Raw genomic sequence first — 105,466 nt, 5'->3', positions numbered from 1 at the left:
AATGTACAGTGTGTGGCTCTGTTAAAATATTTCATCAATGCTTTTCACGAGCCGGTACGTGACACACATTTTATCGCTTAAATATGTTGTGAAGATATTTATGCCAGTATAATGTTAGAAGGTTTTGTCTGCCACATATGAAACGTTTTGAGGATGAAAGAGAAACGACTCAAGAGCTCAAGTAATAACGTTAAGGATATCAGAAATAGTTATTTACTTCGAAATTCCTACGGGTGATTATTTTTTACGTGTAACGGTTAGAAGTGTGCGGGACGAAAATGATACTTGTACCCCAGTCGAGTAAAACATATTTACCACATGACAGCGCTTAGGATAAAAATAATTCGTTTAATGGAGGAAGAAGGTCTTCGCAATTTACGTTCAACCGACGTAAAATATTTTTAATTTTTTTAGTGAAATTAATTAGAAAACTAATTTTTTATGCCTGCGAAAGTTGGCGATTTCAAATTAGTCTACAGCCTGCGAAAATGATTCAATATATTCTTTACCTGAATTTCTTTGTGATAATCAATTCACATGGTTCGGGCAATAAAACGGAATACATTTGATGCTGCGTATCTTGCGATCTCCTATTTTTTAAGAAGTTTCTGTAACTCGGCCTCGGCTCTGATAAAACCGTACACTTGTCGAAAAGACCGGTACTGAGGCTTGTTGCTTAAAGAACACACACACGTAATGAATTACTTTCGCAGCATATAATGTAATATACCGTTTCCAACAAGGTATTAAATATATTAAATATATTATCCACATCTACGTTATTTAAAGTGGTTTTTCAGGTCGAACGAAGTCATTACTTTATTGACAAAATTATTAATTTAATTAACACGGCTCAGTGGTTACAGACTATCCTTCCACCAAAATGGTCTGGGTTCGAATCCCGTCTGACAAATCCACATGGATCGCATTGGTAACGTCCAAACGTTCACTCAAGCTTCATAATTTGGGTAGTTGCAGTGTGTTTGGTGCCTGCAAAGATGTGCACACTGAATTACTCGTATAACGTAACCCAAATACGATGAACTTGTGTGCATATTGTCTAGCCTACATTTAGGAGATATTAATTAAGAGTCAATTCGCCAATTCGTCAGCCAAATTTTCAATTTCTGAAACAAGCTCGAGCCGATATTATTGAGTTATAGCTCATTCGATTCGTCGTTCAATTCTAGCGAGGGGGTGTCTGCCATTTTTTCTCAAAAAAATCCAGTTTGGGTGTAATGTGTCTACATGTGATGTGATGTCAGAGGGTGGTCATAACACGTTTTTAGCAATAACTTGAGGAAGGAGTAACACAAAAATTTGAAACTTTGATACTGTCAAGGGAAGGTAGCAAAAACACAAAAATAATCGGTATTTTTGACCCATATTTGTACCTTTAAAACCATTTTACTTCCTATGTGCTGCGAAAATTCATTTTTCGCAGTAGGCCCGCAAAAGAAAACTTCACTTTCGCCGCACTTAAGAGGTAAAAGAAACTACATAATTGTGCGGAAATCGTTGTTTTGACTCGTGTGGTTCTTTACCACACAACTCCACACAACTTTCATGCAAGACAAATATTACGTTGCATGTTCCTGTCTTCTTTTACTATTCAGCTACAGCTATAGCGGGATGAATCGGTGTCTCTAGGTAATCTAGGGGTACACGAGACTTGGACGACTATTGCTTTTATTTAACTCGTTCTTTCGTTTTTGCGTGGATTTGACTGTATTCGGACCTAGAATTTGGTCCTTTTATCGTGGTATTTGTTGTTTGTTTAGCTCGGCTGAAGTCTTGAAAGTCTTAAATGTGATAAAAATGTGGTGAACTTTGAGCTGAAGATTTAAGCAAACTGACGCTGAGACTCTGAGTGTACGGTGGATCGATGGACAAAATTTCATTTCATACTCAGACTCTCTAAACCCCTGTGCGTCTTTCTTAAGACGACAGGTAAAAAAGTAATTATTATTGCGAGATAATTCGTCTCGAAATTCGGCTAACGATGGGTACAGTCGCCGAATTTAAGATTAGTGAAGCATTTTGTTTCATCTGCTTTTCAGCTGACTCACTCATACAAACTAAAGTGATGAAGCTTGTTTATACGGGTGAAATGGTTACCCGGGTTATTTCAAAGTAAAAACTATTCAACAATATAAGAACGCCTGGAAATCGAACGAAATTGTAGATCTGTGGAAGCCATGTCCTGTTTGCAAAACATAATCATTGGCCGACGAAAAGGTTTTAAATCAATAACTGCAATATATAAGCTGAAATACAGAGCACCATGTCCAATACGTGTATATGACAAAAGGAAAAACTTTAATATCATGGAATTTATGTTGTTTTGACTGCGATCTTGGAGACCTTCAAAAGAGAAAAGCACAAGGAAACATTTCGCATGCCTAAGGGTTGGAAAGAGACGAAAAAGGACGGAAAAAGCGTAAAATAAACAAAACCGAAAATCTGTTTCACAGTCGCCGAGTGAAAAGATATAGAAATAAGTTATCTGTCCCAGATAAACACGTTCACTCATATAATGCTCTGTAGAGCTGAAGGCAATATGTTGCAAGGCCCGTCACATAATTCTATTAAAATTAATGGCATAAAAGCATGCTACCGTATTATTTTTATTGGTGAAACAGAGAGCTTATTCTTTATGGGTAGAAAAGAAGTTTATATTATATAGAGGGGAGCTTGATGTATATAAATGATCATTGTGTGTTAAAAAATGTAGTCTATTATAGATTTGTTTCGCTTCCAACAATAACAGAAAGAAAACGACAAGAAAACAAAACAAATTCTTTCCTTTTTTTTGGACGGCATGTATCTTCTTTTATATAATATTTCGATACGGATACAAAGTATAGTACGCCGAAAGCCAAATTGGTGAAGTGAAAGGTACCATAATTGGATTGACAAAATTTATCTGAAAATTTTCGGATTCAACATAGGGATTTCAAGAAAATTGAAACATAATAGCACTACCATTCATACATTGAGCTGATGGTCCTATATACCAAGGACATTATAATGACTGAATTTCTGAATTTATTTTCTTCTCTACACTTTTTGGTCGATGCAACTCATTATTGTGAATAAAACGTCGTTCAAATTAATTTTGATCGGCTATAATGAACACCACTTCATTCATTGCGCTCTATTTTATGGTTAAAAAACTTCACTCCGGTAAAATATATCCATTAAATGTCATTAAAGTGAAGTTGGTTCTCAACAGACACTGAAAAAATAAACTTTCAACGAAATGGAAAATGAGTCCACCAAGCAGTATATTACCGCGACTAAATTGTAATATGTTCGATCAAATCAAAGCACTGCAAGCATGAGTGGTACTCTAAATAGGGTACTGAAACTGGACAGTGTATCGAACAAACTAAGACAATGTAGAAAAATCTGGAAACATTTTTCATACAAAAGAGTACTTTATTTGGCAGCTGTCATTAATAGCACTTTTGCTTGAAGCGCGTTGATCAAATCTATAATATAAAATATGTAAGCCATTACGGTTCGTATAGTTCGTAAGTAAGACAATTTAGTAAACTTTTGACATTTAATGTATGCGCGAAATGTCAAACGTTTACGAAATTAACATACTTACGTACATACGTAATTAACATACGAAATATCAAATTATTTCACGAGTGTAGTATGACATTTTCCTTTACGAAGGAGAGAAAGACTTTTCTTTGGGTACCGAAAGTCAATTTTCCCTTCCTAGTAAAGGAAATGTATATGCAAGCCTTGTTTTACAAGGAATATTATTCAGGGTAGTACATTCTGCCGGCATATAATGCAATTCGGTAGAAACTTGTCCAATCAATGTACAAGTTGCTTTAATAACTTTCCTGGTGGTATTGTGAAGTCCCATCAAGAAGTATTGTAATGTTATCCATTAGAATATAATATCAATTAGTCGTATTTAAAAAAATGATCAAATTCCATTTTCAATCGACCTGCAATTTGATGGAATATATTATGGTTTGGTTGCATCGTAATCCGAAAAAAATTTAAAACTAATTAAACTAATTACGAATTGACAAAGTGTTGTATTGCTTTGACTTGACCAAAATTGTTGAAAAAATTTCTTTTATTCAACGAAGGGCAAACGAATCGTCTCGAATCGTAAACGGTAACACGTTTCGTTCGCCCTTCGTTGAATAAAAGAAATTTTTTCAACAATTTTGGTCAAGTCAAAGCAATACAACACTTTGTCAATGTTGAATTACTGACCAAGCAATACAACAATTTTATTAATAATTGTATCGATGCTTTTTGAAGTTTGGCATTGCAGCTGTGGGTGGCGCCACGGCTGCCATACTCTGCGCGGTTTTAGTAAAAATTTATTTATTGTCACTAAAATTACCGAAAAACAAATTGTCGGATGTGAGAGATCCACAAAAGCTGTATGTGAGAGAAATAGCACAAAAAACAAAACAAAGAGTTTTAACAAATGACGAAAAGATGTATATAATGCTCGTACAATTGAAGTGATTGCTCACTTCAGTTTGTGTCGTGCTGATATGCACATAGTCATCGCAAGACAAATTACTTTCTGGTATCATCTTTTAATGGTATCGATTAAATATATCGATTTCTTTTAATGTTTTGCACGAAGACAGTGGGGCAAAACATTAAAACCGATCGTTTCACCTTAATGTTTTGCACCATTGTCTTCGTGTAAAACATTAAGACATAGGTGCACTGATGATGGCGTGATACGCCGAAATCAGCATTGTTTTGTCCTGTTGTTCGTCCGCATTATGATTGTAAACGGTAAAACGTTTCGTCACGAATCGTAAACGGTAACACGTTTCGTTTGCCCTTCGTTGAATAAAAGAAATTTTTTCAACAATTTTGGTCAAGTCAAAGCAATACAACACTTTGTCAATGTTGAATTACTGACCAAGCAATACAACAATTTTATTACTAATTACGAAAATTAGATTTGCACGATCCCCAGGGCGTTTAAGTATCTACTCGTGAGAGTAAAAGGTTTAAAAGGTTTTTTTAGAAATGGTAATAAATCTATTTAATCCATTTACTCCACTTTACAACTCTTTTCAATGTTGTACTATGAGTTGTAGGATGTGGTTCGATCGAAATCAAGCTTTTTTTAAGACTTTTAAAGTATTCGGTAAAATGAACTTTCTTCCTATTTAATACATTTAATCCAATTTCAATTTCTTTTACATTCGCCTTCCATCGAAAATACGACTTTAAATCGAATTCGCATATTTAGAAAATGTCAAAATGTTCACCGCTAACACATAGACAAATTTGTAATCTCTAGGGATGAAATATTGGAATTTGTAATCTCTAGGGATGAAATATTGGAAATTGTTAACCTAGAGTTAACAAACTGGAAAGCGCCGTGTATATGATACAAATCGATCATAATTGTAGTAGACATAGCAAACTGAGAGACTTCTCTCTCTTCAAAAACGAATGCTGTCAAGAATCGTTGTCGTGTTGTTGCAATATTTTTGTGTATATTGAAGTGATCGACATATTTTGTGTTTGTTTGGTGCTTAGTTTTCGATTAAATTGATAATTTTTGGTGTTTTTCGTGATTTTCGATGAAAGGCGAATGTAAAAGCCATTAAATGACTCGGGTCGAAAAAGATTTTTAAAAATTCTCGGTGTATGTGTGAGCCTCGAGGGTATTGTAACATTCGAATGCGATTGTGAACCTCGGTAAACCTCGGTTCACAAACACGCATTCTCATGTTACAATACCCTCTCAGCTCACACATACACCTCGAATTTTTAAAAATCGTTTTTCGACCCATGTGATTTGAATAACTAATTTCTTTGTAAATTTAGTTTGGTACAGTCTGACGATTCTTTTTTCAAACACCTAAGCATTTCAAAATGATCTGTTCATTTCGAAACGCTTGTTTGTGTAACCTTGACCTTAGTCAAGAAAACATGTTGCAATGAGAGTGCATAATAACTGAAAATATCTTGAAATTATTTCGAAAATTCGTGGAATTATTTCGAAAGTTCGTGGAATTGTAGAAATTAATTGGAATTACAGGAATTGAAGGGCGAATTCGGCAAATATAGGTTTTAATCCGGCAATTAAAGGTGGTCATCTGGTAATTGAAGTAATTAAAGGAATTGAAAGCCATTAAAAGGAATTAGTAAATGATTTGCCACCATTTTAGCCAGTCGGTTACCCCTCAACAATTCCATTTTGTTACCAAAAAGGTTGCTGTAAATGTTGTTGTATCAGTACAATTAGTGAGAAGAAAAGGGGTAATGCCATTTAGTGACATATGTACTACACAGCCGAATGGTATTTAAAAACCGAATTGATTGTATTTCGTAACTACCATCTGCTAGCATAAAAGTGCAATCAGATAGTATTAGTGCAAAATAAATGAATTGTCACCTTTTTGGTAACGAAATACTAATTATTCTTTTTTGCGTGAATGAGGCAGCAGCAAATACCACGAAGACTAGTCAAATCTTGCAGACCACCTGGTGACACAGCTGAAGACAGTTCAAAGTCATCTGTGTACATTTCGTTATGGAAAAAGAGTACGTACAAGGTTGGGTGAGGTGTCATTAGAAAGGTAGTTGCATGTACTTTCGGGGCCAATAATCTTGCATGTGGGGTAAAATACACTTAAAGAGTTATGAGCAGTTGAAAGTATGGGTAAAAGTTTGATTATTTAGGCGAACTTCTGACGGTGCCTGTGCATCCGAAAAGCTTCAAAAACAACAAAAAACTGTTTCCCCTAATTTCCACTCATTGGTTGAAACTTTCAGCCAAATCCACCGACTAATTGAAAAGTTTCGGGTGACAGACAAAGTGAGGGTTGGTAAAATTCATCAATTTCAAAACGTTTGAAATCCGTTTCTTTACACAAATTTCCAAATTTTGAAATTTAATATCTCGACCCAACGCACTTCAAGCAAACGTGTTTCTATTGACAGCTGTCAAATAAAGTACTATTTTCTTCTACTACTGCTTCGCAGCGACGATTGAGGTTAAACAAAATTTAACGACACACAAGACAGTTTTTACAATTAGTCGGGAAACAGAAAATTCGCGGAAAATCACACAGTCTTACAAAACATATATAGAAAGTCTGTGTGATTATCCGTACAATAATTTTGTAAACAACGTCTATGACCTTGCTAAAGTGCTGAACTGGTTAGGAACACGAATATTCGTTATCTGTTTTTGAAAATGGAAAACAAAAGAAAATAGAAAATAAAACTGAAATGTTTGCATTTGGTGTGAAGCAGCTGTTTCAGACTCAAACAAAAAATAACAATCAACCGCTCAAAATATTTGACGCAAATTGTCACGTCAGATCGACTTAATTTTAACGAGCGATTCATTCTTCAAAATTTTGTTTTCGATTTGAGGCTTTTTTCTCTGCAAAATTGAATCAACACCAGACCATATCACTCTATTTAACTTTACTTTCTGTGCTTCGAATGCAAATAAAATGGAAGTTATTTATTTGCATACTTCGTGTTTGTTCAAATAAAAAGCGGTAGAACTGAGATGATTGGCAAAAATATTTGTATAACAATGGCAGGAGGGCGCTACACATATCTCCAGCTCTTTTTTCAGTTAAATAGCTAGTCAATTTTCAGTAGCCTTCGAATCTTAATTTTTAGATTTTAGGCCAAATGTTCATAAAAGAGCATGGCGTGACTTTTTCACCATTTGTCAGCAAATTTTCCATAGCTGAATATGTTGCTGTTGTTGTTTTCAGTATAGGACGAGAAATTTTCAGCTGTTGATGTGGACTCTTATGCTGCATTTTCCATTGTACTACGTTTTTCACCAAAAGATAAACAATAGAAAATGCAGCGTTCCTAACTCATGTCAAAAGGATTTTTTACAACGCAGGCGAGAAAAAAGTAATTTTCTCCCCTCCGCTGAAACTCCGGATGCCTTTGTTGTGAAAAGCAAACAACAACCTAAAAATTCAATTTCCAACTTTTCTTCCCTCGTTGAACAAATAACTAAGCGAATTCGATTCTGATTCTCATTGATGTGACGGTTAATAATGATTTTTCGTTGTTATTTTCCCCTCGTCAAAAACATTTCAAGCCGTTGTTATTGACACAACTGAAATTTATACCGAAGCTTTCAATCCTCCTGAATGTTTTCAATATAAATATAGCTCAGATTAACGCAGAAAATTAGTTGCTAATTGTGAACGTGCCGAGTAAAATGTACATGTCTTCACTTTTAAAAACTTTGCTTCCGCTACTTATCTTGGTTGCTGTAAGTCAATTAGCTTCAATTATTAAAAACAAATCTCTAACCAATCTACCTTCGGTGCTGTAGATTTGTACAAGCGAACCAGTGGATCAGCCTTCATCATGCGTGCAATGCTACTATGAGCCAACTGAAGAGGAGTGTCAACAACAGGGTAAGATACTTCGCCCTTACAGCTGCAACCAATGTGGGGAATGCGTTGATCCTCCGTGCATACAATGCTTCTATGAACCAACTGCAGAAGAGTGTAAAGAACAGGGTAAGATACTTCGCCCTTACAGCTGCTACCAATGTGGGGCATGCGTTGATGCTTCATCATGTATACAATGCTTCTATGAACCAACTGAAGAGGAGTGTCAACAACAGGGTAAGATACTTCGCCCTTACAGCTGCAACCAATGTGGGGCATGCGTTGATCCTCCGTGCATACAATGCTTCTATGAACCAACTGCAGAAGAGTGTAAAAAACAGGGTAAGATACTTCGCCCTTACAGCTGCTACGAATGTGGGGCATGTGTGGATCCGTTGAATGACAGGAAAACAATTTTCTCGTTTATTATCGATAAGATCGCAAATTTGTTATCCATTTGTTATGTAAAATAAATGTCAAATTGTTCATGCTAAATAACGCTTTTAGAAATCAGTATACCTGATGATCAAAGAAAGATCCTTGGGACCCTAGCAACAGCGAATAGCATTCATATTGACAGTTGACTGTAGTTCTTTCTTTTTCTTCTGTCGATAATATTGTGATCATAACCCTCCTAAATGCATGGAAAAGTAAAGTGACCCAAGCAGGAGCGCTTGATTCAATTAATTCAACTTATGTGTTCATTTGAGTTCATTTTCACACAGTGTATCAGGTTCCTTATTTGATTTTTAAAAAATGAACCGCTACTGCCTGGCACTATTTTTCTCTAGTGGTTACTTCTAAATTAGAAGTTCTAATTGATGCTCACGCATACTTATATTCATGTATACATCCGTGAAGTTGCTGTTTCTGAAGCTGGAAGCATTCAGCTGTCATCATTCGTGTTTGTGAATAGTTATTGACATTTTAAAATGAATTCTCTAGTTTGACGTTCAGTTAGGCAATTCCCGACCCGAGTTTAAGTTTATATACTCGAGTCAACGCACTTCAAGCATGAGTGATACTCTAAATAGAGTACTGAAATGGAAAAATCTATCGAACAAATTTTGGCACTGTTATCAGGAAAATTTTTTATAGTACTCTATTTGACAGCTGTCACTCTAAGCACTTTTGTTTGAAGTGCGTTGCTCGAGTTCAAAACATAAAGTTTAAAATTTTGACAAAACTGTAATATCGAGGAATGGTTCAGTAATTTGAGAATAATTACCACAAAAGGCGACATTTTGATATATTTTTTTATGAAATCCGTAAAGCTGATGTCTCTGAATGGCATTGCGCTGGAAAACATTATTCGTAAATAGTTATTGGCAGCAATCGAAGATATGTTTTCATGTATGTGCATCTGCACCAGAGCACGTGTTTACATTGAATTTTTAGTTGTCATTTCATAGCCCTACATTATAGGAAAGGATTTTTTTCTAGCTCGCTGCCTCTTCCTTCAGAGACATTGGTGGTAATTATTATCAAATTCCTGAACCATTGAACTAGTTCTGTACAAAATTTTCTACTTTCTTTGTTTTTACTCGAGTATAACAACTCAAACTCAGGTCGGGAATTGCCTTAATGTATGTTTCGGTCCTAATTTAGAGAATGAAGTTCTGAAGTTAAAATGGAAAAATGCCTTTCGATTTCTTCATAAGTCAAGGAACCTGACCGACCCATAAGGTCTGCCACAGCTGGTATTATTGGTATAGGTCTGTTCCATCGTACTGTTAAAACGACAGAAGCCTTTGCTTTTGCGAACATTTCACAGGGACTATTTTCTCATACTTGCTTAATTTTCCATTAAAAATGTTGGAAAATGTGAGAAAATTCATGAAATTATGGGAAAAGGTTTTCCCAAAAATTAGTCCCTGTGCTGTAGACAATGCATTTGTATCTTGCTCACTACAACCTTTTGGTCCATAAATAATTCCCTTGACTGTAAGTCACAAGTTTTACAAAAGAAAATACACCGTACATAACACGTTCACTATGATTAAAAATGTATGGAAATGTGATGAAAAAACGTTAAATGTAACAATTTTGTGCTCCTTGTTAACACGATAACTTGAGTAAGTCTCAACCGATTTTCAAAAACCCTTTTTTATTCGATGAAGTATTGAAATCCTCAGGTCAATTTCGAAAATGGGTGCTATCGGTTCAACCATCTGGGAGTAGTTCTCAGAAGTAGCCTTTTCTGCTCTTTGTTGACAAATTTGAACCGATTTTCAAAAACTTTTTTTTTTATTCGATGAATTATTGAAATCCTCAGGTCAAGTTCGAAAATGGGTGGTATCGGATCGGTTCAACCATCTGGGAGTAGTTCTCAGAAGAAGACTTTTCTGCTCTTTGTTAACACGATAACTGTGTTGGCAGAGTATAGATTCGATTTAACACGTCTTTATTGAATCAGATGTATATCCGGAATGACAAGAAAAATATTACAAAGAATTTTGGACTACATGATCGAAACTTATTTAAGTAGAAATTCAATGCAACATTGATTCTATCACAACCCCTCAATGTTATCATTGAATTCGTATCCAACCCCTCAATGATGACAATGTTTAGAATAAATATTCAAATCCGTCGTCTTCTTCGGATACAATTGCATTTGCGGCTTCTGTCGTCTTCGGAGAATTATTCTTTGCATCTTCGACAACTTTCTTGTACGTAAAACAATTTACTCTCAAGTGACCAGGTTTATGACAATAACTGCAACTTCTTTGAAATTGCCGTCTACCATTCGAAACTTGCAGAATTGAACTTTCAGGTTCGGAATACTTGTGATCAAGCGATTTCATAGATTTCAGTTCCATTTTTCGTTTAAATTCGTCCGTCAACTTTCCAACAACATAAACGACAGTAAGGTCTTCTTCAGGTTTGGTTTCGAGTGCATTGATCAACGAGTCGTACGCTTCTGGAAGACTACGTAGGATCATGGCAACTACCAAATTCTCAGCCAACTCTTGACCCAAACTTGTCAACTGTTCGACTAAAGAAGTCATTTTGGTTAAATGTTCTTCCATGTCATCTCCTTCGTACATTTGCAGACCACAAATTCGTTTCAGTATGGAAATCTTGTTCGTCAACGATGGTTTTTCATGACGATCTTTCAAAATTGTCCATGATTCCTTCGATGTTTTCGACTTTTTAACATGAACGAACTCCGTGTCCTCGACTTGCAAACCAATTAGTGCTCTAGCTTTGTCGTCTTTTCGCTTCCAGGCTGCCGTAAGGTTTGCAGGTGGGTTTTCATTTACCACATCCCATACTTGCTCCTTTATTAGCACCAATTCGATTTTATATTTCCAGATCTGATAATTTGAGCCATTCAGTTTTTCGATTGATATCTTACTTGTATCCATTCTGCTGCCCAAATTATTCTTTTAGGAAATTTTCAGTGATTCTGACTGTCTACTTTCTTGGATTGTCTCGTGATTCTAACTGACCACGAAGTTCTCCGATTCGATCGTTGTAAATTTCTCTGAATTACACGCAGAATTTCTCTGTATTTACTTCGATTTCCAGTGAATTTCTCTGAATTACACGCAGAATTTCTCTGAATTCACTAGTGATTGCTGATATGCCCATAACCTGTTGGCAGAGTATAGATTCGATTTAACACGTCTTTATTGAATCAGATGTATATCCGGAATGACAAGAAAAATATTACAAAGAATTTTGGACTACATGATCGAAACTTATTTAAGTAGAAATTCAATGCAACATTGATTCTATCAAACTGGAGCAAAGTTGAACCGATTAAAAAAATTGTTTGGTGGAGGATGGAATTTCTGAGGTTAGTTTCCAAGATAGATTATGGTCTACCCAACTAGCTAAACGAATTTTTGAATCGATTTCAATAGTATTTTTCTTATGTGATTTTGCTGTGTTAACAAAAGCGAATAAATAGAGAAAAAAACGAGTGGGAGTGGGGATTTAGACCGTTCTAGTAGTTCTTCTTCTAAATATGTTTTTATGGCCATCAAACCATTTTATTGAAATAAATCAATAAATCAATGCCAATAAAAATGCGGCATACCTATTTTCACCACTCTAATTTATTCTTTTTTTCTGAAATTTTGTTAATTTTATCTGCAATTTTTCCATCTGCAAATTTATGCTTTTCTGTAAGCAATTTTTAGATGCAAAATTATTGTTTAGTGATAGGCAAAACTATTCTTCAGCAACAAGCAAAATTAGTGGTTGTGTCGAAAAAACTTCTTGTTTAATCATAGGGAATTCTTCCTTCTTCGAAATGTGTCGAAAAAACGATTTCTTCGACCACAGGGAAGTCTTTCTTCTCGAAGATTTCGTTTTATGTTCTCCACAGAAAACAATAAATTTGCAGACATGACATAAAAAATACTATTGTGAAGTTCCGACAGTCAAGGGATCTGACCCACCCAAAAGGTGTTACCTAGTAAATGAAAGCTATAAATGAATTAGACCGCTGCTAACACACCTGTATCACTGTGCCGTAAATTCTATTCTATTCCATATTCCGCTTCACATCAACTATAATCCGAAAATGATTTATAATGAGTTTATCCAGTCGTCATTAAATAATTTCCAACTTTTCATTAACTTAATAACTGGATTTGTTAAGCACTTCAGCATATCCTAATTATTATGCCGATATATGTAAAATATTCCATTTACTACCTACATCTGTATCCTTCTCCCGTGAACAACCATGCAAGCTACTACTTTCGAATATAGATAACTTTTACATTTTCTATACATACGATACACACGGTTCTGGGTGTAAGCCGAACCGTTCAGCTGAGATGTTGATGGCATTAAATTCAATTACAATTTTGCTATTACGTAGATACGTCGTGGAATAAGTGAAATTTAAATTTTGTTTGTGCAAAAGCTAAAACTTAAATACAAAGCAAGTCTAATAAAAGACGAACTTTTCGGTAAACCAATTTTATGTTTAAATTTTATTTGCTCGGGAGGATATATGTGGAATATAAGTGGAAGGCACATAAAATAAACTTATTTCTGCTATATCGGCTGTGTGCACGAGGCTCAAAACTGTACGTTACATGCACACATTAGTGTTAGAGTTGGTGGAATATTTTGTTAATATTATGAGTTACATTTATTTGTGGATTACAGCAGCGACCATGTAAATGGTCGATTACATCAAGCGCACAATTTGCGGGATCGAGCAAGGCGAGAGCCGAAATTCACACAAGTTCAGACATTTCATTAGATTACTAGACAACTCCGACGAGCGTGAAGTTTGCGGCCAGAGCTAAGGGACGTAATTCACATAAGTCGTGGTAGTTAAATGAAATGTGAGACAACTTCAACGTGTCTGCCGAGTGATAAATCTTGCTCCTACGGTAGAAGTCCTACCTTTAAAGGTCTTGCTTAATTTAGCCCTTATTAACCTGTTACAGACGGCAAGCATATGACTAATATTATTATCGGGTCTATTACTTCCAATCGATCAAACTATTTTCGATCGGTTAATTTCAAATCTTGTACTTCAATTTTTTTAACATGCATTTTACTGTGACCGTATTACCCAGAGCATTAGCCGTATGTGACAGGTTAAAGAAGGAAACCGATGAAAAATCAGTTATATAAACGATTAGCCCGGGTTCATTAATACTTTTATGTTGTCGTTGTCGACAAAACGAAGAAAAAGTAGAAGATCAACTTGAAAGCATTACTGAAAATAATCAAAATTATATTCGGAAAAAACTGTCAGTCAATGGACCTGACCCAGCCAAAAGGTGAGACCTCGTAATTATATATTAACCGATTACATAACCGGGTATACATAGACTGTATTGAAGGTGACCTATTTTAAGACATACCAATGCAAACGCGATGTAAATTCAACCTACCGGTTGCCTCACGTTAAAAAGCTATGTTCATTAGTTACATACATTTGCATGCTGTAACCAGTAGTGTTCTGAATAATTGTCTCACATGATGTCGTTTTAAACTCCTCCACGTAACAATACCAATCTCAGTTCCTTCCTAAATCAGATACCAGTCTTTTATCATATCAATCAACATGTTACAAATGCCAATGTCAATACCACTTAAGGCTAACGATATATAAATTTCTATTGAACTGTACTCCACCGATGAGAAGCACACCATGGATCGGATTGCCTTGAACGGTAATTAAGCAGAAATTACATAAATGGAAAACGTCAATTAATCAATTAACCGCACATAATAACAGTCCATAAACTATGCATTTTCAATCAAATGGCATTATTAGTACGAACCGTATCCAGATAGCATTCGACAGTGAGCAGAGTGAATTCCCTTAAACGGATTGCGATACTAAGCTGGCTGAACCCATCAAATTTGTAAAATCATTACTTGCTGGAAGAGCAATACGACGCAATTCCAATTTCCAATTTATAATTATTATGGCTATGGGGTACGGTTACTGATTGTAGAATTCAAGATAATCTCATCGAAATGTATATAACCATTAACCATGAATGTAATACACAGCTGAATGATCATATTAAACAATTCGGTTGATGAATTTGGCAGATTGAAATAGTTTTTATGACACTTAGCATCATAATGTTCGGAAACTACGAACTTCGAATGCCTCTGTTGCATAAAAAAAAAAAAAAACTTTGTATGAATCTCGGTGCAGAGTACTTTATTAGGCTCATGATATGTATTTTGACACAAGGCCTTCGGCCATGACACGATTACACATTTCGAGCCTAATATTTAAAGTACTTGGCACTTGATGTTATAAGTTACTATTTCGCAATTCCGGGCCATAATCATCAACTTTCCATGCATTCATTTGATGTCGTTTTGAAGATATTTATTTCACTGCTTCCTTGGACACATTGACATTTTTTTTTTCGCACGCAGTAAAATTAGAACTTTTTTTTCGCACGCCACAAAGCCTATTACCTTGTACGACTACCGAATTTTTATAAATAAAAATCTTGCATTGACCGGAATTCGAACCCCCGACACCAAAACTTTTTTTGAACACAAAGCAGCGACTAGCCATTCGGCTATAAAGTGACACAATTATACCGAACGTATTGTTTAAGCGTATACTAAGCATTTCTTGATTTCATTCAACGCGTCTCTTTACAATTTTGTCGAAATGTTAGCAAAAAACGGAAAATACTGAAATGTATGTAACGCTTGATAGCACGATAACTTGAGTAATTCTGAACCGATTTTCACAAATTTCGTTTCAATCGACGAGGAATAAAATTGCTGAGGTCAATTTCGCAGATGGGCGGTTTATATTGACATACAAAAGAGTTTTTATCTGGTTTTTTGATAGCACGATAACTTAAGTAAATCTGAACCGATTTCGGAAATTTTAGTTTTAATCAATGAGGAATAAAATTCCTCAAGTCAAGTTCATAGATGGGCAATATCAACCTACTGATCTGGGAGTTATTCCCAGAAGCTTTTTTTCTGATTTTTTGATAGCACGATAACTTGAGTAAATCCGTAACCAATTTTAGTAATTTTGATTTTAATCGACGAAGAATGACATTTCTGAGGTTAAGTTCGTAGATGGTCAATGTTGGACTCATGATCTGGAAGTAATTCCCAAAAGCAATTTTGTCTGGTTTGCACGAAAACTCGAAAAATCCTGAACCTAATATGGGAATTTTTGGTTTATTCGACGAGGAATAACATTTTTGGGTTCAATTTCCTCTCTGAGTTATTCCCAAAAGCATTTTTGCCTATTTTCTCGATGGGATGATAACTTGGGTATGTCTAACCTGATGTTCGATTTTTTTTCCTACTTTGAAGAATCAAATTTCTTAGGTCTGCTTAAAAGATGAACAAAATCGATCAGATGGATCTAGGAGTTACTACCGAACTATTGGACTACAAATTTCACTTGTCTTTAAATACGTCTTACGCGTATACGTTCACTATGATCGATTTTGTGAAATGTATAAAATGTTAGCAAAAAATGGAAAAAACTGAAATGGCATGATAACTTAAGTAATTTTGAAGCGATCCTGGGAGGAATTCCGGAAAGAATTTTCTGACTGTTTTTTGATGGCACGAAAACTTGAGCAATCTTGAACCGATTTTCGAAATGTTAGTTTCATTCCAGTTTATGAAGGCAAATAATAATAGATGAAGGCAAATGAAGGCAAACAGATAAGCAAATTCGATCTAATGTTCTGGGAGTTATTCCGAGAAGTGTTTTGTCCTGAATATTTGATGGTCGATGAGTATATACTTCTTGGTGACTGGGTGAACAAGATACCTTGACTGAATAACGATAATAAATGAGTTGTCAATTCGAGATTATGAATTTTAAGCCACATTCATACTCGAAGACCATTACAAATTTCTATTTAACAAGAGTTCAAAATGAGAAATATTCTCCATTTTTAATAATTTAAATCTTTCAAATAGGATCTGTGGTCCCAGAAAATGAATTATTTTGATATCCTCGATAATATTTCACTGAAATGTTAAGTTTATGTCCAAAAAAATTATTTTGATGTCCTCCAAGAGGTGTTCTGTTCGACCTATGGGAATTTATCCTTCTACGAAGAGGAACGGAGAGATGTTATGCTTCACTCTAACCGAACATAATTTCTCCTTTTACGAATAGGAACGTCAAGGAGTTCTGTTCAAATGCAGGGAATTTCTCCTTTTACGAAGAGTAGGGCTCGACACTTACATAAATTATCCTTTTACGAAGATTAACAAAAAGGTTCTGTCAACTCTATTACGTTTGGAATCAGAACTACACACGTTTTTTGGTTTATCACATCGTATTTTAAGGCCATCAAATATATTTTCTAGGGAGATCAGGCTGACAAGATAACAGGACTATTTTTCTAGGATGTGGGTAAACATTCCAATTATTTTTTCGGATGTTTGCCTACTTCCTACAGTACTGTCTCTAATGTATGCCTTTGATTGGATTGTTTCTTTTACAATCGTTCTTTTCTTATTGCAGTCCGTTTAGTCTCATGCATTTAAAGCTATAAAATTTACATCCGTAGACACAATGCATAAATTTACAGAAGAGTTAAAAATGTCTATTATTTTAAGATGTTCACTTCTGTTCTATTACCTCCTAGCAAATGCATTCAATTTCATTGTTTAGTTTTAGAGTTGTTTTTAGTATTATATATTTTATAAATAGAAAAGCAGTCAAGGGACCTGACCCACCCAAGTGATGGGGCCTAGTATATCAGATAATCATATGATCAGTCTAAGATTATACCATATCCAGTCAGAGTCAGTATTATTTACATGGACGATTTTCAGATCGTAAACTAATATCAAGTATTCGTCAGACCCTTTTTCATGTACTTTGGACCTTACATCTAATGTGCACGTGTTACCCAAATTGCCCAATCTGTTGCAAGGTCGAATTAATGTGAAATTATCATTAAGTGTGTGAAACCGGATTGATTGTTTTAAATAAAATGTACCCAAAGATCCGAAGATATTGATCGAATGCGTCTTATCAGTGCGTCCTCCTTGAATAATAATTGTCAACGTGAAACAACTTAAAGATTATGGAAACCAATTTCTTATCAAATTACGATTTAAACTTGAAAATAATTTATTGTGTCGGTCAATCAGTATAGAGCTTTCGCCAATTCAACATTAACGTCTGCAAAAAGAAAATGATTTTTCTAAAATTAATTTTCATACTGTTTACCATCTCTCAATTGTCGTACGCTTTTCACAATGGCGCTGACGACTCAGTTTGTCAAGACATGACACCGAGTCATGGCCCATTCGTTCCAGCAACATCGCCAGCCCCATTCACAGTTACAACATCCGTTTCCAGTATCAGTCCTGGGCAACAATTAACAGTCTCAATAACACGAACAAATACAGCTACCGCACTTCTTGGATTCATGATACAAGCACGATCGACAGCTGGAACTGTCCATGGTCAATTTTTACCCGCACAAGGAATGAGACTAATGGGCTGTGCACCTATTGGTGGAAGTGCAACACATTCAGTTTCTGAGCAAAGAGCATCAATTACACTGACTTGGGTGCCGCCACCCATTGGCTTCGTTGGGAATGTCGTGTTCCAGTAAGATTTAATTAAATTGGAAGATCCATTGACACGACTTTATTAACCAATTAAATTTTCAGTGTTACGGCTGTGCAAGACTTCGCTCTATTTTGGACACACGTTCAATCTGGCCCTGTCGCTGTCAATCCATAAAAAGGATCAAACCGTTAATTGTAAATGCAGTTGTTACTTGGTTGTAACAGCTAACGAGAGAGATATCAAAAACATAAAAAATACAAAACTATGACTCGCTCTTTGGGTAAGATTCCATAATGCTAGCAGCGACATCGACCTTACTAGTTCATTCCGCTTTCGCCTTCAGCTCGTGTCGGCAATCTTACATCTATTGCGCGAAGCAACCTCATTTACGAACTAGTTATCAAAGTAGCTACTTTGCAGTTGTTGTGGACTAGCAACTATCCAACTATTCCTTTCACAGACGGCAAGCCGCCAGTAAAAATCTATCACTTCATTCGTTTTAACCACGGCTGAGTAAAAGTAAACCTGGCAGGAGCGGTTCATTATTGAAACGTCAAATGAGGGACCTAATACATTGTATGAAAATGAACTCAAATGAACACTGACATAAGTTGAAAAATTTAATTCGCGAAAAACATAGAGCTACTAGATTATTCAGGTCCCTAGTCAAACAAGCGCTCCTGCCTGGGTTACTTTTACTCTGCCGTGGTTTTAACAGTTTGGAATATATAACCATATTAGGTAGAGCTCATCGTCAATTGTCACTGATTCTCTTTGTGTCTCTCCATTGTGAGTAACAGTCGTACGTAAAAAAGTTACAATTTTAAACAACAATAATTTCGATTTCACCGCTTCCACTCTGGGCTACCGACAGCTAAAACTCAGAAAAAGTTTCGTGTGATTCTCCTTATCAATTTTTGGATTTTCAGACTGTTGTTCAAGTATCCGGTCCGTAAGAGGTACGTAACCAGTTCCGTTGACGGATGAGTTTCATACATTAACACCGCCAAAGACTGTCCCAAGCCAGTTTGAAAAAACGTGTAGGGAAACCACCTTGTTTCTGAGTTAACAGGCAAGAGAGGTTGATTTTTCGAGAGTCAAATTAGGTACCTAGATAGAAGCAGTTGACATTACAGAGCTCAATGAATTTCAAGTTTCGACTGAGATTCCATTTTACGTGCCGTTTCCTTATGGTCATTTGCAAAAATTGACATTCACTTCCCAGAATCTAACTGTAACTACACGTAGCAATAACAACACTAAGAAGACCTAATTCAAATTTTCCTTTGGTCAAACTTAACATTGAATTAGATCAAAGTCACGTCGCTATGTGTAGCTACAGTAAACCTACTTATGAACGACAAGTCCATCGTCAAATCAGCCACTCTTATCCTGCCTGTCGTGGTTATGGTGATAAATTTACTGTGATGAACCTAACTGTGAAAGGATTTGGTTCTGGGCACTGAAGCGGTTGTGGACGTGTCTGTTGGTTAACATAAACGCATATGTACCTCACATCGAACACATATGGGTAACTCCAGGGTTAGTTGCGTTACAAATTTCGTTATCTGTGAGTCATAAAGTTAATTGTGTTGGCTATGTTTTGCGGTAACAAATCAGTCTATAAATTTTCTAATACGCAGGAGACACAGTGCTTTCATACCAACAAGAATTGGAATTTTTAGCCTGCGAAGTGTGACTTGTGTGATCGCAAAAGTCGGCGGTTAGTTGCGTTACACGTTTGTAACTTAAAAACTGATTTCGGTAACTTTTTTTTCCTGAAAGCTATGGTCAGGTCAAGACGCGCAGTTTAAGCCCAATATCAGGTTGGTAACCCAAAATTTGGGGAAGATATGTCTAAAAAAAGTCATATTTTTCGGAGGTCATTAAAAGTCAGATTTTTTTTTTCACAATTGGTGGTTGTTACTTCACAGAAAATGTTGCTTTGGCTTAAAAACGGTTAAAAAAATGGTTACAAAATTTTTCGAGATAACCTCGACGAGTTAAAATTCGAGGATGACTTTTATCACCACTGGGAAGCTGTTTTCACCGACTTTATTCACCCAACTAACCTGATCGAGCCAAAGTTATTTTTCTTGTGAAGTCATATGCTGTAGCTTTCGAATGACACCGATCTTCAGTTTTTATATGAAAAAATGTAATTTTGACAACGCTTCTGGGTCGAAGTGATTTTACCTTACTTCAAAGCAAAATGAGCCAAAAATCTTCAAAAAAAAATTAATTTCGTGTCATTTGGAGCAATTGTGGAATTATAGCGTTCATATCTACAGGCAAACAAATTTACAAAAATCATTTGAGAATTATTGAGAATATCTCGGAATGTCGAATACAAACAAACACTTTTTGGTCATATCTCCCCGAGACCACATTTTACAATGACCTCATATTGGTGTCAAACTACGCGTCTTGTCAATAGCTTTCATCAAAAAAAAAAAACGTTTAGTGAAATCGGTTCAAGTTTCGTGAAATAAACTAGAATTTTCAAAAATTTTGTGAAAACAAGCATACATTTTTATGGTGGTATCTCCCCGACATTTTTGGCCAACGACCTAATATGGGGCTTAAACAACGCGCCTGGTCAACAGTTTTCAAGGAAAAAAAAGTTTGTCGAAAACGCATTTCAATTGGTGAAAATATCACGAACAGTCACAAATTAGTTGGAATTACCCATATCATTCTAACAATGGGGTGCATGTAATGCTTTGAATGCTAGGCAGCCTGTTTTACGTTATATTATTCAAACTACAAATATTTTACGTTAACTGGTGGCTCTAGCATAGGTAGGAAAAACCCGTTTTTGAAATTTAAAAAAAAAGTTGTTTTCAGTTCCGCATTCCTTTTAAGATGTCATCAGTAACAGAGGTGTGCTTATTACAATTCTTTAAGTACCGCATCTGCCACATTCATATATAAAATTGTGTGTAAATAGCAGAACGTATTTTTCAGCTAATAATAGCAGCTTCTTCCTCCAACCTCGTTCACTCGACAATTGTTCAAGGGAAAGAAACATAAAATAGTTTTTTCTTCCTCTTAAAAAAATATATTCAAACTCTGTCACATAAGACATTCATAAACTGCATAAGGAGGTTTTAAACACGACCCAAATATATAAATTTCCTCATCTTTATTTAAATGTACGAAAGCATCTAACAAGAACTTTAAATTATTATTCTACTTCTATCGTATGCTTAACCGCACCGCACTCTCTCTCTTTCGACTTGACAATAGGATGAAAATTTATTTCCAGCGATATTCTTTTCACCTTTAGTTCTGCAAATAGACGAAAAGTCTCATCTAAATACCATGAACGAAAATAACACTCGGAAAAAGAAAGAAAACGTGAAGAGACGAAAGAAAACAACCATGAGAATAGAAATTTTTCGCCAGTGAATATTTTGCAAATTTATTAACTTTATGCAAACGGTTTCGGTGTGTAAATATATGTATACCTACCTACTGTGTATGTATAAATTGTGTGTTGTCAACACCTTTTTAAAATCTATCTTTTGGCTCGACTGGTATTAACACTCGGTTTTAGTCTGGTCGACTGTCGACTCTTTTAATAACCGAACCGAAGCAAGTAAACATCATCGTTGAACGTTCTATTTAAAATTAATTTGTGTTCTTCTTACTAGGGGTAATACATTATGGTTCGTAAAGTTTGTGAGAACGGCGATTTCGTAGACTTTTTACATAAAATAACCAAATGTTGGACCCCTACTGTGTTCCATATTGTGTAAGATGAGGCGCGTCTTATACCTTATATAATAACAAGTGAACGCAAAGTCGAATCAACTTCCATAAATAAATAATTAGTTTAAATACAAGCAGCATGTAGTAGTTATTCACATAATTAGATATAAAAGGTAGAAAAACACCTACTTTACATGTGAATTTTGTTGATCAGAGGCGTCACCGAGGTCAACAATTCCACCTAAACGTTTTCTTTTACTTCCATCCCTTCAACTTTACACACGAATGAATAACAAATAATTTACAACCCAAGGGTAAAAAACATGACATGGGATTAAAAGATGAAAAGTGCTTTTGGTCCGAGGCGAAGCTGAGTTCAACAATCTCACGTGACTTTTCATTATCATCCCAGGTATTATAATGGATTTTATCTACCTAGGTGACATAATCGCAGTGAAAAAGTGCTATTATTTCGCCGTCGGTAGATAAAATAGCGTATTCACCTCTGCCCAAATGTTTATTTAGACACTTGGGGTATAACATTCGCCTTCGGCTCATGCAATAACTCCCCAAGTGTCTAAATAAACATATGGACAGAGGTGAATAATCTACTATTACATGCTTTTGAGACCTACAGCAATTTTCTTGTTATCCCTAGGTATTTAATAAGTCACTTTCGAACCTAGCGAAACAATACCATGTAAAATCTATTAATACCTTGAAATAAATATGAAAAGGTCATGTTCGTCGTCTGAAGCAAATTTACTCAAATATTATAATTTTCAACTTTTTATAACTATTACATGCTGTGAGCTTCTAAACCAATTCTCTTTTTTCCCTAGTGATGTAATAAGACACTTCCGACCCTACGGAATCTCTAAAGCATGTCAAATATATTTTACATACTACATGCGTCAAAAACCGTAGTTTTTACGTTCCAAGTACTACTTTCCAAGCCCTCAGCATGTAAAACCATTACATAACTCGGGCTAAAAATCAAGTCTAGTTTTTGAGTGTTTATTTACTTCGGCTACGCCTCGGTTCAACAAAATTCACACTAAAACTCTATTTTCCGCCTATCCCTAGTCATGTAATAATTACATAACAATGGATAAAAAGACGAAAAGTATAGTTTTCGTGTGAATTTTGTTGATCCGAGGCGAAGCCGAGCAATAAACACACTAAAACGAGACTTTTCATTTTTATCCCTAGTTATATGTAATGGATTTTACATGCTGAGGGCGTCGGAAGAAGTGCTTGAAACAGAAACTTGAAAAGTACGGTTTTCGACGCTTGTGGCATGTAAAATACTATGAAAATGCATTACACTGCTGTGATCTCACACATATTTCATGTAAAAGTTTGAAATGTTTTTTTGTGCCATCGGATCATAATTCGACGTTTTTCGTCACTGCACCTACGATCAAAAAGTTCGATCAAAGTACGGTCGGCCGGTAAACACAGCAATGGAAATTAATTATATTCTTTCGGCCACAGTCGAGTATGCAAACGGCACAAAAAACGTCGTCAAAAAAAGCGGAAACGTCACTTTTCGTCACCTGTAACCTGTAATACTATTTATATACTGTCCTTGTCAGCGACTACTTAAACTGTAGCTTCCAAACTTTCTCAAAATATTGATTACGAAATAAAATAAAAAAAATCTGACGAAATTTAAGGAATATTTTTTGTCGAAAGAGGAACTCCTTTCGACAAGAATTGTTTGTAGTGACTTCAAAATGTTATTTTTAGAATTATATCACACATCACGTCTCCAGTATAGGGATGGATCATTCATTATATACGGGACATTTTTTCAGTGCTGTCATTAAAATTAAATGTTAAAAACGTAAAACTATGTTTTACCTCAATCTCTACCCCCAAATATACCCCAATTGGGATTGTAAAACATAGTTTTTTTAACTTTACAGAACGCATATTTCTCGAGTTATTTAGGATTCACTTTTGTTAACACCACTGAATGTTACGTAATTTATGAATGATTCCATGGGGAAAAAATCTAATTCTTGAATTGAACGTTTCATTAATATCATGTGGATTGTCTTTTCGGAATTAGCGAGTTCCTCATAACTTTGAAGCGCATTGCACCTCATCCTTGATGGAAATAATTGCCAGTGACAAACCAGACTAGACAAACGGCTAGTTAGATATTTTTTGCTGAATAAAATACATTTTCTTAAATCATCGTACCATGCATTGAATTAAGTGGAATTACAAAATGTTGGGTAGATGTCATCCTTTCGGATAATAATGTATAATTTATTAAAGTTATTTCTTGCTACATGGTAAAATAATAGAAAATAGGGCACCATTACAATGTACACCGAAAGTTGCGTTGATGTTGATATTATCCAGAAATAAATATCTGAAGAAGAAGAAAGAACGAAAAAAAATCGTATAAATATGAAAGTGGATGTTCGGAATGTGTATATTTATACGATTATACCTACGACTCCCTTATCCCCGAAATACACTACACAATATTTCCCATATATACACACGCTCTCAGTGCCAGAGCGAAATGTATTTCGTTTAGATATTCCATGCAGGACTAGTATTATGTAGTTCTTATATTAACATTATATCAAGTTTTATTCCTCGTTTAAATAAACTGCTTTTTGATCCCAAAGGACATGGCAACATATTTGAAAAAATATTTTTTTTTATCGTATCGTAGACTCTCTAGAATAATTTTAAATTGGATTTGAGGGATATATTTTTTCTACCGAAGTTGTTGTTATATTGTAATTTAATGTGGTTTGGAATGTTATTTTGGAGCACATTAAGTTCATGTTATAGGGAAAGGACTGACACATGTATAGGTATGGGTGGGTGGATAAGGTATGCAGGTGTAAAGGGGTAGATGGTTAGTCGGTTTTTTTATTATTATTTTTCTAACCGATATAAAGGGATTGTACTTGTCTCAAAGGAATGTGGTGACCTAATTTATTATAACTCGATGCTGTAATCATTTTCTACTTTTACTTAAGTGATCTGGATGGAACTTAATTTCGTTTTTCGTTTCTTAACATTAATTTTTTGCTCCTCTGATACAGCACCGATATATTAGCAAAACAAGTCAGACAGACATGTTTGTATGAAAGATCACATTTGGTATATACAAACATGACCGTTCAATCATATGTTAACTGTTCTTCCTGGCATGGTTTGAGGTGCATCCTCCTTGTTTTATAATGAAAAAGTTTCTCATTTCAGCAGAGTTTCAAGATTTTTTTTTTGTAAAAATGCCACAGTCGACGTCAGTGAAATTTACAGTGGGTTTGTTCTAGTTCTGAACATATTTGATATGATTATGATATTTTGTAGCGAATTCAAATTTTGCGCCAAAATATCAAAAACTGGGAATCACATAATTGACTGGGAATATCGATGACTTTACAGCTATAAATGAAAAATTGTGTTTTCTAAAGGTGAACAAACTGTAAACAAGAAAATTTTTCAGCTGGACCACCCATACAAACAAAAGTGATTATAGGTCTTTATAAGGAAGAAATATTTACAAGCACGCGTGTGGTGGTGGTAAAACCGTATAAACCGTACATATTAATAGTTTTGCATGAAACTCAGCTGAAGCAAATTTGTGTCTTAATTTCACTGACGTCGAGTGTGTTCGCACTTATTACAAAATAGAGTGTTCCATTTCGGAGATGATTCAAGTTTGTCCCACGGCATCTTCATATAAAAAATACCGAAAGTGAACTCATTTTTTGTATGATGTCCCACGGCATAAAAGTGATCTATATCCGAAATGGAACGCCCTATATCACATAATGCTTGATTTGGTCCTACTGAATTCATTCTGATTCAAAATAGGGAAGGTGGTAGGTTCGATTGTCATGAATTTATTTTTCGACGAAATTTTACATATGAGCCCTTTGTTTGACCTTGAGAAAAGGCTATTGCTTCAGATTGTGCGAGTCTCTTAGCTGTTCGCACTATGTGCAAATATCAAAAGTATTACAAAGTGATATGCGCAAAATGTGCGAACAGCACCTACATTTTCTTTGTTTTTTCGTTTGGAAGCTGAAAGCGACACATCCAGTGATATCATTGATTTTAGAAGTTACCCAAGGCTAGCGCCACACTTTTTGCTTTGGTGGTTTTGGTTGGGATCAACAAATAACTGCGTATTTAAAAAAAAAAAACGGTATTACACCCAGAATAAGAAAATTCATACAATACACCGGGTATGTGTAAAATTCGTCGGGAAGTCGGAATATACTTCATTAACGTATATGATACACGGGCAATATTTTTTATACGTGGAACACGTTGAAAGCGTTGTTACGTATTTCGATTGTCAGATTTGAATATTCATACGTTACGTATTGTGGTGATATACGTGGAATATGAATAACTTACGAGTGGGACGGAAGTTAAACGCACATCACGTATGTTAAACGTATATAGTGGATGTTTGTCTTAGACATTGGAGTTTGTATCATATTTATATTTCTTAACACGTTGTAGTTATAGTAAATCAGAAAAATTCTCGTCAAAATACTTTCATTTTTTATTAAGTAATTTCATTTCGTAATCCAAGTCCACAACTATATTGCCATCAAGTCGAAGCTAATTACGCGTGCTTTATGAACTTAAATTCAGTTATGTTAAAAACTGTCATATCACCATTATTGTGCGTTACGTTATAACGTGCTCTGTGTAACTTATACGCCACACACGTTTATGGCTTACAAAGTACGCTTCGACAATAAAAAATGTCAACCAACACTACTGGACTGCAACATTAGAAAGATCGTTGGCTCATGATCGAGAGGTCCCCGGTTCAATTCCCAAAGAAGTCGATTTTTTATTTAAAGTATTTGTTACCAATGACTACTAAAATGTATAATAACTACTACAAACTGGTTAATATGATGTAAATCGTAGGTAAATTCAATAAAATTCATATTTTTAAATCTCTGTCAAAGCGAAATACGTCTCGCACGTATTATATTCGAGCCCGCTGTATAACTACCTTACCACACTTTTTAACAGGGGGCACGAATGATATACGCATGGCATGTAAGAAATTTCGCTCAGTGTAGCGTTATCAACTTGAACCAGCTCGAACTCAAAGTAATTGATTATTAATCAAAACTAAAAGAATTGTAATGAACTCAATGAATTAATTAATACGCCACAATTCTTTTTATCAAAAACATTTAGCATTTTTAAAGTTCCAAACGTTTCAAGTTTTATTATTAATCGGTGCATGAAAAAAGCGTTTAGATAAATGTTGCATTTGCATTTGAGGACGCCTATCTCCAACAGAAAACAAAATATTTTCATAGCAGTACACTAAAAAAAAAGGTTTTTGAGGTTCAAGCCCGTCACTCCATGTACAATCGGTTTGATGAATTCGAGAAACAAAAAATAAATAAATGAAGATAAGACTCCGTACGAAGTCAAATTTAATAAATTCATATTTAAACAGCTACATACCGCTATATTTACCTATAAATAAACTATTTACAATAAATATGCCAGTATATGGCTGAAAATAGCTCAATATAGCTGTATATAGTTATATATAGATGGGATGCTTGAAACACCCCACAAACGTAACCAATCACTTCACACTGATCAGTACCTTTCTAAGTAGAATTTTTACCGATCTATATCGTTTTTAGTAAAATTCAAAATGGCGGCCGACTGTTATTTTGATATTGGACGTAAACTAGTACTGCCGCATTACGGTCATCCATACCTTTCAAACAAAAAAATTCGTGAAATTCGATCAAAGTTTACTCGAGATATTGACAAAATACTTCACGTTCACTGTACGGTCGAGTAGCCGGATATAAGCTCACTCCAAGGGAACTAGCCCAAATTTCATAACCTTTTTTCCCTGATAGGTATGATCAATGCCGATCTAAAAACGCAAAAGTAGTCAAAATCCGTTTGCAGACGGACGGACATTTTTTTTTCTTCGCTGAATTGGCATCTCCGGACAACGACAATATGTATCCCCTTACTCAGGAACTCCGATTCGACGTGTTACAAACGTATCCCCAGTACTTCGTACTGGTCTAAAAATGTTCATCAGAATGTACCCAAAGTACGATCCTTAAATAGTCTAGAAGTCATTTTAGATGTCTGGCACAAGGTTCTGAAAGAACCAGGTTAAGACAACTCTCAGTTGATCACAAAGGCGGTGACACACAAATTGAGTTCAGCTGCTACTAAGTTTATACGAAAAAGGCAACGTAACAAAAACAAAATTCCGAATTTTCCTAAAAAAAAAAACATTTTCTTTAAGTTTAACACAATCCGTACTGAGTGCGTTTATCGATTTCGGTGTCACCCGCCTTCGTGGGTGTCTTAACAGGTTAAGACACCCTGTTCTTTCAGAACCTTGGTTTGGCATGCGTTACACAACACATCCAGCACGTCAACTTTTCTATCAGTGTATACCATGTCGGCCTAATTTCGTTACAATGAAAGCGAAGGTTTACTTATACTTTTGCTGCAAATATAAGCTGACGATAGCTGCCAGAAACTTCATTCAAACGAGCGTGTCGTTAACTACAACGTTGCCGTTGAGTTTCTTTTGTGAACAAAATCTTCGAATTTACTCGGTGAGTAAGACTACAATATATTTTACATAAAAGAAAATGTTCAAGATCTAAATCAATATCCCAGATCAAATATTAAAATGTCCACTTTCCAACGAGTTTTCGGTATGCTGATGGTCATGTCAATGCTGATGGTGTTGACTAATGCAAATGCGCTGGATAAGAAAGGTTGTGATCGAGGAAAGTGTTGGATGGGGTGTACAACTGTCTTTGATCAGACAAGTAATCAGGGCCTATTTTTTAGAAAACGATTTCTAAAATTTTCTAAAAATTCTAGAATTTTCTAAAATTTTCTAAAAATTCTAGAATTTTCTAAAATTTTCTAAAATTTTCTAAAAATTCTAGAATTTTCTAAAATTTTCTAAAATTTTCTAAAAATTCTAGAAATTTCTAAAATTTTCTAAAATTTTCATTGACTGCAAATTAGTACTAACTTAGAGACCTGCTCTTTTTGAAAATCTATTTTACATGCTACATGCGTCGAAAACCGTACTTTTCATGTTGCAAACACTTCTTTCGAAGCCCTCAGCATGTAAAATCCATAACATAACTCGGTATAAAAATGAAAAGTCTCGTTTTCGTGTGTTTATTGACCTCGGCTTCGCCTCGGATGAAAAAAATTCACACGAAAACTCTACTTTTCATCTTTTTATCCCTAGTTATGTAATATATATTACTGCCATTTGAGGGGAACATCGAGGCTTACTGAGATTTCTCCTTAAATGTCAGTAAGATGTTTTATCGTGTAAGCGAAAACGAGACAAAAAATAGGAGAATGACTTGTTTGACAGAAGAATAATTTTCGTTTACACATCCTAGTTGAATAATTTTGAGGGAAAACAAAGCGCGTACACGATAAATAGCTATTTTGCTAACATGTGCCTAAATGGAAATTTTGCGCAATAGATGTGAAAATTGTCCATCCGAGGCGAAGCAGAGGTTGACAACACATCGTATGCGCAAAATTCCAGTTTAGGCAGAAGTTAGCAACAAGATTTTATGTACAGGAGTAGGATCTTCATTTTTCCAAACATCACTTTTACGCACTAGTGCGCAAAAGTATATATGAAAATCCATTTACGCACTACTTTGATCGCACTACTGTACATAAATACTATGCTTTTGTTTTCTCTAGGGTCGAAAGTGGCTTATTAAAACAAGAAATTTGGTAAGGGCCTTCAAAAGCATGTAAAATCCATTACATAACTCGGGATAAAAGTCATCTCTTGTTTTGTAAATAACTATTTTTTGTTTTCTCGTTAAAAATTTAATTATACAGTCAGAAACAGTCTGCATACGGCTTTACCACTATCACGCGTGTGTCTTTGACTGTATTATTAATAATTTTCTTTTTTGCTGTTTGGCAAAATTCTCAACATCGATTAATGACCGTTATTCACTCACTACGATTTTCTTCCACTGATTTTATTAAGGTAAATATTGGAGATTTGACCTAATTTAACAAATCTCCACTTTGAACTTAAATTTCTCTGCGATTTTGGATCTTGTTATTCGCCTAGTCGGTTGGCCTGTAGAGGCGCCACATTTTTTTATAGTACTTCATTCTTACTGGACTATTTTTTTGTGAAACAACTTCACATTGATTCATTCCCATGAAATGTCACAGCAATGAAGTTGGTTCACATGAAAATAAGCGCAGTGACAGCAGTAATTTTATGACGGAATGTACTAAAATATGGAAAAACTCTACTACATTTCTTCTTAGTTTCTAAACATCATTCTCCTATAAGAAACCACTTTTATTTTAAAGATTTATCTTTTGTTTACTTAATTAACGAACTTTTTTAATTATTGGCGATTTCGTCTGACAAAGTTAATTAATTATTAAAAATACAGAGGTGTCCCATGTGAATCGTAAGTGGTCCAAATTTCATGTAAATTCAATGAATGGAGAGTTATCCCATGATTAAAAATATCACAGGACTATCACGGTTTATTGTATCGTGAGTTGACTGTTGATTTTTTCTTCATACACAATGTCAACTCAATATTCATTTTTGGTTAGGTAAATTCTCCATTGTTGTTTTTTGTCCATCTCATGTTGTTTTTGCACAGAAGTATGTAAAAGAAACATTTTCAGTAAAATTTATTTCGTTTAGTAAAATGTTTTTCAACGATTTCCGTCACTCAATTTCAATTTAAGTTTAGTGCTGTCGGGTGAAGCAACTGAAAATAGGCAGACCTATACTGTCCTGTGACCACCATCACACTCGTAATTCGAAATAGCAGCTCCGCTTCAAGTCAAATCACTTAACGTGAGCCTTGTTGGGTAAGGGAAAAGCATACAAGCTCTGTTAGGTTCGAAGTTTTTGCCTGCTCCAATTTTAGTTATTTTAGTTTGTAGGCATTTCACTAGCTAGAAGCGACATGAAAGTAAAATTAAAGACCGTGTGGCCGTCGTACCATTGTGTAGCATCCTTTTTATCTATTTTGTTCAAGAATATAAAAGTGATTTTTAAGAATATTTCCTATCAATATTTAAGAACAAGTCGGCCAAATTACAATAAAAATAAAATGCAAAATATAACCCACGTTATCAACCATTTGTTTTCAGACGTTTTCTCGAAATTTTCTTTAATTTTCTACAATTTTTCTAAAATTTCTAGAATTTTCTACATTTTTCTAAAAATTCTAAAATTTTCTAAAAATTCTAAAATTTTCTAAAATTTTCTAGAAATTTCTAGAATTTTCTAAAATTTTCTAGAATTTTCTAAAAATTCTAAAATTTTCTACAATTTTCTACAATTTTCTAAAAATTCTAGAAATTCTTCAAAATATTCTAAAAAATAGGCCCTGCAAGTAATCGTCATTGTTATGCTACTGACATTATACTGACGAACCCAAAACCATGCAACACTGCAAAAGATTGCACAAATTTAAAGTATTGCACTGGAGGCTGCTTTACACTTGCATAAAAAGGGAAACTGTTTGAACCAACATCAAAATGACTACATGAAATCAACAGCGTCCCAATAAAATATCTGCACTTTTTACCCATCCTGACTTTGCAAAATGAGGTTTTTGTTTGTTTGTTTTTTCTGTTTTTTGCATTACATTCCAGATGATGTGGGAACCAAAGATTTAATCAAATCATCGCATATCGTACAATTTTGTACAGCGATGTGATGTTGAATTAAGTTCCAAACATCGAATTTACTTGAATTGTATATTATTATAGTAACTAAAAGTTGTTCTACTGCATCCCAAACTTTTGTGTCGTTTTTTTATAAAGTTGATTTAAGAAGCCAAAATACATTTCTGTGCCTGAGTGACGTAATTCTGTTAGGCTTTACTTATGGATATCACGGATATCCGGACTACAAATAAGACGACGTGTTTACTCTTCGGCCGTTCATTTGCAAGTGACTCAGACAATTTTCGGCTTAGGTCACTTAAGAGTCAATTCGCCAAAACTTCGAACTGCTTACATGGAATCGGGATTCAAGCCGACGGTGAACCAATCGAGATATGGCTCAAATGAATCGTCGTTCAATTCTGAGAAAAAATTTTGTTGGGCTGTCATGGCCCTTAGAAAATTGTTCTCCGAAGTGGTCGCGAAAATCGTTCTTATCAATTACTCCAACATGCGAGATGTGAATAATGTCAAATTGTGCACGTTTATGAAGGTCAATGATCTGAATATTATTGACCAACAAACGCCGATGTTCGGCACACACACAGCCACCGCAACAAGTGAAAAACTCGAAATTTTTGAAGGGCCTCTGGGCGACTGGGAAAGTTAGTAGCAGGAAGCTCCAACCCTGAGTTTTGTAGCTTACTTCAAGCTCTATCCATTGACACCCTACTCGACCATACCCACCGTCCCAGATAGGAATGGAGTTGATTTTTCACAATGTATCTCAACCCATCAAATTTTGGAGAATCATTGAACTTTAAAGTTCCCTAAATAACGTTTTTTCTAGCGAATTTCATTATTTATAGGTTTACCAGATAATAGTTAGTAAAACTAACTTGATACAGCCAGAAGATGTCTCATAGAATTTTTTTTTTAAAGGACAGTTTGACGAAACGAACCAAAATTCTAAAATTTTACACATACGGAATTTTGAAAACCGACACATTGTCTGTTTGTGTGTTTTACTTGAGTTTCTGATTTCTTCATACAAAAATCGAATATGCTATTGGCACCGGGTGCCAATAGTCTCTTTATAATACTGTGGCTAATGGCACCTGGTGCCAATAGTCTCGTTATTATACTAATGCTAATCGCACCCGGTGCCATTAGCCACACTATTATAAAGAGACTATTAGCACCTGGTGCCATTAGCCACAGTATTATAAAGAGACTATTGGCACCCGGAAAAATTTAAATCTGAATAAAAAATCCGAATATTTTGAAAACTAAACTTTACACAATACTAGGGAAATACGTTAAATTTCGTAAAAGGACGAATTCCCTAAGATCGAACAAACTACCTTTACGTTACATTTTGTAAAACAATGAGTTCCTCAGGATCGAACAATCAGTCTTTACCTTACATTTTGTAAAAATATGAATTCCCTAGAATTGTGTACAAAACAAGTTTAATTTTCAAAATGTCCGGATTTCTTATTCAAATTTTAATTTTTCCGGGTGCCAATAGTCTTTTTATAATACTGTGGCTAATGGCACCGGGGTGCCAATAGTCTCTTTATAATACTGTGGCTAATGGCACCCGGTGCCAATAGTCTCTTCCTATAAAATACATGCAAAATTCAAAAAAACCAGTAAATCACGAGACAGAAAATGTGTCGGTTTTCAAAATTCCGTGAGCGTACCCCATCAATTATTTGAAAATAGTAAATCGACCTCAAAATTGTTTTCCTGATGAGTTCCTGTTTCACCAACTCATATGTGTCCAGATATGTAAAAAAATGCAGTTCTCAATATAACAAGCGTTCTGCTATTACTTTTCTATCTTGGAATTGCAGATGTTGCAAACGGCAGATTAAACCCATTAGACATTAGTATTACGTACGGGCGTAGAATTACAGAAATTGACTCCGCAACATTAAAAAGAACGTAATTTCGTTCGGCTTCCCTTGTATACATTTTAATGTGGGAAAGATTTGGCGCATAAGGAAATTAGACAGCATACGCACATAACATGTTATGAGGCTATGATTCAATGTAATGTGACTTCCAACGAAATTAAATTGGTTTTTTTTTGTTTGAATTTCCTTTCATTTTTCCCGGGAACAGTTAACTTTTATTTTTATTTTTTTTTTGTTCTACGAAAATTGCTTTGAAATTTCAAATTCCTTTTGCGAAAATATTCATTTCATTTTCATACACAAATATTTAAGAAACATAAAAACATTTTCTTTTTCTCCATTTTTCACAGCACAACGATGTAAGTGGTATGAGGTCATGTCACAACCACACCGAATGGATATTATTCCGGATATTATTGCATTGCATTCTAATATGGAATTTGAAGGGAACGTTATGCTTTTTCCGTTTCTTTTGTATTGTCAAGCGTATGTTGTTTGTAATAAAGTGAAATTAAAGTGAGAGAAAGAGAGAGATTATACTGTGCGCACAAATTTTCTGACTCGATTTACTTTACAAGGGAGATAATAGGGTCATTCTCTCCCTAGGGAAAATCCTTCACATCGCTCGTAAAGTAAAATAGCATACTGTACTCTGGAAATAATTTGATATTTCGTATCCAGATGAGTAAAAGTATCCGAGGGCTTCCGCCCGATACGAGATACGAGATATCAAATTACTTCCCTGGTACAGTAATCTACTATTACTTACTATATCTGCATTCAACAGTTTTCTAAAAGCATAGATGGAACGTTGAATAGATCCAGACGTCAACAATGATAGAAACTTTTTACATTTTTGATTTTGAGTTTCATGAATAGCAAAGTGGAAATTTAAGTTCTCATTTTTTTTGTCGTTGAGAAAATTTATCAGAATTAGCAATTTCAACGAAAGTCGAACTATAGCTGTACACTTCATATTGAAAGCAAAGTGTTAGATTCTCAATAATTCCAGGGCAGTAAATCACAAGACTTGGTTTTATACAAAGGGAATTTTTTATTAAAGGAACGTCCAAATAGTTTGACTAATATAAAAGAAGTGAAGATTCTGATACATTTTCTTCAAGGCACACTAGTCTAGAGCATAGGATTACTTGATCATTCAATTGGAAATCCAACACACCTCCTCAATTGAATAATCAAGTAACACCTTTCTAGAACAATATTTTGACACCTCCTTAATCAAATTAACTCAACACACAATCCACTTCCACACAGTTGTAGTTTTCAATACGTTCGATTTCGCCATCCTTCTCCTTGCTGTGGCCAAAATCCATATTTCCCAATTTCAAATCCATTAACTTCCAGACGTTAATTCGGGATCAAATTTCTGTTCTATTGCTCAATTCTGTTGCTATACTTCTGACTCAAATCTGTTGCTCAAATCTATTGCTCCACAGCTCAATTCTGTTGCTCAATCCTATTGCCGTTTCCAATGCTCAAATTTCTTGCTCAAACTCAAAACTGACCACGTTCCATTCGAAATTCGTTAATGGATTCCTTCCTTCAATCCTTCTTTTCAACACTTCACGAATATCAGCTGGACTATGGCGTGCGCCACTCCCAACACCACTGACACCGTTCCAATTCCAGTACCATCCCAACACAGTTCCAATTCCATCGCGATTCCGTTTTGCAATCATCCTCGATTTCCAAAAGTATGGTCCATATTGAAATCGTGTCGTACATCGCAATTCAATTTATCAACTTTCCGGCCGTAATATTTTTGTCTCTTACATTCTTTCTCTTCCTGCGTTATCTGGGCCCATAACCTGTTAGATTCTCAATAATTCCAGGGCAGTAAATCACAAGACTTGGTTTTATACAAAGGGAATTTATTAAAGGAACGTCCAAATAGTTTGACTAATATAAAAGAAGTGAAGATTCTGATACATTTTCTTCAAGGCACACTAGTCTAGAGCATAGGATTACTTGATCATTCAATTGGAAATCCAACACAAAGCAATGCAGGATATATTGATATATACACCGTTTAACATGCACCATTGAAGAGTTGAAGACATCGAGTTGGGGTCAGATAACTAGCGTACCAGATGCGTTCGTAACAATTTTGTTATTCTTGAGTTGTATTTTTCATTGACAATAAAACAAACGTATGTTGTTGGGCGAGGTGATTAAAAAAAACCTGCACTCCGTAAATGTAATTCATATGCAGAATCAGCAACAGCTGATTATCCACCAACTGGTTCACTTCACAAGCTGTGAACATCTGGGACGCTTGGTATTTTTCTAAGAAAAATGTAATCAAAAATACAGAATAAACCAAACGTACGGTACTCGTCAATGTAACCTCACTTAATTTTTCGTCAAGTAGTCCTTAAGCTCAATTAATTGACGGTAACTGCGTTTAATTTACTGGTTTCTAGTAGAAACTTTCGTTCAATTCATTCGATATTTTTCGACATGTCTGACAGCTCTGGAATCGTGTCTGACGTTTGCAAGGTCATGAAAATGATGTAGAACACTTTGTTGATGCACGTGAAGTCAGCGCCACTTGTATGTTCTATATTTTTTACATTTGAATTTTTTAAAGACAACACATCACCGTCCCAGGCTTTCCCCAACTGATTGAATGACATTGAAAACTGCAGAACATTCTATTAAATTAAAGCTTTCACCAACGCCCTCCAAGAACAGGCAAAAGAACAGAATTTAAGAAGAGAAGAGGCCTCCACGCGCCGGTAGTCCAAAATTCTCAAATTGAGTTGATAATCAAGTCTCTAACGTCAAGTCTTCCCAAAACAGACTGTAATTGACACTGATTTACAGACGCGCAAATTTGCTAATGTAAGTTTACATGTAAAAGGAAATTGTGTCGCGAATTGCCGTTACTCTTGCCATTACTTTTTTGTAACTTGACAGTTCTTATGTGACAACTGTCAGATTACGAATATTTGGAGTTACGAAAATACGAGAATCGTCGGCCAGGGCGTAGATTCTCGTAGCATTCGTAACACTAAGAACTCGCAGCTTGACAGTTGCATGTATAAAATCCAATACGAACTGTCAAGTTACGAATGTTTCGAGAATCGACGCCCAGAGCTTATTTTTGTGATTTTTTTTTTAAATAAAAAAAAATGAGAATTTTTTCTGAATTTAGCTGAAATGGCTAAAACCTTTCTGAATGGCTAAAACTCCCAAAAGAAAATTTATGAACGCAGGACAATCCCACTTGCTACTTTCACGCAGTGGTCCCACTAAAAAAATTTCCTGTCCTTCTGCAGGACAGTATTTTCACTTCAAGAGGGATAGGACTTCTTCATAGTTCCTATTTGTATTTCGGTGCCCGACCTAACTACCTTTCTTGTTCCTCTTTTCTCGTACTCAGGGTTGACTTCTTCGTGCTGACAAGCACCAATTTTAAGACTTTTACGGATTACTTTCGGAATGATGAAAATAAGAAATCTTTTACAAACTCAACAATATCCAATATCATGACCAGTGTTGTGGTCCTATGAATCAAATATGACTGCATTGAACAAGATCCATTTGTTGACTGTGACATTGATGGAAGTCGAACAAATTTGCGAATCATTCATACAATGTGTGAATCCGATCAACTTTTACGACAATACACCTTGGTCATTAAATTCGACTGCAGACTACAGTAGAAACCGAATAAAAATTTTATTTTTATAGAAATGTATGAGAATGGTTTAGCAAAAATGTCCTACGCAGGACAGTAGGACAAGTAGGATGAATTTTCAAAATGTAGGACAAAGTAGGAAAGTAAGACACTGTGGGAGCGCTGAATTTACATTAATTTGTGTAACATGGTCAAATACCAAAAATACCACATTCGTGAAGACAATTTCATTAATTGTTGATCCGTGAATGAGTAATGTTCATACCAAAGGAAAATCTTTCGCAGAAAACAATGAATACTGCAAATCTTAATAAAGAAGTGTTCAAACAAGCATTTTTCCAGAACGGTTTAATTACCATTATCATCACATTTAAAGCTGCTTGTTAAACCTGTAGCCTGGCATGGTTAAACCATTGGTTATGCAATGCAAAATCAGTTAGTTTCCATAGCTTATAGAATATGAAGGAAAACCCCGAGTTGTTACTTTTTACCTAACAATGGGAGTGCACCACCCCATCGCAAACCACTCAGTTCGTGCTATCGAAGCGTACCAAGTTTTTCTTTCTTAATAACAATTACTAATAAATTTTCATCCATTCGTGTCCTACTTTCGAAATGAACCCAGGAAATATACTCTGCAAACACAGCAAACATTTTCTGTAACGAAATTATTATTTCATGTTGACTTTCCATCGATAATTAACTCTCAGTTGATTTTCTTTTCTTCTCTTCTGCTATTTTTCCTGTTCGGATTTTTCTTTTCATAACATTTTGTGCAAGCCTATACAATAAAACCTCTGTGCTGGTTGGAATAAAAACCAAACAGAAAATCGTTGGCCGTTTTAAAATTCATTTCAGGTGTTTGATGGCGATGGTAAATGTTGCGCTATTTGTTAACAAGATTTTAATCATTTTTCTTTTGTGTAAATTTTTTTTGTTTCTTTTGTTTCGTTGGTTCTAGTTGGACTAATCGACACATCAACGTGTTGGTAATAAATGGGAAAAGTTTTTTTTTTGTTTAGGCTTTCCGTAGAGAGGGAAATAATTTATGAATTACAATGAGTCAAATGTTATTTCGTGTGACACACCTGTTGACGGAGGCGACACAAAAATTTATTCTAGCGCTAAGCCAATTTCGAATTGAATTGCACGAATGAGAAGCTTGGCAAATTGTTTATTGAAATCAGTCGTCCATGAACTTTGATACAAGCAAAATGCTCTTCCTGTTGGCTGAAATGCATTCACTGTAGATTTGTAGTCGTAAAATATTTAGTAGTCCGTTTAGTTAAGGATAAGATTGTTCGGTTCACAAGCATAACGCTCTTGATCCGTCCGAGCCAATTTTAAAATGGAACAATTTAACCGGAACATTCACGAAATCAACACCCCAAACGAACGATTTTCCTTCCAGTTGCACCATATTCACGTTTGCAACCACCTGACTGCAAATAATTTGCATTATTCCGATTTTGTTTGGATTGGCTAGCTCTCGCATACCTGCATTTTAACTTTAAATGTATACGTACACTGAAATTTACTGAAATATCAACTCCCAGCGAACAGAGTAACCGAATGTGGCATGTTGAACTGGTGGAAATAAATGGTAAGAGAAAGAACATGGAAATTCTTGTTGAATTTATTGCATTTGTTGCATATTTCTGTGCTGCTGGTGGAGGCTTTTTTTCGCTGTTCAACTTGAGAAACATTTAAGTTTTCTTTCATATTCAATCTTGACTTTTATTGGAAGACTTGATTGAACGGATTTTTGCTATTTGTTGCACAGATATGTAACTTCGTTTGAAGGACATGATACGTGATTTAGAAGGATTTATTATGATTCTTTCAGTCTACTTTATTTGACTTGCTTGACAGCGTCAAACCGAAGTTTGTTTGTTAGAGAGACGCATTGTAGAATTATTTGGTTACCGATGGTAGAAAATGAGAAATAGGAAAATAGGAAACAGCATCGTTTTGCGCCCAGAGCAGAGCAAGTTCCGCCAATCACTCCAGTTGGAGTTTCCAATTTTCTTCCAAAGGTTTTAGCTTCGAAATGAAAACATCAATTGGTTGGTTGCACAATTTTTCAAAACAAAAACAAAGGTGACAGTTCGGGGTAGAAAATCTTTTTTTTCTTCACCGACACGGGGAAGAAAATCTTTGTTTTCTTCCCCGACAAAACAAAAGAAGAGAAAATAAACACTTCCTCTCCGAACTGTCATCGGAAAAAGCGTCAACAAAACGACATTTTCTTAAAGCCTTTTGGGTGGAGAAAATAGGGCTAGTCACATCTCATATGTGAAGAAAAAAATAACTCTAACGTGAAGGGTAAATATCTTGTGTAAGCGTTCGAAGTTTCGTTCTTCGTTCGTTCTTGCACAACACTCGTACGTGTTTTTGTTGGTACCATCCTTGTGGTAGCTATTCCACATGTCTCACATGTGACGGCATGGCTATTAATGAAGTAGAATGAAAGTTTACTATCAACTTTCATTTTGCTTATGATTCGCTAGACTTGTACATGCAACAGGGTATGACTAGCCACTTGTTGTTTCCTTGCCACTGTCGCCATACCCTGATGTTGGCCAAAAAAAGTTCTTTAAACCTTTTGAGGAATTATGAAATTGCATTGTACTGTCGTCTCTCAGATCGAAGCAGTGGCACCAACCGAAGCTAATCTTGAAATCATCTCACCAAAATCAGATTCAAGACGTCGCAAGTGCGCCTTGGCCTTCTATCTTAAAATAGACCGCATAGCGGATCATTTTACCGCCTAGTTTTTGGCATATGACGTCGGCGTTATTTCGTTCAACTGTCAGTTGTAAATATTTACATTTTTGGCGCACTTATAACGTTAAATAAGTAGTGAGCACACACTCTTCTTCACTATTCGTAGAGTTGTGCAACTGCTGTGTACGAGTCGATGAAAAAGGGAACCGAAAAATACATTTCAACGCTTCCTTGTATGAACATGACGCTGCGTTACAAAGACTTGCGTGAGAAAGATTTTGAATTTCGAAAAAAAATACGGCGTGAATACCGAGCGAAGCGAGATTTAATGTGAGGTTTACAACCCAGTAGCAATACGGTGCTTTATTGTATATGCGCAAACAGATCAAAAAGTCAACGCAAAAACCACTTGAATGACATTTCAAAATCTTAGAGTATAATAATAATGACGTCACGCACATGCATAAAATATCAGTGTTTCACACAACGTTTTATGCAATGCGTGAGCGAATACCCAGCGGATACAAACAAAACATAAAAACCAAAATATTTTCACTGAAAATCTGAAACTAAAATCGCCATTTTCTAAAAGACTTGACCGGCTTGACTCCATAATTCATCGAAATATTAACTTACAGAAAGTTTGTCATTTTAACGAAAATAAAATTTGTTTTGATAACCAACCATTACCGTAAAATGTATTTATACAAAATGAAAGTCGTTGGCGCCTCTGTCTCAAACACGCCGTTTTAATTAAACTAAAATTGCACAATTGTATGCTCGCTAATCCATGGCCGTATTGTTCACCGGGATTCAGCGAAATGAATCGTATTTCCATGTAGAGAATGTTAACATTGCAAATAGTTAAAATGTAATTTATTTGCACATTAAACAAAACATTTCCCCTGCCGTGATTTTGAAATAATTCCGGGTTTTTGATTGTGTATACCACATAAAATTGCTGGACAGTGAAACCCCATTACTGCAACCGTAATATGGAAAATGAAAAACCAGTTTCACCGACCGAACCATTTCATTAAAACTAACTCTGGGTAATAGTTTTTAATTATCTTTATGCCCATGATTTTCAGTTAAAGAACATTTACATTTTGTAAATTCAGTTGTTATTTTATACAATTCCGTTGTCATCCTGTCCATCCAATGCAACACTTATGTGCATGTGACCACCGGGCAGTTCATTCAACTGTACGATATAACAAAATAATAATTTCCCTGATATTTGTAATGAGGCAATTAATGAAACTTTCATTTTGATAACATTTAATGAATAGAACTATTGTTGGACGCAATTAGAATATAAAGTTTATTGCACAAAAACAATAAAACGATTGCGACTTGCACAATGAGAGAAAAAAATTAATTGTTACTGGGTCATGCCTCACAGTAATAAAAAAAAGTTCCACAAAGTTTGAGAAACTTTTCTGGAAAAATAAATTTCTAATTCGTTGGAAAATTAGCTTTTCAAAGACTCTCTTACTAATGAGTCAGTTATGCTTCTGCTACACAGAATTACACGATTATGCGATATGAAAATGTTATATTCCGGAAATTATAGTTGGATAACTCTGAATTTTTATATCAGTTCAAAAGTTCTCCATCCATTTAGGGTGGGTCATATAAAACATTTTCTAGAATTTTCTAAGGTGTTCAATGAACACTGTTCGTTCATCCATTTTTTTAAAGGGCTTTTTGTAATTTGGTTTTAAGATAAGCGAAAAAAAGACTGCTTAAACTGCCCAGCCAAATCGATCTTTTCAAAAACAGAAATTACAAAAAATAAAAATCGTCCACACTATTCCTTCCCAACGTTCCAAGAATGCACGCTGGGTTTCCCCATTGAATAGCAATTGAAATTCTTTGCAATAAGTAATCTGTTGAACGGTTTTCCCCTGATGCTTTTTTCATCAATGATCTTAATTTCGTGACAAATTTCTTTGTTTCTGGACCCATACAACCAAAGTTAACGAACTTAACCTTAGGAATTTCAGTCCTCGTCGAACAAAAATCGGTTTAGAAATCCGTCAAGAGTTACTCGAGTTATCGACGATAACTTATCATGTTATCAAGCGACAAGACAAGAATTCTTTTTGGAATATCATCCGTTATAGCCCATCTTTGAACTCAACCTCAGACAGACATTTTCATATATTTAAGCAACACACTTCGAACATGAGTGGTACTGAAACTGGACAGTGTATCAAACAAATTTTGGCATGGTAAACAAATTTTGAGTTTTTTTTTTTCATACAAAATTGAACTCCATTTGGCAGCTGTCATTAGAACCTTTTTTGCTTAAAGTGCGTTGATTTAAGTTTTTTGGTCATATATGGATTTTCAATAATAGAAAACATTTTGTGACAAACATTTCCGAGTGTCGATCATATCGTAAGACCCATGACTTTCATTAAAAGGAATATATTTTGAGTGAGGTTTAGGCAAATTCATATGTCATTTCTTTTTAAAGAATTGTTCCCTCAAAAATCAAAAATGGTCTAGTAATGACAGTTCAGTAAAAAAAATGCAATTCTTTAGACCTCCAAGAAAAATAATTACAAGCTCTGGGTAATATGGTCCTTCATACAGTAAAATGCGCGTTAAAAAAATTGAAGTACAAGATTTGAAATCAACAGATTAAAAACACTTTGATTGATGGAAGTAAAAGACGAGATAATAATACTTTTCATATGCTTGCCGTCTGTAACAGCATTCTCCTTTACGGCAATACCCCACATGATATATTTTGTGAGCTCCACAATGTGTTGTTTAATTTGTCTCGGCTTTTGGTGAAAGGATGAACAACTACGATTTAAAAAAAAAGTCTTTCGGAAACACTTCTAATGTGGTGTCATCAGTAAGCTAGTCGTTTTGACGGTTTCCGAGCAATTAAGTGTGAATATATATTCAAAAATGGACCTTAGAAGATTCGAGAAATGTTTTAGTTGACCCATCCTAATGTATTTTCGATGCCGGACATAAGTTACTGCCCCTTTATTAAAGGATAATGTTTACTGGCTTCCGATTCCCGAAAACAATTAGAAAATTACTGCCGTATTATCGAATCCACTTTGCCATTGAAATAAAATAGTCAAAAGAACGATTTTAACCAATTTAAAAATTCGCAAAATAAGAAATGAAATCGAAACCATCTCAATATTATCCTTCAACTTAGCATTTCCTTCGCGATGGTGGTAACGAAAATAGAAGATGCGATTGCTATCATTTAATAAAGCTTCTTTTATTGGTTGTCGCACAGGAATGAAAAATGAATGATTTTCTATACATAAAAAGAAGGTGAAAGGAAAATATTTTTTTTTTCACTTCAGAGCTCGGGTGTTTTAAAAGATATATACGTGGAAGTGACTTTGGCGTACGAGTTAACGGGAAAAAAAATGTATGCGAGTGGATGAAAAAGTGAAATCCATTTTATTAGATAAAATCAAATCGCTGAGGGAATTCGCAATAAGTTTTGAGGATGCTGTATATATTGACTGAACGTTTTTCGATTGCTTTTTTTTCTTGTCTTTTGTGTGTGTGTGGGGAGGGTGCTGTTTTTTTAAACGAAAAGAAATGCCATTTTATCTAATTTTAAGTCTCTCTTGATAAACATTAAAATGAAAGCTAAAATGAAAGTACTGCAGACATGGTTCATGAACGTCATGATCTATGAACATTACAAAAAAATATTTTACCGGGAAGAGGTGTCCCCGATCGATGTCATGAAATTTAAAAGAGTTTGCCTGAAAAAGTGATAAATAACAAAACCCTCACACTATCAGTAAGTTGTCCATAAAAGTCATGCATCTTGAACTTGCTCGCTGCATCTTTATATCGTTATTTATCTATTGAAACGTTTCTTTGTATCGTGTCTTTCCCTTAGCGTTCTTTGTACTGAAATGTTTGTAATGGTGTACAGTCGGATTATATTTCTTGTTGCTTAGAGTCGAATCATTGCCTCTGTCCGACTACCTAACTTTTTCTATTGTTCGGTTTGCATCTCTTTTCCGGATGAAATGTTTTCATGAAAATCTGTTACAATTTGCTGTATTTGACCTTCTTGTCTACATCGCCTCGACGACAAACCGATTGTCATAAAACGTTCTTTTTTTGCATACCCATACAAGGTGTCTTTTAATTTTTAAGTTGGTTGATTTGTAATTGTTGAGTGCGTACTACCGTAGACATAATCGAAAAGCCCTAAAACACTGGTTCGAAACCGCAATCACTTAATCGATTGTGGAAAAACGTTGTTAATGACTGACGACCGGATACCATTTTTTGTTAATCTGTCCTAGGGGTAAATCATTTTTTGAATTATTTTCTGTATCTACTTGTAAAAAGTTTCCTCTTACTAAGGAATTCGAACTAACAATGTTATACTGTCCCTGCCGTGATGGTAGAGGCGCAGAAGTCTCGTGTTTTCTTCCAACGGATGTAAAAATTATAGGTATTCATTTTCTCTCTCTTTCATATAATATTTATTTATTTATTTGTTTATTGATCAATAAACAGGCCTTTCGACCCAATAACATATTAATCATTTACAAATACTAAACATAAGTTCTTTAAGAAAAATTGAAATCAAAATCCATTATCCATTCCAGTCACTACTGATCTAAGTCCATATTCATTCCGGTACTCATGACCGAACTCTTGAACGATCTAAACGAATCATCAAAGATATTACAACTGGAAAAGTACTTGTCGTGTTGATCTTGCATTCTATTTAGTGGTTCATTCTGTTCGGCATTACTTGAATATGTCGTTGTGTAGAAAATCGGTCTGCTCACCCCAAGATTCATTCTGGTTAATCTCCCATGGTTGTGAAACGTAATCAAATGGTTCAAGGTCGTGTAATATCTTCTACATCTCCTCTCATCCGTTTTCTTTAATTAAGAATTTCGATCTAAAAATCTAAATTGCATTTCTCTTGAATATTCAGTAATATTGATGGAGCTTAGTAACACACTTAGTATCGAGTAGCCTCCTTCCCAGCGCTGAACACACGATCCAGTGATCCGATATAATAGAAAATTCCTGGATTGATACTTACCATCTGTCGTTTCATTTACTCTTACAAAATGGAACCAACCTCAAAATCCTCTAGCTCAGGAACATGCCCGTCTTCGAACTTTTATTTTTTTCTGTACTAGTCTAAAGAGTGAAGAAAACATGACTAAAAACTGAATTGCGCTACACCGACGAGATTTGAGTTAGGATGTCACGAGCAAATCTTGTCCCACCTACTTCCATCGGCGTCTATTGGTGGCTATTCGAGTCTATTGGTAACTATTGGCGTCAATTAGTGTCTATTTATTGCTATTGGTATCTATTAACATCAACAGCAAATGCCACTCGTCCCAGTTTTTTCGTGAGTAATTCTCTCCTCGACAGTCACAAATAGACACCAATTGAGTTCCAAACAAAAATTTATTATATTTTTTATCGATGGAGAACCTAATTATAAGACACTTGGTCTCGTATCATATGCCACAAAAAGTTAAAACTTTTTTTATAAATCATTTTGAAAGTCACTGAAAACACGAAAATTCGAATCGAAATACAAAATTTTTTGATGACATACTGTATTTCTATTTGAATTTTCGTGTTTTTCGTGACTTTCAAAATGATTTATAAAAAAAGTTTTAACTTTTTTTGGCATATGATACGAGGCAAAGTGTCTTATAATTAGGTTCTCCATCGATAAAAAATATAATAAATTTTTGTTTGGAACTTAATTGGCGTCATTGGTATAATTTGGTATAATTATACTAATGACGCCAATTGGTCTATTTGTACCAATATAGCAAATAACACCTGTCTCAGTATTTGCTAGCGTAGTTTCCCCCTCGTGTTGTTGTTACATTTAGTATGCGGCATGGCGGCAATCCATCGGTTCGAGCAATAATTTTATTTCAATTTAATCTTTTTATGGAAATTGCAAATTCATTTTTGTTGTGTTTTTTCATTCATTTCTGATTTCGTATTCATTGCTTTGTTTTTTAATTTAATTTCACATTTTCTTTATAATTTGATTTATATGAAGACAACCAATTATTCCATCATCGTGTAACCATTTCAGCTAGATTGTCGTCGGATTTTTTTTTTATTATTTTCCGTTACTTTCAGGTTCTATCAGTCAAATTACAATAAAGCGGAACCAATGAGGCGGAATGGAGAGAGAGAAAAAAAAATCGGAAAAATCAAACCCAGCGATTTGTTCCAATGAAACAAATTGGTTTTTATTCCGATTGTAAGTTACTTCCCGTTTCGTTTTTTTTTTTTTTTTTTTCATTCAATCGATTACTAAATTGGAGCACGGCTACATTTTAAATACAAAGTTTCAGACAATGATGACGGAATAAAACAAGAAATTTTACAAGAATATTTTTCATTTATTATAAACCTAATGGCATCTCCAATCAGAGAGAATTAATGTAAAAAATGTACTTAAAAGCAAGAATATTCGAACGAGAAAGTCTTAAATTAACTTAACTACAAAAAGTTTAATTTATTGTTGGTATATCGAGTAGACTGGGTCGATTGGACCTTTTTGAAAATCAACGCCCGGTAGTTTTGAATAGGGAAACTAGCCGGAAATAAAAAACTAAAAATGTTGGAAAGCTCGTCCCGGCAAACGGAAGGGGCAAGTTTGATAGATTCACTAAAAAATAATTAATTTTTATTTAACAAAATGCCGTTGTATAGCGCATGATCTCGTAAGTCCGGTAAACTAAGATAAGACTTTGATATCATCAAAACAAATACAGGGTTCCCACGACTTAGGAAGGCTCCTAAAATTAGGAATTTTAGGAAATTTTAACGGTAATTTTAGGAGAATTTCAGGAGATTTCGAAAGTAATTTTAGAAGGAATTTTTAAAAATTTGACAAAGTTTTTATAAGTAATTTCCGGAGCCTCAAGATCTTTCTATTTCTCATACACTTCGTAAAATAATAAAAATGTTTCAGAAAATTAATATGTTCTATTAGGGGTGTGCGATGGATAAAGGATCGAGACTGGCATCCCTAGATGTCAAAAACTCGATTTTCTCAATTGAACCATTTTGCCTTAATTTTAGACCAAACAAACACTCACGACACAAACATTTCTCACATGATTTTCAAAAACTTTTCTGTTCTACAACATTCCCAAGAATTTAAGCCCACTAGAGCAAAGATCGAATTATTTTCTTGATAGAATTTCCGAATTTTCAAGTTTAAGATCCACTCAATTTTTCATGGTCGGCAAACTTTGACGACTGACCAAAAATATTTTCTCGATAAACTTCGCCTGGATTTTATTTTTTTCTGTCGCACTGGACTCCAATTAGTAGAATATTAGTCTATAGTAGCAGCTAATAAGGATCTCAAAGAAGGCTTTTGGTAGAAGTCGAAGTAGATGGGAGACCGAAAACTAAAAAATTTAGCTTCTATGATTTTTCGCAGGTTGTAAATGAATTTTTAAAATTTACGCCAGTCTCGATACTTTATCCATCGTACATCCCTAATTTATTTGGTGAGTCGTACCAATCGTTGGTATTGGTATGCTGCACAAATTAATTGGTACTGGTATTTTACTGGTAATTCCAAATCAACGGTAAAATTGGTAGATTTTATTTTCAGTGTGGACCCTTCTTTCAAGTTAACAAGATTCACCATTACATTGGTCGAAGACCGACGATAGTCGCATCTCCTAACAAACTGCGATCCTCGAGATGTATTTGTTTTCGCTAAATCCATGTTCAGGATCGCTGTTTGCATGATTCAAAGAAAGGACTGTTTTCAAATTCATTGCATTGCATTAATTAACAAAAACAATTCCTTGTTTTTCAATTTTATCAAAAAATTTCTTTGATAGTGTGGGCTCATTTTAGGAATTTTAGGAGTTTTAGAAGATTTTAGGAGGATTTAGTCCATTTTAGGAATATTATGAATTTTAGGAGGAGTGGGAACTCTGCAAATATCACATTTTCAAATACTTATTTTTGACAAAGCTACATTGTCCCAAAGAAAAATCGTTTGTGTTTCCGTCTGTGTTGGACATTCCGTTTCTGTTCGAACAGTCTGACGTTCCCTAATTAGTTTACCGGGCTCCTGAGATCATGCGCTCCACAATGGCATTTTGTTTAATAGAAATCGTTGAAGTCAGAATTTTTTTTTTTCAGTGAATTTGTTGGACTTGCACTTTCCGTTTCACTAATAGATAATGTCAGATTTTCTGAATAGAAAATCCAAATGAAAACATAGACGGAAATGTAAAAAGAAAGGGCTAGATCTGACTGCAAGGATTTTAATTAAACAAAATGCCATTGAGTTTGACTTCAGGAGACCGGTAAACTACTTGTTTTCTCCTGACATCATGCCCTACACAATGGCGTTTTGTTTTATTAAAATCTTTGCAGTCAGAAATTGATTATTTTTCAGTGAATCTATCAAACTTGCCATTTCCGTTTGCGTTTGTGTTTCAGTTTGGATTTTCTTTTCAGAAAGTCTGACGTTCCCTAATAGGGAGTAGGTCTCATTACTGTATGAACGATTTTTCTGGGGTACGGTAAATTTCGCTTTTGACTAATTTGTCATTGGAAAGCTTATCGGTAATGTTCATGTACAGATAGTGTTTATGATCTTAAAATGTTTGTTCAAAGTTGGCAGTAACAAAAAGCAGAATATTAACGAAAATAAAATTTCTAGAAGACCCTTCCTTCGTACAGCAATGAGGCATTCAAACGTAGTCGGAAATAATAAAAAAAATGGAAATTTCGAAAAGTTCGTCACGGCCATCCGGAATTGGGATTGGGTGTTGATTGGGAAAATGGGAAAATCGACCCACCTTAATATCGAGACATTTTGTTCAGCGTTGATTAGTATAGATGCAGTTAGGTTTCATTGTCCTGTAATGGTCTATTGCATTCAAAAACGTCTAGGACAATATCCATTCATTAAATATAAGAACCAAGGGAACAAATGCAAGGCCAGGAAAAATATTTCGTTCTTTTAGTATTTTTTGCGGTAATTTGATGTGATTTGCTCTTGACTAAATATGTGTAAGGTGGGCTACCTTATAAAGTTACATACTATACGCAAAACAAAGCAAAATATACATAAATATAAGCACGTACTATCACGGACCATCATGAAATATTTTATTGTCCACACCCAACCTATAGTATACCAGCGTCCGAAGTGTAAGAATTTACTTCATTGTTGTTGGTCCAGTTGATAAAAAAAATCCTTCCTCACTGAATTACTGTGCCGTAAACACATACTGTATGGAAAAGGACATATCAGATACAAAGCGGCGGTTTAGCATATGTGTTCAAGCAATGAAACATCAGTGTAATAGTTTACAAAGCCGCAAAACAGACGGAACCTTTACATGATCAAAGAGACACTTAGAGAGTCAAATTAGTTACATGTGTAGTAGGAGGCTACACACTGTGTTTATCAGAACACAACGTTTCGTAGCGATAGTACTTTATGTGGTGGCATTGTTGACTAATAAATATGGCAAAAGGGCAGTTCGATGGAAACTTTCACCAATGTTTTAATTGCACTAAATTGATATAACCAATGAGTCAGGAGCAATGGCTTTGATATGAATATTAATACAGGCTGCCAGTGTTGAACGAAGAATGTACCAGTTTTATCTGACAAGAGGTAACTGCATCGCATAGTGTTAAAGTACATAGAGCAGTTGATGGCAGTAACGATTCGGAAATTTATGAGCTGCAGCAAATTGTCTTAATACCAGAAATATCCAGTGGTAATTAACTATTTCAATGAAAACGGAAGAATCTCATACTGTAAAACGAACATTTTGTCTACAATTTAATTAGCCTGATATGTGAGAGGAGAATTGTCGTTAAAGTTCAGCAATTCATTACGATACGGAAAATTTACAATGAAATTAATTTGCATAAAATAATACACGCAAAGCCACTTGGTTGTGCGACCTATTTGCTTTATCGTTTTCACAATTCAATCCTAATTTTTATCACAATTTCTATTCAATTTATTTATTCCGTTTCTTGTGTGCAATAGGTACTGTAATCAGGTTCCGATAAAAACTTATCTTTTCCTTGAAACTACTTTTTTTCTACTTTTTTTTTTCAAAAATGTTTTTCTTAAATTAAAATGGGAGGGAAGACGAGTCAGGAATGCAAAAAGATCAGATTTTTTTTTGAAATCACACAGGTCGGTTTGTGGAAAATGGTGCAGGGCTTATTATTGAGAAATTTATTTACCTAAATTATTGAAAATTCTCGAAATTTATTGAAAAATTGTCGAATTTACCGAATGTAACCAAAAAAAAACAAATTACAATTATTAAACGTAAAGCTTGTGCAGAATCAGCAACAGCTGAACTTCACCAGCTGATCAACAAACACTCTCTACTTGTATAATATACAGTCAAAACACATTCTGACCAAAGAGTCATACATGTTATGTGCTCACCATAGAGGAATTATGCCATGCAATTCATTGAAAAAGGTGCGCACCTTAGCTGTCGCTGATTCTGCACAAGCTTTACGTTTAATAATTGTGAATAAAATTTGGTGAATTTATATAACTTAAGGCAAATTTGTGTGAATCTGCGTAAATTTAGGAATTAGGAAAAATTTAGGAATTTGGAAAAATTTAGGTAAATTTAGGTAAATTTGGATAGATCTTCCTGAATTTGGGTAAATTTACATAAATTTCGGTAAATTATTTCATGTTTTGGGATTTGTTATGGTTTGTAAATGATTACACACAGAATTTGTTTAACAAATGAAAATCTAGATTTTTTATTTGAGTATTTCATTCTTGTTTCGAGTACGAGACTAACAAAAATTCAGAAAACAAAATTCTTGTGGAAGCACTTTCTTCATGTAGGTACATTTAGGTAAATTTGGATATATCTCGCTAAATTTAGGTAAATTTGGAAGACGGCTAATATGTACTTACCGTAAAACAATTTCTGGCTATTCGGCTATCAAGTTGACCGTTTCTAGTCACGCCAAAATGGCATGTTGTCCGTGTCGCAACACAATTCGAGGTTTTGAAAACTGGCGTGACTTTAAACCGTCAAAAAGAAAATCCCAAAAAGTCTCAATTGTACATTTCAGTTGAGATAAACGGCAAATTAGGTTAAGTATGAGTAATTCATGTGAAACTTGGCAGTTGTTGTGGATTGTCAATGATTTTGTTTAACAAATGAAAATCTAGTTTTTTTAAGTATTTCATTTTAGTTGCGAGCGTGAACCTAACCAAAATTCAGAAATTCTCTACATGCCGGTAAATTTGTATAAATTTAGGTTAATTTGGATAAATTTAAACATCATAAGAATACAATTTTGGTGGGTTTCGTTTGTTTCTTTCGTTTTATTTGTTCCACACGTATTCGACCACATATAAGTAGCGTTTGTCTATACGTTTCCTCAATTCCACACGTACATGTGAGTGAATTTGGATAAATTTAGGTAAATTTGGATAAATTTAGGTAAATTTGGATAGATCTTACTAAATTTAGGTAAATTTAATTTCGGTAAATTGGGTTAAACATGAATAATGCAGGATGAGAAAAGTCAAACTATTTTCTGTTTTCTGTTTTGGTAATTGTTATGGTTTGTAAATGATTCCACAAAGAATTTTTTAAACAAATGAAGATCTAGATTTTTTATTTGAGTATTTCGAATCGAAATTTTCGATCTTGTTACACCCTCACCAAAATTCAGTGAATAAAAATCTATATTTTCATTTGTTCAACGAATAGATAGATTTAGGTAAATTTGGATAAATATAGGTAAATTTGAGTAAATCTCGCTAGATATATTTCGGTAAATTAGGTTAAGCATTTGTAATACAGGTAGACAAAAGTGAAACTTAGCAGTTGTTCTTGATTGTAAATAATTGCACACAGAATTTGTTTAACAAATTGAAATCTAGATTTTTTATTTGAGTATTTCATTCTTGTTGCAAACGCGAGCCTAATCAAAATTAAGAAAATAAAAATCTAGATTTTCATTTGTTCAACGAAATTCTAGCGGATTCACTTTTTTTTACATGTATGTAAATTTGGATAAATTTAGGTTAATTTGGATGAATTTCGAAAAATTTGGAAAAATTTAGATGAATTTAGGTGAATTTTGATAGATCTACCTAATTTGGGTACATCTTGCTAAAATAAGGCAAATTTCGGTAAATTGGGCTAATAGGTAAGTTTGTGCAAATTGGGTAATTTAGGAGAAATTTCGCAAAATTGCGTTAAGGCCAGGTTAAGGTGTTATCCATCGGAAATGTTTACAGTGACCTGGCCTTAAATAAGGGTAATAGGTAAATTTGTATAAATTTGGGTAACATCTCAATAATAGGCCCGGCTCACCGTTGCAACCGCGAAATGATTACCACAACCGCACAAATCAATACAATTTTACACATCGATGTTCATGCGACTAAAAACTAAACGAAAACGGGATCGCGGATTTTTTTTTTATATTTTTCTATTTTAAATCTGAAAATTCGGAATCCTCCCAACTCTGCATTGAACATTCCTGACTAGCGACTTCACACAAACACCAAAGTTAAAAAGCAACAAAATCTAAAAAAAATCCGTCTCTTCGTTCACTTCCTATTATGGTGGTTGTGTTGCACACTTACCCATATCATTAACAGTCATGAACGTTTGCTTATTATATTGTTAACGATTTCTGGTCCGTTTTATGCACATGTAACATCCGCCGCCAACTAACAGTATCAGCGGTATACCCAAACCAATCGATGCAACAATAACAACAAACATGGAAAGTTGTTCATTTGGCGGAGCGCCATAGCCCATTACGAATGTCCTGGAATTTGAACATATAGATAGATAGAGGAGGGAAAAAATTTCGTTGTAACAATTTGCCGTTTTGTGTTCCATTATGTAGGGAAAATTATATTTTGTGTTCGTTTAATTATTTATCTGGCGTGTATATCATTTTGCGATTGTAATAAATATTTTTCGGTCCCATCCATACATACATTATACAATTTCCCTGCATTTTTTGCCCTCTGTAATTTGCCAGTGGAAGTTAATTAAAATCGGTTTTCAAATTCATTTATTTTTAACGGTATGTATTCGTGGAAATAATTCGCGAAACAAGATCACCAGTCGAATGATTAATGGAACGTTTTTTTTTGTCATTACTGTTTCGAAATCGAAACCACAGGGGAAATCTAATACATCAATGACCTACAAACCCGCTGCTATATTGCAACGGATCCACAAAACTCCACACATACACATAAAACACCCCCCACAACAAATGTTATTTCATCAAATTTCTATTTGCTTAAGTAAATAATCTGTTTCTGTATCGAACTCACCATGTGCTATAATTAGTTTTCGTATAAAATCCGTCTCCGGACATTCCAAACGACACATTAAAACCTTGCACCAAAATCGTATTCAACAATGACCCATAATATACCCATGCCAGGCTGGAATTTAGTTGTGTAGCTGGATTATCTAAATTGGTTGGCATTGTGATATGTAATTCGGTCGACGTTGAAACATCTCGTTCCGGATGCGTATAAGAAACAGGACGATACTGAATGAAACTTCCTGCAAAACATTTTGCAAACTGTAATCAATGGGATTTGTTCTGGCCGGGGGGAATTGGAATCTGGTTGTGTCGTTCGAAATAGATGGAAAAAGTAATTTGGTGGTTGATTGTTCGGAGTTCCATGCACAAATCGGTGGTGAAACAAAACTCGCAATTTAATGCGAAATGTTTCGCTTCATTTGTGTGACCAGACTTCCCACATTCCCACGGATCCATTAGTTGACACAAACATTTCGGTTTCAAATCAAATGAACAAAAACACAAAATTCACCGTCGTTCTGCCAAATTAATTTCTAACCAAATAAACACCCATAATGAAACACCCGCACTAAGCGCCCCATTGACATTGTTATCATTAATTCGATTCGGCAGAGGTAAATAAAATTTTTATTTTTTTCCGAGTCATTCTTTCATCACGTCAATCAGCAGCAAGCCAACCAAGAGAAAAATACAACATTGGACACCTCACCCGAACGGAAATACCTTTCAATTACACGTGATACAATTTGTGTCAATTTGAAATTTTATTTATTGATTCGACGGCACATTTCCCATTGTACAACATTCCGTACGGTTTTTAAAAAAAATGGGGAAGTTCATTCATATGACTTTACTGTCGATTTACCCGGTTCGGAAAGGTTAAAGGGATCGCCAGGAATTTTCCAGTTAAGGTATGCGGTGGGTGTGTATGAAGGAAGGGAAAAAGAAATTATTTTAAAATTGGAATTCCGATTTTCTGCTTTTCAATTAACGCCAATTCTCGATTTTATATTTTATTTTCTCTTCTTGCTACATACCACAAAATATGAAGCTGTCGAATGGTGAAGTGGTTTGCAGCACTTCTTATGTTCGATTTAGTCTGGGTAGCTTAATAAAAATTTTTCGTTTTGTTTTATCACTAGCTTTCCGAGTCAGACATTTAAAAGTCGATTGGGTTTTTGGGGGATTTTCGGTTTCCTTTTTTCTGTTGATTGATGGAACATCAAAAAATTTGTCGCTCAATGATTTATCGAACTTAGGATGTGAACCATAAATTGTTCATATTTTCGTTAAATGGAACAGATCTTAACAGGGCAGGGTGTCTATACTAACCAAAACTCTGAACGTGTGCAAATAGCACCAACAATGGTAGTTCCACTATTTTTTCTGTGTGCAAGAAGCTTCTACCGTTTTGTCTACTTCTTATACCCAATTTTAAGTACATCAGACCTATACTAAGTCAGTGAAAAAATGAGATCGTGTTTAAAAGAAACCTCGCTACGCTCGCGTCGAAAACTAGGACTAGTGCTAAAAAGAGCAAAACTTCAATATTTGCTGCACAAATAATGTTGTGACATCTAAAATGGGAAAACAGGTTTACTCAAAGGTCTCTAAAACCGATTTCAGACTTTAAACGGAACCATTTTTCCAACAGTTTAGAACCTGCTAATATCATGGCTACGAACGTCATTTATTGACATAGAATCCCACTTAGTATTGTGATTGTTGTTTCACTTCTTACAAACGACAAAAATTAAAAAATTTCCAAGGACCGTATTGTCAGAAAAAGCTCGAAACAGGTTTTGAACTGAAAATACCTGAGCCCGACCGAATTTTCCCTAAAATCTGAATATAGTGATCAAGTCAGACGTAACCTGAAACCTGACAGGTTAACCTGAATTCTGTTCTTAAAGGTTTCAAAAATTCAGGTCAGGTCAGGACAGGTTACTTCAAATTTTGAAGTTTCATGTAGAGTCATTTTAAGAGCGCGGTCGACCAATTCCGAGCTTTAGGTCAACACGTAGTCAAAAAAAGCATTCCGTTTTGCCTCCATTTTGTAAACCACGCCTTTTTCCTATTGTTAAAAACGATCTGTCAGGTGAAACGGCAGCCTTTTTTTGACTGTGATTGCAGCCTTTTCATACGCGCGTTTTGTTATACCTTAATTTCACCCCTCAATGGTTCATGAGAAAATTGTGTTTTCTTGACGACTGATCGAATGTCATTTCTAGTGAGAAAATTGCAGAGCTTTATCACCAGAAAACACAACTTTTCTCATTCGAACTGTCAGTTTGTTTATGTTTTCGAAAATGGTATGGCAAATTGATGTTATAGTTTTGTGGCGAAAACTGGCAAAACATAACATGCACGCATGAAAAACGTTGTGTTCACCTCTGGGACACAAAGAACTTCGAGGATCAAAGATTGGAATGGAAGAATAAAATTTACGTTGGCGGTTTCAGCGTGCCTGACAACTCAATTTTTTTTCGAATTTTCATCGCCCGGGTGCGAATAGTTACAGTTTGAAAAAAGTCACGTTAAGACGTTCGGTCCGACTCTATTACATTTACGCTTTTACAAAACATAACTGGGAGGAATTTGATTCGCCTCTGTTAGTACTCGCCAGGGTGCAAATAGGATATACAATTATACTGCGACCCGGGTGCAAATAACACCAACAATGATACTTCCACTATTTTCATCTACTTGCACTACTTTTCTACTTGTCACTACTTGTCTACTTCTTATTCCCGATTTTAGGCAGGTCAGACCTAAGCGTACTATATACTAAGTCAGTGAAACGATGAGAAATCGTATAATGTAAAAAAACCTCACTACGCTCGCATGGAAAACTTAGGACTAACGCTGAAAAAACCAAAATTTCAATATTTGATGCACAAGACAATGTTGTGACATCTAAAATGGAAAAATAGGTTCGCTGATAGGTCTCTAAAACAGACGTCAAATTTTATCCTCTGCATTACTAGGATCGTCAGCCACAACTTTTCACCTATAAATCAAAAACAGTGCAGTGTGCCTTACCTTCATTCGCCATAAAACTTTTCGGCGACGCAATTTCCACAATTTCAAATATTCCCGGTGTGTGTTCGTCATCTAAGCTTTTCTTCGAGTGAACGGTGAACGATTGATTCTTGTTCTTGGTCTCCTCCGAAACGATCACAAATTCGGCAGCGAACCGAGCCTGCGGAAACGACGAATTCACTCGCAGTCCATCCAACACCAAATCGAATTCGGTCGAATTTTCCGAATGTAACAAATGCGGAAAATCGACACCATGATCGACGCTAGCAAAGCATTTCAACTGTTCGAAAACATAAAATGAAATTTTTTCGTTTCAATTTCCGATTGTATCATCACATTTTCAATTGCCCATTCTTACGTTTAATGACACTCTACCATCACCGAAAAAATCCGAATTATCGCCAGTAACAGTCACTTCCACTTCATGCACCGATTTATGAAACTGATTCCTCGTCCATGTGATGTTCCGTGTATCGTAAACGTTTATTTCGCTTGAATTCACACCGTTCGAGAAAGTGCCAGTATCTTCTGCGTCATTAAATTGCCATAACTGGTGAGCGCATCAGAGAAAAAAGTACATTGAAGAAACGACAGCAAATACGGAATGAAAAATGAGCAATGGAGGAAGAGCGGAATGAGAATCGCATTATTGTTCTGCCAACTTAAAAACCAATTTGTACTGAACATGGAAGACGACTTTTAGTTGGGGCCCGGTCGCATGCAGTTTATCACTTTATTAGAATGAATTAGAACGAAATGGGACGAGATGTTGATCCAATATCAATTTTTGTGGTGACAATAATCCACCCGCAACCATTTCCCATTGTTCTCAGATCAAGTATCGTTTGTCTATTCTTTGGCTCGACACCTCATTTTACTTCGATTACATCAAGGTAACATTCCCGAAGGTAGTTAACATAGATATAGATGTCAATGGTATACATACCGCTCAGACAAGCGCATTTTTTTCGTTCCGTTACTACATTTCATGTAACCTGAATCACTTGCTATCGCTTTATTCTGTTTTCACACAGAATGTCCCATTGAAAATAACCAACCCGACCCAACTAAACTGCAAAATGGAAAAATGATATTCCTTTTGTCTTAAATTTTTATCGAAAATATTTTTCTCTCGTTGTTGTTGGTCGTCCCCCCATTCTTCTTCACACCGCTACACGGTTTATTTACTCACCCGATTCAGAACAACAGTTGATGTGTAGATGGGTTTAGTGGAAAATTCGATGCTACTCTCCTGTTTATCGTCCATAAAATTTCGCCAATTTATCGTGAGGTTAGTGTTCGGTGATGTCAAAGCTATTAGGACCGATGGTTTACCAGTAAAATCCCATACATAATGGAGCGTATCGTGCTGCCCATCGGATGATATATGAACGACGGTTATTATGTTGGGGTCATTGTTATAACAAATTTCGGCAGGACAATCAGGATTTAGTCGAGCGGTCAGCTGAAATTATCGAAACAAAAATTTCAATTTATTTTTTTGTCGATGCTGTTTAAAGTGGTTGCACGGTGTGGTGCTTTGTTCTCTATTTACGGTGGGGTTGAACAAAATTTGAATAGGGTCACGACACCACCTCTGACCTTTTTTTCTACATATTCTGGTTGAGGGACTCGAGTACTACAAGAAACTGTTTTCAATTTCCGGATCTGCTTGGTCGTTTCGGGGAGTCGGCATCCATGGCCGACCGGGACGCAGTAGTCTTGAGTACAGATTGTTGTCGCAACTGGCAGAGGGACTAATTCTAAGCTAATTCGTGCTAAAATGGCTTCTTTTGACAACTTGGCCACGAAGCTACAGCCAACGAAAGTCGAAAGTTCGACATTTTTAAATGCTGATATGTTTATGGCGAATAGAAGTTTCAAACTCTCTTCAACCATTCAAAAATGTCGAATTTTCGACTTTCGCTGGCTTCGTGGCCAGGTTGTCAATGGAAGCCATTTTAACACGAATTTACTTAGAATTAGTCCATCTACTCGTTGCGATACCAATCTCTACTCAAATTGACTCGTGAGTCCCGGGCGGCCCTGGATGCCGATTCTCCGAAACGACTAAGCAGAACCGGAAACTGAGAAAACCGTTTGGTTTAGTTCTCGAGTCCCTCAACCAGAACATTTAAAAAAAACAGATTTGGGATCGTGACTCTATTTAAGTTTTGTGAAACCCCACCGTGTATTCTATGGAATGAAGAAGAATAAGATTATCGAATTCAAAGCGCAAAAGGTGGTGCAAAAGTAACAACCTAATCTGATTTAGAATCACATTTGACATGTTGGGTCTCGTAAATATACGAAACGGAAATTAAATGTTGATGGCGATGGTGTGCTATAAGACAAATTATAAATCACTGTAGCCGAAAAAAGAGGGGCGTTCGTTCGTATATATTGTTTTCGCAGATTGGAACTTATTGGTGGTTCTGATAACATGTATTGCAGAGATTTGAAGGAAATAATCTGACTTGGCTGACTTGCATACTTAATGTTTGCCGATTGTTATACTATCGAGGCATCAAAGCATAGGGAGGTGAAAGCGATGATTTACAAGTCAGTCAAATCAGGAATAAGAATCTGATATTGTTAGAAATGGAGACATCAACGGTCATAATACAGTACGATCGTTCGCATCAGTGCAATAACGACCTTTGAATCGAAAATGGCCCACATACGATAATACACAATGCAATGAAATGCATTCGTCATAAATTCTGAATCATTTTTATGCTTTGTTGTTGCCACTGTTTGCTGACCAAACATAAAAAAACGTCTTACCGTTCGAAATTCCTCAGCCGAACACAGAGTCATCATCACAGCGAATATAAAAAATACGCTACACATTTTGATAAAAAATAATCTTATTTCGCGTCGAATCACTTTAAATAAGGCACTCGTCGTTGATTCAGTTTATTTTTACCAGACAAATTACAACAAAAATATACGATTCGTAGCAATGAACCACAACAAATACAAATCTTTCCCTTTTTTTGTTATGCGAAAACTGATAAGAACTGTCACCGACTGTCAAAAGAGTTTATGTGCGCGCAGAGCATACGCCATCTGAGTGAAAATTGGTGCAGTGTGAATTTTAGAACAAAAAAGCTTTCAAGATTCCTATTCAAAAGCTCTTTTCGTTTTTGAGTTTTAAATTTTGAAAGAAAGATGTAGCTGCACTTAATTCGGTGCATTTTAACGGTCAAAATCTATAAATGTGCATCTGAAGTTAGGTAGTGCCAGAGGAATCATCTCTCATAAAATTTAGGAAGCAACCTTGAAACACCTCACTCATGTCGAAAATAACCCAAATACATCAAAAAATCCGATGGAAGTTAGGTAGTGCATTCCTCTGGTATCCCCAAATTTAGGAACCAACTTGAACTCATGTCGATTATAACCCAAATCCATCAAAAAATCCGATTGAAGTTAGAAAGTGCTAGAGGAATCATCTGTCATCCCAAAATTTAGGAATCAACATTTAGGAACACCTCACTAATGCCGAAAATAACCCAAAACCATAAAAAAAATCCGATGGAAGTTAGGAAGTGCCGGAGGAATCATCTGTCATCCTAAAATTTGGGAACCTCATGCACCAAAATATACAAAACCCACCCACCCACACACACACATACAAATTGGCTTTTATATGGCATTTGTATGGAGACTTTGGCTCTGGCTCCCAAGATAAGGATTTTTTCCAACTTTTGAAAATTCCATTCTTATTTTTGGGCCATTATTAGCCTATAACCAAAATTTCAGGAAAATCTATAGAAACGTTTATTTGCTGGATCCACTTTTCCATAGGAACTACCTATTAGTAACTAGCTAACGTAGGCGATTTGCATTATCTGAAAATTCGAGATTTTGCTTATTTTCATACAAACATCAATATTTCGAAGATCAATATCTCGGCCAATTTTGAAGCTGCAGTAACGTGTAATAGCTCGTTGAACTTGTATGGATTCCTAGATTCCAGATATTCTAGTTTGGGGGTCGTTGGTGTTAAGGGGGAGAAGTCAAAAAGTTGCTGTAAATATGCTCCGCCGTCCCGAATTTTTTTTTTTAAACATTTTTGGTAGTGGACTTGCGGCACGCCCGCTTACTAACGTGCGGGCATGATAGAGTACAGAGGCTAGACAGTGTGTCAAACAAATTTTGACACTGTAAAAAAATCTGGAAAACTTCTTTATACATTACTACAGCTGTCACTCGAAGCACTTTTGCTTGAATTGCGTTGACTGCTCTCTAAATGGCCAGTTACTGATTGAAAAATATTTTTTTCGGAAACTCAGACTATCCAATGGATAGTATCCATAAATAATAGGGGCAAACCATTGTGGTTCGTAAAGTTTGTAATAAAGTCAATTTCGTAAACTTTTGACATTTTATGGAAGAAGTATCAAAAGTTTACGAAATTGCCTTACTTACTGCTAATACTCATAGCAACGAGCATAAAATTCTTTTGTTTTCGGGCTTTTTCCAATTGTTTCGAAACTTCAAACTTGCGAAAGCTACGCAATTTTGATGATTGTAATGAAAACAAAAGAATTTTATCTCCTGCAAGCTGATATTTCATACATTACGCGTTTCTGCATATAAACACAAACACATACATAACCACAGCCTATACGATTGGATAATTCACACATAACCCACCTAGGGTAAATTTACTTTCCATCTACAAATTTGAAAAAAAAAAAAAAAAATCGCCGAACGGCGGAAGCAAACACGGGACCAGCAGCATATCAACAAAACATGCTGACCACTACGCCAACAAATCACATAACGAGATGCAATTGGTGTCGGTAGTGGTTCGTTAGTCACTTCTACATCGATCAAATAATCAGAGTAGTCGGAATGATGTGATTTGAACGAAATGTTGAGGTGGATAGTATATGTGTGTGAGTAAGTAAATAAAGGATGCTGTATGATGTTTTTTTTTGTTGTGAATGCGTTTTAAAACAACATTCTTAATTAATTAATTTTAAATCCAAATTTTTGTGGTTATTTCGCTAATGTATGAAATATCAGCTTGCAGGAGATAAAACATTGTTCTACCTTGGTGTATATTTCTCGAATCACTTCTTATGTACAATTGTATATACACTCGCTGGCGCTCGTTATATACAATTGTACATACGAAGTTATTCTCGAAATATACACCAAGGTAGAAAATGTACTATTATATCAAACTCGCGTCGCGGTTTCGCTATATGTATCTACAAACTTTACGAACCACAATGGTTTACCCCCAATATATGTGTAGACCATATGGACTTGCGTCACGCCCGCTTACTAACGTGCGGACATGATTATACAAACCCTTCCTGGTCATAAACAAAAGAGCTTGTGCTTAAGTCACCAGGTCATGAAAGTCATTTTATAAGTGTTCTTAATCACTTGCTCATAATGTTTGTACTCAGAAAACATAATCAGTAAAATTGGACTGTAAACTGCCAAGTTCATTGCTTATTATTCATCGGAATAATTAGTTGATAATCGTAATATTTTTATGAACTGTTATAATTTAGCAAAGAAATAGTCTGATTAGGTTGTTTTTACGCAAATTCATTAACTATTTCTGCTTACTAGCAATCAGATAGACTTTATTTTCGTAATTAATTTTTTTTACTTTTCCTCTTTAATTATGTTTTCTGAACAGTAACCGTCTTAACAACTCAATTTGCTTGGATTTGAGCTTTAATTGACATAATTTTTGTATACAGTTCTTTATTCAGAAAATCCTTCACAATGACAACGGGTTGTATTAGAGTACAAAGTTCATAAATTTGTTAGAGGCTTAACTGTGCTAACACAAATACACAAATGATAACGGTCGAGTCAAAGTCATAGCAGCTAAATTGCAAGTCTAAGCTCAAACTTATGTATGGAAGACTTGTTCATTCTAAAAAAAATACCGCTAGCTACCTTCTTTACTGCTTTGACCACGTAAAGGATCTCCCCATGTATGCTACTAGAGCCCCACCTCTCTATTTCTTTGATTTCTCCTTATTTTTCTTCTCATTTTGTTTGCTGTTTATGTTTGAATTGAAAAACTAGAGAAACCACTACAGCTGATATACGAAAGTGGGTTTGTTTTACGTGGGCAAAACAGTACAATATTTTATAAGTCTCCTTTTGGAAAAACCTACATTATACATCAGATAGGAGATGGAATTTAGGTTTAAGTTCCGCAGCGAGTATTAACGACCTTAAAATCAATCAAAGATTAGAGTCAAACGCAATAATGTTTGGACACAGTGCCGACATTTGCTTCTAGTCAGATTTCGGTTCCCTGGATTTTTTTTAAGGAGTCAGGGAACACCTCAAAAAAAATTTATAAAAATAAAAGATAAAAGAAGCAAAAGAATTTGGATCTACCGATGATTAAGAGTAAATTCGATGAGATGTTTGACTCCAGTGAATCTGTTGCTCGTGCAAGACTACTTGCATCATCAGCCAAAGAATCTTCAAAGAGGTTGCAATCGAGCCAATTACTCTGTTAGGTTTGCTATTGGATAACAACTCTGCTAGAATTGCTGTTGGTCCATATATGTGCCGAGCCATAAGCATTTGAAATTGTGATGTTTGGATTGATGATATCAAAGTCTTATCACTCGAAAAATATTGGCCTGACTGAGAAAACAATTAGTTTATCCTTGCAGTCAGAATTTAATTATTTTTCAGTGAATCTGTCAAATTTGCCCTTTTCGTTTACGTTTCCGATTGTCTTTTCGTTTGGATCTTCTGTTCCGAAAATCTGACGTTCCCTATTAGATTCACGATTTTTGCCTACAACAAAAATTTGATTTCATTGTAGCAGCTACAGACAGCGCTGCCCGTGCGTATAACTGTTAAATGAAAATGTAGTACATCTGTCACATCGTAGGGCGGGGAAAAACTGGAAGTAAAATTTCACGTCCGTCAAGCAAAATGAACTTCACATCACGTTTTTTAACGAATGTTTATCGCGAGTAGATAACAAAATTAATGAAGTTAAAAATTACTTTCAAATGACATCATTATGTGCGGATAAGCGGACATTTTTAATCGCTTAATGTCTGTTCACAGTTCAAATAACTTATAATAATTTATAAGTCAATCTAAATGAGCTATTTACGAAGATTAAATGCAAATATTTCGTAATTAGCTGCTCGATTTCTATTTAAGAGCATGCAGCCCTGGGACTGAACAATAGTCACGAATAGGAACGATAGTCACAATAGCATCGCTTTTGAGAAGTTAGAAATTGAAACGAAAATGCGAACTGAACTTAAATTTATTCTCGCCCTTGCTGTCCTAGTCGGTTGTGCTAATTGTGTTGAGGATTTTCGTAAATGGATTTTTTACACATGGTGGAACGGATCTAATTTCAAAAACTACTTTCAGCTGCTACAATCGAAAGATGTAAATATGATGATGAAGAGTGTAACGTGAAAGCATGGAATAAATGGAATAAAGTTGCCTATACAAGTGGTAAGTGTTTGGCATATTATCTAAGTTCAATATAGAATACAAATCAAATCTGCCTATTTTCTGTTTCATTCCTGAACAGTGTTCAGTGAACACTTCTCCTCTTCTAGACATTTTTTCAGCGAGAATACTGTGAGAGGCAGTGAAATTTCGGCATGAATTTCCTTTAGATGTTTTTCAGCTGATCCACACATACAATCAAAACTGTTCATAGGGTTAAAGCTGCTATACACACGCGCGTGGAAGTGGAAGTGGTATAAAGATGTATAAGCAGTTTTGACTCTGTGTGGATAAACTGAAAAACACCTGAAGCAAATTTATGCTGAAACTTCGCTGCATCTAACTGTATTCAACTTGACAGACGTTTTATTGCAAGATTTTTTCCCCCATTATTTTAGGTGTTCCAGAATTGGACATTCCCCTTTCAGACAAGCATTACGTCGATAAACAAGTAATTACCGTCGGCTCAGATTTAGTTACACTGAAAATTACATTCAGTAACTTAACTGTATACGGTATGGCTCAATCGACAATCACGGGAGTTAAGTAAGTTCATTTTCCAATCGCCTATCGAAAGCTAAAAGTTTTTAATTTACACTTCATCCAGAGGATTTAAAAAAAATCCGAGAGAAATGGAAAGCTTTCAAGTTAGTGGTTTCTCTCCGTCTTTGAATCTTTTTGGAAAATATGATGGTACTGGCAAGTTTTTGTTGCTGCAAGTTGGTGGCTCGGGAAATGGAGAAATAGGTTTTTGTGAGTGCTACTTAACTTGCCGCATTAGAGGTAGATGTTGATGTACCACTTTTTTGTTCAAGATAACTCAACCTACTTTGTTACGGTATATACGAAAGTTGAAACAAGGGATGGAGAAGACTATCTCGTGCCGGATAAAGTAGTGACTGAATTTGAAAGTGAAAAGTAATTTTTCTTTAACTTTGATGACGGTACAGTCCCAGAAGTGCCCAGCAAATAATTTGATTTTCAACATTAAATTTACAATTTCGAAAAATTTGTTGGGGAATGCTGGGCTCTGGTATGTGGATACTAGCTTCGTCAGTTAACGATTATTTCTTTCAGATACAAATTCGTATTCGACAACATTTTAAACAACAAAGAAATAACCGACAGCATAAATAAGGTGGTAAATCAAAATGACAAACTGTTTGCCGAAGAAGCAAAGGGACCAGCAGCCAGAGCATTTTCGAAGGTCGTAAAACGACTTTTCACGCCAATATTCGGGAAATATCCTTATCGCACCTTTTTCCTAGATTGATAGCTGAAATAGACTATGCCAATCATATTTAACCGATGATGCCATTTTAAAGGTCATCAATAGTGGTGACTTTATCACTATTTTATTTTACCGGAAACATGCACACATTCAAATAAAAGCATTTCCGCCAAAAAAATCATTTTTTAAATTAACGAACAAAAAAATTTCAGTTTTGTGGTGTCACTTACGACTATCTTCACAACAGACATGTCAAGAATTTTGTTTACCTGAATGGCAACATATTTTTGTATGTTTTCTTCACATTTTACCGACTGAATTAGCACGAAATGTATTGCAGGCAATTTCTAGGCACATAAAATTAAGGAATTGAACACTGAATGGCACAATTCACACCAAATTACTTTTAAAAATGAGATTTTCACAACACCCACAATGTTTGTCCAAATTATTTTGTCTTTAAAATTATTCCGGAGAATTTGTCCTAAATTCTGTTTAAGACACTAGCATGAGCACACTCGGAACTATTTTCTGTGCGAAATTTACTGTGGATTTACATAGCAACGTAAAAGTGACAGATGCAAAAAATTTCTCATACGGCAACTCGAAATTTCATTCATAATTTTAATTTTATGAATGAAATTTCGGGTTGCAGTATTTAAAAAACATTGCATCTGTCACTTTTACGTTGCTATGTAAATCCACTGAATCACTTTGTTTTACGCGAAATACTACAAATTTTCGACACAAACTTGTTTGAGATTTAAAATTTACTGTCCCGATTTGACATTTCATCAAAACAAAGTTCAGTGAATCAATCAAAACTGGATGAACTGAGTGAACAATACTACCCATACTACTGTAATTGCAAAGTGGCAAACTTAAGACCTTATGTGGAATTTGGGTGGAAAATGGCGCAAATCACATATTTCAGGAATTTATAAAGTGAAAAATCTTTCCGGTTTCAAGTTTTTTCGTCAAAAGACGAGACACGGGTATCTTTATTTTCAACTTTTAGCTGCTTTATGTAACAAAATTGAGAAAAAAAATCATTTTGGCGTAGTCTATTGTGTCAGTATTGAGCACCAAATTCACTTTTCGAATTAAAAATTGAATTTTGACTTATGAAGTGGCGTTTATTTATGGAAACGGTATTGGTGTGTGTCTGTTTTTACGTGTAATATTGCCAAAGCACCAGTTTCCAAAACCACAGGTTCTATGACAACAGTTTCCACAGTAACAGTTTTGATGACGTTCTACGGCAACAGTTTCTATGGCAACAGTTTTTATGACAACGCTTTCTATGGCAACAGTTTTTATGACAACAGTTTCTATAGCAACAGTTTCTATAGCAACAGTTTCCATAGCAACAGTTTCCATAGCAACAGTTTCCATAGCAACAGTTTCTATAGCAACAGTTTCTATAGCAACAGTTTCTATAGCAACAGTTTCTATAGCAACAGTTTCTATAGCAACAGTTTCTATAGCAACAGTTTCTATAGCAACAGTTTCTGTAGCAACAGTTTCTATAGCAACAGTTTCTATAGCAACAGTTTCTATAGCAACAGTTTCTGTAGCAACAGTTTCTGTAGCAACAGGTTCTATGACAACAGTTTCCACAGTAACAGTTTTGATGACGTTCTACGGCAACAGTTTCTATGGCAACAGTTTTAATGACAACACTTTCTATGGCAACAGTTTTTATGACAACAGTTTCTATGGCAACAGTTTCTATAGCAACAGTTTCTATAGCAACAGTTTCTATAGCAACAGTTTCCATAGCAACAGTTTCCATAGCAACAGTTTCTATAGCAACAGTTTCTATAGCAACAGTTTCTATAGCAACAGTTTCTATAGCAACAGTTTCTGTAGCAACAGTTTCTGTAGCAACAGTTTTTGTAGCAACAGTTTCTGTAGCAACAGTTTCTGTAACAACAGTTTCTGTAGCAACAGTTTCTGTAGCAACAGTTTTCACAGGAAGACTTTCTTAAAGTTACTATAGCAACACTTACAGTTACCATATCCACACGTTGCAAGCAACAGTACAGTTTCTATGCCAACCACGACATAGTAAAGTTAACCAGGCAGGAGCGCTGATTTGACCAGGGACCTTATTAATCTAGAAGCCCTATATTTTTTGCGAATAAGATTTTTCATTTTATGTCAGTGTTCATTTGAGTTCATTTTCATACAGTGCGTTAGGTCCCTTATTTGACGTTTCGAAAATGAAGTGCCCTTGCCTGGTTTATTTTACTCTGCCGTGGTACCAACAGTTTCTATAATTCTTCTGTCCCGTAACTACTTTTTCCGGCAGGCGCACGTCCGTACAATGTTCAATTCCTACTTTTATTTTGAGATATAATAAATCAGGAACGGAATTTCACTTCCTAACACTGTTAAGAAGGAAACAAGTTTTAGATATAGGTTCTAACACGATTTGAGATGCTTTGAAGAGCCATCTTAGTAAGTACCAACTAACCCAGCAGATCATGAATTGAAGCGTAGACGAAATTTTCATTTTATTTACATGGACACATTCGGCTACATTTCACTACACACTCACTTTTATCACAATTGATTTGTTCAAAACCTAGGTTCATCTTCAAGCCTCCACAAAAAAGTCTGCATACGGAAACGCCGCAAACACCGATCCGATGATATTTTTCAAAATGCCGCCAATAGTGTCTCGGAATACCAATTTCAATTCTTTTAGGATGTCGTACCAATTTTCATTTAAAAATTTATTTGTCGTCTCTCCAAGAACCCTGTCGCCATTGAACAGATCTTCAAAATACATGTAAAGTCTGCAAGTGGAACCAAGTCAATAAAAGGATAAATTTTCATCAGTGGCTGCTTGTCACCTTGTCGTGGTGAAGTCCACATCCACATTTTTGAACTGCAGATATTCTTTGCCATTCTTGATATCAACTCTTGGATCAAATTTGGCTGTCACATCCAGGTTTTCTGTGAGGAATTTTGAAGTTTTGATTAGACTGTTCGATCATTCGCCCCAATTTAAGTATTGCGTCATAGCACTCTCAAGTAGAGAGTACTATGGTTTCAAAAATTTTGTTTTATTTTACCGAAAGTCAAATTAGCTGGACCTTCACCCACTACTGGCAAAATGATCACTTTACCAGAGACTTTATAATTTCCAATGATAGCAAGTTTCGGAATGCGGCAATAAATTTCGTATTTTGATGTTTTGGGATCCCTTTCAAATCCACTGAAAAAGAAAGTTAATTTTACTTCAATGCTACTGTCACGAGGAAACAATCACTTGCCCGTCGTATGCTTAGTAATTACATTCGATTGTAATCCCACAGCAAGTGTAATCGTTTACAATCAAAACATTATGCTAACGCAAAAATTGCATTCTATCAACGCACTTCAAGCATGAGTGGTACTCTAAATAGAGTCTATCGGAACAGTTTATCCAACAAATTTTAACACTGTAAAAAAATCTGGACTTTATTTGGCAGCTGTCACTCGAAGCACTTTTGCTTGAAGTTCGTTGATTCTACACATACTTACATGACTCTTGTTACATCGACCGTACTAAATCCAATAAAGTTTGCATTCTTAAAGTTAAGTTTGATATTAACCGGACTTTCGCTTCCTTGAATTATATTGATTTCCGGTATAAATAATGGATCCGTTGGTATCAAATGGATCGAAGGTATTCCTACAGAAAGTAGCGAACATTTTAGAATTCGTTTTTGTACATTATCCGTAACTACTACACAACTAACCACTAGCACTTTGGTGAATGTATTGATTTATTACTCCTCTGAGACATTCTCTATCACCTGGTAAACATCTTGGTTTGTCTGCCGCTTTAATTTAAAAAGAAAAAAATTGTTTAATGAACATAAGAGATGAATACTGTGTGAAGTGTCGGAATTTTTTTTTTCCAAGAATATGCCTCGGGGCTAAGAAAATATTGCTCTATTGGCTGAACAAAATTCTTTTTCCCAACTCACGCGAGAAAATTGAATTTTTTAATCCCTGGCAGTCTGTGACCCCTCGATTAAAATCTAGATCATCATTTGTTAAACTGTACACATATTTGGAAATTTTCGAAAACTAGACAATCATTTTATCGGAAATCCAACAAATTCCTAAAATCGATAGAAATCCTTTAAAATCCAGCAAGAAAGTCAAAGAATATCTTCTCAAAATCATCAGAAAATCATTATAACTCCTTTGTCAACTAAATTTACAATAACGCTTCCCCCGTACTTTATGGCATGGTTTTGAAAGACAACATGCTCCGTCAATTGGTTTTCCGCCTAACTGACTGAATGACATTACCAATAAACAATTACATGTAACACAAAGCGACGTTATCGGCATTAAATCCAAGACTGATCCTAATAACCGATTCAATCAGACGTCATTATTGTGGACAACAACCTGATGAAACGAGTTTTTTGTGTTGCGGTTGAGTTTCGAATCAACAACTGACCATCGACTAATTCAACGTGAAGTCTCGACATACACACTGCGCTATTGAGTAGTTGTAGCACTGTTGAGCTTGTAATACATTCAAAAGTTTCGAACTTTCTTTGTTATTTTTAAAAATCAAAATCGGCTGAAGATGCGATTTCAATAGAAGAAAGAGCTGACTCCGCATTCCACTTTATTGTCATAAGATAAGCTGTTATATGACTTTTCACGGTTCACCAAAAATATTCAAAATCATCCATAACTCACGATATTTTCCTCCAATAGCAACACTGACAACGGATGTCCATACAATTAGGCAAGTAAAATTCCGAAACCGTTTCACATCAATCATATTGAAAGTTCTATACCGAAATAGTTCAATATAGCCACAAATGAAATTTCTTTTTCTTTTTCGATAGTTTAGGCCTATATTGTGTACGATTACCGACTAAAATTTACTCTGCAACTTTGAATCGTTTTTATACGACGAATCTTCAAGGGCAAGCAATTATTAGGTGACAGACGAACTGAAAACGTTTTTCTATTTGTTGATTTTGATGAGCAAATTGGACAGGTAAATATAAACTGAAGCTCGACGCTGATTTTAATTGAATAAATTGTTCCTAGATGGTTAGTGTGAGCCACAAAAAAAATCGTTTCTTTATCATTTTTTCATCTTGGAGATGTTCAATTAAATTGAATGGTCTTGGTATAGACAATGGTGGACCCAGTGTCTATATATCACTCTGATAACTCGCATCCGTCTGAACAACAAAGCACGGAATGAATAAAATATTAAGAGATTGTTAAGTCATTTTTAGTAAGAATTTTTGAATAAAATTAAAGGTGCATGCTGGAAGTTCATTAATGCCATTTTTTCTTTTCATAATTCGAGGAAACTTTCATAAAAATGTTCAAGGTCATCGCATATAGACAATAACAAATTTTCAGATCAAAAAAAAATTTGATGACGAATTTTTGAGTCTAAATAAATTAACGAACGCTAATTGAAATGGACAACATTGTTTATGGTTATTTATATTTCCTATGAATTAAATCAGCTGAATGATGCACATCAACTTTATGTAGATGACCGAAGATGAACGTCTTCAAAGATATGAATGTGCGTGCGCAATACTCTCTCTAGCAAACAAACTACTTTTATTAAGGTGGTGAAAGTGTCAAGTAGCCTTTGCAATTTACAATGTAAATTACAGCGTAATCAGTCAAAATGTAGAATTGTGTTTGTAGAATACAAAGAACTAAGGTGTGAATTTGACACAGAGAGCTGAGAGTTTGTTTGCTAGAGAGAGTATTGGTGTGCGTTATTATATATAATACGCGAAACATTGTTAGGCTTCACAAATAGCTCGGCTTTGCTACTTTTTAACTTTAAAATCGTTTGCATTAACAATTTAAGTAGCTTGTTGTCAATTCAATTGAGTCAGTCAGCGTGTTTCACCAAAAACTCCGTGATCACTTCATTTCCTGTCCATCAACTAGTCACTGATGTCATAGAACTTTTATCTCATTTTAACTCATTTTTCTAACGTCAAAAAGTCTCACAATTTTCGAACATGTATACGTATACGATTGCATTCCGAATATTTCTTCATGCTAGAAGCAGGGCTGTGCTGATGTACATCTTTTTCAGCACTTGTGTCTTAACTGAAACTTTGATGTTTCGAACTGGAATTGTGTTCAGAATTGCATTTTGTGCATTAAAACATTTTGTTATTTCTGACATTTAAAAAATTCTGTCATAACCTCAACTGAAAATGTGTTCCGTACACAAAACTTGTCTCTAAATAATCAATTTTGAATAATATTACAGTAACTTCACTGTAATATTGACGATAAGTCTTGATTTCCACTTACACTCCATTTACACTTTTAAACAACAAAAAAGGAGGCAAAGTAGTTTTTTTTTTGAAGTGGAAATTAAGCCTAATACTGTAAATACTGTAAATAATAAAGATTTAAATAATTAGTTTTGAATCATGAAAACAATTTTCTGTAGATATCTCAAAATGTTGATTTTATTGACATTTATCTCTGAACCCTTTATAGTATTTAGTGAATGCTCGAGGAGATCGAATCAAAATACACAGAAGAAATAGAATTTTTCAAATTGTTGTGTTTTTTTCGGCTGATAAAAAGTCACCTGAAATTGTCATTGAAAGGTAGCTTCACTGTGCAATGCGGTGTAGAAGGTCACAAGATGATTGAGAGAAGAGAATACAGTCACTTTTCAGCTGATCCACACATACAATCAAAACTATTGATACTTGTTTTAAACCAGTTGTTTATACAGTTGTTTATGAAACCGTATAAATACACACAAACAGTTTTTATTGTATGTGTGGATCAGCTGAAAAACAGTTCTAACTGTGTTCGAATTTTGCGTCAAAATATCATAGACTGAACAGTGGAGAATCCACCATAATTGTCGATTCCATCAATGCAAAATTTCTCGTGTGTTTACAACCTAAAAAAAGTTACTGTCAAATGTGTGTTTTCTTAGAATGAACCAACTGTAAAATAAAAAACTTGCTTACTACAAGAGACAAATTTATTTACGGTACATATAAAACCCTTATGCTATTACTACGCACTAAATTCACATTTAACCAAAAACATTATTTATTCGAACAGTAAACGATCGTTATGATCGTTGCTTCTAATAACAACAGCACTTCATCGAATTAAGGTGGCCTCACAGTCATCCGTCTTCATTCCGTTTTGCCTCCGTGTACGTGACAGTTGTCATTTCAATTAATGTGTTCTATTGTATGAAATACCAACTGTCATGTGCTCGGAGACAAAACGGATGACTGTGAATTCAGACTTATAGGACAAATCTCTAATATCAAAAAAACTTAACAACAAAGTTACACATCTAAAAAACACAGCGGCGGATCGTTTTAGCTTTGATTCAAAAACAGTTCGTTGTACGGTATTTTTCTGAAAATCTGATTTATCAAATTTGCAATAATCAAACCGAATGCATCAAATATGGACCGTTTAAGTTCGTTGAAAATTTCTTGCCAATTTTCATTCAAAAATAAATTTGTACTGTCACCAAGTAATTTGTCGCCGTTGTATAGATTGTCCAGTTGTACGATGAATCTGGAAAATAAAGAGAATGGATTTATACAGGGCAGGGGCACTCGTGTCAGAATGATGGATTTAGGTAGGAAACACAATAACTCAGGATACACTGATACAGATACACATTAAGTAGAGATAAATATTTAAAACCTGAATTTTTAAAACCATAGAAACTGAAACCCGAAAAAAGTTGATTCTGGGGTTCCGTTGGTAAGAATGTTTACTATTTAATTTTCGACAATGGTGATTGACACAAAGAGTGCGACGCGTAAGTGGTGACAACATCGCGAAGCAGGGCCTATTTTTTGGTACATTTTGTTGAAAAAATTTGCCAAACTTTACAGTCAGAAGCAGTGAAATTTCAGCATGAATTTCCTTCAGCTGATCCACCCAAACAATCAAAACTATTAATAAGTCTTTATACGGCTTTTTCACTTCTACGAGCGAGCGTGTAGCAGCTTCAAACATATAAAAAACTATTTATAGTTTAAACAGCCTTTATTGTATGTGTGGATCAGCTGAAAAACAGCTGAATCAAATTCATGCTGAAATTTCACTGCTTCTGACTGAACCAAATTGACCACAAATTTAGTAAATTTTAAAAATTTTGATAAATTTTGGCAATTTTTTTTAAAAGACTTGATTAAAAACAGGCCCTGACATATCGTTATTCGTTACAAGCTGAGCAACGATTCTCGTATTTTTGTAACTCCTAATATTTGCAACTTGACAGTCGCGTGTATAAAATCCCATACGAACTGTCAAGTTACGAATTCTTAAAGTTACGAATACTTTGAGAATCGGCGCCTTGTAGAAGTACAAATCAAGTATACATATATGGACCTTCATAAGCTACATAACCTTCATAAGCTAAGCTACACATCCATGCAACTTGAGTTTTTGATTCTATTACAGTGAAATAGGTTTCTTCAATCAAAAAGAAAACAACCGACCGTCATCCACAGAAGCAAACATAACCGCAACTTAAACAAATTTGTTCGTTAAAGTTAAAGCTTCAACGTGAGGTTGTGTTGGCATCTCTGTGGATGATGATTGACATTTTGAATGGCCTTGGAAGAAACCTATGTATCATATGTTGAATTACATATATGCAAATCCCTTGCTTTGTTCGCTTAGTGGTAGCTTTACCACGAGTTAGCGAGTTTCATTTTAACTATGATTCGCTAGATGTGTTCGTAAGCAAATTGGTATAGTGTTCTTAGAACATTGTATCAGGTATGTACCATTGTCGCCATGGCCTGATAAAAAATTGTTTTTTTGAACTGCATATTAATGCAAAATGTCGAAAGGCGTATTTAATTTTCTCTCAATAGTGGTCGAATGTCTTGCCTACAAATCATAAATATAAAGCAATGATAACTGTTGATCATGAAAATCGTCAATAGATTTATCCTCGTTGGAAATCATTCCGCTCGTTCCGCCTTCGGCTCTAGTCACTCTACATTCACACTCAGATTATTACTCACACTGATTCAAATTCGTGCAATCATGACTCACTTACTTGACCAAGAAGGTCGTAATATACTATTTTAACATACTTTTGGATTGTAAAACTCAACTTCAAATCGTCCGTGTACAAGTACTCTTTTCCATTTCGGGTGGTGGTCTTTCCGGTAAATTTTATTGAAAGATCAGGTGAAACTGTAACAACATTCGAAATAAAAAAAATGTCCACAACATTTCGGTGAGAATTGTCGGCATTACCTAATGTTATGTTGCTCGTTCCTTCACCTTGAATCGGTAGTATTAACACTCGTCCGGAAATTTTGTACGGACCAATTAAGTTCAGTACCGGTCCCTTCAGTTTTATTTCATATTCGCCGTTAGCATCTTTATCGAATCCTCTGTAAAATATGTGGATGTCGTGAAACAAAGATTGTAAATAAAATTCAACAGAGGTACGCTTAAGCCACTTACGTTATGCTGTAAATATTGTGAGCTACCAATCCAATCAGATCTGTGTCTTTGAAATTCAATTCTATGTTAACGGGACTGTCGGAGCCTTGCTTTAAGGTGATTTCCGATATGTGCAGCGGATCAATTTGTATCAAATTCAGTCCGGGATGACCTTTTGCATTATTGTGAACCACTCGATTACTTTCGGCTACTATACAAGGCTGGTCTCCAGGCGCACAACGCTTAATATCTTTTGCTATTGGGGAGAGAAAAAAAAAACAGAAATCTGTTACGACGAATTAACATCTCTCAGTAATTAAACATTATTTCGCTGCCACATCTACGTTAGATTATAAATTACGTAAGCGAATCTAACTACATATTCTTATAATTCTTGATCATATAGATTATGTATAATTGAAAATGTGGAATTATTTAAGATCGCTAGCTGATGCTAATCTATTCTTTCGTAGAAATAATGTCAGGTAGCATTTTTTCGCTGAATGTCATTCATTACAATTATCTCTTATCATTATTATACAGTAATTAGTATTAATTAACGTCAAAATTATAGTGTTTAAAATCGGGCAATTCCCAGTCCAAGGGCTATCGGGTTCAGCTTCAAGCTTGTACTATTTGGTTAAAACCAAATTGTAAAGGAAAACCATCTGTGCAAGTAATCTTGCCAAGTATTCTAAAAATGTTAGCGAACATAAGAACTGACGCATCGTTGTCAATAGGTAGGGTGAAACTACCAATTGCGAGTCCCTTCAGAATGTGATCCCTCAATTGGGCGTGTATTAAAGTATGAACTTCTATTGTCGTGTATTGCCCTTAAGTTCCAAATCTACATGGGGGCTCAACCGATAAACTAGATAATTTGCGAACCTGGAAAAGTGAAATATAACCTGAATTTGCTACGTAGTACAATGAACGCTGACAACACGCTGCGTCTAACGATTAGCTGCTGCGTTGTGAAGTATAAATTAAAACGGATTATTGGACTAGTTATATAGTTACGGTCACGACTACAAGAAATCGCTCAGATCAAGTCTACCATAAGTCTACCATAAAGTCAGAATGTTCGAGAAGAAATAAAAATTTTTGATATGTGGAAGAACAATAGGCACCTACATATGAGGAGGTTACGCCGATCGCAACACAACTTAGAGATCATTTATAAATTACGTAACCCTTTTCAGTGTAGTAAAGTTAAGACGATGCTCTATTTAACAGCACAGTTCACCTCCCCATATACGTCATTCTCTGAAGCAAACGCACAACGTGTTCAACTGTGTCGAGTCGACCTTGGTTTTACCATATCTTCAGACCAAAGTCCTTTCAAACCTGTAAATCATTCAACTGAAATTTTATCGTTGTAGATTTGCTTGATCGATCTGATCTGTCGTTAATTAAATTCGTTTGTTTTAATGAAGATTTGATTTTGTATTGACTCTACGTTATTAACAAAATACTTGTTTTTTTTTGTGTCAGATGTCATTCAATTTAATGACTTGACAGGTGACGTAAGATTCCATTCTGTAACTGATGTGAAGAATTAATCACAACCAACTATGTAGGTTCTAATAAATAGTTTCAAAAAATTAAGTGGAAATTCCCTTTCATCAGAAACGAGTTTAGGTAAATTGATTCCAGAGAGTTTCATAACACAAATTATTTTCGAAAACTTATTTTTTAAAGTAAGAAAAAGGGTCAGGTAAGTCTGAATTTAACTGAAATATGATCTTATCAATTTTGACATAACCTAAAATACAGTAGGGTCAATCTTGCGTTTCCTTCACAAATTTGTATGCAAGTTTCTAAAAATTGGAGATCAGCCTGAAAGCTGACGTAACAGGTTTCAAAAAATCGGGTTCAGCTCAGGTCAGGTTAAGTCAAAAAATATACCTGGCCTGACCTGAAATTTCAATCCAACATTTCCTTCACTCTTCTAACATTAATAGTTCAATTACATCTGTCTCACTCTCTCTCACGTCATTATTATCCTCTATTTGTCTTGACGATGATTCTGAGAATTTTCAATATTCTTCAGTTCACAAATTACGTCCACTTTTGTCAGATCTATCATCTCCCTCTACAGCGTGCGTAATTTTTGAATATTCTAAAGGTTGTCCCAACAATTTCAACGCTGTAAGTGTTCATTAGATTTTGAATTTTAAGTGAACAAAGGATGAACAGATTAAACCAAAATTTAATTTTTTGACGCACTTTTTGCGAACTAAAGGATATTAAAGAACATTTTGTAGTTTTTTCGCAAGAACGTATGATGTATAAAAAGATGAAAAGTAGAGTTTTTGTGTGAATTTTGTTGATCCGAGGCGAAGCCGAGGTCAATAAACACACGAAAACGAGACTTTTTATTTTTATCCCCAGTTATGTAATGGATTTAACATGCTGAGGGCATCGAAAGTAGTGCTTGAAACATGTAGCATGTAAAATATCTTTTCTGTTGATTATTCTTTAACAATCAATTCGTAGTTCGTAGTGCATTTTTTTCGTATCAATTCCAATGCAAATATTTATTTTTTTTATAGCTTTTATGACTCTGTGACATGTAATTTAATTTTCGAATTCGTTGAACAAACAAACAGTCTAAAGACGATATTGTGTGTCTTCGTGTCTCCGTGTATCTACTTCACACTATTTACAATCATGTGAACGGTATTATCATCTAACCTTGACATAAACTTTGAATATTTTTTTGGTTACAGGTTAAAAAAATTATTTTTATTTTCGTTTGCTAATTTACATAAAATATTTTAATTTACTTGAAGATTTAATCTCATCATGATCATGATCATGACTCACTGAAAGGTGAAGTAATTAAAAAGATATGTGTAGTTGATGGTTCGTTGAAAGTACAACATTCGCTCTTATTTCTAAAGAAATTTTGAGACAATTCAATGAAAATATAATTAAATAAATTTATTTTAATCCGAATGAAGGTAAAGCACACAAAATATATCACACATATTCCACGCACCAGTTGCACATACAGTTAATGTCAACCGAATTTGTGTCTCAGTCTGCTTCAGTTTATTGAACTTTGTAATCGACCAATGGTACAAAACTTTATTTTACCTGGAAGCCAGACTAACTCCAGGGGGGCGTTATCTAATATGCAGAACAATCACCAAAACAAACAAACAAACAGAGCACAATTACTCTTCCCTTTCCCATGGATCGCGTGAAGCGAAAGTGGAGATAAAATGCTGTTTCGACCTCCGGAACCAGTGGCGGTCAGAGGTTAGCGTGGTCTAACCATCTTCAGTCACACTGTAATCGACCAATGGTACACTGTTTGTGTGTTGTTCTACGGATTTACCACTACTACACGAGTGGTTGCGACTATGAACTCCGTATAGCAAGGCATAAGTAATAAATATTTGTATGCATAGAACAGCTGAAGCAAACTTATACGTAAATTTGGTTGACATTAACTGTATTTGGAACAAATTTTCTTCACGGTGATTTGTGAAGGCGAGCTGAGTTAGCCATTCACCGTGTTATTGATATGTCATCTGTTATCAACAGCTACGCCCTCAGAACCGACGTAAATTATCAAAATTTCGTGATCGAAAGAATTGTCAGTCTTTTTGAGTTATCTCTGGTCAAAACATTCTGTAAATCGACCTTTCACCGTTATGTCACATTTTCGGCCAAATGAGGAAAATTGTAGATCGTCTACCACATTTCCTCGATTTTTTCTTCCAGAATTATGCAAGGACTATTTTGGAAAGACATTTTCCCAAATTTTCGCACATTTTTCAGAGTGATCTTATGTTTTTCCCCATTTTCCCAAAAATATGTTGTTTTTTTTACTTTTTCAAAGCTATGAGATTTGAGATTTTTTTGAGTTTCAAAAGTCATCGATGTTCCCAGTCGATTAGGTGTTTACAGTCTATGATATTTTGGCGCCAAATTTGAAAACGCTTTATTAAATTCAAATTTTACGCCAAAATATCATAGACTAAAGGTGGCGTCAGAGTCGTCCGTTTACATTCCGTGTTGTCTCGGTTTTCATTCCGTTTTGCCTCCGTGTACGTGACAGTTGTCATATCAAACAATGTGCTCTATTGTACCTAATGCCAACTGTCATATACACGGAGGGAAAACAGAATGAAAACGGACACAAAACGAAATGACTGCGAATTCAGACTAAAAATCAATAAATTTACAGGCAACATCTACAACTTTTAAGTCGGAATTCACAACATTCACAGTCATCCTTACACTGTCCACGTGACAGTTGACAATTCAAACAAGCACATCGATGGAAAAATGGAAATAAGACGTAAATGGTTTTCTGCGAACAGGCCGTATCTCAAATTAGCAACTGCGTTATCATAATTTAAAATTTTGCCACCTTCTTTACCTTTCAATGCAAATGTCATTATTGTCATATTTTCAAAACATAACCACAGTTGATTTCGTCAATTCATCTCAGTAATTTTGAGGTTCAAGATTCCTCCATGGAATTCTTCAATAAGCAGAAATGCGTAAGTTTAATATTGTTTTATTCAAGTGAATTTCATTGACAATGTGTCGAAGTTAGAATTATTTAATTTTTTGTATTTTTTCGTACAACTTTTCTCTTTGCATTTTCTCGAACTACTTTCGGCTTCACATTTTTATTAGTTGATGTGGCTTCGACGAGATTAATGTTCGCCATTACTTTTTTCAGTTTGTCGTTCTCTGATGTAATTTTTTCTTCGCCAACGCGGTGGGGAATGTTATCATAAAAAGAATGGCTTTTCGCGTCAATAACAGATTTAAGCTCCTGCAGGTGCTTCCACTTGGTCGCACTTATTGCCAGTCGGTCTTTGTGCAAATTGGTCGGCACCGAAATGTTTTGCTTGTTGAAGGCTTGTGGTAGCACTTTAAACTCGTCATCAAAATGAAGTTTATAGAAAATCTTTCCATCTGGATCGTATCGAAGGGCCCGGATATCAGTGACCTTAGGGTCGCCCGCTTTTTTACCTGAATTAATGGGAAATGTACAAATGAATGAAAATTGTCAATAAATTACTGAAGGAAAATATTACCTGGACGAATCGATTTCAATGTCAAGTAGTTTGGGTCATCGTAATTCCGGAAGAATTTATGTGTCAAATGCTCAACAATGAATGGTGATGGTTTGTCACGCGCCGTTGAAATGGCTGTTTCAAAGTCAGATGGTAAGTTGAACGTCATTCCTTTTGATCTTCGTTCAATACACGCATGCGTAGAATCACACTCCATGTGAGTGTGACCAACTTCCAAAAACTTCTGAGTAATCGATCGGGAATATTTTATCGCCAACAATCGAAGCGCATTCGCCATTACAACATTGCGATTCTGATAACCGCATCCATCAGAATAAACTGTTATCGGAAGAGGTCCAGACTGAAGACGTTTCTCCAAATGATGAATGATTATGCTAACAAATGTAGATGATTGCAGGTCGCTCTCGGTTTCATCCCAGACATAATTTGTTGAGTCGTGAGTCAATATATCGTAGATAGTAAAATTGTGCAGTTGAAGCTTCGATTTGAAATACAGGGCACTCGCCAATAATTTCGGACACAACACAACGCCCTCAGCATCCATACATAAAAGAGTGAACAGTTTCATAGCTGCGGCATTCAAGTCATTTTTTTTTCCTGACTAGCTCGGTCAACGTTTCTTCGATGTTCAGCAAATTCATTAGCATTCAATGTTCCCACCTTAAACCCAATACATGTGTCACACTGGTCCTTGCGCGGTTTGAACAGAGAATAATTCAAATTTTTCATAGTTCCGCTAAAGACAGGGAATGATAATGAAATCGAATTCTCGTGATTGCAGATGTCAACATAGTCTTTGTACAGGTCAATTAGTGTTTTATGCGACGTCTGTAGATATTCTTTTCCGGTGTCTTTTCGGCAATAGTGCGAGTCTACCTTAGGATAGTCCATCAAAAAAGTCAGAAGCCCGATTTTTCTGTTGAGTAGAGCTTGATTGCTGTCAGATTGTTGCCGTTTTGTGTTTATGCGCTTTTGAACTGTTAGCGGATTTTCACGGAGACCATAAGTGCCCTTATGCTTCAACCATTCTCTCACCATCTTTTCCTTCAAGCCGAATGTGTTCAAAAACATTTTAATGCACACTTGAACATGCCGTTCATCCGCTGTTATCAAGAAATATTGCTTAGAACGTTTTCTTCGTGATGATTCCTCATCGACCTTACGTTCTTTTATGGAAACGTCCTTGACCAGTTGACAAATGTACATTTGTTTTTGGTCCCAATTCATTCGCCAAAAATTATCGAACAGTTCTTTTCTGTCCTTTTCGTCAAAAAGATTACATTGACGAAGAGAGCTTCGTACACAAAATTTAGAAGTACATCGAGGTCCTTGTCGCCGAGCTTACCGATAAGAATTGTGTAAAACTTTGGAACCCATCCGAGAGTATCCCAAATACGCTTCACCTTTCTCGCGTTGAACACGAGCACTGTCCCTTTTGCTTAACTCTTTTACTTTCACAGCGCGCACTATGTCATTTGGACCGAAAGTGTCGTTGTCGTCTATATCAATAATCTCTAATGTCGAATGATCCAAAGCATTGATACCTAGAATGTAAATGATTCATAGATCTGCATCTGCAGTCAACATGTTTATGGAAATCTAACATTTGGGCGCACCGATTTCCTCAATTATTGCAGCTTCGGCGTCAGAGATCGCATCATTTTGGGTTTCGAAAATTGGGGACGCGTTATCAAATGAAAAAAATTTGTCCAAATCAATTATCTCTTCGAACTCTTCGTCAACTGAAAATGAAAAATCTGATTCGCAAAAGTCGATTCTATTTACTTATTTATATGAAATTTTACATTGACTTAATTCTTGCTTCTCATTGATAACTTGATTTGTACACAAAATAGAATTTAAATTATCAATTTCGAATTCCATCAACACTTCAAATTCTGAGTTTTCAAATTTCATTTCCATTTTTTATTACAATTAAATGATTGAATCACATATCAAGATATTCTGTTTAACAGTTGGCTGTCGGCCGAATATCACAGGCTACTAAGATTTTTAAAATAATCGAGGAAGACTGTAAATCGATAAATGATAAAGAAGGTGCAGTTTCCCGGACTTACGTCTTATTGAGTAAATTGGACGGATCCGACATAGGGCCTATTAGCATTTTTTCATCGACATAATGAACATATTGATTGAAGTGTCATCTTTCATGTACATGAAGTGAAAACGGATGACTGTGAGGCCATCTTAAAACTCTGATAATTCTAAAATTGTGTTTTCTTAAGGTGAACAAACTGTAACGAAAAGATAAATCCTTAGAAAATCTAGAAAGATTCGCAGATTGCATGAATTGACCTGATTTCTCGAAACCAAATGGCTAAACTCATTCAATTTATTTAACTTTACACAGGCCAACACTAGCTACCAAATGCCGTAACAGTATGCTTATAGGGCGTATAAAATTAGCAAATCGCGCAAATTCTACTCGAACGGGGTTATATGGCCAGCTCAACACGTAAGTTGAGATCGCAAACGTTTAGGCAAAAGAACAACGACTGGAAGTAGATTGCACACCACAAAAAAACAACACTCCGACCGGTTCAGTTTCAGTATAGGTACATCCATGTGGCGAAAATTAATCTCAAAGTCGAGATGCAAATCATATAAAAAGGTGATACTATCAAAGGTCGAATTCTTTAGTATCGGAAAAAAATTTGTCCATATGTCCATGTAACCACATTCTTCTTCTCTATACCGACGAGACCATATCTGAGCATACGATTTTTTCGTTTAAATAAATATTTCCATTCTACCATCGGTTTACATAATTTAACTGAAAATACAGAAATGTTCATTGGAAACACTGAAAACAAATCGACCTTTCTGCATATGATTACTTTAAGAATTTCAGTTTACTTTGAAATTAACTTTAATTTAACTATAATGTTGGGTCTGCTCCAACGGCATACATTTAGTCATTGAGCCAAGATACTAAAACAACTTTAAATTCGACTAGTAGCAGCTGTGAGTTGATAGTTATTACGGTCGCTCGTATAAAATTAACTGTTCACTTGGCTAGACTATGTAAAAGACTTAATTCAAAGTTAGATAGTTGTCTGTATGTATTGCAATGTCAGGTGTACAATGTAAGTAGTCCAATGTTCTACTCTTAACCACTCTTTCATTACAAGAAATCACACTGATTCGGAGGAAGTAGGTTCAGGGCTGACACCATTAATCTTATTAAATAAAAGCGGCAGATAGTATTGAAACAGTTCGGAAACACTGGTGACTGGTACTTTTTTCGCATAGTTCACGGTCGTGCTACAATGTAACATGTCTACGTGAACATTGCATTTTTTAAGCGAACAATTTTTTTTTTTTGCATAAACTGTAATTAGCAATGCACTTTTCTGAATGGTACCGAATATCATTTAAAATGAGCAATTAAGTGTCTTACATAAGGTCGAATTGCTGAATTGCTGAAACCGACAATAACGCTGCGTTTCCAAAGGATTAATCCGTGGTGAATATGGGGTTATATGTAAAACGTAGCATAATTGTCGATCCCAGCCACACAAAATTGCTCGTGTGCTTCGGCCTAAATTAGACTAATTGCAAAGGGTTACATAAAGCTGCAATTTTAATGTTACATTCTATGACAACAATCATTATTTAGATCCCTTCCGTCCATGAGACATGTCAATTTTAGAATACGTCAGATTTTTCGACGTTAAATACAAAGAGCAAGTACAGCAATTAACAAGACTACCCATATCGCAGACATGGGTGTAGCAGAGAGATGGATAGTGAATTTGACAGTTGTCACTGAACGAAAATGTATGAATGGTGAAGTGCACTGTTATCTAAAATACAAATAACATTTTGACTTGACGAATTTTGACCAGACATAATGCCAGTACACAGAGCAATGGGACGTATTTCTGATGAGCGAAAAGACTTTGAAATCATGACGTATTAAATGAGCAAAAAATTAATTTTCAAAGTCCGTTGTAAGTCCGATTGAATGCAAGTAGTTTTACCGGAGTACCGAGATCTTGTGTCACACACTGGCATTATGTTTGGTCAAAATTCGTCAAGTTAAAATTTAATTATTTTTTAGATGACAGTCGACCATTCATACATTTAGTGTCAGTGTTACCGTCTTTGCATTTAACGGAGAAACATCTGACGTTCTCTATTGCAAAGTTCACTGTGTCATATATTAAATCTTTTAGAATTATAACAACGTTGTTCCTGCAGTTGCATGGATGTAACATTGAATTTTCACTGGTCACTGTCTTAGGTTAATCGTACATAGATTGATATTTCGTATGTACGATGAAATGGGACAACAGTTTTATAAGATACATATTTCGGACAATTTTACGTAGAAGCTTTCACTAACACATGTAGGCGTTGAAAATTTGTGTCATTACAATAGGCACACTTATTCGTTTTCTCAATATAGTTCGAAAAACTCACACTATCAAATATTTCGTATTTCCTGTCGGGACCACAAAATTTACGTATTTTTGTTCGTAATTTTCTGTCTTGGTATGATTAGTCTGAGGTCACTGGTCATTGCTCATTGAACAAGCACACCTCTGGCTTACGATAAATATCGTTGATAGTCCTTACTGTGCAAAATATCGAGATACGGCATTCGAAGTATTACACTCTCAATTTTCTGAACTGCGCGAACTCGGGAATTAGTGACTTAAAGAGTACAGTGCGCACAACAGGCATATGTTATTAACTCCCTTATTTTTAAGTCTGTTCAATTATCCTATCTTGGCGTCACAACAAACAGCGCCGTAACAAGGTTATGTTTTTATTTTATTTACATATCGAAATAAACTTACGAAATTTTGCCGAAGCAACAGATATCAAACACACCAACAACGTCCAAATTGAGGCGTTCATCCTAAAAATGATTGAGCACCACAACACGAAACGCAAAAATGTTTGTAAAATTGCAAAACTATTTTAAGAGTTTTGTTGTCTTGTTTTTTAAAATCAATCTTAACCTCAAATTATCGAAAAAATATATTAAAAATTCAAAACAAAAAATATGAAAAAAAAACTCCGTCGCCTAGATACACAATGTTAATCGATCAAATCTCATGCGCGAATAACTATTCTGTATATGTTGATAATCACATTTATACACAATATCTTCAAGGATTTGTTTTAAAAAAAAAGTGTTACTCACGCGAAAGGCAGTGCGATACACAAAGATTCTACACATCAGTGATTAAGTAGAAACATTTTAACTCTTTATTAGAATACTCTTGCTTGCCGGTTGAAGTAGACAAACAATGTTGTGGGAGGGAAATCAGATAAAGGAATTCGATCGTTGTCTACGTACGGTAAAAACAATGCTTTCAAATATGTGTAGTTAAGCTGGCTCAGAGCTAATCAAATGCAAATTTATGCAGATCACATTGTCAGTATTGGTCTACTGTTGGAAGTCATATAATGCATTACTATAATCAAATATCTAATAAAATGTGTTAGACCGAAGCACTCCAAGCATGAGTGGTACTCTACATAGGGTACTGAAACTTGACAGTGTGTCACACAACTGTAAAACACTGTAAAAACCCAATTCATACAAAATAGTTATCTATTTGGCAGCTGTGGACTATGACCACTTTTGCTTGAAGTGCGTTGCCCAGACGAAATCGACAATTTTGTTTAATTCATGAAGAAAATTGTAATGTACTAATACATCCGTTCCACGTTCCATTTATCAAAGATTAACAGCATTCCACAATTTTCACACTTTTTTGTATCCCGTAGCAGTAATTTAGTTCAGTAGTTTGAAGCAATTATCGAGTGCTCGACCGTACATATATGAATGATCTTCGTCGTCAATAAGAGATGATTAAGCGTTTATAAGCGTAGACGATATTTAGATATGAATTTACTTCAGCTGGTCATCGCACGTCTTGATATGGGTATAAACCATATAAAACATGTATGAATGGATCAGCTGAAAAACAGCTGAAGCTAATTCATTTGACGTTTGCTGTAAAGTGAGGCAGTGATCTAACAACCGCACACATTGTTTATAAAATTAGAAGGCGAAAAATCGGTTGGGTTTGGTGAAATAGTGACCAAGTCAGTCTAATTGAAATATTCTGCTAAAAAAGACTGTTTTCAATAAAGTTGCGAATATTTTGCATAGAAGTCTTAGACGATAAAGACATGCGGAGAGGCTGCAACAAGTACAGTCGAGGAAGTCACAGCAATTACAAGCGAGGAAGTCACGGAGTACGGATCATGCCCACACGTTAGTAAGCGGGCGTGACGCAAGTCCACTACCAAAAAAGTTTTTTTGTTTTTTGGGACGGCAGAGTATATTTACAGCAACTTTTTGACTTCTCTAATGATCCCTATACTTGGACATCTGAAATATATTAATCAATACGAGTTCAACGAGCTATCACACGTTACTGTAACTTCAAAATTGGCCGAGATATTGCACTTCGAAATATTGTTGTTTGTATGAAAATAAGCAAAATCTCGAATATTCAGATAATGCAAATCGCCTACGTTAGTTAGATAGTTAGTTAGTTAGTTAGTTAGTTAGTTAGTTAGTTAGTTTGTTAGTTAGTTAGTTAGTTACTTAATTCGTATGGAAAAGTGGATCCAGAAACTCCTAAACGTTTCTATAGATTTTGCTGAAATTTTGGTTATAGGCCAAAATAATGGTCCAAAAATAAGAATGGAATTTTCAAAAGTTGCAGCTCCCCAAAGTCTCCAAACAAATGCCATATAAAAGCCAATTTGTATGTGTGTGTGTGTGTGTGTGTTTGTATTGTAGATTTTGGTGCATCATATGGATGGTCAAGTGGTGAAAGGTGTGTGTTGTTTGGGAAATGTTTCTGGTTGGAAATTGTGTGGATCATTAAGTATTAACTTCCACTAGGCTGCTTACTAAATTTCGGGATGACAGATGATTCCTCTGGCACTACCTAACTTCTATCGGATTTTTTGATGGATTTGGGTTAGTTTCGACATAAGTGAGGTTTTCCAATGTTGGTTCCTAAATTTTGGGATGACAGATGATTCCTCTGGCACTTCCTAACTTCTATCAGATTTTTTTATAGTTTTGGGTTATTTTCGATATAAGTGAGGTGTTCTAGATTTTGGGATTCAGACTGATTTCGCTCGATTTTTTTAATTTCCATAAGATTTTTTGGTGTTGTTGAAATAACATACTTACAAAAGTGGTGATATCAGTCAAAAAACCGTTAAAGGATAAATGTGACGCAAGTCCTTTATCTTACTTACAAAATAACTGATATCGCTGAGGGTGACGCATTGTGCGCCGTACGCAAAAGTTTTATCAACAAAAAATTGACCCAAAATATTTGTGAAAGAAAATTTTACAAAAATAAATTTGCGTCACAAGTGGCAAATCGATGACTAACCTCGAGAGGAAGCTATGCCCTTCGCATGTGAAAGTTTAGCGAATCATAACAAGAATGAAATCCAAGTAGTTCGATGAGTATGTGAAGCAGAAACAAGTGCTTGGATGATTATGTGAAGCATATGCTATGCTACACATACTCATCCAAGGACTTGTATATGTGTTTTTTGGGTAAATATTACTAAATATGATAAACACCGGCCCATTCAATTTTCTTTTACTCTGAGAGCTGTAAGAAAGCGAGGGGTGGATATTTACAAATTCATTTGACAAAATTTTTTCTTTACTGCGTTTTCAGCGATTTCCTTTCATTTTTAAGCATTTTGCTTAAAGTTTTTAAGTTTTGAGGATTTTATTGGATTTTCAAAGATTTTTTTCTAGTTTTCTGGGTATTTCATTCGAATTTGAAGACTTTTTGATGTTTTTGAGGACAAAGGTTTTTCCAAAGATCTTTTAACGATTGATAAGCAATTTTTATATAGTTTATCTGTCTTTCAGAAGAAAGCAAAAAATTTGAAACTGATGACATAATAAACCTTGGCGTGATATATTACACCAATTATGACGTGAATGACTTAAAATTTATGTCGTCAATTAAAACTCAAGATTGATGTGCTTGAAATTATTTCAGACAATTCAGTAAAAAAAAATTACAAATCATATCAAAACCTGAACATGAGCAGCAATCGTACAACATGAACTTTAATTAATTCAATTTTCTACTTGTCATATATATATAAATACAATAAAACTTTACAACATTGTTCTTGAACTTGACAAACAATAAACCCATACAAAAGACAACGAACGCACAAACCATTAAAAGAAATAAAAATCTGGTAATGAACTCTAAAAACAAAATCATTTCCTCAATAATTCAAGAGAGAAAGACTGATTGTCTCAAGCCAATTTAAGTCCGTCTACTCAAAACGATTTACATAAATTGCATCCATCAGTTTCTCGAAACAGCATAATTCAACATTTTAAGTTAAAATCCAAGAAATTACATTTTGTATTATAAAAAGAGTGATCACAACACGCTAAATGCTGATTTTAAATTATTGTATTTAATAGTTATAGTATTGCTGTTCAGTCTGTTGCGTCTCATATGGAACCATGACAAGTGTGTTTTTTATTATTTCTTAGTCTTCTGTTGTTGTTCAATATATAAATTGTATTTACATATGCTTGACGATCTGGACGGCATAGCAATAAAAAGCGAAGCAAAGAATACCGCGAGAAAGCGAACAACAAGAACGGATAGAAAAAAAAATCGATTTGTTAAATAAAATGATGATCAAGCATTATCGACCGTCTTCTGCTTAATCGTTGTTTGATCTGATAGAACTTTTTTTTATTACAAAAGAAGACTTTTTTTTATCGTCAAATTACAATACGGGTGAACGCGGTAGCAAAACCTGTACATCAAGAAATCCTTGGAAACTACTGCTATATATAAAGGCCGGCGACACAAAAATTATTTCAAGTGTTTACATCCATTGTTCGCGGTGTGTAGTCATCATTTTCCGCTTTAGCTGGATGGACGTCACCAAGTAGTTTGTCCATTTATTTTTACATGTTTACCCATTGAAAGTGATTTTGATTTTATCATTTACGCATAAAAACGAGTTTATTTTACGATTATTAGTTGCAAGTGCATATTAGTTGCATCATTGAATTAATACCATCAATTGAGTTGTTTGAATTTTAAATTGTAACGATTTTAAAAGTGGCAAAATGATTTTAAGCGTAGTTGTGTACGGTGCACTATGCACATTTTTTACTTATGCAGCAGCCAAATATCGTGAGTATCATTCCATTTCTAGCCTATTTCATCACCCGTTTTAGATGCACTGTTATTACCAATTTCACTATCGGATCTAGTACTTCATTTAATCTTAATATTTTTAAGTATTGATTTGAAATCTTTTACTTCGTTTTTATAAACAATTTTATTATCTGATCTAGTACTTCACTTATTCTTAATATTTTCAAAATATTGATCACAAATCTTTTACTTCATTTTTCGTGAACATAGTTTTGGCTATAAAAATGGCCAGGCCATCTTCAATTCAGTGTTGTCAGACAAGTCTATAACTCGAGAATTATGTATTTTTGGAAGTTAAATTTATGATCTACCTCTCATTTAAAGGGTCGATCATACATTTTACACCTCAATAATTGATAGTAATGGAGTTATAGACTTGTATGGTAACACCTAATTGTTGACTTAATTTACGAATGTCCTCTAAGTAATCGATAATCATATCTTGTCGTTAATTCATCAAGTCGTGAACGATAACAGATGATACATGTCCCGTCGAAAGTAGTAAAACAAAATTATTAGAAGAAATCGATACTCCCCAATGGAAAGTCTCCATATGTCGGGGAACACACAACCTACCTTAATCCAAAAATAATTCGGCTAAAAACTCTGTCTTCTTCGGATGGAATAATTTGTTTATTGCAAAAAAATTAATGCGAAAATTCAAACCATAAATTCAAATGAACCATCTTGAACCGGTTCTGTCCATACCGCAAAACCCATTAATTTAGCGAACAGACAACAAACATAGTTGAGACCGGTGTGTAAATTCGTTAGTTCTCTGATGAGTATAATCAATAACGAAGGAAGCGAATACACCGAATACATATACACTTTACCTGCATGGGTGATTTCCATCGATTTTAAATTGGCGTCTTCATGGTTAAATATTTAGATTTTCGGTATAATTAGATGAATCTGGCGTCTTGCTTTTTTCTTCTTGCTGATATACAGTGAGATTAGATAGATACGACGTTGACGGTGTGAGATCGATGAATATATGTTCACATTTTACGCAAAGTAGCAGTCTTACTAACTAACTATCGGATTTGATCTTAATTGCAATAGATTTAGCTGAATGTATATAACAACAAATCGATGAATATTTTTTAAAAATGGGATGCTGCCATTGCACGCAGACCGCTGACCAGTGATTCTTAATACAAAAATAAAGTTTTGACATTTTAAGGCAATGTGCAAAGAGCTAAAAACAAAAGAAATTTTTCTGTAACTTTGCATTGCTATCTAAATCGGCAGTAAGGCTGAAATTCACACTCACTCCGTTTTGCCTCCGTTTTGGCAATATGAAAGAGGCGTGATTTCCGTAAACGGAGACAAAACTGAGTGACTGTGCCTTGATTTCCACTTACCAAAAAGTACTCTGTGTGAGAGACAAAATTGAATTTTTGCTTTGTTTACTTGACAGCTTCCTCGCTCATATTTCGGAGTACTCTTTGATGAGTGGAAACCGTGCTTAATGGTCGATCTGAATAACTCAAAATTACTCGTGTGTTTTCGGCCTTAGATATTTTTCTTCAAACCGAAAACGTGTAGATACCCTTCAAGCATGCACCCATAATGTCTAACGTTGACGAATAATGTTTCCCCACATTTTTCAGCCTCTGAATTACCGCAATGCCATGCTGGAGATACAAAATGTTTACCCGAAGTTATAACGGGTATACTATCCGGTTATCCGAACGGTCATCCCGGTCTAGCGATCCCACCTTTGGAACCGCTTCGCATAAACTCTATCGATATCGTCCAAGGTGCGGAGAGTCCCATAAACATTGATTTGCACCTGAAGAATTTGGATCTGAATGGCATCAGCAAGGCGGTTATCACAAAAGTCGTGTAAGTTTTGTTAGCATTTTGGCGTGCTATTGTGTTTAAATTAACTACAATGAAATTTACAGAGGTTTCGAAGAGGATATTTTAAACAGTAAATTCGAGATCTACGCCAAATTGCCACAGCTTTCGCTGCATGGTGACTACAAAATCAACGGTAGAGTGTTGGTGTTACCGATACAGGGCGTTGGCAAATCGTCACTGAATTTCGAGAATTTCGACATCGGTATCAAGTACAAGCCGAAGATAATCATCAAAAATGGTAAAGAGTACATCCAAACGGAAAAATTCAAATTGGAATTCGATACCAGCAAATTTTCGCTCCATTTCTCCGATTTATTTAACGGCGACAAAGCGCTCGGTGACAACATGAATATCTTTTTAAACGAAAATTGGCGAGACATATTGAACGAATTGAAACCGTCCATTACGTCAACGCTGGAGCAAATTCTGGAAGCGATTATCAACCGGATATTTGCTAAAGTACCCTACAAAGAAATGTATTTGCATTAAGTGTTACATAGTAGTGTGTGAGTGTGTAAGCTTTAATTTATACGAACTCTTAAGTATGGTTTCCACTCAACAAAAAGTACTCCAAAAGAGAGCAAGCTGTCAAGTAAACAAAGCAAAAATTGAAAAAAAAATCAATTTTGTTTCTCACACGGAGTACTTTTTCGTTAAGTGGAAATCCAGCCTTACTTGTTATCAAGTTTAAGTGCAGACGTAGATGCCATGTAAATTAGCTCTCTATTTAATGATAACAACGGTGAATTATCTTCAAAAGTTTATCCCTCCTGTTCTGCTGAGATACTAAGCTTCGCATAAAAGTCTACAAATTTGATACTCACTGTGGAAAAAAAAGTTTCGATCAAAACGTCAATATTACGTAAAGTCATACTCCCTATCGATGTAATGTGTTACCTACACATTCCGACTTTGAAACGGTAAAGTCTATTTTTTGGAAGATTGATCTCTTGAATTTGCTAAAAAAAAAAAAATCGAAATTTTATTTCGACTAATCGATTTTCCAAAAATTTGCCCTGACCGAGTATGAAATGTCCGCAGTGTTATATCGCACCTGTTTGATTTTATTTACTTATTATATCAGGTTAAAAAAATATTATTTATAAATAATGTAAAAAGTGATAATAATTGAAATCTAATAGACTTTGAATATATAATGTGCTTACCATATATGTATACCAATCATATAAAAATGTAAATTGTCTTGCGATAAAATTATTCGATGTTTGTAAATGCGAGCAGAAATTACATATATACACTACGTACTTCACTGTACGTTGTCTATATCTACTGCTACTTATATCAAAATAAAGTAACGTTCAACTGTTTCCGAATTGTTGTTTTGACTAGCAGAATTATGAACAAATAATGTTCTACCTTCTTTTTGGCATTGTGATCTTTTCGATCATTGGTGTTCTCATTCAACGTACATAAACCGCTGATGGTAAAGCCATAATTTAGTGGAGATGCGATGCGAATCGCGTGCTACAAATACGTTATGATGTTTCTAATAGAACAAACTATCGGTGCATCGATTTTATATGAAATACCACAAGCCACGATCACCATGACGCAACTCTCCAATTTCTGAAAACATTGATTTTAAATGCAGAACCTCATTTTAAAGTGCATAATTATTGACTAATTACGTTGCCAAAGGGTCAATCTTCAATATAAAACTGATATTTTCTGCTTTTTGTAAATGGGTTTGAAGCAATAAAGCACTGAAAATATTTTGATTACCTCAACTCTCGGTCAAATACCTTAATGACTGCTTAACCCAAATTTCTGGTAAATTTGAGTTCACTTCATTCTAGCACTTACGATTTCAATAGAATTTTTGTAGTGCTCCTATCCAACATTCATGCTATCATACTCACCACATTCCAATAATTCTACTGAAATTGTTAGTGCTACACCGATCTTTTCCATACTTTCACTCAACCTTTGTTAGTTCTGCAAACAATTGACCTGACAAATAAGTAGATTACAACATGACCCAAACTCAACACCGGAAGAGTGGAGCCAGAGAGTTAAGTGACCACTCCACTCAACAAAAAGTACTACATGAGAGAGCCGTGAGAGAGCCAGCTGTCAAATAAACAAAGGAAAAATTGAAAAAATTCATTTTTGTCTCTCGCACGGAGAGCAAGCATTAGTACGTGCATTAGGTTTTAGGTATTTAGGGTGATCAAATATATATCACTCTAAATACCTAAAACCTGAAATACCTTAAAAAAATAAAAATAAAAAAAATTCCACAAAAATCATTTGAGTTTTCAAAAATTTCGCGCACAATAAAAATCCACATCACCCTCATTCATTTGTTGTCATTGTATAAACGGCGGATGTAAGGAACGAATCCGACGTTTAAAAATCGCTCAACTTTTGCCTGGTATAGAGCCTTTGCCGGTACGCGTACACATTGTGAGGTTATGACGAGCACCGTATCATTAGCCGCACGAAAACGTTGGTTTATTGGATGATTATGCGAGAACTCCAACTTTACCGGCGACCATGGCACTTCATAACCGAGATTTAGCCAACAGAAACGTTTTTCTGGTCAGTTCTGACTACAAAAAGTATAATTAATAGACTGTTATGATCAGAGCGAGAGATCCGAAGACTAGTTAATTTAACTTGCCTTGGGGTACTTGTCAAAATATTTCTATCTCTTTCATCATAACACTCTATTTCAGACACAGAAACAAAACACTTGTTGACGTTTGCAGTGTTGCCAGCGCCGGGTATGCCAATCGTAACTTTTAATTGTAGTACTTGACATGGATTGTGGATTTGAGCGATTTGAGCATTATTTCACAGGACTCTCAATGATTGACACCATTGACACTGTCGGCAAGTCAGTCCCTTGTGTCACTTCACATGAACAATATTTTCATGGACATCTTTGATATTTAAGGTAAATTTCCACATTATATCGTCAGAATTTTAATTTAATGGTCACAATGAATTATATAGAAATATGAAAACGGTCGTCCCTTTTACCTCCATTTAGCTCTCCGTTTACGTGAAGTTTCCATTGTTTCGATGACTTGTATTTGAGGCAAAAACAAAAATCTAATTTATCATTTGTTCCATATCGTAATCGTTATCAAGAAATCCTCACAATCTTTCCGATTGATAGCTCAATTCCGGTCAGTGTTTATCGTAGCTGGTAAATTTAACTCTCATACTGCTTTACCCACATACCGTTTCCAATTCCGTTTCCGTATCCTAAGCTGCTACTGCTGTTCCTCTCCGTTTCTCTGATTTCTCTCATTTCGTATGACAAATGAGAGAAATCAGAGTAACCGAGAACCGCTGCGAACGTGGACCTTTTACGTGTGCAAAACAGTATATAAATTTAACTCGATTTATTGTAGTCTAGAAGCTAGGTTTTTTATGCCAAGTTCTTCGAACAGTTAAGCTTTTATCAACAGGTAAGAAGACTATGGCGCTATGACGGGAATTCGGCTATTAATTGCATGTGACTAGATCCATGCATTTCAACAGTTTACTTTGCATTTGAAACGCACTTAAAATCCATTTTCATAAAAATGTAGATGCGAACCCAACTCGTTTTGAACGACATAAGTGACTTGTTTTCGTTAAATCGTTTTTTTTTGTAAACCTTATATGCATAACTCTTTTTTTGCAAATAATGCTAGAACACGTTTATCAAGTCGACAAAAACATGTTGACTTTGTCTGTCATCGTTTATACACTGTGGCTGAGATGGAATTTTCGGTAGCAGAAGACGTCACATATATCGACAAATAGACAAAAACTCTTGATTTCAGTGATTTTAATAGGTGGAAGATGCTTAAGTCAATATTAGTTAATTCATTAGCAAAATATCTTTGTTCAGTCGGTTAGGTAACTCAAAAATTGAATTGTCATTCTGCCGCGGAGTTACATGGTAAGTATAGTTCTTGTGACCAAGATATTTTGAACTTTTTTACGCAAGTTCATCAAAACAAAGATTTTTGTTTGGTGACTGGCGCTTTAACAATGTTTGTTAGAGTGCTTTTTGTTGATATTTTTTTGCCAATGTAAAACCATGTAGACGAAGACTGGTTGAACACTTGGCAGTACGATTTTCAGTGGATAGTATGATCGAGGAAGTAATTTTCCTCGCAGATTTGTTAAACTTTAAGCTCACAATTACCAATTTTAAGGCCAGGTCTTTGCTATGTATTAACGCCGTAACCTGGCCTTAATTGAACCTGAACCTGAGTATGTGGTTTCTACAAGAAAAACTCCCAAATAATTTCTCGAAATTTTTATTCATCCAAAAACATTTCGTTGTAAGGGAATTTATTGAAAACTGGTGCAACAATTTGTCTTGCCACTTTTTCCAGGACGTTTTGTAGTGGCACCTGCAACTCTTTAAAAATGAGCTGGTCATTATCGTTCAGAATTGCGTTCATACCATCGCTCAACTCTTTGTGGTTGAACAAATTTTCCAGCTTTATTCGTAATCTGAAAGGATGATGGAAAATTGATTTTTTTTTTGGATCGAAAAAGATTCTATTTCATGTTCCATTTTGTATTACTTCTCTGTTTCCATTTTCACGACCACCCGATCGATTATCAGAAACTCTTTGCCATTTCTCGTGTCGACATGAGTTTGTAATGAAACTCTGAGACTAACATTTTCTGGCAATTGAACATTTAGCGTTATGTTTTTCACAAAATATTTATACAATTAGCTCCACAAATCCCGTCAGCCAAAGAGAGGGGTGCAGGGAGTTTCTCAGATTTGTTTAACGAGGGAAGAAAATAGAAAATTCCAGTAAAGGCGAAGTGTTGCGGCTACCAATCACTCGAGTTGGAATTTCCTTTTTTTCTTCCAACATATGCGAGATGTGATAAACCGTTTTTCTCCACGAAAGTTTTTTACTACGCCACTACAACTTGCTACGCCATTAATCAAAACAAAAACAAATGTGACAGTTCTTGTTCTGGAAAAAATTTCTATTTTCTCCCCTGTCAAGAAGGGAGAAAATAGACATTTTCTCATCCGAACTGCCATCAGAAAATTTTCCGTTTGTAAGTAGACTAGTGTTTTGAAAGCGAAGTTAAATGAATAATAGTAAAAGTCCTTCTCACCTTTGTATGTACGCTAATTTTTGGTCAAATATTATCCGGGAGCCTGGAACCGGGCTTCCGCACTTTTTCATCACGGTGCGGCGGAAAAACAATAGCAATTGTACAAAAATTAGGTCCCATGAGTACAAGAGAAACCGGTAGAAACACGTTTTAAAAAACTGATTTTAAGAAGGTCATAGAGATGTGGATACTTGAGGGATGAAACTAATAAATAGTAGTATTTAGCGGTAGAGTGGTATACGGTTGAAAATCAAAAAAATTTGTAGAAAAGTTCAGAAATCCGAGGTGGCTAATAATATCCAAAAATATCAAAAGTGCATCCAAATGCTCAATTAAAATTCATTCAACCTCACGGTGCCATCGGAAGTTAATCTAAAAGAGGCGAAAAATGACAGGGAAAAGTGGGATGCTTGTCTTAAAATTTCGTCTCTAGCGAATTTTGAGGAAACTTACAGCCGTACAATAGTGGTGGAAATAGTGATCATACCTTCCGGGGAATCCTAACTGATGTGATGAGTCAGACTCAGAAACTGATTTTTTTATAAACAAAACGAGAAGCTTTATTACCTTCCACAAAGAAAACGAAGAAAACCATGAGCGTCCACCTAAACCGTAGTTCGACAAATTGCCTAAAGGGATCGTCAAAAACTGGCGACGGGATCTATGGATGTCCTCTAGTCAGAGAATAATCGAAAATTTGCATTACCAAATTTAATTTCCGACCAACCGCGTCCAGTAATTGGTAAGAGTAGAACTTTTCCTGAAACCTGATATGGTCCAGATATGGTTGACAATTTCAAATGTCCGCCTATTTGAAATTATTGTCATTAATAAATTCCCAAAAAATTTTATTTTTTTTTCTTACGCATGCGGAATTTTGACGTTTTGGGGTCTTTTTCGAATCCACTAAAAGAAACAATCGATCGCAATCATTATTCTATCGTCATAAGCTAATATGGTTAACGCGAAATTAACGGCCGTTTTTTTTACCATTTGATTTACATAAAGAAACTTACGTGACTTTATCGACGTGAATGCTATCGATTCCGGTTATATTACATTTTTCGTAGTGAATTTTAATATTTATCGGACTCTCTTCTCCTTTTTCCACAATCACATCAGCTATTTCGTATGGATCGGTTGGGACGACACCAAGCTCACGTATGCCACTTGCTTCGAATGAATTATTTTTTTTAGAGAACAACATTCTCATTCTAAGAATAAAATTTCTTATTTCCGGTGAATGCATACCTGACACTTTAATCAGTTCATTCATAGTATTGGCAATGCATGTATGATCTCCGTTCTTGCAGCGCTTTATGTGTGAAGCTATAGACACATTGGGAAAGTATTTTATGAAAAGTTTTTTTTTCTCATGTGCACGTTGTGTTTTGCCTTATTTTCTCCCCTCAATAGGCCGTGAGAAAATTGTGTTTTCTTGACGACTGGTTGAATGACAGAATCTAGTGAGAAAAGTGTACCAATTTCTCTCCCGTGATGAGAAAATAGAACTTTTCTCATTCGAACTGTCACTTTGACAGTTTTGAAAGTAGCATGACAAATCGATGTTTTCGTTTCGTGAAGAAAAACGGCAAAACACAACATGCGCGGATGAAAATCGTTGTGTTCACCTCTGGGAGAAAATATGAAATTCCAATAAGAGCGATGTTTGCAGCCGAAGCGAAGCGAGGGCCTCAATTTCGCTCGAGTTGGAATTTCAATTTTCTCCCAGAAGTAAACCAATAAATATTTTTTCAAGTTAAAGACTGTTGAATTATCATACGAAAATCGTCACTGCGGCAGCCTATAATGAGAGCAATAATTGCCACAAATATTATTGAAATGTTCATTATTTTTGTTCAGGCAAGTGCTCAGCTTCGGTCCAATTCGATGTACTGATGAAATAATTCCATCGATTCACTTAGTTCAAATAGTTCGCCGAATGCAATATCGATCTGTTTTATAGATTCGAATTGAATTCGAATGGTAATCAAATATTCAAATCTTCTTAATTGTTCTGGTATTGATGGTCTTGTTAAATTGAATGACTCTTGGTTTATCAGTGAAATTACCTTTGACTTACTGGAAATTTTAGATGTCTCAGATCAGTATAAATTAGCGTGAGGGACTTCGAATACATTATTTACTATGCAGGCCCGAAGTATTTTTAAACAATGAAATTTGGATTACGACGACTGGGACAAGCGTATCTACTTCTTATTCAGTCAGTTTGTACTCACAACTTGCACTTCGAATGGTCTATTGATAATCCTTGGCTGCTCGTTTCTCGATTCGTTTAAAACCACATAGTCGGCTGGAGACAGCCACAACATGAACTATGGACAGACCACCAGAAATATGAGCTGGGCATCGAAGCATATGGAGTGTTCTATTTCGGAAATAGTTCACTTTTATGCTGCGGGGACACAATAGAAATAATTAGTTTCATGTTTACTTTTTTGTGGGATGCTGCAGGGACAAAGTTGTTCGAAATTCGAACTGGAACCCTCTATACATCTCATATGAAAATTGAAAACGAAATTTTTATTGCAGTTTGCCTCTGGATAGAGTGGACGTGCGTGTTGAAAATTGAATTTCTTCCGTTATGTAAATTTATCTGTTAATTTATTCATTTCAGAACTTCCTTGGATTGAGGTAGTCTTTTTTGCTATGCTAACCGCATACGCTCTATATTATATAGTCATCTTGTTTGATAGACATATATGTCGGTCGAGTAATTTGTAAAACGTAATTTTTGCCACGAAGCAACTGCTATCGTTTGTGAAAAAGTTACGCTTTTTTAAGATAAATACAGTGAATGCAAACTACAAAGAAAAGTGCTTAGACTGCCCAGACTTGTCTATATACTGGTAGCCACTCAATAGCGCAGTGTGTAAGTCGAAAAATTAAAAATTAAAATGTTTTTACTCACTCAACTTATCGCCATCCCCGAAGGTACCCATTACCGCAACGGCAATGCCCCTTTGAATAAGTAAATTTAGTCCTTTGCGTGAGGAACGTCCTGGACGTCGTTTGTTTTCGTAATTATCTTGCTCAATTCTTGGCACCATGCACTCGTTGCACCCATTGTTGACATTGAATTATTGGCCAGTTGTGGGTTCGAAACTCAACCGCAACAAATATAATTCCAAGTTACAGGTTTCTATTTTGACTAGTGAGAACACCGTAATCTTTTACTGCTCTCGGGCACTGAGTTTGCTTTTCAAATAAAAATGTTTTAGGCGACAAGGTACACGTACAGGTAAGGTGAACCAAATTTATGTAAAAGTTGACTTCAGCTGTTCCACTTATACAAACACAAAGCTTTACATACTTACACGCGTTTCATAGTAAGGTGGTAAGCAGTAAGCAGCTGAAGCAAACAGATACACAAATTCGATTGACATTAAGTGTATGAAAAGAGAAATGATTTTATTTCAATTTTTATTGTCAGAAATTTATCAGTCACATGGTGAATGAACTGAGCAGCGAAATAGAGAGACGCATCACCTAAAATTTTTCTGTAAAATACGATATTTGTCAACGGGACAAATGATGAATATATGGATTCTTGCGTTTTTACCGACTTCACCTTCGCCTCGCATTTGTAAGCTTCACGCAAGAACTACAATTTCCAACATATCTCCCATTGATAGATAACGCACTGTTATAATGTGTCCGTCTCGTTTCGATGCTCAACTGTCCATGTTTAATAGTGAAAGGAATGTACGACCACAGCACTGCTCCTAGCATAAAAAGTGAATAGACAATGGTCAAAATTTGAGGTTTAAGTGATAAAAGCTACAGCTGAGGATTGTTTGTATTGATTGTTTGACTTATAGATCCGTTCAAAGAGCAGGTGCAAAGTGCATCTTACTGTCAAACGTCATCCACAGAGCCATAACCTCAACGCTTTTCCATACATTTTGTCAAAACATTTTGTTTGGTTATGTTGTCTGTGGATTACGTTTGGCATTTCGATGTTGCACTTGGAACAGAGGTATACAACGAAACAAGTCAGTTATATTTACAAAAGGCACGCAGTGCCTACTGTGATCTCATCAGCCTCAAAATATTTTCTATGTTTATGCTAGAAGCAGTGCTGTGGCATGACTCGTTTCAATATTTAACTGTTGATTTTCGTTTTATAAAAGACGACTTTGCCATCGTCATCAACGTATTTGCAAAATTTGGTTGATCGCCATAGAGCTGAAATAAAATTAGAAGAAATTTGTAACATCAACTCTGACCGCTTTGGATAACCGCGTTCGGTCTACCTAGTAAGATCGGTGTTTCGTCCCTTAAATAATAGTCTCCCAATATTGGTTTAATTGCTTCAAACGCTTCGGCTGCATGATAATGCGGTATTTTCGGGAACAGATGATGCAAGACATGGGTATCGGTAACACGATGTAGAACACCATCCAACCATTTACCAAAGGAACGATCAACCGTGCATAAATTTCCATGGAGCCAGTTCTATAAAGAAGGGCATATAAGTGGTGCGTATAATACATACTATGAATTTCCAACCCAGCCGTCTTCCCGAAGATGTGGAACGAATGTGTCGGTGTGGTTAAGATACGTTATAATAACTAGATAGGCATTGGTCACCAACAACGGCGCCAAATATAAATTGAAAACCAGCCAAAATCCGTAATTATGAATGAAATATCCCGTAACAGCCAGAACTGCTAGACACTCGATATTGCTCAGGACCACAACCGACCGTTCTTTCGGTAAGTAGAAAGCCGAATCTGGATTGAAATGATTCGCCGTTGTGGTCCGGTATTTTGCTGGTCCCCATGAATTTACGATCAAATACCCTGGCATCCATCCCAGCAACAACATTTTAACAATTCTGTACAGATTATACGTTGGACTGTCTTCGACCAAGTCACTCCACGTTGGAGCCAGATCGGAGCGTGTGAATGGTGCGTAGACTTCATCATTTTCACAGCTGCCAGTATTTGCGTGATGAATTTTGTGCGTGATTTGCCAGCTATGATATGGAGTCATCAATATCGAATGACAAAATGCGCCGACAATGTCGTTGATGATGTTCGAATTCGAAAAACCGTAGTGACCACATTCGTGTGCAATGACCCACAATCCCATGCCGTAGCTGCCTTGCACATACCAATAAACCATATAACCCAATATTTTAACGGGAAGCGGCAATTGCATCAGTTCCAAAACAACGTACGCACCGTAGAATAAAACGGCGCACGCAAACAAATTCCAAAACAAAACATTGAACCCGCGTAACGTATCCTTTTCAAAGCAATGCGGTGGTATTGCCGCCTTTAGATCGGCTACGGTGAAGTTCGGATTGGCCATTGGCGGAGGTTTCGGTGCGCCATCAACGTGTGCATATCCTGCTTTGGATAGCTCCGGAAGGTCTTCCATTTTAGTTGCTGTTTTTTGTCGTGGGCTCATTTTGTTTCACTGAACCTTCACACTTTGATGATAAAGTGACTGGAATTGGCTGGAAAAAACGCTTTATATAGGCGCTGTTCACCTGGTATGATTGTGATTAGATTAAAATGTTGAACAAACGTTTAAAAGTGGCTAGATTAGCATCATTGCATGCTCTCATGTTTCCGATTGTTAAACTTTACATTCCCTAGATGCAATGAACTCTTATCACTTAGAAAATGCAGAAAACTGCCTTCACACACTGTAACAACGTTGTTTGTCTGTCGCTAATAGAAAAATTTTAAGAGGAAATTATAAGTGATCTGTAAGCACTATATTCGAAGAAGATTTTAATTCGGTCGTGCACGGCAGTCATATCAATTTTATCTGATACTTAAAAGGAAACTAGAACACTTCTCAGACAATTGAACCAATTAAACACCGATATGAAAAGCTTTCGTTCTAAATTCCAAACGAAAGAGTCACTTAAGTCACCAGTATTCATCACCCGTATTGGTTAAAGAAACGTCAATATAGCGATAAATCAACCACTTTGAGTGCAGATGTTATGGGACACCACAATCTAATCAAAGAGACAGTTACTGTACATAAATATGATCGTGTCAAGAGAACTCGAGCCATTTCGTTATTAAATTCACAAGCGTCAGTAACTCAGCTGTTACTCAAGCGTGTTCAGATTAGTCCATAAATCAAAATGGAGGAAATTTCCGATTTATCGAAAGTGCGATTCACTCTCGTCGACGGTGCACCGAAACCGCCGCCTCTATCGAAACCAACGTTTACTTTGGCCGAGTTAAAGGCGGCAATACCGCCTCACTGTTTCGAACGAAGTATGGTTAAATCGATGGCACACATGCTGTGGAATGTTTCTATTTGCTGTGGATTATTTTACGGAGCCTACGTCGTTTTGGAACGAACCGAGTTGCCGTTTGTCGTAAGGGCATTTGGATATTTGGCGTATTGGTTTTTGCAGGGCAGCTTCATGACTGGTCTGTGGACAATAGGCCATGAGTGTGACACTATGGATTCTCAAACAATGAGACGGTTGACGACACTGTCGGAATCATTTTGCATTCATTCGTTTTGACGCCGTATCACAGCTGGAAATTTGCACACCGTCGGCATCATTTGAATACAAACAGTTGTGAAAATGACGAATTTTTCGTTCCGATCACGGAAAGCGAGGCGAAAACGGCATGGCGAGATACATTGGAAGACCAGTCCCATGAGCATTTTTTTACAGGATTATTCAAATGTTGCTGGTGGGATGGATGCCGGGTTATCTATTCCTAAATAAAATGGGACCGAAAAAGTATCGTGACGGTCCGAACAGTCACTTCAATCCTTATTCGCTTCTGTACACACCGAACGAACGATTCAGTATATTGATGAGCGACATTGAACTATTGCCTCCACTTGCAACCATTGGCTACTTCATTTACACTACGGTTTCTCTTTGGTTTTTCAAATTATATTTAGCACCGTACCTGGTAGTCAATGCGTATATTGTCATGATAACTTACTTACATCACACAGATACATTGTGCCGCACATGAGGGAGGGAAAATGGAATTGGATTCAAGGTGCTGCGGGCACGGTTGATCGTTCCTTTGGCAAATTTATTGACAATGCGGTAAATCATCTTTCTGATACGCATGTCCTGCATCACTTTTTCCCCGAATTCCGTACTACAATTCGATCGAGGCAACGGAAGCAATCAAACCAATTATGGCGAATATTATTTAAAGGATACAACACCGTATTTAAGTGGTAAGTTTGCCGAATCGTTGGCATGGCAGGTGATTCGAATATTAATTACATTTTGTTTAGCTCTATGGCGATCCGTGAAATACTGTCAATACATTGCAGACGATGGGAAAATTGTGTTCTACCAAAAATATTTGTAATTAATTTTTAGCAAATGTATTAGGGGTAAACCATTATTGTTCATAATGATGATGGTTGACCCCTATTGATTAAAATAGATCTTATAAATGTAAATGTGGAATCCATCAGAATTAATTCTTCGACATTTCTGGCTCGAAAAGGCCGTCGGTGGCTAAATTTGTAAAGAGCATTAAAAAAATTTATACAAAATCCAAAAGGCCCTCCGGGAATCGTCCGTATTCACAGTATGGCCTGGTGTCTGGTATGAATTTATTTCTTATATGTGCAACGAATACATTGGTCAACAGGTATGATATTTTTTTTGTTCATTTGTCAGTGGTCGTCACAGGGCGGCATGTGACTTACTTTTCTCACTAATTCCGACTGTTTTTAAAAGAAGCGATAGTGACCTACTTTTTCCTGATTTTTTTACTTTTATCACTATTTCCAACTATTTTGAAAGAAATATTGAAAAATCGGAACAATTTCTTATTTCATTTTAATATTTATTACATTTTTAAGACGTACACGAAACCACAGTAGTCCACTTATCCCATGTGAATCTAAAATTCGCAGAGAATCTTTTTAGTTGAACAGAAGTAGCCGCAGGTAGCTGTATTCTGGGACCAGTATCCTACAGATGCTTCTGCAAAGGTTTCATTCTGCACGCAATCTAGAGGTCCATATACGACATTCAATCAATAAAAGAATTGACGAACAAAAATGTTAAGATGTAGTTTCGCCTATGAAAATATCGTATCTATAGACGAAAACAGCTCAAAAGTTTGCCTGTAAAAGTTCATTTGAAATGTATTTCAGTTCCCTATGCAGTAATAGAACCAGGGGCGGATCCATCTATGTGCGGTCGAGGCGGTCGCCGGGGGTCAGAAATTGATTTTTGCAAAGAAAAATTTTTTACACGAAAACCGTCCGCATCAGAAATTTGTTTGTCTTCTATCCGCCTGGGTCAGAGCAAAACCTGGATCCGCCCCTGAATAGAACGCACTGGAATTAAAAATTCAAATTAGTTTAAGTTTTTGTATTGGCAAGGTCCAAAATAGGGTGAATGTGCTGGAATGGAGAAAGTCATCTCCTGGAAAACCCTCAGCTGATGCGATTTTTCGAAATAAATTCAATTGTTAGTATTTAAGAAAAAGACATTTAAAGTTAACTTTATTTCACTGTGGCGAAACTTAACCTCAAGTTTTTGAGTAAAATATCTTACTTGGTAATGGAACAAATGATGGAAATGGCAATTCTTGTGTGTTTACCAACCTGGACTACAAGTCGATCGCCAAAATTAGCATTATCCAGCATTAAGTAATGTACTACTTGAATCAAGCAAAGGTAAACAATGTTAGCAATCGCTCAGCCAGTTTCCTTCATCGATGAGGTAAACGGGAAATAACTCCGGTATTTTATTTTTCCTAAAAGTATAAACAATTCTAAATTTTTAATCACCTTCCTTTATGGTACATTCAGATACAGGGCTTACTTTAGAGAATTTTCATTCTGAAAATTCTGAAAAAGTTCCGAAAAAGTTCTGAAAAATCCCGAAAAATTATTTCAGAATTTTTCTGAACTTTTTCGGAATTTTTTCAGAATTTTCAGAATTAAAATTCTCTAAAGTAAGCCCTGCAGATATCCACGATTTAATAACAGAGTCTGTTTAAACATGTGCCGTTATTTCTTAAATATATCAGATGGAGTTCTTTTGCTCTAAAAAACGTTTGTAAAAATATATCATTTTGAGTCCTTTCAGTTTATAAGGGACAAAAACAAGTAATCAGATAACAATAAGTTCTTAGGGCCTTCCAACCGCCAAAACTACGGTTCTTATTATTTTCAGATGTCCCAATCACTTTGTCATACAGTAAAAGTTTTTGTCCAACACCTAGCTGGGTAATAGAGGATTTTACACGTCAAGTAGAGTAGTGTTTCGATACCAATAATACCACTAGCAGCCTTAATGGTAATTTTGCAATGACATTATGAAAAAAAATCGAATTTCGTGCTCCTTTTCCAAGATTTTTAAACCTTCCGCACGTTGCCAACAAGCGCTAAGGTGTTACTTTACTTTTTCTTAGTATAAAATGGCA

General features: G+C 35.4%; 9 protein-coding genes and 6 long non-coding RNA genes across 16 annotated transcripts; 7 read left to right on the top strand and 8 right to left on the bottom strand.

Annotated features, from left to right (window-relative positions):
* Positions 1 to 894: 894 nt before the first annotated feature.
* On the bottom strand, positions 895 to 20,170 carry LOC119075608. The gene is made up of 3 exons (XR_005087489.1): positions 19,952 to 20,170; positions 13,160 to 13,163; positions 895 to 905 (listed from the first exon to the last, which is right to left on the bottom strand). It is a non-coding gene; the product is annotated as an uncharacterized LOC119075608 (long non-coding RNA).
* On the top strand, positions 1,131 to 9,577 carry LOC119076168. Its single transcript, XR_005087626.1, has 3 exons — positions 1,131 to 1,250; positions 6,940 to 6,944; positions 9,565 to 9,577. It is a non-coding gene; the product is annotated as an uncharacterized LOC119076168 (long non-coding RNA).
* LOC119072031 (putative defense protein Hdd11) lies at positions 17,999 to 18,687 on the top strand. Its single transcript, XM_037177516.1, has 2 exons — positions 17,999 to 18,465; positions 18,528 to 18,687. The coding sequence occupies exons 1-2, from the start codon at positions 18,044 to 18,046 to the stop codon at positions 18,598 to 18,600; spliced, it is 495 nt and encodes a 164-aa protein (XP_037033411.1). The 5' UTR covers positions 17,999 to 18,043; the 3' UTR covers positions 18,601 to 18,687.
* Positions 20,171 to 28,695: 8,525 nt separating the features above from the next.
* LOC119074469 lies at positions 28,696 to 34,304 on the top strand. The gene is made up of 3 exons (XR_005087243.1): positions 28,696 to 28,763; positions 28,828 to 28,928; positions 34,127 to 34,304. It is a non-coding gene; the product is annotated as an uncharacterized LOC119074469 (long non-coding RNA).
* LOC119073945 lies at positions 29,714 to 39,188 on the bottom strand. Its single transcript, XR_005087157.1, has 3 exons — positions 39,176 to 39,188; positions 30,059 to 30,060; positions 29,714 to 29,874 (listed from the first exon to the last, which is right to left on the bottom strand). It is a non-coding gene; the product is annotated as an uncharacterized LOC119073945 (long non-coding RNA).
* A 13,614-nt stretch (positions 39,189 to 52,802) lies between these two features.
* LOC119065976 (glycosylated lysosomal membrane protein-like) lies at positions 52,803 to 59,612 on the bottom strand. The gene is made up of 6 exons (XM_037168567.1): positions 59,362 to 59,612; positions 57,767 to 58,039; positions 56,933 to 57,124; positions 56,575 to 56,854; positions 53,534 to 53,771; positions 52,803 to 53,013 (listed from the first exon to the last, which is right to left on the bottom strand). The coding sequence occupies exons 1-6, from the start codon at positions 59,425 to 59,427 to the stop codon at positions 52,866 to 52,868; spliced, it is 1,197 nt and encodes a 398-aa protein (XP_037024462.1). The 5' UTR covers positions 59,428 to 59,612; the 3' UTR covers positions 52,803 to 52,865.
* Positions 59,613 to 63,635: 4,023 nt separating this feature from the next.
* LOC119075001 lies at positions 63,636 to 73,641 on the top strand. Its single transcript, XR_005087370.1, has 3 exons — positions 63,636 to 63,646; positions 68,683 to 68,687; positions 73,529 to 73,641. It is a non-coding gene; the product is annotated as an uncharacterized LOC119075001 (long non-coding RNA).
* Positions 63,792 to 88,318, top strand: LOC119069603. Its single transcript, XM_037174067.1, has 8 exons — positions 63,792 to 63,916; positions 63,973 to 64,059; positions 64,455 to 64,602; positions 64,664 to 64,809; positions 64,872 to 64,974; positions 65,134 to 65,331; positions 87,848 to 87,871; positions 88,307 to 88,318. The coding sequence occupies exons 1-6, from the start codon at positions 63,844 to 63,846 to the stop codon at positions 65,327 to 65,329; spliced, it is 753 nt and encodes a 250-aa protein (XP_037029962.1). The 5' UTR covers positions 63,792 to 63,843; the 3' UTR covers positions 65,330 to 65,331; positions 87,848 to 87,871; positions 88,307 to 88,318.
* Positions 67,790 to 70,200, bottom strand: LOC119068785 (protein takeout-like). The gene is made up of 6 exons (XM_037172926.1): positions 70,004 to 70,200; positions 69,040 to 69,123; positions 68,822 to 68,972; positions 68,371 to 68,513; positions 68,149 to 68,251; positions 67,790 to 68,091 (listed from the first exon to the last, which is right to left on the bottom strand). The coding sequence occupies exons 1-6, from the start codon at positions 70,086 to 70,088 to the stop codon at positions 67,890 to 67,892; spliced, it is 768 nt and encodes a 255-aa protein (XP_037028821.1). The 5' UTR covers positions 70,089 to 70,200; the 3' UTR covers positions 67,790 to 67,889.
* Positions 72,588 to 84,945, bottom strand: LOC119071214 (protein takeout-like). Its single transcript, XM_037176365.1, has 5 exons — positions 84,657 to 84,945; positions 74,786 to 75,020; positions 74,573 to 74,712; positions 74,407 to 74,509; positions 72,588 to 72,865 (listed from the first exon to the last, which is right to left on the bottom strand). The coding sequence occupies exons 1-5, from the start codon at positions 84,715 to 84,717 to the stop codon at positions 72,661 to 72,663; spliced, it is 744 nt and encodes a 247-aa protein (XP_037032260.1). The 5' UTR covers positions 84,718 to 84,945; the 3' UTR covers positions 72,588 to 72,660.
* On the bottom strand, positions 78,761 to 83,732 carry LOC119066755. Its single transcript, XM_037169769.1, has 2 exons — positions 79,831 to 83,732; positions 78,761 to 79,765 (listed from the first exon to the last, which is right to left on the bottom strand). The coding sequence occupies exons 1-2, from the start codon at positions 80,396 to 80,398 to the stop codon at positions 79,347 to 79,349; spliced, it is 987 nt and encodes a 328-aa protein (XP_037025664.1). The 5' UTR covers positions 80,399 to 83,732; the 3' UTR covers positions 78,761 to 79,346.
* Positions 88,319 to 88,363: 45 nt separating the features above from the next.
* LOC119070451 (protein takeout-like) lies at positions 88,364 to 92,162 on the top strand. Its single transcript, XM_037175187.1, has 4 exons — positions 88,364 to 89,036; positions 90,677 to 90,911; positions 90,974 to 91,466; positions 91,604 to 92,162. Exons 1-3 carry the CDS (start codon positions 88,970 to 88,972, stop codon positions 91,416 to 91,418), a joined length of 747 nt encoding a protein of 248 aa, XP_037031082.1. The 5' UTR covers positions 88,364 to 88,969; the 3' UTR covers positions 91,419 to 91,466; positions 91,604 to 92,162.
* Positions 92,163 to 95,202: 3,040 nt separating this feature from the next.
* LOC119067528 (protein takeout-like) lies at positions 95,203 to 97,994 on the bottom strand. Of its 2 annotated transcripts, XM_037171774.1 has the most exons (7): positions 97,825 to 97,994; positions 97,293 to 97,370; positions 97,058 to 97,214; positions 96,907 to 96,947; positions 96,748 to 96,849; positions 95,486 to 95,588; positions 95,203 to 95,411 (listed from the first exon to the last, which is right to left on the bottom strand). In XM_037171774.1, exons 1-7 carry the CDS (start codon positions 97,889 to 97,891, stop codon positions 95,213 to 95,215), a joined length of 747 nt encoding a protein of 248 aa, XP_037027669.1. In that variant the 5' UTR covers positions 97,892 to 97,994; the 3' UTR covers positions 95,203 to 95,212. The 2 variants fall into 2 exon arrangements, with proteins under 2 accessions (XP_037027669.1, XP_037026830.1); XM_037170935.1 differs by lacking the exon at positions 97,825 to 97,994 and having other exon boundaries at positions 97,293 to 97,388.
* Positions 97,995 to 99,471: 1,477 nt separating this feature from the next.
* LOC119082050 (delta(12)-oleate desaturase-like) lies at positions 99,472 to 101,530 on the bottom strand. Its single transcript, XM_037195049.1, has 4 exons — positions 100,575 to 101,530; positions 100,319 to 100,520; positions 100,149 to 100,250; positions 99,472 to 99,767 (listed from the first exon to the last, which is right to left on the bottom strand). Exons 1-3 carry the CDS (start codon positions 101,478 to 101,480, stop codon positions 100,168 to 100,170), a joined length of 1,191 nt encoding a protein of 396 aa, XP_037050944.1. The 5' UTR covers positions 101,481 to 101,530; the 3' UTR covers positions 99,472 to 99,767; positions 100,149 to 100,167.
* Positions 101,531 to 103,204: 1,674 nt separating this feature from the next.
* Positions 103,205 to 103,481, top strand: LOC119072931. Its single transcript, XR_005087019.1, has 2 exons — positions 103,205 to 103,250; positions 103,311 to 103,481. It is a non-coding gene; the product is annotated as an uncharacterized LOC119072931 (long non-coding RNA).
* Positions 103,482 to 105,466: the final 1,985 nt, after the last annotated feature.

The sequence above is a fragment of the Bradysia coprophila genome, chromosome II (genome assembly GCF_014529535.1).
Source record: "Bradysia coprophila strain Holo2 chromosome II, BU_Bcop_v1, whole genome shotgun sequence".
NCBI classification, from domain to species: domain Eukaryota; kingdom Metazoa; phylum Arthropoda; class Insecta; order Diptera; family Sciaridae; genus Bradysia; species Bradysia coprophila.
Note: the sequence above shows the minus strand (reverse complement) of the source record. Positions and strands in the feature narration are given on the sequence as shown.

Excerpts from the sequence above, each read along its gene's own strand:
- LOC119068785 (XM_037172926.1), bottom strand. The coding sequence starts at position 70,088 with ATGATTGATGTGAAACGGTTTCGGAATTTTACTTGCCTAATTGTATGG. Across the intron at positions 69,124-70,003 it reads TGCTATTGGAGGAAAATATC|CGGCAGACAAACCAAGATGT; the intron begins GTGAGTTATGGA and ends TTTAAATTAAAG. Across the intron at positions 68,973-69,039 it reads CATTCACCAAAGTGCTAGTG|GAATACCTTCGATCCATTTG; the intron begins GTTAGTTGTGTA and ends TACTTTCTGTAG.
- LOC119072031 (XM_037177516.1), top strand. The coding sequence starts at position 18,044 with ATGATTTTTCTAAAATTAATTTTCATACTGTTTACCATCTCTCAATTG. Across the intron at positions 18,466-18,527 it reads GTTGGGAATGTCGTGTTCCA|TGTTACGGCTGTGCAAGACT; the intron begins GTAAGATTTAAT and ends TTAAATTTTCAG.
- LOC119069603 (XM_037174067.1), top strand. The coding sequence starts at position 63,844 with ATGCGAACTGAACTTAAATTTATTCTCGCCCTTGCTGTCCTAGTCGGT. Across the intron at positions 64,060-64,454 it reads TAAAGTTGCCTATACAAGTG|GTGTTCCAGAATTGGACATT; the intron begins GTAAGTGTTTGG and ends CCATTATTTTAG. Across the intron at positions 64,603-64,663 it reads TCGACAATCACGGGAGTTAA|AGGATTTAAAAAAAATCCGA; the intron begins GTAAGTTCATTT and ends CACTTCATCCAG.
- LOC119070451 (XM_037175187.1), top strand. The coding sequence starts at position 88,970 with ATGATTTTAAGCGTAGTTGTGTACGGTGCACTATGCACATTTTTTACT. Across the intron at positions 89,037-90,676 it reads TTATGCAGCAGCCAAATATC|CCTCTGAATTACCGCAATGC; the intron begins GTGAGTATCATT and ends CACATTTTTCAG. Across the intron at positions 90,912-90,973 it reads GCGGTTATCACAAAAGTCGT|AGGTTTCGAAGAGGATATTT; the intron begins GTAAGTTTTGTT and ends TGAAATTTACAG.
- LOC119071214 (XM_037176365.1), bottom strand. The coding sequence starts at position 84,717 with ATGAACGCCTCAATTTGGACGTTGTTGGTGTGTTTGATATCTGTTGCT. Across the intron at positions 75,021-84,656 it reads TGTTGCTTCGGCAAAATTTC|CAAAAGATATTAAGCGTTGT; the intron begins GTAAGTTTATTT and ends TCTCCCCAATAG. Across the intron at positions 74,510-74,572 it reads AACGAGCAACATAACATTAG|TTTCACCTGATCTTTCAATA; the intron begins GTAATGCCGACA and ends ATGTTGTTACAG.
- LOC119082050 (XM_037195049.1), bottom strand. The coding sequence starts at position 101,480 with ATGAGCCCACGACAAAAAACAGCAACTAAAATGGAAGACCTTCCGGAG. Across the intron at positions 100,521-100,574 it reads ATCTTCGGGAAGACGGCTGG|AACTGGCTCCATGGAAATTT; the intron begins GTTGGAAATTCA and ends CCTTCTTTATAG. Across the intron at positions 100,251-100,318 it reads CGAAACACCGATCTTACTAG|CTCTATGGCGATCAACCAAA; the intron begins GTAGACCGAACG and ends ATTTTATTTCAG.
- LOC119065976 (XM_037168567.1), bottom strand. The coding sequence starts at position 59,427 with ATGTGTAGCGTATTTTTTATATTCGCTGTGATGATGACTCTGTGTTCG. Across the intron at positions 57,125-57,766 it reads CAACTGTTGTTCTGAATCGG|TTATGGCAATTTAATGACGC; the intron begins GTGAGTAAATAA and ends TGCGCTCACCAG. Across the intron at positions 56,855-56,932 it reads ATGGTAGAGTGTCATTAAAC|TTGAAATGCTTTGCTAGCGT; the intron begins GTAAGAATGGGC and ends GTTTTCGAACAG.
- LOC119066755 (XM_037169769.1), bottom strand. The coding sequence starts at position 80,398 with ATGAAACTGTTCACTCTTTTATGTATGGATGCTGAGGGCGTTGTGTTG. Across the intron at positions 79,766-79,830 it reads ATTGAAATCGATTCGTCCAG|GTAAAAAAGCGGGCGACCCT; the intron begins GTAATATTTTCC and ends CCATTAATTCAG.
- LOC119067528 (XM_037171774.1), bottom strand. The coding sequence starts at position 97,891 with ATGAACATTTCAATAATATTTGTGGCAATTATTGCTCTCATTATAGGC. Across the intron at positions 96,948-97,057 it reads ATTCACGTCGATAAAGTCAC|TGGATTCGAAAAAGACCCCA; the intron begins GTAAGTTTCTTT and ends TGTTTCTTTTAG. Across the intron at positions 96,850-96,906 it reads AACGTCAAAATTCCGCATGC|GCGGACATTTGAAATTGTCA; the intron begins GTAAGAAAAAAA and ends AATTTCAAATAG.